Raw genomic sequence first — 144,179 nt, 5'->3', positions numbered from 1 at the left:
GCATAGGGAGACTATAGACAGAATACCACACTGTTGACCTCATCTAGCTATATGAAGAGAGAAATGACTTGTACCTTGTCTTCACTAGGATTCTGAATTATGATCGCTATCTCTATGTCTGAAAAACAAAAAAACAAAACCCAAAAAACCCACAACTTTTTTAGCAGTAAAGACATAGCATTAACCTGAGCTTCACCTACCATTGTAAGTATTTACACATCATCTTTGTGGATTTATAGCACTAATATTACAACCTGTGTTAATTCCCCAGCAGATTCTCCCACTTCAAAAACTGTTAGCCTCCAGTTTGTGCTCATTTAGCATAATGAACATCAAGTTCTTTTTTGAACATAGTTTTGCAGATCAATAGGTGCCTTTTATCCTGATGGACAGGTAAGAGACAAGGGACTCCTTGCCTCTGAGCAGAAGAGTTCTTTCTAGTTCCTGGATACCAGTCCAGATTTCATAGACTTCATAGACATCAGGGCTGGAAGGGACCTCAGAAGATCTTTGAGTCCAGCCCCCTGTCCAGGGGCAGGAAGTCAGCAGGGGTCATAGGATCCCAGCAAGATAAACATCCAAATGTCTCTTGAAGGTGTTCAAAGTAGGTGCTTGAACCACGTCCAGCAGCAGTCTATTCCAGACCTTGAGGGCTCGGACTGTAAAGAAGTTCTTCCTTACGTCCAGCCTGAAACAGTCAAAGAGGAGTTTGTGACTGCTCAATCTTGTCAGCCCTTGGGGCGCTCTGGTGAACAGATGTTCCCCCAGATCCTGGTGAACACCCCTGATGGCTACCATATCACCCCAGAGCCTATGCTTTTCCAGGCTGAAGAGCCCCATAGCTCTCAGCCTCTCATTATAAGGTCTGTTTTCCTGACCCCTGATCATGCGCGTGGCTCTTCTCTGGACTCTCTCAAGCTTCTCCACGTCTTTTTTGAATTGTGGAGCCCAAAACGGGACACTACTCCAGCTGTGGCCTCACCAATGCTGAGTACAAGAGGAGAATGATGTCCCGGGATTTGCTTGAGACGCATCTATGGATGCAAGCCAGTGTTTTGCTCTCTTTACTAGCTGCAGCATCACATTGATGGCTCATGTTCATCTTGTGGTCAATCATGACCCCCAAGTCTCTTTTGTTCGTAGTGCTAGTCAGAGTAGCACTGCCGAGCCTATAAGCATGCTGCAGGTTTTTCTTCCCAAAGTGGAGAACCTTGCATTTTTTGGTGTTAAACACCATCAGGGTCTCATCCGTCCATTTGCTGAGCCTGTTAAGGTCAGCTTGGATCGCCCTCCTGTCCTCAGGTGTGGATGCTTTACCCCAAAGTTTGGTGTCATCGGTGAACTTAGCCAGTCTGTTACTGATACCAATGTGCACATCATTAATGAAGATATTGAATAGTATAGGCCTAAGGATAGAGCCTTGGGGGACCCCACTGTTCTCAGTGCACCACAATGAGTGACTTCCATCAACCACCACCCTCTGGGTATGACCACGGAGCCAATTCCCCAGCCAGCGGATCGTGGTGAAGCTGAGGCTATAGTTAGCCAGTTTTGCTAAGAGATGATCATGGGATACCAGATCAAAGGCTTTTTTAAAGTTGAGATGAGGGACTTGTTTCTGAACCAGACAGTTGCATCTTGGTCTTCAGGCTCATCAATGCTGTGATTACTTAGGCCCTGAGACCAGATACAGGCATTACCCTTTTACCGGTATAAGTGATTAGGAACCAGTCTATTCCCATAACAGAACAGAAATTTGGCAAGCATGGACTGGTTTAAAAATGGTGGAACTAGTTTAAGATTTGCCCCCTCTCCCCCCACCAAAGGACTTATGTGTTTTCTGTTCGCTACCAATCTAAACTATGCTGCTTGTAGAAAAATGTGTTACTTAGATCTAGTCTATCTCAGGCATTTTGAATGTCTGTACCAGCCTCAGTGTGTGGGAAGGGGTGTGAGGTGGCTCTATTTTATGTAGGACCAGTAATTTATTATTTGTGTTTGGCAGTGCCTGTTGTCTCTGAGCCAGCAGTGTCAAGCATTGGAAATCTTGGCCTCTGCAATTCCAGGACTGCCCTAAATTATAGCCAGCTTTCTTTCACTACCCTCTCCCCCTGCATCCACCCCCCCAAAAAAATTGTTCCAGGAACTGAGACTAGAGGGAGTATACTACCTCTCCCAACCATGTCTTTTATACAGGGGCTGGGATTTCACAATGCTTAGTTAAGCATTAATTAAGCAGTGTTGATCTGTTTTAGCTCAGAAACATGCTTTGCTTTTTCATCTTCACCAACCTGAGACCAAACCAGATGGACAGCCCAAAACTAAACAGCAGGGAAAATAACTTCAGAAGGAGCATCCAGCAAAAAGCAACCCTGCTATTGACCTCAATCATAACACTGTAAATGGGGAATAGTACTGGTGAAATAATCTGTCATCCCCCTGTTAGCCAGAATCAGGTCCACTACCATAACAGGATACGCCAAGAGAATCAAAACTTGCAGGCCCCCACATTTCAAAGCAGCTACCCATTAAAAAACAATTTCATATCCGAAAATAAAAAAAGACAGGGCACCTGAACACTGACCCCAATGCAAAATGTCGTGAAAATTCATTTTCTTTCCTCAGCAGGAAAGAACAACAAAATTGTTGGGATATCCTGTTAAAGAAAAAAACCTAGGAAATATGCCGATTAAAAAACTCCTATGTTATCTCAACATCCAGTTTGCCTGGCAGTATCATGTGCCTTCCAAAATGTTCAGCAAACCTCCAAACTCTGATAATTAAAAAAGAAAGAACTAAGGTAAATGCCCATATGTCTGTGGTTTCCTTCCTGCCTAAAGCTTGCATATGTGCCTTAAGAATGATCTGAATAGGCTGTATTCATTGCATTAGGTGTGGATGCATTGTATTGCAGAGGGATTACTTGGGAGAAGTTGCAACTCCCTGCCTCGGGCTGGGGAGGGCTGCAAGTCTTTCTCATGACTTGTCCTTCTGTGGGTGTGATCTCAGGATAGAGGTGCATGTGTTCCTTCAGATTAGGGACAGACAATACATGTAAACTGATTTAAGTGATCAGAAACTGGTTTAAACCTGTAACAGAACTGATGTTCAGTGCACATAAACCAGTTTGAAAATGACTGAAACCAGTTTGAGATAAACCTGGTTGAATGTAGTATATCAGATTTAACTGATATGGGTCAAACCGGTTTATGCAATGTCTGTCCCAGACCCTTTGCTGGTTTAAGCTAAACCAGACACCCTCAGCATCCTAGCATGTTCGCTGGGCTGTACTGAGCTCTCTGCTCCACAGCAGAGGTGGTCCTTCCACTCCACTCCCTGGCTGCAACTCCAGTAGAGACTTGCAGGCACAGCAGCATCTGCCTGGTTCTCCCTGCTAAACAGGGATTATTCCCCCATCCCCTCTGCCTTACACAGACACCTCAGCATCAGCTAGCATGCCACATGCTGGCTACGGTCCATGCTGTGGGAGATGACAGGCACGCAGGTTTTATGGAGCTAATCAGCAAGTAGCTTAATATGCTTCCTTGGAAAAGCTGTTTAAAAAGAACTCCATTAGTTAATGGAGAGAGGCTTTGTTTTCTGAATGGGTTGATAAACACTGAGGTAGGGGTGATAAACATTCCCTGCTGGGGTGCTTAGGAGGTGCGGGGGAATAATCAGAGCATCCTGCGGGGTCTGGCTACACCCCACTCAGCTCAGCCCTGTGTAAGGGAAGAGAGAGCTGCTCTAGCACCCCCCAGCTTGTAGCTTGAGCACTGCAAGCATGTGCCTGAATTTCTGGGATGTCTGTCTGGTTACAAAACTGATTTAGCCTAGCCAGGTTAAACTAACCTGCAAACATTGAATCAATTCAGTCTCAGGTTTTTGAATGTTTGTCCCTAGCCTCAAGAATCTAGCATGCTGCATCCCTGTGGTGAGATGAGTTCTGTAGGTTGTGTTTGTTGTGGAATAAGGGGCCTTCCTAACCCTGACAGTTGTCAGCAGCAATGTGAACACTGGGTGTTGAATTTTGGGGTTTAAGACGTAGCAAGGGCTAAATGAAAGTTCACTGTTCCATGCCCTGTTAAGGGTGAGGGGGTATAGAAGTTAGCAATTGTAGGCTGTTTCCTACAATTGCTCCTACTGCCTCTACAAGTCACTGAGATGAATTCATGCCGGCTGTGCAATATGGAGATACATGCTGCCTTCATAAGCTGCCATTCTAGGCTAACGTGTAAGGAGATAAAAATCATGAAGACCCACTAACTGGTGAGAGGAATATCCTGAAAGGCATCCTATATGGAAAATCGTAAACAATGTGTTTAGAAAATGATAGTCATCTTCCAAGAGTATGGGAATGCTCTATAGGCATCGTGCACCAATCTCAGAAAAACTGATTCCTGCTTTAGAGCACAATACAGTGATTAAACAAATCTATTAGAAGATAAATCTTTTGGGACTAAATAACTTTGTCTTTTAGCATAGTACTCATCGAAAACTAATCAAGATTGTTGCTCTTATTCTTATTCAGTTTTCCAGGGCTTCTTCAAAACTGAAGGGAGGGCTGGGCTCACCAGCTTTCCCCAAGCAGTATATTGTCCAGTTTGATTGCCCTTTTTAAATTAAGAAACCAGGTTGGTCTGTCAGATTCTTACATGTAAGTCTCTTCTATTGTGGAAAAAGCTGAGGTTGAGCTTCAGACTTTCCCGAGTTCAACCCCAGGGTTTGGCCTTACCCATTCCAGGGACATGGGGCAGTTTGTGTTTGGACCTGGATGTGGATTTGACCTTCTGCAAAACTCAGGAGTGTCACTGGTTTCACTTACCTCAGCTGTAATCTGCAGGCTGCAGACATCATTGCTAAACCATTGGGCATTGTTATTTACCAGTAAAGAAAATATAAGCACTTACAGATTCACCAAGGTATTTTTCTCATGCCTGGATGTTTATCCTGTCAGTTCACTGCCTTTTGTCTTCATGACAGGAAACAGAGGGGTCACAACCAGCTATGGTTTTATCAGACATCATTGTGAAAGTCTTTAAAGAGTCTTCTTGTTTTCCAGAAGGCTGAAGAGGCATTCAGAGTCTCAGGACTGCCCTTCATAACTATAAATATCAACCACTGCTTTACCAATGACCAGCTGCAGGGATTTGAAACAATTGCTCTGCCCAAACTCAACACCTCCTCCATTCAGGGTACTGCACTGTGCCTTTCTGCTGGCCTCAAGTTCTCAGCAATAAGGTGTATTGTGGATTCAGATTTGAATTGTCACAAGAGAGTTCAGTACTCAGGGACAGTGCAAGTCACTTGAATTTGGAGCCTAACTCACTTCAGCCCCACTGAAAGACATAACATTTAGGAGCCACCGGGAGCCTGCTTCCTTTTTTCATCCCCTTGGGAGTCCCTAAACTCTGTAAACCTGAGTGTGTGCTTACCCACCTGCCCATAGAGACATGAATGTAAACAGTATTGGTTCATTTCCACCAAAATTAACCATTTTATGTCAGCAGCCCTGGAGGGCTTTCTCCATGAAACAGGATCAGTAAATCTTGAATCCTGCCCCTCAGCGACAAGTTTAATGATTCTAATAAAGCTGGATTCTTGGGTATTATGGTGTCACAAACTATTATAAAATCTGTCAGTTGATTCATTTACTGTTTCTTTTCATTTGTCTTATAAACCCATAAATTCACTACTGACAAGACTTCCTCCTTTTTCAGCCAAGAGAAGGTTCATTAATTTACTGCCTGCCAGCAGACATAAATGTATGCCTGAGCTCATACAGATTTGGGCTTTAAAAGCCTCAGTGTATATTTAAGGAGTTGAAAAATAACTGTAGGGCTGGAAGGGACCTCAGGAGGTCACTGAGTCCATCCCGTTGTTCAAGGCAAGCTCACATCTGTCCAAGCCATCCCAGATAAATACCTGTCTCACCAGCACTTACCCACTGCAGAAATAATAAGGGTCCTTATTTCCTCGTGACTCTACTGGGAGCTGGGAGTACTTAGTGTTTCACTAAACAGAAGCCAAACTCAATAAACCAAAGTTCTGCTCAAGATAATATGAGCAAATTATGTATTACCAATAAATGTGATTAACTGTGAAAGCCTGGCTCTTGAAAATGGTATTGAAATGTCCTTACTTTTTGAGAAAACCTTTACAGTAGCAGAATGGTCTGGTGGCTCAGTGTATTAGGGTGAAACCCAAAAAACCTTGATTCTGTGCTATCACTGGACTCCTGAATGACCTTGACAAAGTCTCTTGGGTTCAGTTTCCTCATGTGCAAAATTGGGTTAATGACAGTGGCCTCCTTTTTAAAGCACTTTGAGATCTACTGATGAAAAACACTAGGCAACATTTTTAGGCCGCTGCTGGTAGAGATGCCACCTTACTGGGGTCACCTGACCCCCAGTGATCTTTCCTGCTTGGTGCAGGGGGCTAGACCCCATGATCTTCTGAGGTCCCTTCTGGCCCTACAATCTACGAATCTATAATGGTATTGCAGAGCTCTGTGTGAAACTGAATGATTCAAACTCATGGAAGCAGCTTCCCAATTGCTATTAGTATAATTTGAACTACATTACCTATTTTGCACTATATTGCATCCTAGGAGTGCCTGAACTCTGCTCTCACTCCCAATCAGTGTACATTTAGAATTGTTCCAATGAATTCAGTAGGGTTACTTTGGATTTACACCTGTGAATGTGGGTCAGAATTTGGCCCACTGTTTATGTTACTACAGGTTTTGGCCTAGGAATTCCACTGTTTCCTGGTTGGAATCTGTCCTGCTGTGTCGTGTCTCCCTCCCACCCAACCTCCCATCAGCTCTTATTTTGTTATTCTGGATCTCTGTGAAGGATTTGCTATTGTAAAGCTCAACAGTACCTTTGGCAAATAGCACGACAGGCCCAGGGGCAAATTCCTCTGGGAGGCTTGTCTGCATTGTGGAGGGTCCACATTCCAGCAGAGCAGTGGACGACACCGAGCTGCTGAAGGAAGTTTAGCTGGAAAGTGGTGGCTTGTGAGGATACAGCCAGAGGCACTTGCATTCTCACCTAGTCACAGCCTATGTTTTACTCCCAGTCCCCACCTTTATCTTAGACTGGCAGGCAAAGGGTCAAAATAACATTCGTGTGGATCTCTCCCAAGGGCAAGAGGTGGTAAGAGGCTAGATTCTTGTCTCAGTTGCACTGAGGTGACAGCTGAGGAGTTACTCTGAAGAGAACAGAAGATTGTCCCAGAAGGAATTTTATCATATCCCCTGTGTAATACCATAAATAAACTTGACACCTTATTTAAAATGCAGTTGCTACTTAAAAGGAAAGAGGTAACGTGTCTTGTATCTCCTGGTCACTGCCCAGCTGAGCTGTGCAAACATTCATTAGCATCACAGGAGTGCCTAGAGGCTGATTTCTGGCAGTAGAGGTAACCACATAATAACAACTGGCAACAACAGCTTTGCCTATCCCCTGAATGGATGTGACTGATTTCTTGGCTCAGGTCTTCTCCCTAACCATGACTTCCTCTTGAAGCTTGCTTAGATGAAAGAGGGTTTAGTGGTTTGGAAACTAGTCAGTGATCATGGAGACCTAATTTCAATTCTTTAATTCCCTGAAACAGCAAGGGAGGCCTCTTATGGCCAAGAACTCTTTGCCCAGCTCTGCTCTTACCACAGGTGCCATGCCTTTTTGTGGGATTTGGTCAGGTTACTTAGGGTAGCTACACACTGTGGTCTCAGTGCCTTCCAGAGGGATGCTCCCAGGAACAACCCACCATCCTGCTCCTGCTTGCATGCTCCAAATGTGGCAATGCAGCAGTGAAGCTGCTCTGCAGCTGGTCAGTCACCACAAATGCTTTCAAGGTCTCCAGACACAGAAAGGTCTTGAGAGCAGCCCCCAGAGGAAGCCTAGAACTCCATTGCTGCATTTCTGTATTTGGCCTGTGGGGAGCAGGAATGGGTTGGTAAGGCATGCTACGAAGCATCTCTCCTTGAGATTGTTGTAGAAACAGTGCTGACATTCCCTTCATTTCTCAGTAGTGTAAAATGGGGGTTATGGCACTTACAGGGGTGCTGGGAAGTTAAATACATTAAAGCTTGTGCAGAGCTCAAACACTGCAGCAATGGAAGCCATATCAGTACCCCAGACAGGACTGTTCATACTCCCAACTACTTGCTATGCGAGTGTTCCCACATCCTCCCCCCAGTGAGTTCCCACAGTGCTTTCACTCCAAAATACCATGGCCTGCAGGAGGTGTCCTCTAAGACAAAAGGCTTTTTTAATAACAGTTTCCTTTGGGCTTAGAGTGTTTTCTTGTGCCAGACTACACCCAAACACAGAAGACCTTTTATCCTCCCTAAGTGGCACAGATCCTGGCTGCGGGGCATCATTCTGCGTGAGGGCTCCCTTTCTGGTTTTGGCCTGTGAGCTCATTATACCGACTTCTTCCAGTGAGAAGCAGGACCGTGGTAAAGAGAAACAAAGATTCCTTGTCATCTAGGTGGATCACATGAGAAGGATTTATGAAGATGATGTTGGTGCCAGACTTAACTGAATGCCATCCAGTAAAAGAAAACTCACTGACTCTTAGATATGATCATATTACTGAAGAGGCCTATTGATTTCTCCAGTGGTATGCGTGAGATCTTTGGTGAACTGATAAGCAATCCATATGCAGAGATCTAATTCTCGTCCATCATTCTCTGGATGATAATTAACAGCAATGGGAGTTGTTCCCAGTAGAGAAGCTCTAGTACAGGGGCGGGCAATTATATTGGGCAGGGGGCCGCTTACTGAGTTTTGGCAAGCCATCGAGGGCCACATGACAGGCAGCCAGGGGCAGATAAATATTAATTTTCTAAATTTTTTAGGGGCCTGCAGGCCGGATAGAATGGCCTGGTGGGCCGCATCTGGCCTGCGGGCTGCATTTTGCCCACCCCTGCTCTAGTACTTTACCTGAATTCTCTCTTCCCCCTTCCCTTTTTTCACTGTCTTTGGAGCAAGGTAAAAACTGATACAGACATTCAGCTCTGGGGCTGAGGGGGTAAAGGGCAGCAGAGAGGGAAAGCGATGGAGGAAACTTGAGGCCACAATAAGTCTCTCCCAAAGGCTTCTTTTTTTCACAAGGAGACCAATGGGGTCAGAAGCGCTCCAGAGGCTCATTTGGGTGATTTGCAGGTTATTTTCTATTATTCCTTTAAGCAGTAAATAACTGACTGACCTGGTCACACCCTGTGCAGCGTTCCCCACATTTCCAGCTCACTGGAATAAACCTCCCTGGTAAGAGCTTGCACTGAGGGGTCAAAGATGTTTGCGCTGTGCGGTAGTACTAGTGAACATCAGTTGGTGACACAGCAGGGGAGGCCTCTTCTGGCCACAGCTCTGCTTTTAGCAGAGGCACCATGAAATCTTATAACTACACACAGCTGATGGGAGCTGCTTCTAAGCTCGTATCCTAAGGCCCCCACTCTGCAACTGCACAGCATTCAGTGGGTGAGCCATGATTCACAAGGACAAAGGCCTGGCTCCGCATATGTCTGCCTTGAGCTAGTGTGCATCAAACAGGAGGCACAGACCCTCCTGGTTTAGAAAACCAGTATTTTTTAGGGCATGTTTCAGTCAGTGTGTCCTGACCCAGCCATACCTCTTGATAGAAACAAGCAGATTTCCCAGTGTTTAGCACTGGGCCTGCTCTGTTTAGATTCCAGATCTGCCCTTGTTCCTTACTATCTTAGAGGCTGGTTATGGGCAGCCAGGGGGCTATCAGCCTGTGGGCACTGTTGTGAGACTGGCACCTCACAACAGCAACAACAACATTCCTAGCAGCACGTTTGCCTCCATACAAATATTAAGGACTTCATCTACTCAAGCCCTCTGCAAAGGAAGCATGACCAACTCCCCTCTGCAGAGAAGGAGGAAGAGCGGGTCAGTGACTCAGCCCAAAGCACAGAGAGATGATGAACAGATAAAAGGCTAGCAGAGTGGTCACAGGGCCAACAGAGGGCTTAGAGGACCTTGGGCAAGTAACTTATCATGGGAGTTACAGAAGCACCTGACTCTATGCCTCATTTCCCTTGTCAGCAAAATGCGATTGGCAATTACACTTCTCTACCTCATATGGCTGTTGGGATGCAGTCAAATACAGGGCCACATAACTACTATAGTTAGATGGCCACAGGCCTTTTTTATGTCCATCACAGCCATGTAACACTGGTATCAGGGGAACTGCAGATGATAAGCAATCTGGTGGGACCCCTGACGCACACTCTTCCCCCACTGAAGGAAATTAAATGACAGTCAAGGTTACGCCTCAGCACGTCATGGCAGAAAACAGACCAAGTATCAGGTCAACACCTTTACAACTGAGCCAACCTTCCTTCACTAAACAGCCCCTAAATCTGTTGTGCTACACTACTTCTCTACCATACAGTTACATATCCTTAGCTAGTGGCTACACAAATAGTATAAAAAGTAAACTTGCTCTCATTGACACTGCGCTGTCTTCGGGCCTGCTTCAAGATGAGTGGAGATAATGGGAGTGTTCCTGCCCCATTGTATGGGCCTTGGCTCACTCCCTATATGCTGGTCGCATCTATATGAGTTGCTGATTGTGCAGCAGTGTAGCAGGAAGCATGGCGTGACACTAGTGTGCAGTAGTAATGAGCTACTGCACTGCCAAAATCACCTAAAAGCTGTTTAGTGATGCTACTGTGCAGTAACACTGATTACTGTGCAGTCATTTAGTACTTTAGTATACACAAGTACTCAATAACAGGTTCGTGGCAGGCAGATCGTGCCTGACCAATCTAGTCTCTTTTTATGACCAGGTTACGAAACTCCTGGACACAGGAGGAGGGGTGGATGTCGTATACTTAGACTTCAGGAAGGCCTTCGATACAGTATCCCACCCCATACTGGTGAACGAGTTAAGAGGCTGTGACTTGGATGACTACACAGTCCAGCGGGTGGTGAATTGGCTAGAGGGTCGCACCCAGAGAGTAGTGGTAGATGGGTCGGTTTCGACCTGGAAGGGTGTGGGCAGTGGGGTCCCGCAGGGCTCGGTCCTTGGACCGATACTCTTTAATGTCTTCATCAGCGACTTGGACGAGGGAGTGAAGTGTACTCTGTCCAAGTTTGCAGCTGACACAAAGCTATGGGGAGAAGTGGACACGCCGGAGGGCAGGGAACAGCTGCAGGCAGACCTGGACAGGTTGGACAAGTGGGCAGAAAACAACAGAATGCAGTTCAACAAGGAGAAATGCAAAGTGCTGCACCTAGGGAGGAAAAATGTCTAGCACACCTACAGCCTAGGGAATGACCTGCTGGGTGGCACAGAGGTGGAAAGGGATCTTGGAGTCCTAGTGGACTCCAAGATGAACATGAGTCGGCAGTGTGACAAAGCCATCAAAAAAGCCAATGGCACTTTATCGTGCATCAGCAGATGCATGGCGAATAGGTCCAAGGAGGTGATACTTCCCCTCTATCGGGTGCTGGTCAGACCGCAGTTGGAGTACTGCGTGCAATTCTGGGCGCCGCAATTCAAGAAGGATGCGGATAACCTGGAGAGGGTCCAGAGAAGGGCCACTCGTATGGTTAAGGGCCTGCAGACCAAGCCCTACGAGGAGAGACTAGAGAACCTGGACCTTTTCAGCCTCCGCAAGAGAAGGTTGAGAGGCGACCTTGTGGCTGCCTATAAGTTCATCACGGGGGCACAGAAGGGAATTGGTGAGTATTTATTCACCAAGGCGCCCCCGGGGGTTACAAGAAACAATGGCCACAAGCTAGCAGAGAGCAGATTTAGATTGGACATTAGGAAGAACTTCTTCGCAGTTCGAGTGGCCAAGGTCTGGAACGGGCTCCCAAGGGAGGTGGTGCTCTCCCCTACCCTGGGGGTCTTCAAGAGGAGGTTAGACGAGTATCTAGCTGGGGTCATCTAGACCCAGCACTCTTTCTTGCTTATGCAGGGGGTCGGACTCGATGATCTATTGAGGTCCCTTCTGACCCTAACGTCTATGAATCTATAACTGTGCAGATATCCTTTTGCTTTACCCTTAGTTTCAATTACAGGAAAGTGGACTGTTTCTAATCTGGTCTCTATCTTATATCTTATCCATTTAAGGTGTTAACTCCCATATCCTAGCCGTAGCCATTGGACCACTGAGCATCATGTATTTATATTACATCATCAGCCAAAGGCCCCAGCTGGGACCATTGTAAAAGGAGCTTTACAGATGTGTAATCTGAGACAGTCCCTGTCCCTAGAGCCTTCAAGAGTACCTCACCAGATTTAGGGAAATGCAACCCATTAACTTGTGGTTCTAAATTGCATAGGATTTTTTTTTAATTCTACTTTAAATAGGCAGGATAGACATAGGGCAGGAAGGGAAACAGGCCAGAGGAGTGAAGTGACTGGCCCAAGGACATGTTACAGCACAATGACTGTAACAGACACAGGAGTGGCACCAACACCTCTTAAGCCCCACCCAGGTGCAATGTCCCCTGCACAACAGAGGCATAGCAAGCTATTTCAGCACCCTAGGCAGAATATGTGTGGGGTATATTGTACTGGGTGCTGAATGAATGATCGAAGGGGTGGGCACAGTCTTACCTTCTACAGCATGGACTCCCTACACCCTAGCTGCTTCTGCAGCAGCAATGACATGAGCTATTGTGGCTGGAGGACGCACTCCCCACACATTGGCTGCAGTAGCATCTGCAACACAGGCTCCTTGGGGACCACCATTCTGGCACCCTCTCTAATTTGGTACCTGGGGCTGGTGCCCCAATCAATCACCCACCTCTAGTTATGTTACTGCTGTGGAATAGGGTAGCAGTTTTGGAGGGAGGGGTTAATTTTCTGTTGGAGCTGGAGAATAAACACAAGAAACACATTTCTAGGGGCCTCAGGTTTGTTCCAGCAGCCTTTGAAAAGCAACTTTAATGTAACTTAACGGTGGCTTTCCAAGTGCTTCTCTGTGTGGTGAGCTGTTTAATACTATCTTAAGTCCCTCTCTAAAACCAATGAGAGAAGCTGCTCTTAGATGCTTTGGTGGGCTGAGACATTTTGGACCCAGTTGTAAAAAAATGTTGCCTACAAAATACACAGTCTTGCATGCATGAGCCCAGAGCCACTAGTGGGGAGAAATGGATCTTTCTGTGGGCAGGTACACAGTTGTGTGTAAAAACAGGTTTGAATATGTTCTGGCAAAGAATTTTTTTTTTTAATTTGGGACTCTAGTTTCTTGTCCCAATTTCTCTTTTCCCCTCCTATTTCTCTTTTAATGTCATTTGTATTAATTAGTATTGGCCTTGGTAAAGTTGCACTTAGTCCTAAAATACTGACACGTCTTCCAAAATGTCTCTACAACATAAGAAAAGCTGAGAAAATGCATCATTGAATCAATGGCAATTGAAAAAAGTGCCCATGGTAATGAACTGAGGGCTGTTGCACTTAGAAAGTGACATATCAAAGAAGAGCAAGAGCTTTAAATTCACAGGAAATCCTATCAAGACTTTTCTGGTGAGACACAAGACATCCCAGTGACAAGTCTAAGTGTCAGAAGTAGGAGATTAAAGAATGTATCCTCAGAGATTGTGAGGAAAGCTTTATCACCACAAAGAGCCAACTCACAGGCTCATTTAGTGATAACTTGATAGAACCATACAATGTAAACTTGATTGGGTTGGCAAGGTTCTTTTTGTAAATGTGTTATCTTTCATTAGACCAACTAAATAGTTGGAAAAAGTTCTTTGCGAGCTTTCGGGCACAAACACCCTTCTTCAGGCAATGGGAGACTGCTGTTGTTATGAGTTCTCAAAGGTAGGAAAGAAACTAAAGTAAATGAGAAGTCTGTAAAGATGCAGATGAATGGAAGTTTGGAAGACAAAGGGTGGGTTGGGGGGAGGGAAGTGTGAAGGAAACAAATGGTCAGTTAACAGGCAGGTTATCTGGTGTGTTAGATGTCAGGCAGGTTATAAAGTGTAATAAATCCAATATCTATCTTAAGTCCATGATTTTTTGTATCCCATAGATTTATGAAGTGAAATTCGTAGGCTTGTCTACAAAAGGTGTTTTGTAAGTTCCCTTTGAGGATTAGAACTGAGAGATTGGAGATGGAGTGATTGTGAGAAGTGTGCCCCCACCGGTAACTGGACATTTTTGTCTTTGATGGATTTTTGGTGTGCATTCATTCTGGGACACAGTTGTTGTTTGGTCTCTCCTACATATTTTCCATCAGGGCATTTAGTGCACTGGATGAGATATATTACATTTCTGGAGGTGCGGATGTAAGATCTAGGAACAATGATGCTGCTTGTTGTGGGGTGTAGTTATTGTGGGACTGGTGGAGATGTGTTAGCAGGTTTTACATTTCTTGTCTTGGAATGGTTTGGATCCATTCAGTGTGCTTTGGGCCATAGGAAGTCTGCTTCTGGTGATGAGGCTAGCAAAGTTTGGTTCTTGTTTAAAGGTTAGGATGGGTGGCTCTGCAAAGATCTCTTTAAGAATTGGATCTTCTTTAGTATGGGTTGCAATTGTTTGAGGATGTTCCATATAGGTTCCAGGGAAGGATGGTATGTCATAACTAATGGTGTATGATTTGTGGGGATTTTCTTTTTGTACTGCAGCAATTCTTGATGTGGTATCCAGGTGGATATCTGATTGGGTTAGCGTGTATGGGACTTGGCCTTCACACCTGGTCCTAGAAACTTGACTGACTGAACTTGTAACTTAGGCAGACAGTTCCCAGGACATCAGTTAGACCCAGAGTAACCCTCCTGCCAGAAGGTGTCAGGAGGAACAAGGGCTGTGTTCATGTGTCTGAGGGCTGCTTTTAAAATTAACAAACATGTCATCTTCTCCCCAGGAACCAAAGGGAAGACAAAACACCTGCCCTGGGTGCCCCTAACAGGTATAAAATGAGGGAGGCTATTCAGGGAGAAAGCACTGATTCTGGAAAACACCCAGCAATACAAATACATAAATGATTAGTAAAGCAAACCCCGCTCCACTCCCAGGCTACCTTTTGCAGCAGCCTTTTAACTCAGTTCTCCCTCTGCCAGCGTGAACAACCGATAACAAATGTCCCCTTAACACACGCCCACCTTCCCTCTCTGTACCACTTCACTTATGAGATGGCATCAGCTGGAAGTTTAGCCCCTAGGTTTGGGAGTGCCCTCAGTCAGGCAGGACTGTCTCAAGGCACCTGAGGAAGAGCTGCCTGCTCTGGGCCAAGGGTCCATTGCCTACCTCAGCAATTGTAATTCCAGCTCTGCTGGCACTGGGTCAGGACCACTCAGGACTCGGAGCTGGTCTGTCACTGCCCTCTGAAGCTACCTCTGCACTGTCACCTCTGCACTGTTTCTCATCAGAGACTCACCTCTGTTTCCTGTGACAGCACAGAATGGCAGCTCCCTCTGTGCACAGGCAAGAGTTCTTAGAAATGCAGTGGTGCATCTCAAAGGAAAAAAAATCATTACGATTTCACAGCTATAAACCTCACCAGACACCAGGATCAAGTGAAAGGTTTTTGCCCAGTCACTTCTGTCAGCCCTTTCCTGGGTATTGGGCCAGTGCCTATGTACTTCTTGCTGGTGCAAGATGCACCTACTCCAGTGTAACCGTTTATCCTACACCCTTTATCTTGTCTGTTTTGACTGTAGGACCCTCAAGACAGGAAGCCTCTCTGACCAGGGATATGTGGAGCACCTAGCAAATGGGGCCCTGATGTCAGCTGGGATCTCTAGGCATTGCTATAGTGTGAATTAACACATTTACCATAGATTACTTAAAGTACATTTCTGTTATATTCATATGCCCAGATCCTCAGCTGGTCTTACTGAATGTAGCTCCATTGAATAGATGGATCTAGTCTGGTGTCTTTTGTTGTACTCTGGAATCCACATCCCATTCGGGTGTGAGGTCTGAAGGACACCACTCACTGTGTCCATTGCAGAGCTATTCAAAACAATCCTTAGAGGAAAAAGAACATAGTCTGAGCGCATAAGTATAGGAAAATTCTTGTTGACTCTTCAAAGGCTTGTGCCTTCATGAGACATGAAGTATTCTGGTACACTGTTTGGCTGTCAGTCTTCTGCTACCTACGTGTTCTGCAGTGTGGTTGGAAGCTATGTTTTTCTAAGAGAGATCCATTTTCTTCCAGGCAGACAAAACTCTCCAAGAACACCTCCTGGGTAGTACAGAGACGACCAAGAATGCAGTGCAAGCTGCAGTCATATGCTGCTGTCAACTGACGCCTTCATCTTCGGTGTTTTGATGTTGCCTAGGAAGACTTCAAGGTCCAGCATGTGCTCCTCTACATTGGTCCAAGCAGCTACTGGCTAAATCCAGACAGGGTGGTGTATACAGGCATCTAGAATAATATTTCCAGAAGTGTCTAAATTTTTTGGGATGCTAAGTCCCATTTTCAAAGGTAGCCTAAAAATATTAAATGATCTAATTATCTGATCTGCACCTTGGAGCCTATATTCATGGGATGATAGGAAAGTTAGGCTGGAAGAGACCTCACGGGATCATCTAGTCCAGGGGTTCTCAACCCCACAGCCCGGTACCAGGTTGTGGAGGGTTGGCTGCCAGTCCACAGGAGGGTTGGCTGCTGGGTCAGAAGTCCAGAAGTGACCAGCATACTGCAGACTGGTAGCCAACCCTTTTTTATATTGAGTATAAAATAGAGTTGGCTGCCTGCCTGCAGTATGCCGGTCACTGCTGGTCTGCAGTTTGCCAGTCCACGGTCCCTTCTGGTCCGTGGCTTGCTGGTCCACAGCATAAAAAGGTTGGGAACCCCTGATCTAGTCCAGCCCTGTGCTCCAGGTGCAATCATTCCAGATTAGATCATTCTGAAACCTAGCGCTATCTTCCTGATTATCTGCAACTTCACCCAATTTGATGTCATGCACAAAGTTGCTAGGTATGCAGTCAGTCATACCCTCCAAATCATTAGTGAAGACATCAAACAATACTGGATCCAGAGTAAACCCCTGGGGAAACCCACCTGATCCTTCCTCCAGCTAAATATTGAGATATTGATGACTACTTGTTGTGCATGATGATCCAATCAGATATGTATTCACCTTGCACTCCTTTCATCTAACCTATATTGCTTTATCTTATTAATGAGAATGTTGTAGGAGACCACTTAGGGTGCTTACAGAAGTGACATTTTTTGTGCAATCAGGCCCCTGAAAGCACTCTACAGCCATGACTTAACATACATGCATGGCTGCAGAGCACTTTTAAAATCGGTGATTGTGCAAAAAATTAGCCCTAACAAAATGAAGTATTAGATTAAGACACTTTAAAGCAGAGTGCTTTAGGGAACTTGTTTCCTCCAGGGGTAATTTTGTGTGTGGGGCTGGGGCTGGGCTGGTGCTCACAAGGGGTGGGGCGAGTGCTCATCCGGGGACGGAAGGAAAACAGGAGTGAGCAACTGGCAGCTCTGTGCTGGGTGCTCCCTCCCGTTCCCCCTCCCCCCTGTTGACAGCTGGGGGGAGGATAGGGATGGAGTGAGGCATGGTTTGGCATGTTCCTCAGAGGATACTGGAGCACCCCCACCTGCTGGCCAGGGCCAATTCAGGCAGACTCCAGCCCTCTCCCCCTGTGCCTCCCCTCCCCCCCCCCCGAACCCAACAGGTGAAAATCTGTTGGGGCGTAGGGGGTGGGGGTCACTCTAAGTTATGGTGCTTTATGTAAAGCACTGTAAGTTCGAGCAGGACCCTGAACATCTGCAGACACCCCTACAAAGCTTTGCTAAAAGCAAGGTATATCACAGCCACTGCTATCTCTCATCCACAGGGCCTGCCACCTTATTGGTCAGGCATGACTTGTTCTAGGTGAATCCATGCTGGCTGTTCCTGATTATCACCTTATTCTCTGCTAGGTGCTCAGAGATGGAGTCCTTGAGGACCTGGCCTAAGATCTTTCCAGGTATTGAGGTAAGGCTGACTGCTTCATAATTACCTGGATCTTCCTCTTCCTTTTCTATATTTGACCTTTTCCAGTTATCCAGGACCTCACCTGAGGTCCGGCTCCGGCTCCGGGTTTTTCTCCAGCTCTGGATCTGGATCTGGTGACAGCTGGCAGACTTCATGGCTGGAGCAGGGGCCACCATCCCTGCAGCTTTCACAGAGCTATGCCTTAACACACACAGTGTCACCCATGTCACAGGTTTTGCTTGTCCTCAGCTTGAGGTACAGTTTTCCCCAAGCCCCTGCACTTATCTCCTTGAAACTTGGCAGGCTTCATGGCCTGAGCAGGGGCTACTACCCCTGCAGTTTTCAGCCCGCTGCACCTTAACACACATAGGGTCATGTATGTCACGAGTTTTGCCTGTCAGCAGCTTGAGGTGCAGTTCCCCCCAAACCCATAAACCTATCTCTTTGAATCTTGGCAGACTTTGTGGCCTCAGTAGGGGCTACCACCCCTGCAGTTTTCACCCCCCTGTGCTGCAACACATACACATGACATGAGTTTTGCTTTCAAGAATTTGGGGTATTGATTGGTGCAGGGGTCTGGGAGTGCCCTCAGTCAGCCAAACCCCTGCACCGATCTTCTTGAAACTTGGCAGGCTTTATGCTCCCAGCAGAGGCTACCCCCACTGCAAGCTTCATCCAAATCAGACAGAAAACAACAAAGTTATAGATATTTCATTGATTCCCCATTATACCCTATGGCCAGATCTCCGAGGCGGCTCTGAAACTTTGGAGCTGCTTTGGCCGGATCAAAGCAGGAACCTGGCCCGGAGCTCCAAATCGGATTCCTGGCATCCAAAGCAGCTGGATCCAAAGCCCGATTGAATAGCTGCCTACTCTCACAGGCCTACTATTTATGAGCAGCAAAACAAGAGCTTTCCCCTTAGTTGGCCTCTTCAACAGTTATACCAAAAAGTTATCCTCAACACACACAAAGTACTTGCTTGTGCACTGTTGCGTTTCCCTCCCAGCTGATGTCATGTCAATTAAAGCCCCTCATGAAGAATCAAGACCTGCAATTTGTAAACTTATGTTAGCTGTTTGAAGGAGGTCTCATTCAACTCTCCCTCCTGGTTTGGTGGCTTATATCAGAGACCCACTATGATAACACCCTTGTTGCTCACCCCTTTGACCTTTACCCAGAGGCTTTCAAAGACCTTACCTCCCACTCAGTACTGCACCTGAGAATATATGTACATCTCCTTCCTATATACAGCAAAATCTCCTCCCTGAACAAGTTATATACATCCATGACACTATTTCAGTCATGTGAATTATCCCTTATGTCTCTGTTATCATAATTCTGTGACTGTACTAGGACTTCCAATTTTTTCTGCTTTTTCCTTATGCTTCTCTCATTAGTATATAAGCTTTTCAAGTAACTAGCCAATTGTACCAATATCCTGCTGGCTTTAAATAAGACTTGGATGTACATCACTTTTGAAAGTGGACATCACCTCCTAAAGCCACTCAGGTGTTTCATAAAATTCCACCCTTTGCCTCTAGACTAAGCTCCAGTGTTCAGCAAAGAGGAGGCCAGTTGCAAATGCATCCATCTCATACAAAGAAAGCCCTACTCTTGGCATTCTGGGAGAAATTTCAGCTGCCTTTCTACAGCAAATGCCAATAATCCAACCAGCAGAGAGTTCCAACGTAGCAGTTCTGCACTCAGATTGCAGAGCATCCAGCAATCAAAGCCAGCTCCTGTGTGGAGGTGAACACCGTCAATTCTCATTAACTTCAATGGGAACTGTGGGTACTGAGCAACTCCTCAAAAACATTCACCACCTTGCAGGCCAGGGCTCTTATTCTGGAAACAAGCCCACTTATAAATTATTTTGTAATAAGCAACCGTTTATACTTATCTGCTGTCTTCTTCAAAGCCTTCTGGGTCAGATTTTTAAAAGGTATTCAGAGCCCAAAAGATAATGAGTGGTGCCCAGATACTTCAGTGGAAGGGAGGCAGACCTACCTCACACCTGTCTGCATCTTCAGGCACCTGACTGGCTTTGTGAGGCTGGCCCTAACCCAGTAAGATATGATTTTAAATCAATCAAAATAGCCCTGGGCATTGGCTTGTTTTAACACTTCTATGCATTCTGCACTGATGACAGCATTTCATGAACATACAGGAGAAATGCTTTGATACACCAAGGAAAACAGAGAGGCTCCCACTGAAGATACGTGTGGGAATGGAGATGAAAATGAAAGGTTATGAAAAGGCACAGAAGTCAGAATGCTCCTAGGTCATCCGAAAGACTCTTTTTCCCTGGATTGTTCACCATGCATTCCCTACCAATAAGAGATTTGGGTTTAGCTTCTTGGAGTTAGAAGTGACTTTTGGCCGCCAGAGTGTAAGAAACCCTTCTACAGGCGGTCTCCTTGGCTAAGTACAGACAGTCAAAAAGCCTGAGGCTGAATTGACTCAATCTGCGCAGGTTAGTCACTGTATATATTGAACCGCTAAGCAAGTGAACAGACATTCACTTTTGATTCCAGAAATGTAGCTGCAGGCCTGCATTGGCTCAGGTCAGAAGCCAGGGAATGCTACAGCACACATTCCTACTCAGCTGGGCAGACAGCTTGGGCCAAGACTAACCCATCCACCCTGTGAGGGACGGGGGGTTGTGCGGGAGGTGCAAAGCATCCTGGGATGCTGGGGGACTGTGAGTTAACTTGAATCCAGAGGGAATCTGGGATAGAAGTTCAATAAACCGATTTAACCTAAATCAGTTAAGTCTGATACTACATCCATCCAGGTTTATCTTAAACCAGTGTCAGCTATTTTGAAAGTAGTTCATGTGCACTGAACTTCTGTTGTGTTACAGATTTGAACTGGTTTCTGGATACTTATACCAGTTTATGTGTAATTCCTGTCCTCAGCCCTTTAGGGGAGGAAAGCGTTCTCCCCATAAGGAAAAGCAGTGATCTTTGGACCGGGCCAAAAGGAATTAGAGGCCAATGGAAGCTTTGGGGCTATAATTTGATCCAGCACTTTGGGTATTTAAAGTTTGGTTTGGAAATCCACATGTATGCCTACTACATATAATAACATGTTTTGATTTGCAGCGGTATTTATCACTTGTGATTCTCATTGACCTCAGAAGAACCAAGTCTTCCTGAGAACCTTGGAAAATCAAAACTGCTTACATGTAGATGCCAAAATGTAGGAGCCTAGCTTTTGGGACCCAGATTTGAAAATATTGCTTTATATGGATCAGTAAAGCCAGTGCTTAATAGCAAGTAGTTATTGATATGGATACAACATTTGGGGGGTCACCATTTTAGAAAGGTTTGTAAATGTTTAAAGAGTTCAAATGTAGTGTCCTGGCACCTATTTATTTCTCCTAAAAAAGAGTATTCAGCTAAGAAACAAGAGATGTGTTCTGTCACTGACCTATACAAAGACAATATTTGTATAGGGAAATTTTGCCTACATCAAAGCCAGAACCAAAATAGGATTGTTGGAACCCTGTATGAGGGATACATCCTACAGAGGACAGAAGTCCTTTCAAAATATGACCAAGTTCCAGTAGCTACTGGAGTGGTACTTAGTTTCTCCAGCTGTTTGCATCAGAAAGTTAGCAGAGCCAGGACTCCAACCCAGGAGTTCCGGTCCAGTGCCCTCTTCATTACACCTTTGGAATATGGGACATATAATAGGCATTATGGTTAAAGCAGCAATGACGACATTAGGCTGTGCACAAATTTTAATCCCAGTGAGAACCATGGGTCAAATTTCCTCGTTCAGGCACCCCTCTCATAGCTTTCAAATGGACTTCCCTAACAGTAGCTAACGTTCATTTTAGGCAAATATGATAAAAGAGGTATTACAAGGTTGTTACCCTTTTCCTCATCCTTTACTAAATTGTATGCACATGTCCAAAGTAAACTGTGGACAAATATTTTTCTTCTTGTACATTTGTAGTATCAACCATTGTAACTTTTGGTCCTGCGGTAGACAATTTAGCAAGTATTTTAAAAAATTTTAACTTACTGCCCATTCTTTATTGCCATATACATATGAGCACTAAGGTTGGTCTAAAAGTCCTTGCAAACCATTTCTATTGCAAGTAGCCTACATGGTACAATTTTCCATCAAAATATCATTGAAATCTCTGTCCTGGAACTACTAAAAAGCAGAGTAAAAAGTAGAGTTATCAGGAGTAGGCTGCACTTTAAAGCAATTAAAAATTAGTTCCACAATCAGAAAAGAACAGGATTATATTAGTGTGGTCATCACTTAAATCACAAAACCAGGAGCCAATTGGCAGGAGTTCTAGTTCAAATTTTCATACTGACTCACTGTATGATCTCTGGCACATCCGCCTCTGTTTCATCCCCTGTTAAATTAAAATTTCTCTTACTAGCATTTAGTGTTTGAAGATCTTAGATGAAAGGTGCCATGTGAGTCCTGAGTATTATTACTACTGTCATGTAGATCAGGCACTGGATACTGAGATAGAATAACATTACGCCTGAATTATAGCCGTGTTTCAAGGAACATGGTTACCCTTACCTGAGAATAAGAAACCAGTTTCATTTTCACAAGAAGATGCTGAATCGGAAAAGTTAAGCTCAGTTATTCATGAATGGAAACATTATAAAAGAGGTTTTACAGACCACGGGGAAGTACAGCCATTTGATTTTGACAAGGTTTCTCCTAACCACAGAGGAAAGACAGCTGTTTTAGGTCACTAAAGAAGTGAGCTAAAAGTGTGAATGCAGAAAGAAGCTCTCTCACTGCAGATTGCTGGACCACCTCCTCACATTGTTTGCTTTGCTTTCCTGTTTTGTTCTTAATAATTGATGATTCTGCCTGATCTAATTTGGTCCAAAATGTAGGTTTTGGGGATGAAAAAAAAGAGAACCTCTGACCTATCACATTTCTTTTACAAATGTATTTTTAAAATAAATGTGAATTGAAACATTAAATACATATGAATTATTACTTTTGCCAACCAGAAACCGCCAAAATCTGCTCAGGCATTTGGGAGCAGATGATCAAAATGAGATCTAAATTAAAGAGGAAACAACAAAAGTGACTAACTTGTTTTCATTGTCCAGACAGATTTTTAAAATGTGTTGGTTTTTAACAAGAAACAGATTCCACTCTTTGTAAGAAGCACAGCGGGAAAAGCAGCCATGGAAACACAGAGGTGGCCGGCAATATCAGTGAAGTCATTGGAAGAATAAGATTAACCCACCAATGTGCTTCTAAAAGTAATAACAGTGGCAGTGTTTCTTCATGTGCACACCCTGCAAGTTTAATATTCAGTGCCTGAGTAGTCCCACTGGATTCAGGGGGAATTCTCCCATCTTATGTGCATGGTCATTTGGTGAATCATGCCCCAGGTCAGCAAATATTAGCAATGTTATTGCTGGTCTCTGAATCTGGTGCTCCTTAAAGCCCTAGATCCTGGATACATCTAATTATCACATGAGAATGTCAGATTTCTTTTAGCTGTACAGTCACACCTAATACTTGTGCTTGCAAAAAAGACTGAAAATGTGACTTCCCACCCCACCTCAAAAACCAGAAGGCAAAGAAAAAGAGCCCCAATTTTTAAACACATCTTGTAAATTTAGAGCCAGTCTTGGGGACTGACTCAAGATTTTTAAATGGGGCTAGCCATGCTCTGCACTCTACTGGAAATTTATGGGAAAGGGTCTTTGCTCTACACCAGTAGGGGTCAACCTTTGTGGCAGGCATGTGGCATATTAAGCATCACACCCTCCATAAGCACCACTCCAATCCCCTTCCCCTGTCCAATATGCTGCTCTTCTTTCTGCTCCCTGCCCTATCTGCTACTCAGATGCCTGGCCCTCCCCAATCTGCTGCATGCCACCCACAGAGACTGCCTGTGCCACCTGTGGTACCCATGCCATAGGTTGGCCACCCCTGATCTACATAGTAAGTCACAACACATACACAAGCTGCACTGTGTCGAGTGCCTAAAAAGCAGCAACAGCAAGAGCAACAACATAATGTTCTGTTAGGCCTGAAAGTACAGAGAAAAAAGCAACAAGTCTGATGAAAAACTGTTCGGGGAAACATATTAGCTAAAGTATTCCCTGGTCTAGGCCAGAGAAAGCTGGCAAATGTTTGCCACAATTGTTAGTATCAATTCAGCTTCAACATTAGCAGCTCTAGGAGTGTTAGTGCAGATCGACTTACAGCTGTTGATGTACCAGATGCAGTAGGGATACTCTGAGCAGGCTTAGGTGCCACAGCACTAGAAATACCTGCAGATCATCTACACTAAGGATATGGACAGACATCACAATCATACCAATTCAAAAATGGGGAGGAGGGTGGACATACAACCATGAGCAGATCCAAGATTGCAGCTGCTGGAGGCACTAACGGCACTTAGGGCATTTTTAAACATGCTCTGGGCGTGGGGGTGGGGTGCTTTAATAAGAGCAGCTCCAAGAGTTTCTCTAATTAAAGTGCCCGGAGCATTTCATGTATCAGCAGCATCCCCGCATTTCAAAATGGCAGCAGGGGCGCTTTATCTAAAGCTCGTCAAACAAGCTTTAGACCCCCCCCGACTTGGGAGGCACCAGTCACCCATGTGTGGAGCTCCTGGCAGAAGTTGTGCTGACACTGCGGTCAGTTCAGAAGGCTCCATGAAGCACATGGCCAATGGGGGTATGACTGCACCATCATACCCTGCTTCATCTACCCCTGTCTACCAATTCCTCAGGCTAATTCCTTGTAACCGGTTGATATGTCTGCACCATCCCACAGTAAGCAAAACCTAAAGGGCAGTAATTTAGCAGACATTTAATCACAACAGATTAGAAGATGCGCTCCTGAGAGGTATGCCCCCCTCCCCCTTTTAATGTGATATAACTATTTTGTTGGTCCATAAGTTTCCAAGTCCTGTTGATAAAAGAGACAGGAGCATTGAGAAATGTATGCAAAGGTGCTGAGGACTGCTTTATGAGCAGTGAGGGAATACACCCAAACTGAATACAACTGGCCATAAATGTCCAAACACACGTTGGCAGGCAAGGTTCTTGGGGTTGATGTGATATCTTTTATTAGACCAACTGAGTAGTTGGAAAAAAGTTCTTTGCAAGCTTTCCTCAAAGGGAACTTACAAAACACCTTCTGTAGACAAGCCTACAAACTTCACTTAATAAATCTACTGGATACAAAAAATCATGGCCTCAATAGACATTGGTTTTATGACACATTACAACCTGCCTGACATCTGATTCAACAGGTACCTACCTGGCCTGACCTCTTTCATTTTTCCCCCCACCTTTTCTCCCCTCTCCTACTTTTCTGCCCTTTGTCTCCTAATTTCCTACTATTTCCTTCTTCATTGAGAGCATCTTTCTTACCCTGTATATTTACCTCTGTAATGTTTCCCTTTGGCCTTTCTACCCCCCTACTTTCTTCCCCCTCCCTCCTCTGCTTTACCTTTTGTTTCTCCTTTCTACCTATTTATATTGTCACTACATCCTCTCACACTTTGAGCTCCTCTCATTCCTGTTTCCCTGATCTCCATTTTTTTCACTAACAGCCTCTTTTCCACCCTGTATTCTATAATGTCTCCCTTTAGCATTTTCTCCCCTGCTATCTTCCCCCTCCCCTCTTTGCTTTAAACTCTCTGCTTTACCTTTTGTCTTGGTAATTTCTACCTATTCACTGACATCCTACCACACTTTTAGCTTCTCTTATCCCTTGGAGTCTCAGAACAGCAAAAAAAACCAGAAAAGCTTGCTAAGAACTTTTTTCCAACTACTCAATTGGTCTAATAAAATTTATCACATCTACTCAAAGAACCTTGCCTGCCTGTGTCCTTAGACCAACACGGCTACAACCAAAAACCAAACACACTTTGTTATTCCTTAACTTTCTGGCTGCTTGGAGCTATTAGACATTGCTGCAGTTCACATGCTGAGTAAAGACCCTTCTTCTTTGGCAAAGAACAGATATCAAAGTGTGGGCTTCATGCTCAGTGAGATGGTTTGGAGTTCAGAAGGCAACTGTAACCTTTCTTTCTTAGCTTTTTCTACTTGACTTAAACCAATGAACCAAGTGACGGCAGTCCCAATTGCCAGCCCCAAGCACTGGAACCCTTGTAGCAACCTCTAGTAATGCAAAGTGGCCCTCTCTCTTCTGCTGATGGTGTGATACCTTTCAACCACAATTCGTCATGAGTTACTTGGCTTCCACTTGAGTTTGTCTCCATCCCACACTACTGAGGTCACATCCTGGTAGTCTATTCATTTATTTCTACTAAGCCTCTGAGGGGAAGGATGTCAAAGGGTTTAAGAGCAAAAGTTCTTCCCACTACAAGTCAGTGGCACTCCTTGGGCACTTTTGGAAATTTCCCCTTGAACTAGCAACAAATCAGTAAATCTTATTACAATGATTTATAGACAGAAATACCAAATTTTGCCATTGAAAGGAAACAGAAAACAAGTAACCCTAACTTACAAGATAAACTCCTTTCATAGTATTTCAAGCTTCCTCTTTTCCTAATTGCATGGGTCTTTTTTTCCCACTCAACATGTCTGAAAGATATTGTCGCTGACTGGGCCTTTGGCAGATTAAGAGCAATGTGAACAAAGAGTAACCCTACTGCTCAGGCAGATCCTTTGATTAAAGATTTACTGGAAAAGCTTATCTCAAAATCCAGCAGTGGGCAAACTTTGGCTGCCAAAATGGATAATAGGCTGGATAAACATACTGGAAGTGTCAGCTTCCTGGAGAAAGTGTTTTACAAATAAGCGGACATGATGGTGCCTTTGAGAAATGCAAAGATGAGGTAAACAGTAGCTCCAGTTTTTAGCTTGGTGTATAGAGCAATACATTCTTAGCTGTGGAAATCTGTGGAGGGCTGACAGAGACAGACCCCGAGAGGTGGGTGATGAGGAAGAACCAAGGCCGGGGAAGGGTTTTCCAGTAACTTGCCTTTTCGGTCTTTAAAATGAAAGAAAATGAGACATAAAAGCTGCTTAAAACTGAAGTTTTCAGGGTGACAGGCAAGAAAGCCCCAAGTTTGAATGAATGTGCTGTGCACACTTCTTCAGAAATGGCATAGAGTATTATTTTAAATCCCAAAGAATCATACCAAAGATAGGCACAGCCATCAGCGAAATCCTGAATTTCACCTCTGGCTTGAACATCTTCTGAACAGAAACTGCTACCTGATGGACAGGTTTAATCCCTTAAATTTAGATTCCTCCCCTCCCCCCTTGCAGCCTGCAGTCACTGCTATGGACAGGAGAGTGGGAAGTGACCTTCAAGACTGGCAAGTGCAATGGCTGGTTACAACAGGGAGTTTACTTCATTGTGAGAAGGGAAAAAGAAAAAAATGCAATATTTAATGGCTGAGCTGCATAACAAAGTGAGAATCAGAACAGCTGAGAGTGGTATTTCTGTTCAAGGGTGTCAGGAGCAGGAAGAGGGAGGATGTTGCTTTGAAAGCTGCTTGTCTGTAAGGAAAAATAGGGAGCAATTATAGCAATTTCTGCTCTGAGGTGGCTGGGGGAGAAAAAAGCCTACATCTAACCTGCCAGGGAGCCTCTCCTGAAAGCAATTTCCTGCCACTCAGCAGCCAGACTCACAGCTGTGAGTTGGACTGACTGCTGGAGGAGCATTAGGGCTGAAGGTGAGATTTTTACCAGATTACTCATCTCCCATGAAGGGTCATCAGAGTTTGGCAAGATTTCAGGTTTTAGGATTTAAGTTCCATGCAGTAAAATCAATGATAAACAGTGACAGCAAGGCACCTGCATTGCTAGAAGCTTTTGGAAACCAGGGCCTCTGTTCAGCAAGGAGTCACAGGGCTCTGCTAAAATTTCCAGTATTGCCCTCCCAACAGATCAATCGTGCGCCCACCAAGTCATTTCACATGTGACACAAAGAGCGGAAAGAAGATGGGCTGGTTCCTGCTGTTGGCTTCTTATCAAGGTATAAAAACAGTCTGAAAGATTCTCAGTCACACACACACACACACACACACACACACACACACACACACACACACAGTTAATTTTCTTTTTATTGCAGATACATTGGGCACATCAATCCCATCTTCCTGGGTGGCACTTTTTGAAGGATCCTGACAGTTAGGATGGACTTGTCAAAACCTAAGTACAGACATTCAAAAAGCTCAAGGCAGAATTGATCCAATCTATGCAGTTTACTCTAAGCTACATGAACCGACTAGGAGCGAACAGAGTTCATATACGCCCTTTGGTGGGGCAAGGTAGGCAGATACCTGCAGTGGCCAAGGCCAGAAGGCTGGGGGCACTCCCGCACGCCTCCCAGCATGCCATATATTACTGAGGGTGGCAGGGAGGGGGGGCATGCCTCATTGATTGCTATTGCCAGGTACATGCCTTCCCTTGCAATGCTGTCATCTGTCAGGCAGCTCTCAGATGCAGCAGAGGGAGGTGGGCTCACTCCTCCTTGGTGGCATGAGGGTCCTGGGCTTTGTCCGGGATGGGGGGTCATGGGTATCTGCCCTAGGCAGAATGGAGGTGGGGGGGCAGGGGAGGAGCAGGGATGCTCCTGCTGGGGGAGGCAGTGCCAGTGGTGCACCCTGCTTTCCTGCCTGGGTCAGCTGGGCACAGTGTCCCTGCCTTACCCTGAGCCCCAGGACCCAGCGCTGCAGTGGCTCCAGGAAGGACTTGGAGGATCCCCACCCCCTCAGGGAGCACAAAGTTCCCAGTCAAAGCTGCTTCCTCCCATGCAGTCTTGGAGCTCTGCTCACTGGGGAGGGGCGGCAGCCATGCCCTTGTGGCTGCAGTACCTGGCAGGGGGCGATTCCAGTGCGGGAACAGGGGCTGCAGCCTGGAGAGCAGGGTAAGCCCCTGGCCTGGCCCACCTGCAACTAGCACCAACTGCTGCTGGCTAAGCTGGCTTAGCTCAGGTGGGTCTGTTTTCCAGGGGCGGTAGAAGGGCAGATGCCAGCTCAGCCTGGCACAGTGATCTGCTGCCCCCTCCCCAGTCTCAACACTAGAATCACCCCCTTTCAGGCACTGCGGCCATAAGGGCATGGCTGCCCCCCCTCCCCAAATACACAGGGACCAGAGCCCCACAGCTGCACAGGAGGAATTGGCTTCATTTGGGAATTAGCAGTGGCTTGGGGGTGCAGAAATCCTCTGAGCCCTTCCTGGAGCTGCTCCAGAGCATGGTCTCCAGCAGCTCACAGACCTTCCCACCACCCCACCTGCTGCACCTCCCTTGCCTACTGCTGACAGACAGAGAGCTCAGAGATGGGACCAGCTAGGCGCTTGGCTAGAGTAGCCAAGCCTCAGCTTCCTGTGAGGGGGGGGGGCTCCTGGGAACTCACAAAGTCCCATGGGAATGCTGGCAGACAATGACCAACCTTGATTTATGAGCAGACCTGGCACTGATGTTTGATAGACAGGTGTAAACTAGGTCAAGTAAGTCTGATACTACATCGATCCAGGTTTATCTTAGACTGGGATACACCATTGTTTAAAGCAGTCTGTGTGCCCCAAATTTATTTTCTGTTACAAGTATAGACTGGTTTCTGACCACCTAAACTGGAAACAGTATGATGTCTGCACCTAGCCAAAATCTGTCAGCATCATCCTAACTCTGTTCCTTTTGAAATGCATAGAAGCAGAGTTACAGTCAATATAAATGCCTTGGAAAATCCCACTCTAAGGAGTCCTTCAGGCCCAGTATGCCCAGTGTTTATACCAGTGTAAAATTTTTGGTCAGGAGTTAGTTATACCAGTGCAATCTCTAGTGTGCGTGCAGTCTGTATTGTTACAGAGGCCCATACAGTCAGGCTTGCTTACAGCACACTTGTACTGTAGCCACACTGGAGGAAGGAAGAAGCCAAAGTTTGTGTTGCTGTAACAATACCAGTATCATTAGAGTGGCAAAATCCATGGTTAGAAATAGACATCCCAAATGAAGTAAATCAGTTATGCTGGGATGTATCCTGGTACAGCTGATCCACTTCATTGGGCAAAACATGTCACCCATGGGCCCATCCAGTGATCTTGTGGAACAATGGGCAGCGTGTTCCCTACTTCCTGACACATGTCCCAGAAATTCTGGGCACATGTCCCTGCAAGTGGGGAAAGCTGCAACACTCACGTGGTTCTGGGGCTGAGCCACCACCAGCTGATTGGCAGTCCCAGCCTTGGGATTGCATCTGATTGTCCCAGCTTTCTCTGCTTCCAGAGAGGTGCCGCCAGGATTTCCAGAGTGAGTCTCAGGAAGCAGAGAAAGTCTGGACTCCCAGCTTGCAGACACATGTCTCTGGCAATCTCCAAGACACAGGTCTGTAAGCAGGAAAAGCCAAAAAGGCACTCCCTGGGCTTAGGGGGCCTAATTCTTAAGAAGTGCCTGCCCGGGATGGTGTGAGAGTGCAGGCAGCTCTGGCTGCTTGTGTTCTCCCATCATAGAGCAAATAGATATAAAGTGGCACAATTTGTTACTACCTTCTGTCCATGCTGTGGCACAACAGAAGGCACAGGCATCTCTATTTGCTATTGCTTTGTGACAAACAGTAATGTCTGTTTCCACCCTGTATTTCTAGACAAACACTCACCCTTTCAGGCACAGTCTGTTTGAATACTTGCAAATGAGGTTCTCTCCAATGGTTTGTTTAGGCATTTGAATTTGCACAGGTGTTAAAAACAAGCTGAAGAGACAGGCCTTTTATACAGCTGGATTAAAAATCACTTCCTGTCTCAGTGAATCAGGTTTCATTGCCATGGCATCTGCGTTGTCATAAACCTGCCAGCTCTCCCGCTGTACAGGCTCCTAGCATCTTCTAGGAAAAACAGAAAACAGGATAGGACTTTGCCTGCTACCTAATTTAGAAAACAAATTAATCTCCTCTCCCTTTCTCTTCCACTCCCTTAAGAGGAAAACGGAAATACATTAGATCTTTAAACACCACAAGGAAGAGGAAGGATTAAAGTCATTTGTGTTTTCCTTCCTAAGTCACCTTCCAGAGTCTTCTCTCAAGGCCACATCATGAAGCTAGCTTTTGCTACCCTGGGGATTTGTCTGAACTTTATCTGGATTTGGGGTCCAGATCATTAGCATGAGTCTTCAAAGTGACTCTAACCTGACGTGTGAGCACTACATACTAATAGCAGAACCTCATCTCGTCTACCCATTGATGCGAGTTTGGAGAGATCCATTTTTTAACAGAAAGATCCTTGTTTGTGTGTGTCCTAGTTGGAACTGATGGACAAAACTTTATAGTCGTTGATCTGGGGCTCACTGTAGTGGTTCAAACTATCATAGAAAGCACAGGTCTGTCTGAATCGCAGTCCTCCAGCTGACATGTACCTTAATGGGAGAGCCAGCATTAGCCTCCCAGCTCTGGCATTACAAACCTACCAGTGAGCACAGAGCCAAAGCTTCAGCTGATGTAAACGGGCATATTTCCACTTCTTTGCCCCAGAGATCTTACAGAGGGAGCACACTGCTTCCAGACCTCAGGAACACCCATCTGGGGAGCTCCCAGCAGCAGATCTCACCTATCACCATGGTGCACAAGTGGAAAAGCCTTAAGGCAGCCAGGTCTCATATCATATAAAGTTTTGTGGATTAAATCCAGCACCTGGAATTGACCTGGAATTGCTGAGTGAACTGTAAACATTTGGGAATCTGATATTGTGTGCTACTTTATCCTTTCATATTCTTTTCATTCTTTCTTTCCTGAGATTTTCTACAGGATTTTTCTACAGGTAATGCAAAAGGCCTTGCCTCAGATAATTACTTAAAAGGTTAGGGGTGACATTTGAAACTTGGGGAAGGGAGGAACAGCTCTTTTGAGGAGCTGCTTCTCATTATTCATGGCCCATATTTAGCTCTTCATTGATGTTTTCCCTCACTCACCTCAGAGGTGAGCTAATGAAAAGTCACTTCCCATTTCCAGAACATCACTCTGCTTTGCTTTGCTGGGATTGCCTTTTCAAAACCCATAGGCATGTTGCATCCTAGCAGCCATCTTTTCAGCACTTGTTTATAACAGCCATAAACTGGCATGGAAAATTGAAATGAAAACAGCCCTCAAACTGGATGTGAATAGAAAGGATAGTCTTCTGTGACATGGACAAAGATTTAGCTAAGAGAAGATGCTCACCCAGAAGGAAGTGTGTACAGAAGGGTCAGTCTAACATGAATGGACCCCCTTAATTGGGCCTTGTACATCTGCTTGACTAGTGTGCCCAGCATACAGTTATCTGTGCACATCAGAGTCTGCAGGAAGAAGACCTTGAAGATAATTATTTCAACTGCCCAAAATATTAAAGAGTTAGGCCAGCATACCATTACATGAGTAATGATCTTAGGGACCCATTTTGAGACACCTGAGAAAGTGAACCAGTTAACAGAGAGTAGATATTCAGTAGCTTTGGAAAATTAGGCCCCTTTAAGGGGTCTAATCTGTGCAGCCAAAAACTGAGGTGTTCCAAACCACATCAACTTTTGAAAATGTTATGCATTACATAAACGGATAAGCAAATCCTGATTTTGCCCTAGGATACTGTCTTACTCACAGGGACAGGACCACTGTGGATTTGATTACCTATAATGCAGTTACTCAATACCAAGCCAAGATATACAGGTAAGACTTTAGCAGAAGTATAAGGGAAAACATCTGGAAAATGGAACCTGCAGCAGCAAATAAATAGCTGGCCTGGATGGAAAGGCTTTCACCACAGATGGATATATCACCTCCCAGGACTCATTCCATGCTATAATGCAGGGGTGGGCAAAATATGGCCCACAGGCTGCATCTGGCCAGCTGAAGGATTTTGTCTGGCCCGTGGCAGATCCCTTGGTCCCGCTCAGCCCAGATGCAGGTGCCAGCCTGGCATGTGGCATGTGTGCCCAGTCCCACCACCCCCAAGCCTGCAGTGGGGCTGGGGGAGGGAACACAGCGGCTGGACTTGCTTTCAAGCAGCCCCAGTGGTAGCTTCTTCCAGCCCCATTGCCCAGACACCCCAGCAAGTCTGCCTCGCATCTACTGCTGGCACAGGGTGGGGCTGTGGGTGGGTGGGGAGTGGTGTTCAGGAGCAGGACGGGTTGGTGAGGCCAGGATCATGGGGCAGATTGTGGGGTAGTGACAGCATGGGGCCAAGGCCAAGGCTGCATATGCCCCTGCAACAGGTACAGGTTATGCAGGCAGGAGCATGCAGGGAGCAGATCGTGGCTCTGACCCAGCCCTGGCCCCCTGATATCACCATCCCAAGATCTTCTGGACCCAGTCCTGGTTGCAGCTCCACGAAGCTCCACAGAGACCCTGGGATCTTGAGGTAGTGACAGCATGGGGCTGGGGCCCAGCTGCAATCCACTTGCTGCCCACAGAACTGGCACCTGTCATGGGGGCATGCAAGCAGTCCATGTCTCTGATTCGCACTCGTGGATCCCCAGTCCCAGCCCCAGCCCTGCCTACCCATCCCACTCTTGGATGCCACTCACTGCGCACCTATGGCTCCCCCATCTAGCCAAGCGCAGAGCAGAGCCATGATCTGCTACCCACACGCCCCTGCAATAGGTGCCAGTTTTGTGGGCAGGGACATATGGGGAGTGGATCACAGCTGTGCACCGGGCCCACACTGTCACCACCCTGCAATCCTGGGGTCTCCAGAGACTGGCTGGGACCCATGCAGGCAGGGCATATAGCCAGGCAGACAGGATGGGGCTGCTTAGGGAGTTTTGGTGAGCTGTTGTGGGATGAGAGGGAATGAGTGCTGACCTAGCCCACAACAGCTCACCAAAACTCCCTGTGTGTCCCACGGGCCCAAATAATTGCCCATTCCTGCCATAGTGTCTGTGTTTTTCAGCAGGATTAAAGATTAAATTGCATTATTGCTAATGTTAAAATGACATTTTCATTTACTGAGGAAATCTGCTCAGTAATTGTGGGTATGAAACAATTTTATGAATGCAGGACATTGTCTTTTGAGGTCTTGTATTGACACTTGAATGTCAGAATAGACTTTTCAATTAATAAAATGTCACTCAAATGGAGCATTTCATTTCTGAGGTTGGGTTTAGACAACACCAGTGTTATCAGCTAAGGAATTCTTTGGTGTGCCTCAGCATCAATATTCTGGCTTTTCATTATATTTTTGCCAAACCCTGCAACTAATAAGCAAAGATTACACATTTGAAAAATACAAATCATTCATGCTGCAGTGATTATGGGTGCTTTGCAAAGAAATCCCTGAGGCATTGTTTTTTAACCTGTGGTCCGCAGACCCCTGGGGTCCACAGGCCATGTCCAAGGCAGGGGTAGGCAATGTTTTTTGGCCGGAGTGCCGAAAAAAACCACATCGCCTACCTTGTAAGGCGCCAGAGTGCCGGCATGCCAGAAAAAAAAACTGGGGTGGAGGGGGTACATGGCAGGATGCACTGCATATTTAATACAATTAATAATCATTAATGTTGCTTTTCTCTCTCCAGTAAATACCAGGCTTTCTAAAAATTCAAAACCTAGTGACAATAAATAAAAGTTCATGTACTGCCTTGTACTTGTGATTTTTTTTTCTTGTTAAGCATGTTGTGATGAGGGGAAAGAGAGGGAGGGAGGAGCAGGGAGCAGTAGGAGGAGAGCTGGGGTCAAGAGGGGAGCGGGGGGCCCAGCAGCACCGGAGGTGGGGCCCAGCCGGCCCGTGCAGCTCCGTAGGGATGGGGCGCAGCCACCCTGTCCACAAAGGGACGCTGCCCGGCTGGGGCAAGACACTGGGCTCAGGGAGCACCCTGCTTTGTCTTTGTGCCAGCTAGGTACATCACAAGTGGGAGTTACAGCTGCAGGCTGTTCCCCAGGCTCGGGGAACAGCCACCACAGCTGGTGCTCAGGGCCGAGCCAGCTGGGAGCCTGCAGCGCAGCAGCTCTGTGCAGTGCCTGCCCCAGCCCTGGCCCCTTGAGGGGAGCTGTGGGTGGGCAAGGCCGGGACCTGGGCAGGCTGAAGCAGCCGTAGTGGCTGTTCCCAGGCTCCGGGGGCTCCCGCGGCCAGGCCCCTGCACCGGGGTGGTTCTGCCCTGCTTGCGCTGTGCCCAGCATGCAGGGAGGCCGATCCTGGAGAGGGAAGCCTCCTGAGCCCAGTGTCCTGCCTCAGCCAGGCAGCATCCTCACGTGCACAGGGTGGCTACGGCCCATCCCTGAGGAGCTGCGTGGGCCGGGCCAGGCCCCACCACGGGTGCCACTGGGCACCCCCACCACAGCTTGAGCCTGCAGAGCCCCGGGGCAGCCCCCACTTCCCGCTCAGACCCCGTCTTCCTAAGGGCCCAACTGGGCTGGCTTGCCTGCAGCGCCTCCCCCCTGACACTGCCCAGACCCTGTCCCAACCGCCCGGCCCCAGCACTTGGCACCTCAGTGCTGCCCCGGGTGGGAAAGGGAGTCTGCCTGCCTGGGCAGCTCCCTCCAGGGGCCGGCTGGGCTGGAGGGCGCAGCCTGGAAGCACGGGGCGGGCTGCCCTGCCTGCCCTCCCCTGGCTCTGCCCCGGGGCCTGCCCCAGCACTGGTACTTGTGGCTGCACAGGACAGCCTGGAGCAGCAACATAAAAACAAACAAACAAACAATTTCTGTGTGTGCCTCCCAGCTTGCCGGGAAAAATGTCTCCGTGTGCCACTAATGGCATGAATGCTGGGGGTTGCTGACCCCTGGTGTAAGGGATCCACAAAAGATGACTAAAGTGTCTGAATACTCATCATTACAATTCAAAGGGGTCTGCACGTCCTTTCAAAAATTTTTAGGGGTCCACAAATGAAAAGAGGTTGAAAACCACTGCCCTAAGGTATTCCCTGAATTTCCAGCAGCAAATACACTGTAGCTGAACTGAGCCAGGGTCCCCATTCAAAACTATCTCAAGAACTTCCATTGGATTGCTTGCTAATGCTGCTGGATTTACCAGTCGAGGGTGCTCTTCAGGGGAACAACAGCAGGGATTTTATCTTCCCATAGAAATGAGAGGAATTGAGAAACCAAAGAGGACCCAGAGGTAAGTGACACAGATGATAAAGCATTTGGAGAGCAAGCCTTAGGTGGAAAGGCTGGAAAAACTAGGTATGACATGGATGGATCTCATCATTAGCACAAAGCTCCATTGACAGAATTTAAGTTCATACATGAAATGGAAAGCATCAACTTTGCACTGTGTAGGACTGGTCCTCACAGGGAAGGTACTAGGCACCAAGGGCAATTAGTAGCTCCCTCCGTTTTCAAAGTGCAGTAAGCAATGTGGCACAAAGGCCCTCAGACCATCCACACAGGGCATTAGTGCAACCCAGCTAGTATGCTGTAAATTCACCACTTAGCTTCACCTAATAATAGCTTCCCCACAACACAAACCCAGAGATAAATAATCATTTTGAAGAGGTCCATGATATACTCAATTGACCATATAAGGAAAAACACACATAGTTACTATTTATAATTTCCCTGTGAAACTGCATGATGCCTCATGTCTCGGTATTTGTTTCAAGTTAAAGATAACATCAGATTTTGAGCTTATGTAAAGACACATCATTCCACTGGCTTCAAAAGAATGATGATAAATTACACTGTGTGAGAACTTGGCCCATAATGTTAAGCAAGCCAATTCTCCCAAGACGTGTACACTCAGAGCAGAGGCTTGCATCATGCAATACTGCAGTTGTGCATTTCCTGCCAGATTCCTCAAAATACCAGAGCAAGTTGGCCTCATTTAGTACTAAGTTTACTTTAATAAAAATAATTTTCCAATAGACCAAAACAACAGAAAATGCAGACTGTATTTGACAGGTGTGGATCTGATCAGATTTCATCTAACATGCAGTGACACTAATACCTTCCTGTTCATCACATAAAAGGACTGAAGTATCTGTTTGCCTCTGGGACATATGGTACACTGGTGAAGTATAGAAATACTGCCAAAGCACTGTTTCACTGTCTATGAGTAGATGTTTTTATTTGTGCTACGAGCCCAGCTTGTTCAGCTTTTTGTGTCTGTTGTTTATGTTTCAGGTGATGGGAAGAGAGATGTGCATTTCACATCTAACATTAAAATACCTACAGTGAACTCAACATCTGTGGCGCACAAGTAAACTTGATGCAAAATGGAATTTCATCGTGTGCTGATTAACAATCACATTCTGTTTGCTGACTGGGTATCAGCCTCTTATAAAGCAAAACTGAAGAGGTCACAAATTATAAGTTGTTATATATATCTCATATAAACCTGTTATTACAAGTTATAACAGGTTTATATGATTCACATGGGGATGCTAATTTATGCCCATATCCTTGGAATGGTAATTCCCAGTCTCTCAGGCCATTCTCTTCCTTTGGATCTTTCCTTACCCCTCAGTCATTCCATGACACACACTAAAGCAGAGTCTTACACTACCTATAAAAAGCAAAGTGAAACCAAACCAACTTGAGATAAGTTAGTAGGAGACACATACAGATCCAAAGTGAACAAACAGTGAGGACTAATTCTCAGCTGTGCCTTTGAAAATCCACCCCCTGGGTCCCCATGTGTCAGATGTTCACAATTAAGCTAACTGCCTAAGATCTTTAGATTGGTTGCTCTTTCCCATCTCCACTTGTCATTCCCACACCTATTATTACTTTGAAAGTTCCTTGAGGCAGGGACTCTGTCTTTCTGTGATGTAAGGTGCCTTGCAAAACTTGAGGCATTTAAAACAAGATGGCAACAATAGCACAAAAAGATTATAGTTTTTTTAATCTTAATTAAAACCCCATGAGAAATATCATTTTGACAGTTACCACTGAAATATCCCAACTGTGCTGACTCCAGGTTGAAAAATCCCAATAAAAAGTCTCTTTGGTTCAGATTCTACACAAAACAAATGAAGTATCTACTGAAAAGAAACCACACGAATCTGGAAAATGGAAAAGTTCCAGAGTAAGCAACTATTTGCTCAGAACTGTGAAGGGTACCAGGCTAGAAACTGAAGCCCTTGAACTGTTTCCAGAATGGCACCTGCACAAGTCATGTCAGCAAAAGTATCCTACTTACTCCACCATAACCCTGTTCTTGAAAAACCATTGGAACCAGGAGGGCATTGCTAGGGGCATGCTGCCCTGAGCTTCCCTGACAAAGATTGTGAAGGTGATTTTTGTGATGCCAACACCTGTTACTGTCCACTACAGAAACAGGACTGAGATCATAGACTAATTTTCCTAGGCATCTGTTTGGAAGTCTTTTAAAAGAGTCAGTGTTACCTTTAAAAAGTGCCCGAGTATCACACCAGGCTTAGGTTTATCGGAAGTGGTCTGACAATGAGGCTTTAATCTTTTCTCAGTGATGTGTCACAAGGAACAAGGGGTTTCCAACAAGAGAAGAGGTCATAATCCCAGAACGGTCTGTGCTGTTGCTACTGCCCCCACCCAGGTGAAGAGGGCTCCACTGTGATCTAGAAAACTATACCACAGGCAAGGCCACACTCCTTGAATGCTGACTGTTAGCAAACAATGTTGTTGCAAAAAAAGCAAGTGCAGTTTGGGGTTGCATTACATGAAGCACTATATATAAGACACAGAAAGCAATAGTGCCACTCTGCTTGGCCCTGGATAGGTCCCAGGTGGAGGGCTGTGTCCAGCTTTGGACACTGCATTTTAAGAAGGACAGACAAAAATTAGAAGATCAAGAGGCTAGTGATGAAGATGATAAAGGGGTTGAAATAGGAACACTTATGAGGAAGGGTTGATGGAACAAGGTATGTTTAGTTTGGAGAAAAAGAGATTAAGTGGGAAACATGACAATTTTCAAACACTTGAAAGGCTGTCATAAATAAGATGGAATAAAACTGTTCTACATTGGCATACAAGCCAGCTGCGATCAAGTTGTTGTCTGCAAGGTTAGTGAGGAAATGCCACCCTATTCCACACTATTCATTTTCTCAAAATAATGCTGTGGAGTGTTAGGAAGAAGCATTTAAATCTGGGTGAGGTCAATGTGCTTCAATTGGGATCCAAGTCTATAGCAGACAGGCTTACTATATATGAAAGTGGTGTATATATGCTAGCTACGAAATCAAGAGATTCATTTAAAAAAATGTGGCAACGAACCACTTTCAATGTTAATCATCAATCCATGATAGTGAAAGACCCTTGAAAATGTGTTTAGAATCCATGGAAACCCGGGCATGTGAAACCTTCATTCTTACAGCATGACTATGTGTGGGAAACGGACTGGGCAGGATGCACACACAAAATGAAGGGCTGCAAAAATGTCTACTAGAATCATAAATAAATATTTTAAATCTAAAAAGCTAGTAAATAAGTGCTCTGGAACATAGATGTTTCAATTCTAAATCCCCTCCAGAATCGCCTTATTGAATCCTCTTTTCTTTTGCTTTCTATAAATCAAATACTTTGCAAAAATGGCTAATTAGAAAGCCAAAAGTTCATATTTATGGTATAATAATTTTCAATTCCAAAGCACAGATCCAGTTAATGGAGACACAAGGAATTTGATCTACAGGATATCATTAGGATTGTACCCAGTTCAGGCTTGATTTAGAGGGCAAAACAATTATTTTTTTTTAACACCCAAAAGTAAATATGTTTATTCAAATTTCACAAGACTGTTCCTGTTAAAAAATAGGGAAACCTTTTAATTTATGCTTATTGTATGTACTCACTTGTTTAATGATGTTTAGGCAAACTTTTCAGGTTAAAAGTTTATGTAGGAAAACTTCAGAGTAGCTGAAAACACTCATGAAAGAGAGAGACTTCCAAATCAAGAGGAATTAATCAGTGTTTGCAAAATGTTCCAAAGAGGACAAATGCTAATTAGTGATATTACTTACCTCTCTGCCTTCCAAGTTAAAACAGAAGAAGCTTGAGCAAACTCACAGGAAGAAGGAAAAAAAAAAACATCTGCAATGCTCACTGCAGGTAGTTCTCAGCAAGTTAGCACAGGTACTGGGAAGCAATGCACCCATGGCAGCATGGCACACAACATGGGCCACTTTACCCTGCTGAGAACAAACCTGGCTTCCTGTATAAATTACAGATAAGTCCCTTCCCTAACTTGTGATGCTGTTAACACCCACATCCACTGTTTGGCTAATGGGTGAACCCTTCCTTACCTGGGGTTCTGGGTCTCGACACTCCCTCTTTAGCACCCTATCCACTGGAACATACTCCTTGCAAATTCCTCATTTTGCACTACTGAAGTCCATTTGGCCATGTCTACCCACCTGGCAAGTGCAGCTGAGCATGTTCAGTGCTTTGGATGGGCTAATTAGCATGGCTGAGTGACAGAGTGAGGACACAAATGAAAACTTGAACATAGTTTAGGAAAGCAAGCCAAAGCATTGAAAAACAAACAGGTTTTTCTTTATATTGACAATTACAATAATTACTTTGCTGATGTTCTGATTCTGAAAAAATTACTTCTGAACAGGGACTCGGAGCATAGCAAAGGCACTTGGGGAATATGTGGAAAAATTTAATTTGCTAACCCTGAATGGACCACAGCAAATCAGCTAATTGTATCCATACTGGGTGATTTTAACCAGATGTTACACACACAGACTCATTAAGCAACATATGATTTTTATGATTTTCCACAACTGTAATTATGATACAGAGATTAAGTAGACTGCAATTAAAAGCATGTAGCCCCTTATTAAAAGAATTTCACAACCCATTAATGCTACACAGTTGTTTAGCAAACTGCGGTTTTATAGATCTACACATTATTTCTGGATTGTTACCAGTAATTGCTAATTGTTATTAGCAATAATTGTAGCAACTTGAACACATCTGTTTGGAAACACTTCTTTAAATGCAATGTGTGACTAAACTGTAACACCTTCCCAGTTATTACTAAAGATATCATTACTCTTAATTGATTGAGCTTTCTACCTTTGTAGCTGCTGGACATGCAAAAGTGGCTCCTGGGTTTTACCATAATTTACCAGGAAAAGGCAGCACTGCTCTCTCATCAGAGGGAATTACTGCAGTGCAACCAAGGGATAACAGTAACTCACTGTATGGGTAACAGCAATGATATGCAAGATGTTCTGTGATACCAGGACTCCACATTTCTAGAGCAATGAAAAGCTGTTGCCCAATGCATCAGAGGCATTGTTAATGACCTGGGGGCTCCTTCTAACATATACACTTTGGGGAAGTTATACATTACCTCCAGCGCACTTGAAAATGAAGAAGGGTACAGGCTTTTAACTTTCAGTATCATACAAAGATGCATGTAGGATGTACAGATACACCAATACTGTACTGAGATGGATTTTAGTTTCAGAGGGTACTGGGGGACATGAACAACTGGTGCCTCCCGAGACGGGGGAGGCACCATTTGTGGGCAGCAGTGTCGGCAGTGTCAGTGGTGGGGTGGCAAGCAGTGACCGCCTGCAGAAGCCGGCGGCAGTGGGGGTGTGTTTGCAAGTGGCAACTGGCAACCACCGGCAGACGCTGTCGGCGGCAAGTGGCAACTGCCCGCACAAGCCAGCAGCGGTGGTAGTGGGGGAAGGGGGTGATGGCAAGTGGTGACCGCCCGCAGAAGCCAGCAGTGGTGACAACCAATCTCAGGCGGGGCATGGTCCCCCTCCATGCCCCAGCTAGAAGTTACCTATGCTGGGGGAAAAAGGCATTTGAGAAGGATGCACTGTCAGTCTCTATGAAAGATGAGATGATCCCCACCCCTTTCTGTTTCCTGGGTACTGGATAAACGTACAGTCTCATAGGAAGACACCCCTATGGCCAGTGTAGTTGGAGGTACGGGTACTGTTCTGTACAGAAAAAAGCTGGAGAAGAGAGGAAGAAAATCAAGTTAAAAACCAAACATTCAAATAAGAGTTCAAGCCATAAGTAACAGGGAATCTCCTCATTGCTTATTGGTAAGATAAATGGGGGGGGGGGGGGGGGGGGGGGGGGAGGGCGGGATATGTTTCCAGAGTACTTTGAAGCTATAAGGTGCTATTATAAATGCTAAGCATTATATGACTTCAGATTCAAAGAGCAGCATATTCATGGACCACTAACCTATTGTAAAGAGCTGCAGCATATTACAAATGCACTTTTGAAGGCAATGTTCTACTGAAAGTTTGTTCTACTGACCTAGATTAACCTTGGCATCCAGAAAGCTTAGGTACAAGCCCAGCTTACAAGAGTTTTGCAGTCTGGCCACTGCCTTTATATATCTGCACGGGCACTGACATGTATCAGAAAGTCAAATATCAGGAGTGGGAATTAGAAAGAGGTGAGGGTACAACAAGAAACATTAATAAGTAAAATTGGGCTAATTAATATTTTTAAATTATGAAGAGTTCTCTTATTCTATGTGGATATGAACACTCAAAGTGCAAGCTCTCTGAGCTGGATGGTAGGTTCCCTTCTTGACAGCAATGAGCAATTCTTCAGGCAGGCACTCCCAGTGTAATTGGCAGTGGAGTTTTTCAGTGCAAACTCATAATCTTAGCCTCTGGGATTCTTGACACCACAGGCATTTGGTACTTAAAAGAAGCTGGTACATATTAAAATAAAGTGATCCTTGCCATTAGAAGCAAAAATAATATCCCACAACATCACAGGCAGTCCAGTAATAGAAAACTTAAAAAAAAGGGGTTATGAGAGAGGTTATGAGAGAGAGCCATGTTAGTCTGAAGTTAAAGAATAAGGTAGAGCAGGATTGCACCTTAGGCCCCCTCTACACATTACAGCTATTATGCAACTAACAGGTTAATTGCACAATTAAACTGAGATCAACTACATGTGCAAAGTGCCTATCACAACATAAAAAGGTCCAACCAGTTATAAAGTTAGACCTCAAAAATGTGCACTAACTTTATAGCTGACTGCTATCGAGCTTTAATTTGCATATGTAGCTGGGATTCAGCAGCAGCAAGACACAGCTGTGATCTCCCTGCCTCAGAGGTGCATGGTGTGGTCCCATGGCTGGGAGACTGCAGCAGCTGCGATCTCCCTGCTGTGGGGTGTGTGAGATCGCAGTCCCACAGCTGACAGGATTCACAGCCTTGGCTCCGTCCCACCTGCAGCCGGGACTGCAAGTCTATTTCCATGCGGAACTCAGAGCCCCAGCTGCACCCCACACCCACACACTTCTTACCATGTGTGGCATGGCAAAAGGCACAATTGTGTGGATTGTGCATTAGATCCTATCACGCTTTTACCTGCATGTGTAGAGGGGTCATACAGACTAACCTGGTCAGAGAAGCATGAGCTGTTGCACGTTACAGCCTATTTCGTCAGATGCTACGGAACATGTGAAACATGAAATGGCATCTGACGAAGCAGACTGTTGCCTATGAAAACTCATGCCTCTCTCAACCAGTTGGTCTATAAGGTGCCAGCTTGCCCTGCCTTCTGCCTGAAATGTTTGCTTCAAAGACTTTTACTACTTGTGAGGCTGTGTGGCAGCTGAAAGCAAGAGGTGCAGGTCCAGCCCACCTGCTCTGCCATACAATGATTGTGTAATCTTATTGGTGAATCAGTAAGCAAATTGGGGTTAGGGTAAAATGTTCAGTTGCTTGTTACTGGGCTCTGCCCCAGAGCTTGATGATTTCCCAGGGGATGGAAAATGTATTGCAAAACACCTCATATGCAGGAACTCATAGACTAATGAGATCCCGAGTTAGAGTGGGCCGCACCTCAGAGAACAGCAGAGGTTGTTTCCCTCCAGGATCTGTCTCCTTCCAGGATACCTCTGGAAAGGACTGCTTTAGTTTCTGATGAGCACTCCACTGGACCCCACCGAAATGGGAGAACGGGTTCATTCAGGTGAGTGCATTGTGGCTATATGAACACAGGACTGGAATGGCCCTTCTGAGTCACGTAGCCTAGCACACCAGTGCTGCAGCCAAACACACCCTGTAATCCCATTCAGATTTAACAAATGTCACCTTAAAGCATAAGTGGGTGGTCTGCCTCAGCTACTCTTGTCAGAAGGCTGTTCCAGAAACTCTCTCCTCTGGTGGTCTAAAACTTTCTTCTAATTTCCACCCTGAATTTAGTCATAGGCACTTTACACCCATTTATTCTTGGGCAAACATCATACTTTCACTTCTCTCTCCCTGGCATTTACATTCCAATACATGCAGAGACAGTGTCTGTATCTCAGTAGCCTGCTTTATTCATTTCTCCTAGAACAGAGACAACTGCAGATCCCTCATACTTGCAATACAACTCTGGATGTATTTTTTGCTTCAACGGATCCTTTGTCAAAAGTCAGCACAGACCTTGGAATAATCCCACTATCTCAGTCTACCTTGAAAGTCAGTTAGTCAATACATGTTCCCAAAAATGGACAGTCAGAAAGCAGGGCAAAGTGGCACCTTAGAAACTAACTGGTTCAGAGAAGCACAAGACTTGTAAGCAACAGCCTCTTTCTATGAAAGCTTATACCTTTCTGAACCAGTTACTTTCAAAAGCGCTGTCTTCCACCTGACTTCAAATTAACACAGCTAACTACTGCTCTCATAAACACACAAATAAATGAGGGCAAACCTTAAAGTCGATTATGCTCTATTGCTAAGGAAAAACTGATATTACTTTCTTCATTAATTGCTGACAAGAACGTGCACAGGCTTTGGAATATCTACTTTTGGAATCTGCAATCAAAGAAGACTAATGAAAATGTAGATATCCACAAATAACACCCCCTACCCCCCACTCTACTCCCTGCCTCCTGATGAAAGGAAAGCTCTTTTCTTGTGCCATTCTGAATACATATACATTGATCAAAACCGTATCCTGCAACTTGAAAAACATAGATTATTGGATGTGAGAAGAACAATAGAAAATTCTCCAAGAGAAATGTTACTGGATAAAGCCATACTGAGAGACAGGATGAAAGATGCATTTAAGTGAAGGGGAATTTTTGAATGTTGACCAGTGACAGTAATCACAGACTAGGTACAGGAAAACACCGTATCTATTAAGCATGGCTACTTCCTCCTCGTGGCAGTGCAAAGTATAAACTTTAATCTAGCCCCCAATACATTGAAATGCCTCTCATTCAAATCCCTTTCCTTTCCTGTGTCCTTGTGGCAAGGTATTTAACAGAATTTGCAGATTCGTTGGAATCTGACGGGCCATGCCATAAGTGCTTCTGCTGTGACCTGGAACTTGCAACCTCCAAGCTGTCAGCTGTGCACCTTATAAACTACATCCCTCATTTGAATCCATTAGACGAACCTCCTTTTCTTTGTTTTGTGTTTGCTTTGGCTGTAGTTAAACATTCCCTTTCAAACATGTTTAATGCTCTTAAGACAAAACACATTAAGGTAGGAAAAGATGAACTACCAGCTGGACAAAGCTTTGGCTGGGATGATCTAGGTGGGGATGGTCCTGCTTTGAGCAGGGGGTTGAATTAGATGACCTCCTGAGGTCCCTTCCAACCCTCATTTTCTATGAGTCTATGAGCTCAGAGTTAATCCTCTTCAGGTGAGGATGACCTTTAGCTAGTGTTAGGCAACTCATGTTGTAGTAACTTCAGTTTGCTCCACAAGGCTAATACCTGCAATTTGTAGTCCTCAAGTATCCCAAGAGGCACCGCTCCCAGCCATCCCCACATGGACTAGCTATCCTCCCCTACTCTTAAGTCCTGAACTGACAGCTGGATATAGCTGCAGGAGAGTGTGGGAGGGGAAGACAAAGGGTGCAGAGGAAGGGGGAAGGAAGAAGGGGGGAAGGGGAGGAGTGATCTCAGCAGAGAGAGACAATGTGAGTTGATACAGGCAGTGGAGTGTGTGATCCAAGTGGTGTGGGATGGTGGGGAGGGGGGCGTTGTTCCATTTCCCCCTTCCTCCATGCCCTATATTGCTGCTAGAGAGCTGGCAAGTGGAGCAGAAATGGAGCGTACTTGGCAACTCCTAGCCATGGCCCTGCTTGCTAGCTCTCTAGTGGCTGGTCAGAGCTATGCACATTGGAGAGGGTATTAACCTTTAACATGTCACTGGTCACAGGATGTACTAACTTGAACTCTGTCAAGCATTCCTTAGATAGAGCTAGCACATGGTAATTGTAATGTATAACAACACCCTTATTTCCTCCTCTTCTTCCCCTCACTCCCCAGCCCCAAAACTTGAGAACAAATGAATGTGTATTTTACTGGCTAGTCAAATCAAGGTATGGATTTGTCTCACAAAGGTGAGCAGGTTGGGAAATGTTCATGAAGCTTGTAACCACTTGAGGGACCTTATAATGAGCAGGCTGGTTAATAAAGACTGTTTGACAGCATACACAAACCAAACTGAAATTAATTGTTAACATGTACATACCGTGCTGCTGAGAAGGACAGGAACAGTATAAAACAAACAGAAGCAACTGACCCTAGTCCAACAGCAGTCAAGGGCTCTAGAGTGGGTGATATATCTGAAAGGGAAATTTCAAACAATTCAAATGAACAAATACTAAACAGCAGGGCTTGGGTCTTGTGATTCACCGCCTAGGTAGGCTCAAAGTTAAAGCAGCGTAACAAAACTCTTATGCTCATTTATTGCTCCAACAAGTAGTGATAGAAATGACCAACCCATGGGTAGTGACCAACTGATTAAATGAGATTAACAACACATTATTCAAAAGGGATTGCGCAGTCCATACCTACCCCTGCCTTCCTTTTTTTTTTATTTTAACAATTGGTATCACTATTTTTCCCTTTCACCATCAACTTGTTTCAGGTTAGCCCATGTCCCCAATGCCAATAGAGTCTAATGCTTCATTTACCGGCTCAAACACTCACTTCCTAATTCTTTCAATCTTGGCATCTTTTTTTTTAAATGGCAATTGTGGCAGCAGTAGCAGAATAGAAGTCAAACATAGGCATGATAGACCTGCTGCAGCACAAATACTAATGTTAGTAAGAATGATGTGAGAACATCTTGTTTGAATCAGAAAAATGCTTAATTGACCACCTTTCCCTTTTATGGCAGCCACAAGTTACCACTTTCTTTCCAGAATCTCCATAGACTCCTAGATCCTTGATCCTATGTCTTTAAAGTCCTGTGTCCTGTCAGAGCTTTTGTTGCAGTTGGGAGGATGACTTAACAAAAATGGCACATTCTTATTTGGTGGAATTGTTCTATGGGTCTACGCGGAGAGGACGAGCTTCCACATCACAAAATCTATGATTACCACTTGGCTAGGAACTTTTTATTGTCGCTTGAGCCACAGCAGGAAGGACTATCTAGATACAGAACCATTCACCACAGTGAATTACAGGTTAAACAGGTCTAAACCATAGAAAGGAGTTGTAATGCATTAGGAGATTTTCTAAACATTTTCGTACCCAGTTCTGTGCACTGGTGAGCTCTCACTGAAAGCAGTCAGAACAATGCTGAACACTTTTGAAAATTGTATCATAATCCTTGAACCTTTCATCAAGAACTAAAACAAGGGTGTGCCCTAAGAGAAAGAAAATGAAGCAGCTGGATGTAAGTACATAACTGCATAAAGGGTGGTTCCCATAAAGGATGGGTCCCCAAAATTTTCCATATAGCATGGAGACTATTCCCCATCATCTTCTGCTCAGAAGATATCTGCATGAGATGTGCCTTTCCAATCTTTCTGTGACTCAATTCTTCTCCCAAAGAGGAGAACTCATCTGGACACCTTAAAGATGGTTTCTAGAAGCTAAACAAATAGTGAAGGACATTGTAGCCCAAATTTTCAAAACAGGCCTTTAAAAATGCACTGGAAGCCTTGTAAATGTGCATTTCAAAGCATAGGCAAGACACAGGGGAGAGGGGGAGGCCCACGTGCCCCCCTTGAGAGCACTGGTGTCCCCCCTGAGCAAGCACTCCAGCTGGTAGGGGAGCACAGAGAGCGGTAGTCCCCCCTCCCCCCAAAATTGGCTCCGCTGGCAGCACATCAGAGCCCCCAGTTGCCAGCTGGTCACTGGAGGACCCCTTCCCCACTCCACCCCGGTCATCAGCTGGCTGCTGGGGGACCCCCCTGGGTCATGATCTGCTGGTGCCCACCCAGACTCAGGAGGCACCAGTCACCAAAGTTCCAAAGTTTTTAAGTATTGAGCATATTATGCCCAGTTTTTCAGCAGGCAAGAACATGGGTGTGAAAAGCTGCAGCTTAATTTTTAAAGTTGTGAAAAGTGTCAGAAATATCATTTTTAGAAATCCAACTCTGTAAATATTATAGAACCAAGCAAACATGCTGCCTCTGATCCTTACAGTCTTCCATGTACCTTCATTACTAGCTGTGCATTAAACTGCTGTGGCAACTGTTAATTTTAAGCTGACAGAGAACTATGCAGAGCAGCACAAGCTTCTGTTTTCTCAGTAGATGAAAAACTGCCTTACTTTTAATTTGTGCACAAACTGCACAGGATTGTGTCTTCACCTGAAAAAGAAAGCATAATAAAATCACTGGGTTTTCATAGACTAATTTACCAATGAGTCTATACCAAATGGGAGGGCATTCAAACAAGAAATTAATCTATTACTGGAGACTGGGGATAATGGCACAGTGGGCCTAGGCAGTGCACTGCCATTGGAGGGCTGGCCTGCCTGGACCGTATGACCGTATGAGCTGACACAAAGGCAGCAGCAGTGATGTGAAAGAGTTCTGAACCTTGCAGAAGTTTGAAACTCACTGGATTAGAGAGAAAAAATCCTAGTTCTCTTCTTCTAGATACACACATTCTTTCTTCTTATAACACATGCAATAAAGCCCTATGAAAAAAACTTTAAAGCTCATTGTTAAGCGTCCAAAACCTGGGAAACATCAAAATTAAGGCTACCCATGTAGTTATAATTCCACATGCATGTAAGCATGAACATGCGATCATGGACTATTTAATTACATTGTTACTTACAATTTCTCAAATAACATATTTTATTATCTTTACTTCACCTTTGAATATCCACATAGCACCTTCTAATTTTGAAACAAATGTTATAGGGCTGTCAATTAATCGCTGTTAACGTGCACGATTAACACATTAATCGGTTCTTGAGTTAACTTTTTTTAATGAGTTAATCGCGCACATGGTTTTGGAGTCTGCACCTGGGCCCTGCTCCGCTGCCTCTAGGCCACCCAGTGGGGCAGCGGTGGCAGTGCAGAGGGCCGCGGGGCAGCCTGAGAGTGGGCTCTGGGCAGCTGCAGCTGGAGGAAGTGGGGGCATGCATAGACACACATGAGCAGCCACAGCTTGCACGCTGAATGTAGAACAGATCAAGGGCCCCACAGTGAGGGAGGGAATAGGGCAGGTGCTGGGGTCAATGGGGCATTGGGGCCAGGGCAGGTAATGGGCTGGAGCTGCAGAAAGTTCATTTGGAGGCATGGGGGAGAGGAGTGCTCCCTGCCACTGCGCACACCCCTGGAGGAGGCATAGGGTGAGTGTGCCCCCCAGACTTGTGTGTGGGGCAGAGGTAGGCTACCCACTGCAGGCTGGGGCTCCGTGCCCTGCTGCCTTTGCCTCAAGAGCCACGAGCTGGACGCCCCGTGCATCCCTTCCCACCTGCTGGCAGGAGGCACAACATAGCATTGAGTGGCTCCCGGGGCAAAGGCAGCAGGCAAAGGACACCCCTTCACCCTAGCACCTGCCCCACTCCCTCCCTCACTGTAGGGGCCTCAATCTGCCCCACTCTATCACTTCCCTCTCCTCCCACCCCTTCCCCACCACAGACTTACCAGCATGGCGCTGTCTGTGTGTGTCTGTCTGAGTATCTGTGTCTGTGTCTCTGTGTGTCTGCCCCTCACTCCCAAGCCACAGCCCTCCCCATCCTGCTGCTGCCTCTCACTCCTGACCCACAGTACCCCGCATCCTGCAAGGGTGTGCAGGGTCCCCCCTCTCCAGGCTCCAAACTGCCCACACAGGGCCGTTCCAGGGGGCGAATCAGGGTGACCATCCCGGGCCCTGCACTTTTGGGGGTCCCATATTGCTGGGCGGAGCAGCGATTCCTCATCCAGCCATTCGCTACCCTCCCCTCCCCCCCCCTTGCTGCTGATGTCACTGCTGATGTCGTTGCTGCCGATGGCGGCAGCTTCTTCGGGTCCAGGATCAGCGCGGGGGTGGGGCCCCACATGGACTGATTGGCCCTGGGCCCCACACCTTGCTTGGGTCACCTCTGCCCCCACACACACAACCACAGCCCACCCACACCTTCACAATTCCCCCCCCACACACACACACACGCTACACCCACCCCCTAACCATACAAAGTACCCGCACAATTTTTCATACTTTTGAGTTTTTAGCTGTGCAATTAAAATTGTGATTAATTGCCACTAATTTTCTTAATCATGCAACAAATCACAATCACATTTTTTAATCGTTTGACAGCCCTAAAATTTTATACTTCACTTTTCCTAAATTAGTTCTTATGCTAGCCCAATATAATCTTTATAGTATAAATTCTTGTTATATAAATTCCCATTTCTTATTTTTTGTACTTTCCATGTAAGTGATTAGGAATAACTGTAGGTATCTCTGTAAATCACAGAGGAAGTGCCCTCTGTAGTGGCTCCTTTAATTTTTTTCATTTTGCCACTTGCCCTCTTCCCCACCCCAGCCCTGATTGGCAGAAACGCTTCACCAGCAAGGCCGCTTGCTGCTGATCACTAGGGAAGTGAAAACAATACGCCAAGGTTTTTGCCTCTCTACTGCTGATTGGTAGCGGGGCCATAGAGGCCCCACCACTTCCTGCTGACTGTGTGGAGGCAAAAGCTGCAGCTGGTTTGGGGGACAGTGATTCGATTTGGTGATTCGAATCACTGCCCTGATTCGATTTGGCTGAATCTGATTCGGAGATTCAGCTGCTGCTGAATCTCTGAATCAGCCAGGCCAGACCCATCCCCCGCCCCTCTCCCAGCCCAGCAATAGCTGCCCCGCCTGCCCCAGCTCCCGGTCATGGGGGAAAAAAAGCCCTGGCTCAGCATGAGCCCCCTCCCCCCTCTCCCCTAGCCCCCCCACGGGTGCCCCATATGGGCCAGCTCCAGCCCTTTAAAAAAAAACAACCCTGAAGAAACCCTGGGACTCACCGCACCTGCCGATGGGGGGGGGGTGTTGAGGGGGCTCATGCAGAGCTCCCCATGCAGCATGGGGCAGTGGAGGGCAGTGGGGATCACCCCCTGCCCAGCAGCACCCACTGAGCACCGGGGTTTTTCTTTAAAAAGTACCAGGAGCTGGGGTGGGTGGGGGCAGCCATTGGGAGGCTGGGGGAGCAGGTGGGGGTTGGGGGGGCTGGCAAGGGTCCCCCCATGGTGACCTCGCTCCTCCCCCAGCCCCCTGTCCCCCGCCCCTAGTACTTACCAGTTTGGAGTGACTGCAGCTCCCTGCTGCAGCCACTGGGGACTGCCCGAATCATCAGAGCTCTCTGAATCTTTGCCAAAGTTTCTGAGAGCTTTGAATTGATTTGGACCTTTAAATTGGTCCCCTGATTCGACTCGGATTCGGAGATTCGGCCACCGAATCGAGCTGAATCTCGTCCGAATTGAATCACCACCCAAAGCTTTGCACAGCCCTAGTGACTGATCAGTGACAGGGGTCGAAGAGGGGGGGTGTGGCAAATGGCAAAATTAAAAAAAATTAAAGGAGCTGCTGCAGTGGGCACTTCCTCCATGGTTTACAGAGATCCCTAGGAATAAGTCATGATGCATTTGTACACTTGGACAAAGTTATCTATAGACTGCATCTATAGACTGCAGTTTGAGCTTTAGCATGCTTTGCTATCTATACACAATTATTTTTTTCTTGATGTAGTCTTTGCTGTGGATCTTTTGAACTATTTAAAAAAGGAAAAGATTGAGATAAAGGACTGTTAAAAATATATGAATAAATAAAAAAATAAAAATAAAAAGCTCTACTCTGTTGGAACTTTAAAATTCAGTGGGGCTGGAAAGTCTGCTCTGGCTTGGTTAACTTCCATAGTTCTAAGGGGAGGGAGGAAGGAGAGCAGAAAAATAAAGACACTGGATTTCAGAAAACCAGACTTCAGCAAACTCAGGGAACTGCTGGGCAGGAACCCCTGGGAGGCAATTTTAAGGGGAAAGGAGTCCAGGAGAACTGGCTGTACTTTAAGGAGACTGTAGTAAAAGCACAGGAGCAAACTATCTTGATACAATGGGAAAATGGGATGTGCAACAGGAGACCAGCCTGGCTAGGCAGCAATCTCTTCAATGAGCTGATAGTCATAAAAGGAATTCTATAAAAGTAGGAAACTTGGTCATATCACTAGAGAAGAATAGAAGAGTATTGCACAGACACACAGGGAGAAAATCAGGAAGTCAGTCTGTCAATGTGTGTGGCTGATCAAAAAAGCCAAGGCATGATTTCAGATGCAACTGGCAAGGGACATGAAAGGCAATAAGAAGGGAAGGGACATGAAAGGCAAAAAAATTCTACAAGTTTGTAAAGAATAACATGAAGACTAAAGAAACCATAGGTCCCTTATGGAATACAGAAGGCAATCTAGTTAAGGATTCTGCAGAGAAGTATTTTTTACTTCAGTTTTCACAAGTAGGGTCAGCTATCAGATGATAATCACAGTTGGCAGCAAAGATAGGGAAGAAGACAAATGGCTCAGGCTAGTGGCAGAACAAGTTGGGAATTACTTAGAGAAGTTAGATGTTTTCAAGTCAGCAGGGCCATATGAGATGCATCCTAGGGTACTGAAGGAATTGGCTAAGTGATTTCAGAGCCATTGGCTATCCTCTTTGAGAACTCATGGAAGTTCGGTGAGGTCCTGGATGATTGCAAAAGGGCAAATATAGTGCCCATCTTTAAGAAAGGGAAGGAGGATCCAGAGAATTACAAACCACTCAGCCCAACCATGACACCTGAAAAGATCACGGAGGAGCTCTTCAAGGAATCTATTTTGAAGCACCTGGAGAAGAACAAGGTGATCAGAAGCAATCAGCATGAATTCCCCAAGAAAAAGTCATATCTAACCACCTGTATAATAAGGTGACAGGCTCAGTGGATGGGGGGAGAGCAGTGGATGTGGTATACTTTGACTTTAGCCAGGCTTTTGACACTTTATCTTATGGCATTCTCATTAGCAAACTAAAGAAATAGGCTGTTTATAGACATTATGTTTTTCTAGGTTTAATTCAGACTACAGCTGTCACTATATACACATGAACATCTGTACTCTAAATTAAAATTGGCTCCAGTCTGAATTACTTCATCTTCACTGAATGAGGATTAAAGTTAATGCAGACGAGGGCAGCCTGAACTAGGCTCTTTAGACTATATTAATTAGCATGTATATACAGCATTGCTTTTAGGAAAAACAGTCTTTAGGAACTCAGCAAATAAACCTTGCAAATATCAATCCCTGCAAAGGATATTCAGCTGGATTTCTGCAACACAATCAGGCACTAGAGACATCAGGCACAAAGTTACACCTTTACAAAGTCAAATGTGCCAACAACACCTCACCCTGACTAAGTATCAGTATTCTAAGCCCCCAGCCCTACCCAAGCAAACAGGCTACTGGTCTGTGAAGAAGGGGGCCTCTTGCTGCTCCGCGGTCCCCGGGAGGGCTGTGGGCTAGGGGGCTGTGCCAAGCTCTTCCTGGGGGGCTCGTGCCCCAGGGTCTGCATGCAGTACAATCACAGGCTGCTGTTGTGGCACCAGACTCTTCCTGGCGCTCGGGGAGGGCCACTCTGAGTGCCGGGGACAGTCTGGTGCTGCTGCTGGCCCCAGCCTGCAGAGGCAGCCTCCTGTCATCTGCACCTCCCACGCCCTGCCCCATACCCACTGACAGTTTCTTCCACAGCTGATGCTGGCCACTCCTGGGTCTGCTGCAGCAGGGGCTGGGATGAGTGTGGAAAGCTGCACTGTGCTGTGTGCCACCCAGGGCTCCACTTGTCTGCACTCACCCCAGCCTGTGCTCCAGCAGCCCCAGAAACAGCCAACACCACCTGCCTGCACCACGGCACAGTGCAGCCCAGGACCTGGGGTGAGCAGGGACAGGTGGAGCCCAGGTGTGGGGGGACAGGCAGAGCACAGTGCAGCCCAGAGGCTGCAGGCAGCTGGTGCTGGCCGCTCCCAGGGCCACTGCAGCAGGGACTGGGGTGAGTGGGGACAAACTGTGCTGTGCCCAGTGTCCCTTGGGGCTCTGCTTGTTCCCACTCACCACAGCCCCTGCTGTAGCAAGAGCTGCACTGCTCCCCCCCCCCCCCGACAGTTCCCTCTGCTTTGCTCCCTTGTGCAGTTCCGGGAGCGGCACCCCTCCTCTTGCCCCTTCCCTTGTCCCAGCCTCCCTCCCTCACCACGGTGGGAACCTATCCCTATTTGTTACATTTAAACTGGATTCCCTTTATGCGAATTCGATTTATGCACAGTTTCCTGGGAACACACGCACCACATAAATTGAGTGAAACCTGTACTTTCAATGCTAACACTCTATGCTCATGTGGTGTGGTAGCAGAGCAGTTAAGCCATCTTGCTAGGTCTCCAGAGGTGTGACTCCAAGCTTTGTTGCCCAGGTGTGTATCAAAGGCCATCCTCCTATGACCCAGCTGTAAACGAGCACCTGGTTTTTAAGGGTGCTTGTATATGTCGTGCGGGGTTAATTCAGTTTAGTTCTCCCTAAATTGAAATGGTGGGTTTTTTAAAATTCCACCACAGGCTTGATCCCATACTGGATCCCCACCGGCTTGATCCCATAACAGATCAAGTATGGGTCATTTTAATAGAAATTTTTTTTTTATCATAAACAATTCATTCAAGTTTTAGCTGAACTGGTTTTCCTACTCATACTGTTTTTCCTACTCATAAAAGAAATTATATTGGTAATTTTAAGAGCGAGCAGCAAAAAATTGAAACAATCCATCTTTGTACTACGTGCAGCTTCATAGGGGTCTAATTCAGTTAGAGGCCTCTGGCTGCTGCTATAATATAAATGACTAATAAATAATAACACTGGCAAAAGACACTTTCATAATAAGTGTTTAATGTGTTTTTATGCAAATATGAAAAAAGGGAACTAGAAGTAAAGGCACATTTAAATAGTTATGTGGCAAATTAGATCATTTAATTTGATCATTTGATGGCAATCTAAAATCAATCCATGCAGCCACCCCTGAAGCAGTTGAATGATTATCAAATTTTAGATGAATGTTTTAATGCTAAAATGTCATACGAAAGAGAGAGAATAGTTATGTGAAACAGGTATATGAAAAGCAAGTTTTTAGGATGATGAAAATGAAAAAAGAATTAAAATGTAGATGCCACAAGTCTGGTTCCTACTTTTAAATGCGGGTACTTAAATATGTAGTCTGATTTTCAAAAGTTCTGAGTACCCAGGAACTACTGATGATTATGCTGAAGCTACTTGGATTAGAATTTAGAATTTCTTAACTCCATCAGGCCAATTGAGGACAGTGATTCTCAACCTTTTTGTATTCAAGGCATCCCTCACTAGACTCAAGACACCCCCTCCTTAAGTTTTATTAATTAAGTGGCACCCAATTTCAAAAACTAATTCATATATTATGGTGTTTACTTCCTTGCAGAGAGGGGTGGGGCAGCGGACAAGCCTAAGACTGTGCTTATCTGCCTAATGATATCACAAGAACAAAGAGTTGTGACACTTGAGCAGCTGTGGGAGGAATGGATTTTTAACACATTATTAATTAATTATAATTCTTTGCTTTCATGGCTGCTAGCACCATTTAACTTCGATAACTAATTAACAGAGTTCCTTTTTTCCAAAAGATTGACGTATCAATAAGCATGCTCTTATGCCCCTTCTATAAAGGTACCAATGCTAATGATAAACATTCACCCAACAAGACCTGCAGGAAAAAAGAGGGGGAGGGGGAAAGGAGACTGAGGCCTCTGCCAGATGTGCAGGTAAAGGTATGATAGGATCTGATGCATGATTGTAACAGAGGGCCTGGGGAGAAAGAGCCCAGGCACAGCCCTGTAGGGAAGGTAGGGTACAGGTGCAGCTGGGTTGCCATGACAAATAGGTAATGAGATTAATTAGGAGGCACCTGCAAGCAACCCAGGAGGATCACCTGATTGGAAGAGAGAATGGTCAGAAAGATACAAGGCAGCCCCAGAGGCTTGCTAGGCAGTCTGCCCATGGAAATACTCTGAAGAGGTGCCTGTGACAGAGACAGGCTGTAAGTGGGTTTGGCCAAGAGACAGAAAGAGAAGAAGCTGAGGGCTAGCCACGCAGGATTGGGATAGGAATTTAGCTGTAGCCAGAAAGGCTTGTGTTTTCATTTCAGTTTGGCCTGGTGCCTTGAGGGGGGTCAAGGAGGGTGAGGTGCCCAAGGGGGACTAGATATCAAAGGTGTGGTGGGTGAGTAAAGGTGGTGAGGGCCCTTTGGGTTGGAGCCAGGGCAAGAATTATGTGGCTACTAGCGGGAGTCATGGCCATCCCTAGGACCCAAACCCATCACAGCAATCCATACAATTGCTCTTCCTGCCATGTCACACATGCATGGCAGAAAGCATGATTGTGGGATCAAGCATTAGATCCCATCATGCTTTATTGCCAGTGAAAAGGGAGCTTAGGATCATGATCTCCAGCTCCCTCTGCACCAGCAAGTAGCAAGCTCCCACAGTTGGGAGCCTGCAGCCAAGGGGAGCACATGGTGGGCACCCACCACTGCAAGCCTTATCAGCTGACAGGACTCCCAGACACAGGGACAAACCTGGCCATATGTTTAATTAATAGCATCATAGGAACCAGCCACAAAGTTATTCCACACTTCCTGTGGAATAGCTCCACAGTTTTTCTTGTTTTATGACACCATTAATTGCTTTAACATGTGGCTGGGTTACAATTTCAGATGTGATTAACTGGTCAGTCATGTCTTACATGTAACCTGATGTTAACATGCCATGCTATTTGTAAGTTGAAACCTAGTTAAAACAGAAAAGTTCTCATCATGGTTATTTGGAATACGTTCTAAAGAGAGAATCTAACGCTGACAGTGAATGGCGTTCAGATCTCCTCCCACCTAGCACTGTCTGGATAAATTATGACCTCATATATAGATATTTGCATCATATATAAATTGGAGGGAACTATTTCCTCCTCCATGAGGCCAGATGGCTTTACATCACCAAATTTTCCTTTGTTTATATTTTAGCATCTAGACTTCAGCATTACAATGGAAGTGAGATCCACCAGCAGTTAAAATGTTGATTTCAAGACACATTTCAGTCATATTTCATCAATATAGAAATAGAACAAAAATGTTAAAACTTCCCCCTCTTCTGCAGCTAGATTCATTTCACTCAACAAAGGCTTGAAGAGAAGATTTAAGAGCAATCATTACCTTATTCCATTCGCTTATAATTCTCAATACAATGCAATAATCTCTTCCATGTTTTAAAGGAGCATTATAAAACTTCCCATAATAATGCCTGTCTCCAAGAGTGATTGACATGTTGTCAGCAACATCCTTGGCCAGAAATTCAGCTGCCACATACCCTGCAGCGTCGGTGGCATTGCTAAAGAACGTTGCAGCAGCGAGGGAATTACAAACAAATTGGCTTTGCAAGTCTGAGGGAAGTACAATCACTTGGTAAAAACTAGAATGAAACAGAAAAACAAATATCAGTGCTCATTTCAATGAACCATGCACTAGAGCATCATATTTGCAAGCACTCTTTTATATCTTTTGCCCTTCTAACAGTTATTCAGTCATAAACATTCAGTGTAAACTCTTTATGTGTGTGGCTGTAGTATTTCCCTTTGTGCATGTGCTACCAAACTCTTTTAAAACACAGCACAGGCAGGCACAAACCTGATTTTCCAAATTGCACAAATAAATTGAACATGATTGTGCAAGACCAAACTGGGTGTGTCTACACGTGCGCTTTAATGAGCAGAAGCTTATTTTACTGTGCATTAAAGCGCCACATAAAAAAAAACACACAATTATGCTAATGCACAATAGAATAGGCTACTGTTCATTCATTACTGCATATTAAGGCAACCTAATGTGCACTTCTTTAGTACCTCACACTGGATTTACTAAATGTAATGAGCATTAGAAAAGGTGCCTTAATGCATGTGTAGCTGTGCCCACTGGAACCTTTCATAAGAAAGTGGCCAACTATGAGTTACTGAATATCATCCTTTTGCTGAACTCATCTAAAGTACAACTTTCAGCTCCAATCTGGACACAAAGAGGATGACATGATCAGCCTATAAAAAACAATTTTAATTTGATTTCTGAGAGATAAACTGTTCTCTAGATCAAGAAAGTGTTGACAGTTCCCACCTATGACACTTTAGTAAGAAACCACTCCCTGACTTCTTTAAACAACATTTCAGGTATGTCACAGTACTCTGTACCTCAGCTTTCCCCCAGTATAGTTGTCAACCTTTTCTAAACTCAAGGCACCCCCCATCAGACTCAAGGCACCCCTCCAAAACTTTTGCGAATTGTGCAATATCCCATTTAAAAAGCGTACTTATTTATTCCAGTTCATATATTTCATATGTTTCATAGACATGAGGGCTGGAAGGGACCTTGCAAGATCATCAGGTCCAGCCCACTGCCCAAGGAGCAAGAAGGCAGCTAGGGTCAAAGGATCCCAGCAAGATAAGCATCCAAATGTTTCTTAAAAGAGTCCAGAGTAGCTGCCTGCACCATCTCTGGAGGCAGTCTGTTCCAGGCCTTGGGGGATTGGGCAGTAAAGAAGTTTTTCCTTATGTCCAGCCTAAAACGGTCTTGGAGGAGTTTGTGACCGTTGGACCTTGTCATCCCTTGGGGTGCTCTGCAGGTGGTCCCCCAGGTCCTGATGCGTACCCCTTAAGTACTTATAGGCTGCCCCAAGTCACCCCTGAGCCTTCACTTCTCCAGGCTGAAGAGTCCCATGGCTCGCAGTCTCTCCTCATAGGGCCTGTTCTCCTGCCCTCTGATCATGCACATGGAGTTCTTACCTCCTTGCAAAGAAGCTGGGCAGTGGGGGCAGAGGACCAGCTAGGCAGGGATGAACTTGTGCCTGCACTTGCCTGTTTATCTCCCCACACCTCAGGGCACCCTTGAAACGTTCTTACGGCAACCCCAGGGTGCCCCAGAACCCTGTTTGAGAATCACTGCTCTAGATGATTTTTTGCTAGATGTATTGGATGATGCACACAAGAAAGTTAGAGTTGAACTGCTCTCACAAAATGCCAGTGTAAATTTGGTGTACCTCCACTGAAATTCAGAGCAACTCAGAACATAAATTTGGTCTGCAAAACAGAGAGAAGCCTGAAGTCAAAACCCCCAAAAAGGAACACTCCAAAAAAACCCTATGATTAAGCTGGGTTTCCAAGCTTGCTGGTTTGGTTCCATCTCTAATAAAACTGTCTAACCCAGTGGAGCACAACATTTAAGAGCAGCAGTCGGCAACCTTTTAAGGATGCAGACTGAACTGACCCAGTTCGGGTCAGAGGAAGGCAAGCTGGCAGGTGGGTGCTACAACCTAGCCACCACCACCACTTTTCCCAGTGACAGCATGGGGAGAGCACCTGCAGCAGGGGGAAGCCATTGTCAAAGCCCCCTGCCGCTACATGCTGCCAAAACCCCATATCAAATGGGAGGGAAGGGGAGAGGGAGGAGGAAGAGAGCTTACCTCTGGCTGCAGAGCGGATCAGTGGCACAGCACAAGGGAGGGACAAGGGTATGCTGAACCAAGGTGCTTACCATTGATCCTCTATGCTGCAGGCCAGATCTGATCATTTCAGGGGTCGAATCTAGCCCCGTAGACCTCTGGTTGAGCACCACTGTTCCAACCAGATACAGTCTAAAATAAAAATCAGCCATATAAGTGACCTAGCTAAACAGAGTCAGGAGCATAGGGAAAAAAACCAACCTGATAGGCCCATTTCTATCATCTACTTTCCATAGTCTGAGCAACGGTGCAGGGCTTTGCAGAGTCACGAGTTTTACTTCTGGGAAGAGAGGATCTGAAAAGTAAACCAGGGTCAGTCCTTCAGAAAAGCTTCTGGAAGTAATGCAAAACTGAAGGCACAAGACTGTTTTTCTGAAGATTAGAATTATACAGGGTCTTCATAAAGTCCTTGTGCACAACATAAGTTATTAAAGTTTAAAGTTCACAAGGACTTTATGAAGACCCTGTACGTTAAACATGCTGGCGATGCAAGGAGCTTGAGCAACAAATTGGGGGATCTTGAACTACTGGCACTGGTAGGGCTTAATGGGAGCATGGTGGCACAACCACATGGAGTGGCACACAGGTACTGAAGCATATGCTCTGCCCAGGAATGAAGGAAATGAAAGTAAAGTTGGTGGGATAACACAAAGGTCATTCACATAGATGACTGTCTAAGACTATATCAGGTGGGCAATTACCAATGATCCCCTATGCTGCAGGGGGAGATGAAACATTTAAGGTAGTATTTCTCAAGTTAGGGTGTGTAATAAACTTCTTCAGGGTATATGAGATGAAGTCTTGGGAAAGAAGAAAGAAAAAGGTAAATATAAATGGAGGAAAAGGAGGACAAAGCAAAAATGAAGAACAACTTTATTGTATTCCTTAGGCTGTAGAAGTGATCACCATGTAGCTGGAGGGATATGAAGATTTTTTTTATTGGTTCCTTCTACTCTTATTTTCCTGTGAATACAAATACCTTAAAGTTTACAGATAATATTTTTAGTGGTCAAATGTGGGAGAAGATTTTACTTTGATTTAAGCTGAGCATCAGCAGACTCAGCCTGAGCAAATAAATATTGAAACACAAACCCAATTTCTTATATACCTTGCATCCCTGGGTAAAAATCATAATAATTTGAGCTTACCATGAGAGATTTACAACACTTGCCTAAACTATCAAGAGCCTCCTGAATTCCTAAATTTCCCTGGTAGACAGATAAGTGAGAAAATAAATTCTTCAGGTTAGCTTTCTTTTGTTCCTATCTCTCATCCTCTCCAGCATCCAATCCAGCCAAATAGAAATTTTAATTTAATTCCCAGAAACAGCCTGAAAAAGGCTCCACTATTTTTTTTTAATTCTAGCCAAAGTGAGCAAGACTTATGCTATCTACTCCATATAAGCTCTGCTTTCTATTTCAGTCAGGAAGTGCAAGTAGGGGGAGAGGAAAGAGCTTTGGAATGATTAGAAATGGCATATTTTATTTTCCAAAACAGGATTAAAAATGCAAAATATGAATGCAAACATTGGCTGCCATGCACAGGGCTATGAAGTAGATTGAAGAGAGGCAAATGTGCAAACTACAAGTACCTTTAAAATTTGGGATCTTTAGTACTTTAGGTTACTGGTGGAAAGAAAAGGAGAGGGGAGAAGAGGGAAAAAATTAGTTTCATTTTCAGTCCAGGAAACAGGAAGGCCTTGTGAAGTTCTTTCATGTATAGTATTTGGCAACCAGGACTTTCTTGAAAACACACCTTGCCAGAGGGTAAATCCCTGCTAAAAATAAATCAACAATCAGGCTTGCAGAACATCAAGATTTAAAAACCCACATGGGAAAAAAAAACATTTCTGACCACCACCACAAAAAAGGGGGAAAAAATGCCAGTGAGCACATCTACATGAGACACTAAAAGTGCAGTAGACTAATTCTACTGTGCATTAGCACACTAAACTTAAGTGCTGTAATTACAGCACCCTAATGCATGTGTAGACATGCCCAGTGACTGACAAAAGGCTGCTACTTGCGGGGGGAAACGACTGACCAAGGGTGAAAAGGAGCCCCAAGCCCAACTCTTTGCCATTAATTTCTAGCCCTCTTTGTCTATAGGAAAACTGCACTAAAAGCATTCCAGCAGGACTGACTTGCAGCAGTACCCTTCAAACTTCCACACGGCAAGCAAATGAAAATGGCAAGCATCAACTGTGCACCATTTGAGATAGCCCCTCAGAATCAGTGCTAGGTAGCCAGTAAGCTGGCATTTCATCTTGAGGTTCATTTACATTATTAGAATATATGTGGAGTTTGGGAGTTCTCCGCTTTCCCCTGCAGTGTTCTCTGTTGATGATGCCGCTTTAAAAATAGGCAGGGTAGAGACGCACCTTATAAACTAACTGAATCAGAGAGGCATAAGTTTTCGTAAGAGCTTATTTCATCAGCATCTAATGAAGTGAACTCTTGCTCAAAAAAGTTTCTCTGATTCAGTTCGTCTATATGGTAAATCTCTACCCTGCCCTGAGTTAAGACAAACACAGCTAACTACCTCTCTGCTTTAAAAATAGGAATAGAACTGAGCTGCATTTTAGTTCCAAATGATTAGCTTTCCCCAAGTTCAAGGAAATCACATAAAGCATTCTAGTTCAGGCCCAGTTTTAACTGAAAGCAATTCTCTGTTAAAATAAAGCAATTAGTATGATTTAAGTTTCTTGCTAACACGATGTTTCCAGGATTTTACGGGTATTTGGTGGGGAGTAGAGACGGGGTCAAATAACAATCTTTAATTGAATTTTCACATTTAAAAAAGAAACAGAAATAGCTCCTCCAATGGAGAAAGCATAGGTTATAAAGAGGCAGAGGTACAGATTAACTGGCACAGGTTGTCATTATTATTATTTGAATTACCATATGAGGAAATGCTATAATACATATTACAATACATGTGCTGTGCTGAAGGATAAAAGAGGTTTTTTAATATGGAGAACACCACTATTGAAGTGCCTTTTAAGCAGATGTGGGGAAGTTTAGGACCCATTTCAAAATACAATTTTACTTTTAATGCAAAAATTATATGTACTTTAAAAAATGCATATATTTTTTCTTTTTTACATGATGCTGTTTTTCTTCTCACATTTCACTCAGTATCAGTGGAAACTAGCTTGGGTGGTTTAGCTTAAGAATAATAATGAACATTAGTACTAATAATATTTACTACTAATAATAGTAATAATAGTAGCTACAGTAATAATAGTAATAATAATAATAATAATTACCAGCACCACTGCCACTCATAGTACAGCAAGGTCTACTCTAAAACACAAGACTCCATGTTTGTACTGCCTACCATAGACAGCTCCAAAGAGCTCACTATTTCTTTATAAACAAAGAGTCAACAAGTGAATACTGAGAGGTAGATGGGGGAACACAACTGAATAATGAGAAAATACTGGTTAGTATGAACAGCAGCAATTATAGCACCCAAAGTGACTAACCCTTGTCAAGTCTGTCAAGGAAAAGCTGAGCTTTAGGCAGAGATTTGAAGGAGATGAACAAGATGGCTTTGCACATGTTTACTAGGAGCTTATCCTCATGGGTGATGATCAGCTGACTGTGGAGAAAAACCTGATGGGATATAGCTGCATATGGGAAAAATTTTTAAATGGACAATCTAGATTGGCCCTGTTTGCCAAAACGCAGGGTTCAGCGTCACAAAATCACATATAAAATAGTAGGGAGGCTGGACATAGGCTTGTAAAGAGCCTTAGAAAGAGAAGACAAGTAGTCCGTGTTTCATGTAGAAGAGGAAATGTAGTTGGGGAGACCTGAAAAGAGAAGGAAATGGAGTCAAAGTAATGAGTCTGGAAAATGATCCTTGCAGCAGAATTTGTTGAATGCATGACTGCGCTCGGGCAAGATGGAATGTGGCAATGTCAGAGAGGAGGCAGCTGAAGCCACTGACACTTAAGAGGATGACAGCCCATATGAGAATTTGGGGTGTGTGGAGGGAAAGGACAGATCATGTCTTAAGAAATGTTAGGCAGGAAAAAGAAGCCAGACAGAGACAGGAACCAGATGGGAGGCTTTAGAGAAAGAGCCTAGTCAAAGATCATGCCAAGGTTACAAACATGAGCAAAAAGAATGACACCCGGTGTCCATAAACACTAGGTGGAAATATTTAGAGCTCTGTTTTGACCATGTTGAGATGAAGCTGAAGGTTGGACATGCATGAGAAGATGTCAGGAAAACAAGCCAAGATTTTAATTTGGACAGAAGGAGGCTGGTCAGGGATGGAAAGGTAAATCTGCACATTGTCGGGATAAAGATGATAGATGAATTAATATTTGTGAATGGAACTGGCCAAAGCCAGGGTGCATAGGAGAAGAGATAAGAGCCAAGAGCAGAAGCCCATAGGACCTCCCAGAAAAGGTTCCAGATAGATTAAATTTACATATGGAGGGCAGATTTCTATTTTTTCTAGTTTAACAAGCTGCCTCTCAGAAACAAAGATGCTGTGTTAGTTTAAGGCACTTACTGTACAAATAGTTGCATGTGTACTAAAATTATACTCACAGGAGTAGCCTCAAAGCCTCACAGGAGTAGTCTCAAAGGGTACACAAAAGTTTACAGAATTGAAAGGTAATCTCCTCCCATAAATATATTAATTTTCAGTTTCATAATCAATCCTCCTTTCAGCTTAAACAAAATAGAAAATCCTCTCTACAGTTCTTGTTCTCTGTTAGGATAAATGGTTACTGATTTCCCTTCTAGGATGTATGATCCTAGCACAAAGCTGGCAAACTCCCAAGGGTCAGAGCACCTGCCATTGTCTTCAGCAGGCCATGCCATCCACTAGCACTATAAAGAGCCATAGCAATCCTGTGTGTAATCCCCTGTAATGATAATCACCTATAAACTCTTCCTTCCTCAGCAGATGGTGGGATTTTGTCTTCTTCCAAACATGAAAGAGCCCACAGCCATGAAAGGAGCTGAAGGTGTAAAAATAAAGTCTATTCCAATTTGCAATGGTTAATTATCTTCTCTCCTGCAGTACTAAAATACCCCTCAATCAAATATGGGATACAAGGCACAACAAAGATCACAAATGAGGAGCACTAGAAAATTCTTCATAAAGGAAACAGCGCTTTCCACTCTCAGTTTTAAGATTCTTCATTTGTAATATAATTTTTAATAAGAGTGAGGAGACAGGAGACATGAAATGTATGGCACAGAAGGAGCTACTGGATTAAAACAAGGAAAGTTTTAATAATGAAAAGGCTCTCTTATCAAGTCAGTGTTCTTGAAATCTGCTGAAAAAGAATTTTCTCCTGCCTCCAAACCAGAAAGTATGAGGAACTTTTAAAAATACTGAACAGTTCAATTTCTGTGAGCTACCAGGTAAGAACAAATTTAGAATGAATTCAAAATCAAAAAGCAAAGATGGATAGAAGGGAGTGAGCTTGAGACTATGCAGAGTTGTGAGGAAAAAGAGCGGGGGTGAATCATTAAGCAGTTTACCTAGAGAGGAAGAAACACAGAAGCTTGATATTGACTATGAAATGTAAAGAGCCACTGGCAGAACGAAAAGAAGAAAAGAAAATAATGCAAGGTTCTCCTCTGAGAGCAATACAAATAAAATGAAAAGAAGGTGCTAAGTATAAAAAACAGTTCTCTTTGGGACTGAATGGCTACTGAGAGAAATCTACCCAATTACTGTAACTGGCATAGAAAAACATTGGAAGCAAGCAGCAACAAGGAGAGTGCAAGGCAGGAACAGTACCATGACTCAAGGTCATTTTCAATTTTCTTTTTGAAGAAAAGGAGGAGGAGGAAATTATGTACATTAGGCTCTGTAACTACTTCCCATTCATTTGTGGCATGAAAATGTAACCCTTCCATTTTTAGTAATTCAAGTATAATTGGTCCATTTCCCCAAGGCCAGAAATCCTCCTGCCTAGCAAGCATGGTGTCCCAGCATTTGGGAGCCAGCTGCAAAATGATTACGTCCTACTGAGGATTAGCTGATGCCCTAAATGAATCAAAATTTCATTTTAAATTTATGCTGAATATTTATTCTGAAAAATTATTTACTCATTTTCTTCCCTAAAACAAAGGCTACAGATGGACAAAAATCTAAGCACTACTTTTGGGCAAGTCACAAGCCAGGGATGCTTTGTTTCTTCCTTATGGCAAAAACACTCTAATAGGTATGCTACAATGTCCTTCCATTCTGTCTGCCTGTTCCTCTTTAACAGGTACAACAGTATGTAAAAACCCAACTGTTGGAAAACAACACACTGGAGAAAAGAGGCTGACCTGGTATGATGAGTGTATGCCTCCACAGTGAGAAACCCTGCTGGAAGTTCTGATTTTTTTCAGGTCTCATAACCTTGACAGTGCTCCATAAAAACCTTGCATGGGCTGCTATCTAGGCCTGTGCAAAGCGGCAAGTATTCACTTCAAATTAAGATTTGGCCAATTCAGAGGGGCAGTGATTTGATTTGGTGATTCAAATTACTGTCCTGATTTGATTCAGCTGATTTGGATCAAAAAATCTGGCACCAATTTGGCCATAGACTAAACAGGCAGCAGTCCTCACCACACTAGACACCACTGCCTCCAGCTTGTAAGTCTGTTGTAGTGGACAGAGTGGGGAGGGAAGGGGAGTGGGCGGGACACACAGATCAACACCCCCACAGTGAGGGAGGATTGGGGCTGGGGCATAGGCAGCGGAAGGGGGATGCTAAAAGGGCTCAGCCCCTCCCAAACACTAGGTGAGCCTGGCCGCAGGCTGCTGCAGTAGGGGGGACGGGTACGCTGGGATCACAGCCAGCCCATCTCAGCATGTCAGTAAGTTTTTTTTGACTGCCTGGGCTTGGGGGAGGCAGACTGAGACCCCCACACAGTGCAGGAGGGAGCAGAGTAGGGGCAAGGGTGAATCATTCACCCCTGTCCCCACCCCGTTCCCTGCTGCACTGTGGGGACTGCCCCACAACCTGGCCTGGCTGGGGCCCCAGCCAGGCCAGGTTGTGGGGCAATGGGGGCCTTGCAGCTCATCTAGGGGCATGGGTGAGCAGCTTTCCACACAGTGCACATGGTGGGGGAGCCGGGGAAGGGGGGCACATTTGTTCCCCTCCTCCTGGCTCCCCCGCACCATGCCCCTGGATGAGCTGCTGGGCTCCGATTGCCCCATGACTTGGCCCAGCCGGGGCCCCATTCATGGTGAATGGGGCCTTGGCTGGGTCGTGGGACAATTGAAGCCTATGGTTCCTCCAGAGCCAATGGGGGGAACCAAGGGGGGGGGGGCGGTGGCCCCCGATCTTTGCACAGGGCAATGGCAGGCTGCACCTGCACTCTGTCTGCTCCCCGCCTCCGTGCCTTGCTGTAGCCTTTGAAAGCAGTGCCATGTGCCTCGTTGCCTAGCCCGCTCAGTGGTGGGATGCACATGATGCTGTGCCACTTTCAAAGCCTGCAGTGAGGAGCAGAGGTGGGGAGCAGGCAGAGCGTAACTGTAGCCTGCCTTTGCCTTCTGCAAAGATCAACTCCCTGGTGCCGTGGCTCTGGAGGAGCCAGCAGACTTTTCTCGGGGTGGGGTGGTGTGGGTGTCCCAGGAGCTCTGTCCCCTCTGGCTTGGCGACGCAGCTGAGGCTGGTCCTGCTTCAGCTCCGGGCCCCTCCCAGTGGTGCAGGACTGGGGCCAGGCTGGGGCTGGTGTGGAGTGGAAGCCAGGGCGGGTCCGGGGCTCAGGGCGGTGGACATAAGTGCTGGGCAATGACCCCTGGAGCAGGGGAAGGCACGGCCACACGGGTGCCGCATGCTCTGGCCCCGATCCCAGCCCAAACCTCACTTCTTCCCCCATTCCCCTGCCCCTTCCCCTGCTGACTTTCGGGTGGGGGGGGCTATGCGCACACGTGCACAGCCCCCTCCAATTTTTTTTCCTCCCTCTGCCTATGGGCTGGGACAAGCTGCCCAGCCGGGGCGGGAGGGCACAGGACTTGGAGAGTGGGGCTCCTGCCACTGCACATTACCAATCTAGGAGGGCATGGGAGTGGGCATGTGCCTCCAGATCTATGCGAAGCAGGCTGGGTCAAGCTGCACTCTGGGAGGCTAGCTCCAGCCGCCCACTGTCAGGCAGCTCGCAGCATGGCAGGTGGAGCTAGGGCTGCACACTAGGTGGCTAGACTCAGATGCAGCCTAGAGTGCAGCCCGAGCTCCAACCACCCAGCAGAGTGGAGCAGGGGTTATGGGGAGGACTGCAGCCACCCTAAAATTCTCTGGCGCCCCTGCCCCAGGCTCACCCTGATTTGGGTGCACAAGCCCCGCCCCCCCCATGCCCTGCCACTGCTCGCCCAGCTGGGACAAAGCTGCGGCTTGTCCAGAAGGCATGGGGAGGCTGGGCGAGCGATAGGAGGGCATAGCCCCTGCTCGCAGTGCCTCCTACCGCCCATCTGGAGCGCAGCCCGGCCAAGCCCGCCCCATGAAAATCCGGGGGCGCACACCCACTCCTGTGCCCTCCTGGATAGCAGCATGCAGTGGCGGGAGCCTCCCTCCCCAAGTCCCGTGCCCCACTATCCTGGCTGGGCAGCTTGTCCCAGCCCCAGCCCCAATCCCTCCCTTACTGTGGGGGCATTGATCTGTGCCCCACCACCCCTTCTCTTCCTCCTCTGCCCACCACAACAGACTTACCAGCTGAAGGCAGCTGTATCCAGCATGGTGAGGACTGCTGCCTGTTTAGTCTATGACCAAATCTACCCAAATAGATTCAGAGGCTTCTGATTTGATTCAGAACTTTTAATTGGTCTCCTGATTCCATTCAGATTCAGAGATTTGGCTGCTGAATCGGGCTGAATCTCCTCCAAATCAAATTGGCTACTGAAGCTTTGCAGAGCCCTACTGCACTCCTGGTGATATGCCTGTTGCTTACCAAATTCTTCAAATAAATGTTTCATGCAGATGGGTCTGTAACATTACAGCTCAGAAAACATTTTTTAATGTAAAATAAAACAGAGGGCTCTGTTTATTTTGTACAATGGAAGGGCTGGGAGATAATGTGACAGCTGCAGGAAGCTGGGAGTGGAACAAAGAACAAATAAATTTCTCTTCGTGCTTTTTTCCATTCTCTCCCATACAATACGTTGGAACTCCCTTCCTGACTATCTCCATGTCTCTTCCCTTTCTGCCTTTCAAATCTCTTCTCAAACCTGCATATTTTGCATGTCATTCTGCTAAAAATCAAGTTCAGCCACTGCCTCACTTCACCCTTCCTGTACTAGTGTTGTTCCAAGGAATGTAGCGAAACTTGTAAGCTATTGTTCTGAAGTGTTTACCTCTTGCTTGGTGGTTTCTTCAATATTTGCAAAGACTGTTAGCTCTGTAGGTCAGGGAACATGTGGATTCTTTCAATGTCTCTCTAACTGTGGTACATTAGTAATAACAAATGACCTGAAGACAGACATTCAGCCAAGATTTTTAAAAGTGAAAAAAGTGATTTTGGGTGCCCAGCTAGAGACAATGAAGCGAGAAGTGCTGCATATCAGTGCCCTGATAATCAGCCCCAATTAAGGGTGTGTCAACTCAGGCCATGAACAGGCATTACATTTGTGCTGAAAAAAATGCCTCTCTCCCATAAATATATTAATTTATGGCAGCTGTTCCAGCACTCCACTGGCATCACCCTGTCCCATCCAGCACACCCCACATGCTTCCTGTTGGTCACTCAAAGACCCACAGCAGCATCAGGGACTGGATGATACAGCTCTTAGGGTCATATCTTTGACACCCCTGCTGTAATCAGACCACTATGAGGAACTTGGAAAATATCTTTGTCTCCAAGTGTATTCTGTCCTCTCTTTGCTCCTGCCAAAGAGTCAGAATTTTCCTGGTATCTATATTTTAAAATGCACTTCCTAGGCAGCAAGAAATTTAAAATTGACATTTTTCCAACATGAGCTTCTATATTCATCACCATAAAGAGGCATCCTCTCAAAAGAGATTCCTATCACTACTCTCTCCACAGGAAACAAACCTTTATTAGACAGGTTCATGTAATATAAAAATTTCTCAAATAAATAGGTAAGCAACCTCTGGCATGCATGCTGGAGCATGGCACGTGAAAGCATTTTGCTTGGCACATCCACCTAGAGGGAGGGGCCCAGGCTGTGCTGCCACAACAAGAATCAGGCCCCTTGCAGGTCCCCCACCACCTGCCCCTAGCATGCCAACCTCTTACAAGTTGAGGTTGCAGGTGTTTTTGCCACTCTGCCCAAAACGTTGCCAACCTCTGTCCTAGAGTATTTATACAACAAAGACTTTTCTTAAATTCATGTTAAAGACAGCTAAGGAAGTCAGCAATAACATTTTCCTCAGGTTGCACATTCTACAAAATGAAAAAATGTAGTTGGGTTATACATAATTAGCAACTCCAATGGAGAAATAATGGAACTGAATTTATAATCATAATAGACTTGCTCTTTTCTTTGTTTCTCTTTCTTGGTGGCAGACACAAACCCTTCTTGCTGCCAAATGAAGGTCTTGTTACCATCTTTTTATATCTACAGTACAGTAATCGCCCAACCATTTTTCATGATCCAAAGTTCATTTTGGGTTCCCAACACTTGCATACGCATCCTATGTAAACTGGGAAAGCAGAAAGGGCAGTCTAAGTAGAATGCCACTGGGGATATAAAAGAAACAGCATTTCAGTGATCTGTGAAGCACTCAATATTTACTGGCCCCGAGATGACAGACAAGTACAATTATGTGCTCTTCACTGAAATGCTAAAAAGAAACTGCTTGTCAGGCACCCTATGGCAAGGAGAAGAGTAGGCTGCTGATATCCTGGACTTTTTCTGTAGACATGCATTTCATTACAAACCTCATGAATTCCCTCATTAAGGCTAAGTAAAACTAGGGCAGGTTTCCTGACCAACATTTATAAACCTATGCTTTTCTTTCTTTATATAGAACAAGTTTTCATTAGCATTTACATATTTAATTAAGTGACACAGGCTAACACTGAAAATGCTTTCTAACCTGCTTAATTTCTTCCACAGAGGAACTTGATTAAGGTGATATGAGGATCATCTAACCCCTAGGGCCTCTATGTTCCACAGCAATATACAATCAATGGCTGGGATCCTCATGTGCTGTAAACTGAAGTAAATCCACTGAAGTCAATGACATCTTGACTTGCCTATATACAGAAGGGACTGAGTCCAATGCTACAGGAGGTGCCCTCTAGCCATACATCCCTGGGTACAGTAATTTACAACCACTGGGGATCTGATCCCACATTCTGAAATATAAATCTATGACTCAGCTTGACTGAACTTTAGTATATGTGTTGAACAAACTGCAGGGCAAATTTAGGCAGAAAGAATTTAATTTCCCAAGTAGGATTTCAGCCACAGTTCAGAAGTTAAAGGGACTTTGTTCAATGAATTACTTTAAGGATTTCTTTACTGATACTTTATCAGCTAAAATTACTTAGACAGAAAGAATGTTAAAATCTGATATTGTTCTCCATTATTAATGATCTACATTTGCTTTTCTGCTTGGAGCACAAAACAGCCAGTTTCCCTTTCTGGTTGTCATTAATCAGCACACTGTCACACAATATAAGCATTGAGGAGGAATATTTACATCCTTATCAAACACTGTTCCTACTAAATATTTTTTAAAATAATTGATAGAGTTTTGTTAATCTTAAATTGCACATTACTTAACATAATCTAAAGCAACTCAAACACCATTGCTCTTTACTTTGCAAAAAGTAAAATGGAACCTGCACCAAACAGACCCTCAATAAATGACCTATTTTTTATGTCACTCTACAAGATGCTGCTTCTCCTTGGATTGTCCTAGTGCATTTGTTAAATACTAACTCTGCTCAGACTAAACTGCCAGCTTTCAAACTGTTAATACCACTTCAGGGAGCACTTGCTGAAAGTATTTTGCAGAGGTCTTCAGTGTTGATACAGAACTGGTTCAAACTTGTCCAGCTTAATTCTGGCAGGGTGACAAAGCAAAGAGGAAGGCCTGAAGACTTCAGCAGCCTATAGTCTATAGTACCTTTGTGTACCAAGTTCTGTTCTGACATGCATTATTTTTATAGGCTATGTGAGGAGACACACTATTTCTGAATAAAAGTTAGGCAATTTCCTAGCAAAGATTACTAAACAATTCCTGTACATGGATAAAGCAATCTAGAACACTGTGTACCCTAAACACTAACATTTGCACACAAAATATTTTCCCTTTTTACAAAGCTTTAAAAATTTGCATTTACCATTAAAAAAACCCCAAAAACTGCAGTATCCACAATTTGAAAATTGTACCACAAAACTAGCTCGCTATTTCCTGATGGACATCCAGCAGATAAACAGCTTCACCTAGTGGCTGAACACAGTTATAGAAGTGTTCAAACAGCTTGCAAGGTCTCCTCTGCCTCATTTGTCTCATCTGTGGCCAAAACAAAAAGGATTGGCACCAATATCAACACTAATGTCTCACCATTTATCAAACAAAACTAATAATCTCAACACAGAAGGTCTGCAGTAGAGGGACAGAACAAAAATATCCTAGACTGTTTAACTGGAATCAAAATCAGCTCAATGCTCTTATAACAAAATTCTGGAAGAAAAAGATAACATAAAATACATAACCCTTTCTCCTCCTCTCCCAACAGGGCCCTTAGATAAACTACCTTTTAAATTCACAAACTATAAAGCTACTTAACTTGTTATACACATAGACTTTTTTCCTATTGCTTAATAACTCAGCAAAAGCCCAGAAGACTGGGTGAATTGACAAGACTATAAAAAATGGGGCAAGACATATCAATTTTGGGTCTTGTTCTGCATGTCATCCTGGAGCACTGGTTCATCTGACGAGACGGACCGGCAGGAACCTGGCTCCCTACTCATGATCAACTTGGCTGGCCACCAAGTTAATCCGAGTATTGATAAAACTGGTAATGTATACCAGTGCAGATCAGAAACTGGGGTATGAATGTTGGGGGGGTGGGGGAGGGGTGTATTAAGCACTTAATCAATGAATGCAGCCTCTTACCTTATCCTCCCTTATAAGGTCTCGCTCATGATTTGAGCAATTGGCAATTTGTGTAACAAACTGATGTACTTGTGGGACTCCCATTATCAGAATATATGAGTGCTTCACGGTCTTCAGTTAGAAATGCAAAAATCTAGAACTCTTGGTTCACAGATGATACCTTTTATTAGGCCAACTAAGAAACTGCAAAAAAATTATCTTTTTCTGTAAGCTTTTGGGCTCACATACCCTTTATCAGGCTCAGGGAAAATTGATAAAGGGTGTGTGAGCCCAAAAACTTGCAGAAAATGATAGGCTTTTTGCGATTTCTTTGTTGGTCTAATAAAAGTTCTCCCTGAACCAAGAGTTCTAGATTTTCGTATTTCTTTTTGTCTCAGGCCAACATGGCTACAAAATACACCCCTCACAGTCTTCAGTGTAATTCTTCTTCCAACACCCACATCAAGTAAGGAAAGGCTATTTTCACTGTTCTACAGATAGTGTCTTTGGGCACAAACAGAAATGACATCTGTCACCTGATCAGCCCCTTGAAATCACTCTAAAGCAATGCCCAAACAGAAAAGCATGGCTGCAGAACTCTCCAATCATGCAACAAATTAACCTTCATTGTATAAGGGTTCAAATGAAGCTGCTCCTAAGTGGAGTGACTTAATTAATTTTTGTCTGTTCTGGTTGCAGCACAGCAAACTGCAGGTGCTCTCTCTGGATGGGCAGAGGAGAAGGTGGGGGACGGAGGTACTTCTCTGGTTTTCTCAGCCCCACTGGAGTACAGGGACCAGTGGATTGGGACTTCTGCTTCAGTTCCTGCATGACTTGACTGAACTTACACAAGAAGCCTGCATTCAACAATATGCCCCAGCACAAGTCTCCTGAGTCTTAAACAGATGTCCTAATTGTTTGCACATACATCTTCTCTCTAGTTTCTCTGCTGTGCTGTACTTCCATTTTAAATCAAACAGAAGCCAATACCCCTCCTTCTCATGAATGTGCTGACTCAAGAATCATGTGGACTTTTGAATGTGGACTCTTTTCACAGCCCCCACTGGTCAAGTGGCCATACTGCTACTCATCCTGAGCTCTCACACTTCAAGGGTCACTCCATAAAAACATAACTACAGTAGAAGCTCTGCTATCTAGCATCATGGGGAATGGGGAGCGCTGGTTCATCAAATATGCTGGTTATCTGAGAGTTATGTCACAATACAGCACAAGCACAACACAATCACAATGGCGGATGTGTACATTTGAGACTGCTGCTAGCGACATCGCTGGGCAGCATCCTGAAGCTTCCGTAAATGACAGATCTATGAGAAGAGCATGGCAAGATGCTGGATGGCTATCAGAGTATTTCCGGATACATGAAGTAAGATTTGTATTGCCATCTATGACAGATGCTCGTTAATAGAGCATTCCGGGTGGTAAAGTGCCAGATAACACAGCTTTTACTGTACCTTATTTACCCAAATCCAAGATAAGTTTGAATTTAAAATGACCCTCCAATACTTAGATTCCATACATGGAAAAATTATGAATTGTTTATAATTTTCTATGTCTAGAATCTAATTACAGCCCCCGCCCAGTGCCAGTGTGCCCTAGCACCTGCCTCTGCCACAGTACCTGCCCCCCTGACACCTGCTCCCTCAACACTTGCCATAGATGGAGGGGAAAAATATTATTTGGGGGGGCTACATGCATGCATCAGCACAAGAAGTACAGCTCCCATCATACTCTGTGCAGTGTGATGCATGTGCGGTTAGACTCTTCTTCCTCAGCTGCCTGGAGCTGAGCATGCCTGGGGTGCTGGCCTGGATGCACACTGTGTGGCGCCGTGGTGCTGCTGCTGTCACTGGCCACTGCAAAATTAGTTTGGGGGGGCTAAGGCCCCCCCCAAACCTTGGCCTTCTGCCACCCATGCCACTTGCCCCCCTATGCCTGTGCTCCCTGTGCCTGCATCCCCTGGAGCTTACCCCCACCCCCCACCCAGTAAGTGGCAGCAGTGGTAGCAGAAGGGGGAGTCGCAGATGGTGGGGAGACAAACAGGGAAGAAGAGGCTATGGAACAGAGGTGGCAGCACTTGGGTCAGGCAGGGGTGAGGGCAGAGCAGTACAGGACAGAGGCAGCACAGGACAGGCAGGCAACAGCTGTGGCTCCAGCTCTGACCCTGAGTAGGGCCTGGAATTGGAGCTGCAGTAGCTACCTGCCCCTCTCCCCTCCCCCCACAGCCTTGTACTCAAATCCAAGATGAGGGGCCTTTCCCCCCCATGTTTAATGGGGAAAAAGACCTTGTCTTAGATTTGAGTAAACATGGTAAATAAATAGTTGGACCTACCAGTAATTTCAGTTGTCATTGAAACTAGCACAGAAAGAGCCAAAGCTGTGATGGAAATATTCACAGAGTAATTAGTGCCAGGCTGTAAATCCAGACAAATTTCTGGAGCTAGCTTGTACGTGGTGAGGTTAAAGGTCATTTCATGAAAGAATTCCTGCTGATACCAGCGTCGGCCTCGTATGTGAAACTGCAATGGAAAATCACAACAATGTGTATTGACAGACAAATGTATAAAGCACTTCAAACGCCACCATTTTTTTGAAGATTTTTCCATTTGTAGCATGGCAGTAATTCACAGATGTACAACTGCCTCCCAGCTAACGTTTTCCTTTAAGGGGCTTCAAAATTATCCCTGTTTCACCCAGAGTCATTTTTAATATGGTTCTGGCTGCTTTGTAACACTATAGCACCGAGTATTGCCTGCTCTCTCACTTTTTGTAGTGTTTTAAAGTTGTTTAAAGTGCTGTGAACATCACACCTATCCATCCCCGATGAAAATGAACCATTTTGATTCTTCAAATGCATTTATTATACAAAAGCATAAAAAGCAGTTACTTTACCCTTGTTGAAAATACACATATATACATACAAGTATAGAGCCTGAATGTTGTTCAGTATTATCCTAATCAACATATTCTCAAGTTTTATGAAGAAACAAACCATTGTTCATAAACAGCACTGGAATAAAACTAGCTCTGGCACTTAGTTTTTCTTTCCTTGACTTCCCTAACCCTTTTTGCAATACAGAAAAAAATCTTGAAGTTACAACTTTGGGAACGGACAACCGTGCATTTTCATGCTTTAAAAGAGAAGGGGGAGGCTAGCTGTGCATTAGCTGTTACACTGTAACTGTTACATCTACTTAATTCTGTAGCAACACAAATTAGCTAACCCTGCATAACTCTGACCCTATGCGAAGCAGGAGCACAGCTCAAGTCAGAGCAGTTTTGCTATAGTTGTATCACGACATTATAATTCAAATGTAATGATTGTAGCAGCTAAAATTGATTATAATAATCTAGCAGCTAATATTGTTGCGATATGAAAGGACATCAATTGTTGACACCTGTCTATACCCATGACCTGCCAAGAGAGAGAAGTATCTGACTGTGCACCCTCATTTTTTAAATCAGCACATTTAGGTAAATGAATTCCCATGCATGCCAGGTGCTTGATCCTGAAAGGTTCAGTGCTTTCAAATCCTGTTGTGCTCAGAATGCACTGAGAATGCCACGTGCTGCTCAGGATTAGATCATGGATTTGTAGGCCCTGTTGCAGACCTGAGTTTTTGCAGCTGCTTGTGCCTTAAGTGGTCACAATGTTATTAACTCAAAACGAATAATTTTCACAATCAATTTTCAGGCATTTATAGAGAGGAAAAAAATAGATTGCCTGCTCTCTTTGACTCCCAACTGCCATTCTTCAGTTAGGAGCATGCAGTACACTCAAGCCAAGGGCACCCGAGGGCAGGGGTCAACAACCTATGGCCCACAGGCTGGATGCAGTCATAGTTTCATAGTAGCTAGGGTCAGGAGGGACATGAACAGATCATCTAGCCCAACCCCCTGCCACAGGCAGGAATGAATGCTGGGTTCACAAGACCCCAGACAGGTGATCATCCAACCTCCTCTTGAATTTGCCCAAGGTAGGGGTGAGGACCACTTCCCTGGGAAGTTGGTTCCAGATTTTGGCCACCCTAACTGTAAAATATTGCCTTCTGATCTCTAACCTAAACCTATTCTCCATCAGCTTATTACCATTGTTCCTCATCACCCCAGGTGGTGCTGGGGAGAAAAGGGCTCTGCCTATTTGGTGTTGATCTCCCCTGATGAGTTTGTAGGCAGCCACCAGGTCCCCCTTCAGCCTCCTCTTGCTGAAGCTGAACAGGTTCAGTCCTCAGAGCCTTTTAATTTGGGTTGTGGACATGAGACTTCAACAGTAGTTATTCCCAATGCCAGCATGGAGAAAAGCTGCAGCAGCAGAGACATGTTAAAGTGGCAGCACCAGGCACTTTCCCCATGATGGTGCAGGGAAAAGCAGCAGTGGTGGTGGGTGTTTTCTTCAACCACTGTGGAGAAAAGTGCTACCAGCAGCTGGGTCCTAGCACCCTTCCACCCTCTGATCTGAACTGGGCTAATCAGACCTCACGGCCTTAAAATGTAGCTGACCGCTACTCAAGGGCATGCAGATTAGAGAAAAAAAAAAGCCAATTTAGGACTCAGTACAGATGAACTATCCAGAGATTTCATATCAAGGAGGGCTCATTCAAGGGATGGGGCAAGGTAACTGGCATGTCTGACTGAAGAAGAAGGCAAGTGCTAGTATAGGATGGAGTCTGAGGCCAGTGCAGGGAAGACAATGAGGAATAGAAAAGAAGGAAAGAAGATTAAAAAATAAGCAAGAAAGAGACAGAAGCAAGAAACATCACAAAAAGCACAGGAGTGTGTATTTGAATTTGTAAAATGTCATGCATGCTAGTTCCCCCATTACTATGATCTCTGTTACCAGGTTAACAGCGTGGGGAACTCCAATAGCAGCAATGTACAAAGTATGAGTGACTGGTGCCTCCTGAATTTGGGGGGGGCACCTGTGGAAGCCGCCGACCCTGTCGGGGGGGCACCAGGCCTACCGACAGCATCAGTGTCGGCCACCGGGGGAGGGGGGTACCAGCCCCATCAGGGGGGGCACATGCACTCCTGTGCACCCCCTACCAGTCGCCTATGGCACAAAGAATCTTGGCATTGTTGATACTAGATTAATTTTTTCTTCTTATTGCAACACAGAATCAAACACTTAAATTATGTATTACTTACTAAATATCTCTCTTCTATATCAGTTCTCTTTATGTTTCGCCTCCATTTCAAGCAGGTGTCATTAAAAATCAGCATATCACTGAAGACTTCCTTTACTGCAGGCATAGTAAAAAAGGAGCAAAAAGGCATAACTAAAAATGTTAGTAAAAGCTCTCCTGTAATATTATTGATCATGATTGACTGAAGATGGAAAACTCCAGTTTTTTAAGGTTTAAAGTTATCAGAAGATGGAACCTCACTTTTTTTAGAGTGCCCAAGTACTTAAAAATTTGTATAAATGTTTTTTTCCAGGGAATGATGGCATGATAAAGTTCAAGCATTCTATTAAAGAGAATCCTTGCAAATTAAATGTGTTTGTCAAAGGTCTAGGAAAACGATTGAATTTTAGAAGTGTGAGTTGTCGCTCTTCTTTTAAAGGTATAATAAAACCACAAGTCAGATATTTCAGTTCCAAAACTGGCTCTAGGCCAAACAGGTATGAAAAAGAGGTGGTCAGACCAGAGTAAGGGAAAGATGGACACTTAGCTTCTTGTCAAATTGCACTGGAAATGACCAAGAAGCCATATTTTGATGGCATTTCTCAAACAGGCCTCCTGAGAGCAGAAGCTATATGTATGTCACCACAGGGCTACAGTTCTCATTTGGCATCAATGTACAGGCTGATGATGCTACTATTCCACCATAGCAATTCAGTAAGTGTTGAAAGATACTGCTGCTTTCAACCCAGCCTGCCTCCTTGCACCACCCAAGAAGGTGAAAATGTTATGGGACTGATTTTCAAGATTGCTCAATAGCTATGGGTAGGGTGGTATTTTCAAAACTGCTCAGTACCTAGCAATTCCATTATTCTCAGGTCCTGAAAATCTGACCCATTTGGTGCCTAAGTAAGACTTACTGGGGGATAAATTCTTTAGAAAATATGCCTCCACTCCATTAAGCCTGATCTACAGTATTTACTCAAATACAAGACAAGGTTTTCCCCCACAATTAACATGGGGCGGGGGGGAAGCCCCTCATTTTATAATCACATACAAGGAAATCTAACTAAACACATTGTCTATCATTAAACTGCTGCCAAAAGCAGTATGTGCCCAGCAGTGGAAACCAACTATGAAGTTGATTAAATGCAGCCAACACTGAGCAACACTGATAATTTCAAGGTTAATGTTTTTAAATTTGCTCCTCACTTCCATGTGCTCAGGGACAGCAAAGTCTGACAGTAAGGAGTAGGGGAAGGGGAAAATGTTAGGGGGAAGCAGAGAGCAAAGGGGTACCTGACCCCCCAGATTTATTTTCCCTGCTGTAGCAGCGGATGGGAGATAAATTATAGACAAACCTCCAATAATTAGATTCTATACATGGAAAATTATAACAAATCTATAAGTTTTCCACATATAGAATCTAATTATTGTGGGGGTCATCTTATAATTAGAGTCATCTTCTATTTGAGTAAATATGGTAAATCTATCCCACTAAATAGGAGTTAGAAAGGAGATATTTCTCGAACTACTTGTATTTTTAAAAGGCTTGTCCTTGCAATGAACAAATAAATAATTGAAACATGGGTGACTGGTGCCTCCTGAGCCTGGGGAGGCACCAGTGGCTGATCGACGACTCGGGGGGAGGGAGACCTCCAATGGCCAAATGCCGATCCCAGAAGTGCTGGCAGCAAAACCGGAAATGCCACTGGCGCTTCTCTCGGTGCCCCCACTCTCCAGCCAGCGCCAGTCTCAGGGGGGCACTGGCCAATGTTTCCCTCAGTGCCCCACACCCTGGCCAGTGAGGGCCAATCTCATGGGGGGCACGTACCCCCTCTTCACTTCACCTATGGATTGAACATCCAGTGTTTCAGATTTTGATGACCAAAAACATGATGCATGAGACCATTTTTGTTTATAAACCAAAGGCTATTTTTCTAGCAAAGGAATTGTACCATTCTTACACATAGCCTTCCTTAATACGGCACCTCAAAACCACATCTAACATGGAGTAACCATGTATCAATATGGTATTCAAAGGGAGACTTTTTATTGTAGAATACACTATATTTCTTTTTAGTACCAGACTGAAGATCACCTAGGCTCCTGCAACTTTAAGAGAACTATTTGCTTCACAAGGGAAAGGAATCCAAATCCTAATAGCTGCCTTAGCATACTTGGTTATGATCATCAGCCACTGCAAAACAAGAATGAAAAATGATGTAATGTTTCATTTCTTAAAGATGTGAGGTACGAGAACAATGACTGCTTTTATACTGAATTAACTGCATTTGAACCAAGTTTCTTAAAATTAGACAACAATATACATGTCTACATACAACATTGTACTGACCCTTACTAGAAAAATTCTTATCATTCATGCTGTATCAGCAGTGGTTTCTCTCAACTTTTACCCTGCAGGTTGGTTATGTGTCACAAAGAACAATCTTCTGTTTCTGGAGTGACTTCATAAGTTCCTATTACAGCTACTGATGGAGAAGAGCCACTATGTAACCATCTCTCCCAGGCCTTAAGCAGATGTTAAAACGAGGGTTCATTTGGGATCTGAGGAATTTTATACTGCTTTCCTAAAATCATTAATCCTGCCAAGCCAGACACACATGGCAGGACATGCAATGTTTGGCATGAGGCATAAAATTCCTCAGATCCAAATTGCACCATTGCTGGGCTGCCACCAACTGAATCCTACAGATGAGGCAAAGGCATCATGATAGGGACCTGGAGCTGCCCCTATCCCAATCTATAGGGATCAGGCTCGGGATAGACATTGGACCCAGAACTATCCCAGAGCTGGTTGCAGACCTGGAGCTGTCCCCAACCAATGGCAACAACCAATCTGGAACACCACACATGCCACACATTCAATTTAAGGCATCATATAAACCAGCTACAAAGATGTTGTACATTACATGTGAAACAACTTTGTGGCTCATTTGCCATTTAATGGCACCAAAATTTGGATGAACATGTGGCATGTTGTAATTTATGGCACAATTAACACATTCACTGCACCATAAATTACAACATGCTAAATGTTCAGCATGGTAATCACACCATAAGTGTAACATCAGCTAGAGGTCCTGGACAGTAAAGAGGAGAAAGGTATGGTGGACTACACCAGCAGTTTCCTCTCCTGTTACCTTGTCAAGGCCTTTTGAGTGCTACCCAACTAGAAATAGCATTCAGGGGACAAGCTACAAGTTTAATGGAGCCAAAATATCACACATTCATTATCTACCTCTACAACATATCCTCTCTGTGATTCTTGAAAGTCGCCAAAATACAACTCATCCCCCATTAAGTATAAGGATATTAACTACAATGCCCATATATCTTACACCAGGGTCATATGAGGCAGCAGCAATGACCACTTACGTAGGCAGGCAGTTGAATAATCAGGGCAGAAGATGGAAACAAATGAGCACTTAGTCACATATTGAAACTTGGATACTTGCCTGGCCACACTCTGCCAACAGTGTCTCTGTCTACAACAGAAAAAAACTGAAACGAAGCCAGTTTACTGAGTATTTCTGAACAGCCCTTGCTGTAAGTATTAATATGAGTTTTAATGACCCAAAAATGATGTACAAAACATCATATCCAGATCCTAGGCAGCCAGGTACAAAGTCTGCAGAAGAAAGGATAACAGTGTGTATAATGACATTAGTCACAGAATCATGGAAAATTAGGGTTGGAAGGGACTTCAGGGGGTCATCTAGTCCAACCCCCTGCTCACAACAGGACCAGCTCCAACTAGATCATCCCACCCAAAGTTTTGTCTATCCAGGTCTTACAAACCTCCAAGGATGGAGATTCCACCACCTCTCTGGGTAACCTGTTCCAGTGTTTCACTACCCTCCTAGTGAGAAATGTCTTCCTGATATCTAACCTAAACTCCCTTGCTGAAACTTAAGACCATTGTTCCTTCTTCTGTTATCTGCCATCACTGAGAACAGGCTAGCTCCCTCCTCTTTAGAACCATCCTTCAGTAGTTGAAGGGTGCTGTTAAATCCCCCCTCAGTCTTCTCTTCAGCCCAGTTTCCTCAGCCCCTCCTCATAAGTCATGTGTCCCAGCCCCCTCACCATATTTGTTGCCTCTGCTGGACTCTCTCCAATTTGTCCACACCCTTTCTGTAGTGACGGGTCCAAAACTGGACACAGTACTCCAGATGTGGCATCCCCAGTGCAGAATAGAGAGGATGAATCACTTCCCTTGATTTGCTGGCAAAACTCCTACTAATGCAGCCTAGTATGCTGTTTGCCTTCTTCGCAACAAGGGTGCACTATTGGCTCATATTCAATTTATTGTCCACTGTAGCCCTCAGATCCTTTTCAAATGATATAATATATTTGGTAATTGAAAGGGCGAAGGGTTCCATTCTGACTGATAATTCATTGGGTTTATTTGAAATTGCTGATTCATTTAATCCCATTTAATCAGAACACAAGAATGTGTATAAAAGGATGTTGAACAACCACACTAATGGGGACCAACCCCTATACATTTATGAAAATATACCAATTGGTAACTGTAACTGTCATGTTTGCATGCTCCTCTAGTATAAATGTAGGAAACCCTTCTTTCCTTCATGGTTAACTGTTTACAGACAGTTAATTTGCTTGTAATGCTACAAGAGCATGCAGTGGTAACAGCCTCCCCATCAGTTAAAATTTACCTCTGCCCATAGCTGGACTGCATTTTAAAGTACTTTGTTAATGTATAAGGGAATTTAGAGAGGTATTTTTTCAAATTCTCACAAATAGCAAGAGATTTACCAATCAAAAAGGAGTAGGAACTCTTTATAGAATTTAGAAAAGACACTGCACAGCAGAAAAAACACAGTGGGGTGTGGTTGTTCAGGGTTCACTGCATGTGAAAAGTAGGAGCTTTCCAGCTGGTCTGAGGTTATCTTATAGAGCAGTGTTTCTCAGCCTGTGGATCGCAACCCAAAAGTGGATCACAAGAATATATGAAAGGGTCACGAACAAACTTTAAAAACAGATTCTCCTTTAAAGAGAAAAATGCGAGGAACCGTGGCTTTTCCTTTGCAGGCTGGCAGAGTTCCAGGCTGCAAGGGGCTGCTTGGGGTCCCCCATGCCCCACTCCCCCACCCCCTGCCCCACACACTGTGGGGGCTGGGGGTAGGGGGTTGGGAGTGAGGGGCACTGGGTCTGGACTGGCCATTGTTGTTTACAAATGGGGCCTGGTATGAAAAAGGTTGAGAAGCACTGTTATAGAGCTTGTAGGAAGTAGCTGCAGCACCCAAACTTAAATATGTACTGCCAAAAGCTTGAAAGCACTGCAAGAACTTAAAGTAAGACAGCAAGAATTATCCTTTGCTGATATTGCCAGGTCTTCTCTTTTCCCAAACTATCAGTCATTACCCTAAAAGCATGAGCCAGAGTAAACTAATCTTGACGTCACCATGTACACGCATGTTTAAGCGCAGTAATTTACTGAGCTGCCAGATACCACTTGTGTCTAACAGGACTATCCAGCAGCGCAGTAAATTCATCTACTGCACTCTAACTGCTGCACACGTGTAGACAGTGATGCTTTACTATACCGCAAATTAGTCTGCTGCACAGTGAAGCATCTCATGTAGACCTGTCCAGTACCTGTCAGATCTAACCTAGTAACCCTAAGAGGACAGTGGTTAAAGTGCAGCACCAACTAGATCTGAATTCTCTGTGCCCAGTTCTGCCACTGACATCAGATGTAAGCCTTGGCAAGTAATTCAGGCTGTTTCCTTTCTGTAAAACAGAGATGCTGCTGCTCACCAGACAAGCACTATATTATTTAGTTAATGTATATAAAGCCCTTTGAGATCAGCTGGGAGACACCAAATGAGCATTATCTCACTGATCCAGGGCAAGGGAACAGTTCTACTACACAGCTAAATGGAGATTAAATGCAAGTCAGCTATCCTATCTGCAAGAAGGTAACCCAGAAAATTCAAGCTATTGGCTTCTTTGCATGCTGTTATAACATTGCTGTATTCAGTTGTGCGTGTAACCTTTGAAATCTTGTGTTCTTTCCTTGTGCTATGCTGGTAGGTCTGTCAACAGTAACTCTACTAACTGGTTTGTCCGTACATTTCTCTTCATTCTAGACGTGTGCTGGTCGCTCGTGGCAGCCAAATACACCATGGCTGAAAGGACTATACTTTCCATGGGACGCCCATGCCCGCTACGGGACAGGGAAGTCCGGGTGAGGGTGATCCCCTGCCCTCCATAAATGCTGACTTCGTGAAGGAACATCTTGAGAAGCTAGATACCTTCAAGTCAGCCGGCCCTGACAATCTACACCCCAGGGTACTCAAGGAGCTGGCGAGCAGCATAGCCCAGCCTCTAGCACAGATCTTTGAAAACTCTTGGCGCTCTGGTGAAGTGACCGAAGACTGGAAGAAGGCCAATGTGGTGCCTATCTTCAAGAAAGGGAGGAAAGTGGTTCCGGCTAACTATAGGCCCATTAGCCTGACTTTTATCCCGGGGAAGATCTTAGAAAAGTTTATTAAAGAGGCCATCCTTAATGGACTGGCCGACGCCAATATCTTAAGGGATAGCCAGCACGGGTTTGTTGCGGGTAGGTCTTGCTTGACCAATCTCATTTCCTTCTATGACCAGGTGACCTATCACCTGGACAAGGGAGAAGAGATTGATGTCATATATCTTGACTTCAAAAAAGCCTTTGATCTGGTTTCCCATGATCGCCTCTTGGAGAAACTGGCCAATTGTCGCCTTGGGTCCTCCACGATCCACTGGCTGGAAAATTGGCTCCGGGGTTGGACCCAGAGGGTAGTAATTGATGGAAGTCACTCATCATGGTGTCCTGTGACCAGTGGGGTCCCCCAAGGCTCTGTTCTTGGACCCATACTGTTCAAGATCTTCATTAATGATGTGGACACTGGAGTCAGAAGCAGACTGGCCAAGTTTGCCGATGACACCAAACTTTGGGGCAAAGCATCCACACCAGAAGACAGGCAGGTGATCCAGGCTGACCTGGACAGGCTCAGCAAGTGGGCGGATGAGAATCTGATGGTGTTCAATGCCGATAAATGCAAGGTTCTCCACCTTGGGAAGAAAAACCCACAGCATCCTTATAGGCTCGGCAGTGCTATGTTGGCTAGCACTGTGGAAGAAAGAGACTTGGGGGTCATCATTGACCACAAGATGAACATGAGCCTGCAATGCGAAGCTGCGGCTAGTAAAGCGACCAAAACGCTGGCTTGCATCCATAGATGCTTCTCAAGCAAATCCCAGGACGTCATTCTCCCCTTGTACTTGGCCTTGGTGAGGCCGCAGCTGGAGTACTGCGTCCAGTTTTGGGCTTCACAATTCAAAAAGGATGTGGAGAAGCTTGAGAGAGTCCAGAGAAGAGCCACGCGCATGATCAGAGGTCAGGGAAGCAGACCCTACGATGACAGGCTGAGAGCCCTGGGGCTCTTTAGCCTGGAAAAGCGCAGGCTCAGGGGTGATCTGATGGTCACCTATAAGTTTATCAGGGGTGACAACCAGTATCTGGGGGAACGTTTGTTCACCAAAGCGCCCCAAGGGATGACAACTAGGTCAAATGGTCGTAAACTACTACAAGATCATTTCAGGCTGGACATAAGGAAGAATTTCTTTACTGTCCGAGCCCCCAAGGTCTGGAACAGCCTGCCACTGGAGGTGGTTCAAGCGCCTACATTGAACACCTTCAAGAGCAAACTGGATGCTTATCTTGCTGGGATCCTGTGACCCCAGCTGACTTCCTGCCCTTTGGGCAGGGGGCTGGACTCGATGATCTTCCAAGGTCCCTTCCAGCCCTAATGTCTATAAAATCTATGAATACTTTAAGCACCTCCAACATATAGGGTTCAGTCATCCTCTCCCAGCCCTATATGAGGTACCTGGGCATGACGGCTTGTGTGTTAAGGCTGCGCATAAAGCAGGTAGATAATTTAAAGGAGCCTTTACCAATACTTATGTTTCCTAGTCATAAAGCCAAGAGCAAGGATAAAGTCTGGCACTAGAGAAGCAAATTGCCTTCTTCCTTTCACTTACTGCACAGTCTCATAGCTTTCCGTCACAAGGCAATGGAGTCAGAGGCTGCATCCACATGAGCATAGACTTTTATTTCCCCCGGGACAAGAGGCATCGGCACACCTTATGCCACTGCTAGTTGTCTCTGGGGAACGCCTGTGCCACGCACCCTCTGGCACATGGCAGGTTTCCCCGTGAGGGCAGGGAAGGCTGAAGCCAAGACTGAGTTGGCCCAAGCAGCCTAACCTGGGGTCCTGAGGGCCTCCTGGGGCTGCAGCAGCGGTGTTCCTGCTGCTTGGAGCCTGGCCCACAGCTGAAGCACAGCTCTGGCTGGCCAGGCTCCAGTGGTATGCACTGCTCCAAATGCGCTCCCCTGCTTTTCTTTTTGACTTGGGGATCACCTAGGGTCAAAACCTGCCCCTGCCCCCTCTCCCCCCATGCTGGTACCTTGCAGCATGTAGAGCAGCTGAATGTGTAGTATGTGGCACCACAGACAGGCCTGCAGCGCCACATACTGCATGGCCTCACCCATCTGGATGCGGCCATAAACTCTATTAGTAAGGACTATATGGATTTCTCTGTTGTTCTCAGAGTTGGGTAATAAACTGCTGAGCCATTTACAGACCTCAACCATTGCTTAAGAATACCAGTGCCACATCACTACAGATACAAATAAGCAGTAAGAATACAATGTGGTTTGCTATTCCAGCTACTGTGAAGCAAGGTATAGCTCAGCTGGTTTCATTCCAAGGGCAAGAGAAATGTTCAACTTATGCTCATTGTTCAAAGACTGAACAGCCAGAATGGTGCTTTTGGATGTAAATACTGGTGAATCTAAAGTCTGATCCAAAACACTAGAGCTGACTTGACTGGCTAGTGAAAGGTGACTGACCTTAATTCCTCTTCTGCCAGGTTTGAAGGGCAATTAAGAAACCGACTAGAGTACATGGGGCCAGAAGAAAGGCAATGCAGTGCTGGAAGATTTTTTTTCTTTCCTTCAGCTGTCAGAGTTGGGTCTCCTGGCATATTTATACTACTTGAACCTACTGACCTGCCTGGTATCTGCTAGAGCAGGAAAAACCAGCTAAGCTCCAAGCTAGTGTTGTATGCAGTCCTGACTCTGCTGCTGTTGTCTTCAATCAGTCAGATAGACAAGGTTTTGATTGTGAGGACATAAACCTATCTCAAAGGAAAAGTACCAGTCTCTCACACTGGTGCCACCAGTGACTTGGTTCAAAGGAATCTTCATTTAATCTCCATGGAAGGAAACCCCTGAACAAGAGACCCAGTACAGTCCTATGAGGGCCATTATGAGCACAGAAATTTAGGGATGTCAGTAATAGCATCATTTCCTACACTCTATTTTAAACAACAGCTGCCTTGGACTCCTTTTCCTTGGGTAATAACTTCAATTAATTTATCAAATTAAAGTCTACCTGACCAATTTAAGTCTTAAACGATGTCTGTCCTCATCGACAAATCTCACATTTTGTTTTGCCAGAGGCAGCTGTCAAGTTGCTATTTTTAAAAGGGTTCTCTTTCTCTCCATAGCCATAGCATCACTTCAAGCCAGCTGCTGATGGGGAGAGGAAAAAGATGTGAATTTCAATTCAAAATAATCAGAAAAAAACCCTGGCTCTTGTTATCATTTTCATTTGAATAGGCATATGATGGCAAATGAATTCCAAGCTGTGAATTGTGCTCAGGTCATGAGGGCATGGCTTGAAAGCTGTGAAAGACAGGGTGCTTAAATTTTTCCACATTAGTTTATCTTTTGTAAAGATGACATAGTAGCACATAGCACTTTTTAAGTCTCAAGGAAGGACAACAAAAATGGTTAGGGGGTTGGGGCACATGATTTATGAGCATAAGCTAGTCTGCAGAAGAGAAGACTGAGGGGGGATTTGATAGCAGCCTTTAACTACCAAGTGGGGGGGGGTGTTCCAAAGAGGATGGAGCTGGACTGTTCTCAGTGGTGACAGGTGACAAAACAAGGAGCAATGGTCTCAAGCTGCAGGAAGGAAAGTTTATGTTGGATATCAGGAAAAAAAACTCTCTCACTTGGAGGGTGATAAAGTACTGGAATGGGTTACCTAGAGAGGTGGTGGAATCTCCATCCTTGGAGGTTTTTAAGACTCAACAAAACCCTGGCTGGAATGATTTAGTTGGGTATGGGCAGGGGGTTGGATTAGATATCCTCCTGAGGTCCCTTCCAACCCTCATTTTCTATGTTTCTATGAATCTGATTGGAGACTTAGCAGGCCTTAATATTTCTGGTCTTGCTCAATGTTTCCCCACAAATACTTCTGTAAAAGGTAGATGTGTTCAAGCAACAGTCTCATACTGGAAAAGGATCATATTGTTGCTTAACACAGCACTAAGAGCAAGGGGATCTGGACTCCATGCCCAGACTTGCCAAATATTTCTTGTCTAACCCTGCATACATTATTATATACAGTTTTCCTATATGTAAAACAGGAAATTAAATATTACTTCACTTTTATAAGCATGTTGTAAATTCACTGGCTGTGAAGTGTTTTGGGCCCGTGGCTGCAAAGTGCTTTAAAGGCAGCACATATAATGAATAATGAGTTATTTACACCAGAATTAAATATTGGACATCCAACATTGTAAAGAGAATGATTATTTGTTAAAGGAATTAATTCTTGTCTAAACTTAATATCCTATTCTATTTCATTTTAATTTTTACTCTTATTTTTGAATCTCATATTTTAGCCTCAAAGGGAGTGTCTACAGGTTCATTAATGCACTTTTGCTACTGTGCATTAAATGTAGTACCTCTAAGGTAAGGTACTAACTAAATGTTCATTAGGCTCCCCTAATGTGCAGTAGCAAAAGTGCATGCTTTTACAGTGATACTTAATGTGACATAGCCCAATTTCACTGTGTATTAGCGTGGTTTTTGCTGTGATGCTCTAATGCGCAGTAAGATAGCCTACTGCGCATTAAAGCACATGTATAGATACACCCAACAGGCTGATGGTACAGTATCTGCAAATGCAGATGAACAAGCTATTTTTTAACCATTTGGGGGGCTCAAGACAATGAAGTCAAACACATGGTGGCTTACTCTAAGAGTTATGAAGAATACAAAATAATACCTACCCTCTGCTTGAACTGCTATTGTAATTAAGGCAGAGATCTCTGTTGAGGATGCTGTAGTAATATTCACAATGTAGTTAGTGCCAGAATTCAGATCTAAACACACCTCTGGATTAGCTTCAGCTGTAGTAAAGTCAAATGTCATTTCATATGAAAATTCCTTCTGAAACCATCTTTGTCCCAACACACGAAACTGTTTTGGGATAAGAAAATGAAACAAGATTACAAAATTAGCTCTTGATTTCCAAAATATAGAAGGCTGATTCAATAAATCCACGGCAGCCCAATATAGCACTTAAACACATAATTAAATCCACCTCTATTCAGTAAAGCACTTAAGCTTGTGCCAATAGAACTCAATCATGAACTTCAGTATTTTGCAGAACTAAAGCCTCAACATAAGGAAAAAAGTGGAATCAGCAGCACAGGAGGGAATCAAGAAAGCAGCACTCAGAACACAACCATCATCAATTTATTACCACACCCACTATCCCATTCTGAAATATCTGTACTCTCTAAAGGCCTGAACTTCTGCCCAGAAAAAAAAACCTGGCAAGATACTAATATGTGGAAAATTATAAGAATTCTCCTGCAGACTTTACCTGAAAGAATAATTCAGGACACAACCACAAGGACACAACCATGACACAACCACCTCTAACAACCCTCCTGCAGCAACTGAAGAAAAACAGAAACAATAATAAAACATCATACTGGACACCTCCCAGCAGACATAACCACACACTGCACTACAACATTAACTGTTTCAGGAAGAAAGCTAACATTGAAAGTCTCAACAAAAGCCAGGACAACAACAACCTCTCTCCCGCAGAGAGAAAAGCTGCACAGTTCCTAAAATCCAACAATGGAAAGTAATCAAATCAGCAGACAAAGGCGGAGCTATAGTCATCCTCAACCCTTCAAGACAACATCAATGAAGCCAGCAGACACCTCTCCAACACATAATACTATAATGAAATTGGAGAGGACCCCACATCAACTGGAACTGAAAAATATAATCAAATCTTTCCCATGCCAGCTTCAAGACAACCTCCTTTTAGTTTATCCCCCACTTTCTCACCCCAGGAACTTTCTATATGTTCCCAAACTCCACAAGCTAGATAACCCAAGGCTGACCCATCATATCCAATTGAAGTACCCTACTAAAGAGCTATCAAGATTCATAGAAACTATTCTGAAACCACTTGTCACTACAGAATCAAGTTTTCTACAAGACACCACAGACTTCCTCAACAGAATACAGAACATCAACCACGTCCCTGAGAAGGCTATATTTGCAACCATAGATGCCACCAGCCTTTACAGTAACATCCTGTGCGGGCCAGGAACAATCCGAGGCCCTTTTTTTGCGCCGCAGGCTGTGGCCAGCAGCCCAGACACGCCGGGTCGGGGAAGGCAGGCGGCGCGCTAGAATTAGGCACGGACCCTTAATGGTTGTTTAAGATTGTTTACTTACACCGAAGATGGTCACGGTGTAGGCTGGAACGTTTCCAGGAATACTTCGCTTAAATCCTAGTTTAAGGACTCAGAAAGAACTCTGATTCACTCACACGAAGTTTTCGAGGCTCCGTGGAACTTTGCGCGCAGGGAAGGGTACATCGAGGGATCGTTCGGCGACGGGGAGAAGAATCAATAGGTGATCAGTCTATCGATCAGCTTAGCCGCAAGTCAAATCTCCTTAGAGGCACTCTGCAGCGTGCTCAAAGTTCTCCGACTTGGGCGGAAACCACTCAAGCCTCTTATACGGCTAGCAAGCCAATTGCTAGCCGCCACGTAGGAATAATTTAGAACTGACCAATAGTGGGGCACGAATTTAAATACAAATGGCGGGAACTCCTTGCAACGTGCATTTCTGTGCTGCAACGAAGAAATGCACCCTGCAAAGAAAGCCACAAACAGCGGGAAAATAATTCAGCAGTGCCGAAGCGCACACACAAAAAAAACCCACACCCTTGGGTTGTGACACATCCCACATCATGAAGGCACAGATGCCTGTCTGAAATACTACAAAAACATGGAGTCCACTCAGATTTGCAACAACATGTTGCACAAAGCATCCACTTCATCCTCATCCACAACAACTTCACTTACAACAATTGTCACTTTTTCCAAACGATGGGCACAGCTATGGGCACAAAGATGGCCCCTCAATATGCCAGCCTCTTCAGAAGCCACCTGGAGGAAAAGTTTTCTAGAAAGTGCACCAGCAAACCTGCACTATACCTATGTTACATAGATAATATTTTTATTATCTGGACTGAACACCTGGACCTACCTACTGATTTCCAGCACAGGTTTAACAACCATCAACCCTCAATTAAACTTTCTCTGGAATACTCCTACTCTAATATCAACTTTCTTGATTCCACAATCCATAACCAGGATCTCACCCTACAAACCACTAGGGCTGTGCAAAGCGTGCCCTATTCGATTCAAATTTGGCCCGAATCAGGGGACAGTGATTCGATTCATTGATTCGGATCACTGTCCCTGATTTGATTTGGCCAAATCCAAATCTGAAGATTTGATGCCGATTTGGCAAATCAGCGATTTGGACACAGACACAGCTTTCAAAGTTTTTTCTACATACCTTGAGATGGCAGGTGCAGCCCGTGATCGCTGCAATGCTGGGACACATGAAGCATTCCACAGGAGTGTGGGGGAACCCTCCATGTGCTCAGTGGTGAACCCAGAAGTACTTCCGGTCCACTTCCAGGTTTGCTAGGGAACGCGTGGGGGGCCCCCACTGCTTCCCCTGGCTCAGCAGTTGGCCACAGGGGGAGCCCGGGTGCCCCCCCAGACCAAGGAGGTACCAGTCACTAAGCCAGGGGGACTCAGGGGGGCCCCCACGTGCACTCCCCAGTGGACCCGAAAGTGGGCCAGAAATACTTCTGGTCCACTTCCGGGTCTGCTACTGAGCGCACTGGAGAGCCCTCCCGCCCCGTGCTTCTGTGGGATGCTCCATGTGCCCCAGCATTGCAGCTATCAAGAGCCCCTGCTACCTAGAGGTATGTGGAAAAAACATTTAAAGCTGTATCTATGTCCAAATCTCTGAATCTATTCAGAGGGTTCCGATCCGATTCGGAGAGATTAAAGGGTCCTCTGATTTGATTTGGATTAGGAGATTTGGCCACTAAGCCGGGCTGAATCTCTGCCAAATAGAGTCAGGGATCGAAGCTTCGCACAGACCTACAAACCACTATATACAGAAAACCCACAGACCACCATACCTATATCCACAAGACAAGCAATCACCTCAAGCACACCCCTGCAACTGCACACGAATCACCAAACAACTACAGCCTGTACTCAGCAAAGATAATACCTTGACAGAAATATTCTCAGCTTCTCTGCTCCTGGCTTTCAAACAGCCCCCTAACTTTGCACAGCTCATCATCAGAAGTAAACTCTCCACTGCCCAACAAACATCATGTGGGATGCAGCTTGGCCTTGGCAAGAAATATTTAACCTGTCAGCACATCTCCATTGGCACTACTATCAATAACCCCCATCAAAAAACCATCAGAAACCACAGCCTTTCCCAAAAATGTGCTATACCTGATCCAATGCACCAAGTGCCCTCATGGCAAATTATGTGGGTGAAACTAAACAGCAACTATGCACCAAAATGAACAGAAAAAAAATAGAAGACAGAGACATATACACACCATTAGGAGCACATTTCTCACAGCACAACCACGCCCTCTTTGACCTCACTATCCTCATGCTCAAGGGAAATCTGCCAACACCTTTAAAAGGCCAATTTAGGAACAAAAAGTCATAAACTGGCAGGACACTAAGAACCAAGGATTAAACACTGATATCAGTTTAATGGTAGGTTATGTTTTATCCAATTCCTCAATTCTTCCTAGATACGAAAGGTGAGAATGACCACCCTCCCTTTTGATAGGCCTTGATCTCCCAGTATTTAACTGTGGCTTCCAACACGTGCTGGTTTGCAGTCTAATTAGAATGAGTCAGAGCAGTTTTGATTAATCAAATCTGCTTCATTTTCTAATTAGAATGCTCCACCATGGCCTCATTTGTCATGTGTATAAGCCCCCATGGGTTTAAAAATGGCCACTGGACCGCTTTATCTAAACCTCAGCTATTTTTAAACCCCCTGACAAAAAATATCTTGGATTCAAAAGCTTGTCTAAGTTGCTCCAATAAAAAATATCACCCTAAGAAATCCTCGCCTGTGTCATAAAAATAATTAGCACAGTGGAGCCCAGGGCTATATTATTGGTGCCCCTGAGTATTTCTGCAATAAAATATATAGCAAGTCACAAACTCCTTGCTTTCTAGGATTTAGTTGTACTATACCTGCTGTTAATTTCCCTATATTTATTTGTATTTTGCTTTCAATCTCCCTGTAGAGGCACCAACAATAAAATGCACAGGACAACCACAGACGCCAAGGGCGCGTCCGCACTTGCAAACACATGTGCTTGCAGCAGCTCAAATAGAAGTGGTGCAAATTTGAGCCAGGGCTTTTTGCCTCAGCACACATCCCTGGGCATGCACTTTGGTGTGGGGCAAATTGTGCCACTTAGGACAAAATAACCCTGCCTGGTTCCTCCTGGATCTGCAGCCAGGGGGAGCTAGAGCCCAGGGTGAGCACCTGTCCTGGCCCCATCAGTACAAAAAGCTGCCCTGTCAAGTAGCTCAGGGCTACTCATGCTCAGGAGCTTCTGGGGCCCAGTGAATTGGTACTTGGGGACATTACCCCTTGTGCCAGCTGAACTGCTGAAGTATCCCTGAGAGTTCCCTGGACCCTCTACCCACTGCAGCAGTCTGGCAGTGGGGGCTGCTGCCTGGCTGTGACCTGGTGCACACCTGCCAGACCTGGATGGGGACTGCACAGCCAGTAGAGGCATCTGCCCCTCTGGGCCAGCTGCCAGTGGGCTGTGGCTGCAGAGTTGGCCTTTCTGCAGCACTACTGCCATGTGCACCCCTGCCTGGCCATCTGGGCAGCTATCGCCCTGAAGATGTTCCCAGTGTGGTAGCCTGCTTTGAACTGTCAAAGCATGTCCTCCTAGCCCCAACTGGTCAGGAGATCAGCCACCTCCAGCTGGGTACAAGGTGCCAGCTCTGAGCAGGCTCCTCTGCCTGGGTCCTGCCACTTGCCTCCCTAGCAGGAATTCTGGTGTTCCCTACTTGAACACTGAAAACCCCCTGATAAAAAAATGCCAAAGTCAGTCTGTAAACTACCCCCAAATCCATGTTTCTCCACAATTAAAACAAAAGACTGTGGGTGGATGTGAAGGGATGTGGGGGGTTGTGGGGTGTGTGGGTGGATTGTGGGGGGACTGTGGGTGGGTGCTCAGGATGGGTGGGTCCCCTACCCCCTGCAGGGTGCAGCCCCCCTGCACAGGTCACAGACTGCACCCCACAAGACTACAGCCCCTCCCCACAAGGGCCACAGTCCCCCAACATGGGCTATATGGCCCCCGCAGGGTCTACAACCCCCCCTGCAGGGACCATATGCCCCACCCCTGATTGCTCCCCCAGTCCCCCGGATTGCTACCACACGTGGCCCCTCCCCCATCGGCTCCTGCAGCCCCACCCCAATGGCTGCTCCACTGAGCCCCACCTCCTTCTTGCACTGCTAGCCCTCCCAATGGCTGCCCCAGCCTCCCGGTATTAAAAAAAAAGCCTCACACTCATGGGCAGCAGCAGAGGCTGTGGGAGCTTTGAGGCCAAGTGGCAGAGTCCCCTCCCACACAGCATGGGGCAGCAGGGCTCCCTGAACACCCCTCCCACTCGGCCCAGCCCCTGATGCCCCCCCTGCCCAGCCCCAGCATTCCAAGACTCAAAAAAAAATAAAAAGCCCCATGCTCCCTGGCAGTAGCAGCTGCCATCAGGGTCACTGGGGCCTTGTGGCAGAGCCCTCCACACAGCATGGGGCAGTGGGGCCTGGCCTTAGCCACCTAGCACCTGCACTGACACTGCCCCATCACAAAGGTGCGGCAGGGGTTTGCAGGGCACTGTGCGGCTCCACACGCTGTCAAGCAGCTGGGGCTGTTGCAGCTGGTCACTCGGGCCCTGTGCCGGGGTGGGGGAGGGCACTCTGCCACAAGGCCCCAGTGACCCCAACGGCAGCTGCTACTGCCGGCTAGTGAGGACTTTTTTTTTTTAATTGCCAGGATGCTGTGGATGGGCAGGACAGCGATTGGGGGGAGAACTGGGGGGCAGGTGGGGGCTGGGAGGGGCAGCAAATCGGGGGGGGGAGGTGAGGGGTGGAGCCGGGTGAGGCAGCGATTGGGGAGGTTCGGGGGGCAGGCAGGGGATGTGGCCAAGTGGAGCAGTGATCTGGGGAGCTGGGGGAGCAGGCGGGGCCATGGGATCCCCCCCATGGTCCCCTCCCCCCTCCTCCAGCCTGCCACCACCCCCTACTTACTGGCAGGAGCCTGGATCCAGCTCCCTGCAACTTGAACTGCTGCCTGCCTCGCATGGGCAGGCATCATGCTTCAGCACTGGGGCAAGGGCCAGCCACAGAGATACTCTGGCTGGCTACCAGAGCATCTTTGTGGGGGACCAAGCCTTCGGTTGCCTCCAGGCACAGTCTGGGACCTGCCCTGCTTTTTTCCCCCAAGTTGATTTTTGACCCTTGGATATTCAGGGGTCTAATTTTGCCCCTGTGCTGCAAATTTGCAGCGCATGAAACATTTTCTTGTTCCTACATATGCCTCTTGCAGCATCTCAAAGGGCTTTGAGATACTGCAAGACATGTGTATGCTTGTGTGGATGCGTCCCAAGATTCCATCTCATCTGACATGGCTGGTGCAGTGAAATAAAGAGCCAGTTTTTGTATGACATTAGATATGAACAAAGGTAATCTGAATGGGGCTCACTGCAGACAAGAGCGTGGATCCTGCTACTGTTACCTATATCTTTGTCATTTCCAGACTTAACTGCCATAACTACATGCTACCCTGATATAGAATGATGATGCTACTTCTTCCGGTAAAGCGCATTTTATTATTTATTTTTTTAAACATCTGCAAGCAGCCTGTGACCTTGGACAAGACATTTTGTCTCCATTAGACTTAAGTACATGCTTAAGTGTTTTGCACTGGCCCAACCAAATCAACTTAAGAGCTTTACTGAAGTAGGGCCTTTGTCAAAAAGCTTGGTGAACTTTTTATCCAACCTAACAGTAGGGCTGCGCAAAGCTTCAGTCCCTGATTCAAGATTTGGTGGAGATTTGGCCCAATTCAGTAGCTAAATCTCTGAATCAGAACTGAATCAGGGGACCCTTTAATCTCTCCGGATCAAATCAGAATCCTCCGAATCGATTTGAAGAGATTCAGCGATTTGGACAGAGACACAGCTTTAAATTATTTTTCTACATACCTCTAGGTAGCAGGCAGCTCGTGAATACCGAGACGCTGGGGCAGATGGAGCATCCCACAGAAGTGCGGGGGGCTCCCCAGCATGCTCAGCAGCAGACCTGGAAGTGGACCAGAAGCAGTTCTGGTTCACTTCCGGGTCCGCCCGAGAGCATGCAGGAGGCCCCCCACACGCTCCTGTGGGATGCTCCATCCACCCCACCATCGCAGCGTTCATGAGCCATGCCTGGTACCTTGAGATATGTAGAAAAAACATTTAAAGTTGTGTCTATGTCCGAATCACTGATTCTCCAAATCAGCACTGAATCTTCAGATTCGGACACATCTGATCGGGGACAGTGATCTGAATCAACAAATCAAATCACTGTCCCCATTTGGGTTGAATCCAAATCAAATAGGGCCTGTTTTACACACCCCTACCTAACAGTAGTATTTCACTTTTCCTCTTTTAGTAGTACTTTATCTTTTCTTTCCACTGTTCTTCCTCTTCCCCTATTATTCATCCAGCCTCACTGAAAGTGCTTCATAGTTTTTAACTGGGTGGAAAGACCAAAGCAATTTTACCCTTCTTTCTACTTTACAGCAGGTCTCATTCAAGATATCTTGTTAGTTGTCTATTTGCTCAACTCAGCTCCAGAATTCCACGTCACACTCAAAAATATAATTTCACTTACAGTGTATGTTTCTTCTACCTCGGCTCTTGAAGCTTTTCTCTGCCATTTCACGCAGGTCCCATTAAATATCGATACATTGATGAGCAATTCCTCTTCTGTGAGCAGAAGTACAAACACAGAAGGAAAACTCTGTCGTTATGTGAACATTAAACCATAATCATTTGTCATCTGCTTCTCCTGCTCTACTCTGTGCTCAGTGTGCTTTTCACACAGCACAAAATAGCACAAAAGTAAATGGGGTGTTTTCATTTCATTTTGTAGGGTCCTGAAGTTAGAAATATAAAATAAAATGAAGGAGAAAGTTCTGCTCTAGCAATTATTTCACAAGTATCCATTTGGCGCACATTGTCACTGCAAACAGCAGCAACAACAAAAAAAAGCCTTCCCCAGTTTTTGAGTTTTTGCCTTTGTTAGTTTCTCTTCTTATGGCTGGAAAGCCTTGAAAAAGAATATCAGAACTACTTTATAGTTTTAAGTGAGACCAAAAAGAAAAACAACAGAGGAACTACATCTACCTGCCTTTTCACTTATACCATCTCATCAGCATCTTGTTTAAGGGTTTTCAGTTTACAGCTGAGCAAAGACTGATCTTTCTCACATGGGTGGCCAGTCCAGATGGAGCAGTCTCTGAGATCTCATCTAATTACTCCTGGAACATTTCTACTAGAAGAGCGTGCAGGTACCTGGCACACTATGCTGGAATGTACATTCTCAGGCAAGCATTTCACAAAAGTACAAAGATCCTTGTAATGATAGTGCCCATTTCAAATAAAAAGCAGTAATGAGTGTATCTGCTCTACTACTACTGATACCTACTGGAAACAGTGGAGAGTCAGTCTCCTTGAGCCAAAGCTACAAAATGATCGGGTTTTCAGTCTCACAAGACTCATCATTCTATATCAGGGTGCTCAACCCCTAGCCCATGGCCCCATGTTATCTGGACCCTGGGACTCCTCACAGGTCTGGAAATTTACCAGCCCCTGCTGCCAAATTTCCAGACCTGTTGGGAGCCCTGAGTCCTGCATGATGGATCCTGTGCCTGATCCTAATACACGGAACTGGGTGGGGGCAGCGCTGGGCCCCAGGGCCCAATCCCAGCATGCAGAGGGTGGGAAGGGGGAGTACCAGGCCCCAGGGCTTCATCTGGCCTGAGGGGTCAAAAGGTTGAGCACCCCTTGTCTATAGCATCTTCAAACTATTTTGGAAAACATTTCTGTAAGAGGAAGATTGTACCAGTTCACAAAAACCAAACAAACAAAAAAACCAAACAAGAAAACACCTGGATAAAGACAAGGAGTGTTAATATGGAGCATTTAAAAATGCATAAAGGAGGATTCTATACCTCTGAGGAAAAAAAATCTTTATCAAATTGCTTTAGGAAGGCTTATGGGATATTTTCTGTACTTGAAACACTCATTATGGCTCCATTCATTCTTTCTTAGAGAGTGTGTTTAAATGTAGCTGTATGGTGACACTGCTATGGCACTTTGCTTTAGTAGTTCCTTTTGGAAGGACTATTTTTCCTCAGAGGTATAGAATCCTCCTTTATGCAAAGTCGCAAGCCTGTACTTTGAGTAGAGGCTGGGGAGTTAAGAGATCCACCAGCTGGATACAAGAAGCCGAGCCAGGAGCTGGCACAGCAGCTCGGCAGAGCTGGTGGTTGGCAAGTGGATGGGGTGTAGGGGAGGCGGAGCCTCAGGACCAACCACGACAAATCTGAGAGTAACCCCATCTCCAGGCCAGGGATGAGAACACCACTGAACCCCTCCTCTTAGTTACAAAGTTCATCAAGTCATGGCAGGAAAGTTGCAGGCCTGACCCAGGGAGCAGGGGGATACCCACAGCGCCAACCGAGAGTGCCACAGTCCTCAACACTTCTGCATGCCTAATGCCCTTTGAGGAAGGGCAGTATGAGATGAAACTGACCACTTAAAGTCACATCTTAAGACTGTCGTATCAAGTTGCTCCTGCATTTTTCTCCTTCAACCTTCACGTCTCACTTATTGGATTGGTCAAAATTCAAACTAAGATGTTATTATTATTATTTTGCTGTTATTATTATATACATCTTCTTACCAGACATTAAAAAGCAAAATCATTCAGATATTAAGCAATCAACACTTACCAGCTACTGGAGGTATTATGGGGATTTGTAAAACAAACTTGGTAGATCCCTCAGTGATACTGATAGTGTAGTTACTACCCAGGTGTAGAGGCAAACACACCTCTGGGTTCTCTTTCTCTGTCGTGAAGTTAATCATCACTTCATGGGAGAATTCCTCCAAGTACCCCTGTCGACCCTGTATGTGAAACTATCATGGCAATGGAAATCTTTTAAGATGATCTTCAATAAAAAACAAAGATTCAAGCAGCTGTCTAAAACTCCAGTTTAATTACAAATTTACAGTTCTGACTTTAAACAGTCTTCTGACAGATGTAACTGCTGTATCTCAAACCAATTCTCTCCAAGTACCCAACAAGTGTACATGTCATACTCACTAGATAGGTTTCCTCCACCCCAGCTCTTCCAAAATGTCTCCTCCATTTCAAACAGGTACCATTAAATACTGAAACATTGCTGAATCTGTCCTCTTCTAAAAAACAGAAGAAAAAAAGGAGAAAAAGGCATAGCTTCTCAAAAAGCATGTCCCTTACAATTGGCTGCATTACTTCCTTATGACATTTATAAGCCAAATTCTTAATTTTGTTATTATTCTCTCTTTCAAAACAGCACCTAGAAGCTACATGGTATCACAGCCTGAACTAATATCCGTGTAAGGCTTGTCTACACAGGGACTTTTTCCAGCATATAACTGTTTCTGAATTCCTATATATGCAAACATTTGTTACATAATACTAAAGCCTTCACACATGAAACTGTTGAAATACAATTGAACCTTAAATTCACATCCTACCTTCATTTGAATTACTTTTCAAGTTTGACAACTGTCCAGACATAGTTCCTGTACTGAAGGCCTGACAATCCAAATAGACAAGATGAATGAAAGGTGGGAGGGGAAACAGAAACACTGGGCAAGTCATGTTACTTCTCTAAGGCTCAAAGCAGGGTAGAGACAGAACGTGGGGAAAAAAACAGGTCTCTTGCATGGCATTCCTGTGACCCCACCCTGCAGGCCATGCTGCCCCAGTAATCTCTACATTTTAGCCTTAGAGCTGTATGGTGGATTGCAGTTCTGACATTCTGCTTTTGTTACATATTCTCAATATGCGATCCAAGTACATAAAGAATAAGATGGGATGCAAAATATACCTTCCTAACCTAAGAGGAGATTAGGGTTTTTATTATCTTTTAATTTTAAGTAGTAATTTTTTTTTTAAAAAGCATATTTTTATTTAAGGTACAGTTGCCAAAAAAGAAAAACATGACAAGTTTAATTTAAGCTGTCAAATTCTCTGTCTCTCTCATGGACCCTTCTCACCAAGTTTCTCTTCAGCAACCACCTATTCTGACCACACCTCATAGTCACGGTACATCCTCCCTCCAAGGACTATTTATATTGACCATGCATCATGGTCTCTCACACAGCATTCATCTAGGGATTCCTGGCCCAGTCATCCTTCACAATCTCTCACATGTGGCTTCTCTCCAGTGACCATGTACATTTCTTTGTCAAAAGGACCTTTGAATCTGGTAAATGCATTGCTCCAGTCATTTGCAGTCCCTTAACCACTTCACTTAAGCCACAATTAATCAGTCAAATAGCCATAGTTCATTCCAAGTTAACTTCCCCTAATGCAACACAGCTCTGTAAAGCAAACAGCACTTACCAGCTGTGTGAATCATGACAGTAACTGGTACCGAGGGCTCAGGAAATATAATGGCAATGTTTACTGTATAGTTCGTGCCCACAGGTAAATCTAGACACGTCTCTGGAGCCTCTTCAGCTGCAGTGAAGTTAAACAATCTTTCATGGAAGATTTCCTTCTGATGCCATCTGTGACCTTGGATGTGAAACTTTGGAAGAAAAAGAAAGTCACATTTTCAGCTCTGTGCTCTTTTCTGGCCATTTTATGAAGAAAGGGATGGTTCCTCTAGGCCAGGGGTCGGCAACCCTCAGCATGCATGCCGAGCATGGCACGCGAAGCCATTTTCCTCGGCATGTGTTGGGGCTGGGATGGGGAGGCAGCTGCTGTTTGCAGCCTCCAGGCTACAGCCGGCCCTGGCTCTGGGTAGCTGCTGCCAGCCAAGAGCCCGGGCTGCTCCCAGCACGTGGCTGTGAGGCTGCAAGCAGGGCTGGGAGGCAGGAGCTTTAGGTGAGGGGGAAGGGGCACAAGCAGGGCATCCTGCCATGTACCCCCTGCCCTGGTTTTGTTTTTCTAGCATGCTGGCACTCCGGCACCTTCCAAGGTAGGCATTGTGGGGGTTTTTGGCAATCCGACCAAAAAACATTGCCTACCCCTGCTCTAAGCACATGTGTTCTCAAGGAATTCAATGCAATTACCAGAGTTTTTCTCTCCCTTTATCCTCTCCTTCACTTTACTGTCTACTGTGCAATGGTAAGTTCTGTCCTTTACTCCATTCATGAATTTCCAATTACATTTCTTTTATCAGCAGTGGACCCTGACATCATACTTCAGGTAATTTCCCTCTATTCTTGCCAGTTCTGATAAAGGGAATTTTTCTTATTCATAAGATTCTGAGAATTTTTTATGGGTATTTAGGCACATGACTTCCATTCCATTCTAATTCAAAAATCAGTAGGAATTAGACATTAAGACATTTTAAAAGTCTGGCCATCCATGCTTTGAGGATGCTTATATTTAATGCGCAGTACACATACCACACTACCAAACATCTAGGGCACTGATGTGCTACTGCACTCATAATAACTCCTCATACTGGGATCAATTCCAAGTTATGTAAAGACTTCTTAATTGATTTGCTCCTTCTAATTTCTGCCAAAACAAATTAAATGCTGCTACAGTGGGGATGTGAATTTAGGATGATCCTCCAATAATTAGATTTTATACGTGGAAAATGATAACAAATTTATCATTTTTCCATGTAAATAATCTAATTATTGAAGAGTTGTCTTAAATTCAAAGTCATCTTGAATTTGTGTAAATAAAGGACTAGTTATTCCTCTTGTCCACTTGAAGAAGGAAGCTCACTTCTGAGAAATGTTCCTACTTAAACTATATTTAACTATTACTGTGCATACTACTACCATTAACAGAATCAGAATTTAACCTACCAGAAAGCATAAGCAGCATATTGTTTAACTGGGCTTTTATTATCAGGAGTACTGCTGCTGAAAACATTTTGGTAACCAGATAATGATTTGTGATAATGATTTCCATAACTACAATCCCATGACATGACATTCTGGACATTAGGAAGAACTTCTTCACAGTTCGAGTGGCCAAGGTCTGGAACGGGCTCCCAAGGGAGGTGGTGCTCTCCCCTACCCTGGGGGTCTTCAAGAGGAGGTTAGATGGGTATCTAGCTGGGGTCATTTAGACCCAGCACTCTTTCCTGCTTATGCAGGGGGTCAGACTTGATGATCTATTGAGGTCCCTTCCGACCCTAACATCTATGAATCTATGAATCTATGATTACTATGTGTTGTGCAGGTCATCTTTTAACTATGCAGTTTAAATGGCAGTAGCATGTTGTGCAGATAATTTTTACCACTGTTTTTTTTAACTCTGGACTTGCAGTCACTCATGCTTTGCCTGTGGTATTTTTGATCACTTGATTTCCTTGCACCAGTGTTTGCACACAAACAAGCCCAAAAAGATTTTTTTTAGAAGATCAAAATAATGAAGATTGGGGATTTGATAACAAGAGTTCAACAGGAAGCTATGCAGCATGCAGGGCTCAGATAATCCCAAGAACCAATGCGCTCAGGGACGTTCCTCCAAGAGAGAGAAACAACAAACACTCTGTCTTCCTTACCAGATATACCACCTTCAGACCAACTTCTCTAGGGCTCCTTTCCCACCTGACACAGGTTTGGTTAAATACAGAAACATTGCTGATGGCTGTCTTCACTGAGAGAGAAGGAAAAAGAAAGGCATGCAAGATAAATAAAAAAAATAGATTTAGTATTTTGAAGGGGGGAACTAGAGATCTAGTTGGTGTGGGGGTTGCAACTGGCAGCAGATACTGGTAGACAAGATGAGAGCTCTTGGTGGCAGAGAGCTCACTGCACATGAACTACAGTATTCAGTCAAAGAGGGGTATGACCACAGTACCACACACTAGGGCTGTGTGAAGCTTCTGGTGCCGACTCGATTTGGAGGAGATTCAGCCCAATTCAGTGGCTGAATCTCCAAATCCGAATTGCCTCGGGGACCAATTAAAAAGGTCCAAATCAATTCGAAGCTCTCTAAATCAATTCAGAAGATTTAGAGAGCTTCAGCAATTCAGGCAGTCCCTGCTGGCTGCAACAGGGAGCTAGACCTGGACTCCATGCTGGTAAGTAGGGGGTAGGGCAGGGGAGACTGGAGGAGGGGGAAGGGGACCATGGGGGGACCCCTGATAGGCCTTATCCCCTGACTGTTCTCCCAGCCCCCGCCAAAAACCCCCTGACACCTGCCCACACTCCCAGCTCCACCCCCCCAATGGCTGCCCCCCATGCCCCAGCTCCCAGTTGTTTAAAAAAAGCCCAGACTCACTGGCTGCTGCCAGGCGGGGGGGCGGCAATCCCCACTTCCCCCCACTGCCCCCTGACCCCTGCCCACTCTCCTAGCACCCCCCATGGCTGCCCCACCCACCCCACCTCCTCGCCCTTTAAAAAAAACAAAACAAAAAAAACCACCCTACACTCATCAGCTGCTAAAGCAGCCTTGGGGCTTCTGGGGGCTCCTGGCAGAGCTCCCCATGTGGCATGGGGCAGTGGGGATCACCCCCCCCACCACACCTGGCAGGAGCCAGTGAGTTGGGGCTTTATTTTTTTTAAAGGGTTGAGAGCTGGGCCAGGCAGAGCAGTCATGAGGGGCAGCTGGGAGAGTGGGCAGGGGTTGGGGGGCTCATGGCAAAGCCCCCCACACACTGCGGGGCAATGGGGGGCAGCGGGGATCACCCCCCGCCTGGCAGCACCAGGTGAGTCAGGGCTTTTTTTTCCCAAAGAGCCGGGAGCTGGGGCAGGCGGGGCTGGGAGAGCGGGCAGGGGATGGGTCCTGTGCAATTCAGAGATTTAGCTCATTTGGCAGCAGCTGAATCTCCAAATCAGATTCAGCTGAATTGATTCAGGACAGTGATTCAAATCACCAAATCGAATCACTGTTTCCTGAATCAGCCGAATCTAAATCCAAATACAAAGCAAATACTAGCTGCTTCGCACAGGCCTACCACGCACCCCCCTGGATCTACTTCTGCCTTTCGACACAGAGAAACCTGTTCCAAAGCTAAAAGTGCAGAGGGGTGGAAACGTTAGAAAAAGAACATCAGTCAGTTGATCATCAATTGTAATCATCAACACAGACACAGGCAAGAAGAAAAAGAACCATTTACTGTAAAAATGCCGGTGAAACAAGATGTACTCTGCCGTTAGCCCTAGGAATGCCCCACAACTGAGAACTCTGAGTGGCATCTTTTTCTCTCTCAAACTCAGATGAGTTATTTGCATGTTCAACTGTTTCCTTCTTTAAAGCTGACACACTTAAAAAACTTTTTTTAAAAAGGAGGACAAGAGCATATCACAATGAAAAGAAAACCCATGGCATATTAATGAAACTTGAATGAAAAGACAGATCCACTTTCCAGGATTCTGTAGCAAGTAAATCAAACACCAGATCCATCAGATGGCAAAGCCTTCAGTAGAAGTACAGTTGTAACAAATGCTCAGTTGTCCATCACAAACAGACCAGGCAGTGCCCTTCACAGAGGGTGTGTTTACACATGCATTAGATCCGGGAGCAGTTTACTTGCAAGAAAACTACTCAAGAGTAAATGCTGCCAGCCAGGCATCTACACATGTAGGGAAGTGGGAGAAGATTTGCTGCTAATGGCAGCAAACTAGTCTCGCTTCCTGGGGCCCTGCAATGGGAGAGATTTAGGCTCCTCTTGGGTGCTAGCCTACGGGCTAGCTGTGAGCACTGGGCTAGGAGACAGCTGGGACATCTCTCTTTGCCCCCTGGGGCTGGGGCAGGGACAATGTCCCCCTGCCTCGGGAATAAGAAGCTCTCAGCCCCAGCTCTCTGATCGGGCAGGGGACTTGGAAAGAGCTGCAGGGGAGGGACAGATCCAGCCCCAGCCCCCTGCTCAGATCCAGCTGGGGCTTGCTGCTAGCTGCCCCACTGGTGGATCAGGGCAAGGGGCTGGGACCTGCCCCTCCCCTGCAACTTGTTCCAAGCTACATACCCCAATCGCCTGATTGGGGCATGGGCCTGGGACCTGCCCCTGACTGGGACAGTTTCCTGTTCTGCGATCATGGGGTGGGAGCTAGAGAACCTGTTCCATGCTCAGCTCCCTACTCAGCTCCCCACAGAGCTGAACAGGGAACAACCTCCCCAGTCTGTTCCTCACCCAGCTCCATGGAGTTGGGAGGGGAACAGGCTTCCTAGCCCCCTCCACTAGGGAGCTCCCAGCACTAACTCCACAACCGTGGGGCCGGCGCTGGGAGATCCTTATCTCCCAGCCCAAGCCTCATGACTGCAAAGCTCCAGCTGGGAGATAAGGATCTTCCAGCCCCCCGCTCCCCGATTGCAATCTTGGAACAGGTGCTTGGAGCATCCTGCTCCAGGGGCAGGGAGCAATCTTCCTCCCTCTGATGGCTGACTGACCAGGAGGAAGTCAGGCATTTACACGAGCTCTACTGCACAGTTAGCAATCACAAGTAAATTTGCTACTTGCATTCGCAGGTAGCAAATTTACTCATGATTAGCAAGGTTTACTATGCAGTAAGCATATGCATGTGTAGACGTACATGTTTACTGTGCAGTAAACTGCACTACTTCACAGTAAAGCATCTTGTGTTGATGCACCCAGAGTGGAGAAAATGACAGAACAGCCAGTGACAGACTGATAATTTTACTGATCCCTTTTATTATGTTGTGTCTAAGAGTTAACCAAAGAAAAAGACATGATGCTACACACTATACAACTACAGAGGAATGCACAATCCCAGTAGAGTTTACAATCTGAAAGAATAAGACAGATAAAGGAAGGAGGACATGCAAATCAAACAAGCAGTGTGACAGCAACAAACATTATGGGCTGGGAAGCTTTCAAAAGATAGTACTTTCCTTCCTTTTTTCCTGTGTATCGTAATAATTCTTTCACGGGTTACCATTTTTTCTGTGCAAATTTGCAGTAATTGACGCTTAATCTTCTATCCAATATAAGATATGTAGTATTTAAGATTACAAGTCTCTAGGCCTGGATATATTATTCATGTGTTGAGGTAGTGTTTCCAGTGAACGCAAGGAGGAAGTAGCATGTTGAGTGCTGAATATGGTAAACATGTATTATCCACTTTGATTCAAACTCCCACATCTAACAAGAGAGTTGAAAAGGATTTTTTTTCTCTATTGTAGAAGAGAAATCAATCTGCAATTAACAGACAAGGCCACTGGGTGCCACTGTTGTTCCATAAAATGAAAGTTCAGGACCAAAGATGGAATCAACAGAACTCACAACAGCCATGATATCCAGCCACCCGTGGAGAGGAGTGAGAGGAAGATTTCTGGAAAAAAGGAGGTACAGAAATGGGCACTAGGACAGGGGGGGTAGAGATGGGTATTGGAGGAGTCAGAGTAGGAAACTGGAAGGAAAAAGAAGATAAGAGTGTCACAAAGGCAAGGAGCAGCCAGGAAAGGAAAATAATAAAAGATTGGGAATATTGGTGAGAGGTTAAAAAAAAGAAAGGGAAAAAAATGCCAGAAAGAAAATAATCTGAAAAGGAAGGGAGATTTGGGAGAGGAGAAACAAGAAGCAACCAAGAGAACCAAAAGAGAAATGCAAAGGAAAGATGGAGTAGGTATAAAACTTGAATTCTACTTACTCACTTCCCAGCACTTTAAGGGATCTGGCAAGAAATGGGGGAGCTCTCTTTAAACTTGGGAGTGGAGCAGAATCTCTGGGTCACAATGGCAACCAATCTTGGAAGAGCCAGGTAACTGTCTCCAGACAGGTAAAAGTACACTGTTGCCAATGCCACCTCTACCTCTGGGTAGAGGCGCTGCACCAGTTCAAGCCCTACTAATAACCTAATAACCCAGCTCAACTCTGCTCAAAGGAGACTACTTTTATAGCTAAGCAGAATTCAGCTTCTCTGACTCAATCTTTGGTTTTTTGCCCACTAAGACTGTCAACAAAGTTGGGCCTTAGGGCCACCTGGAAAGTATGAAGCTAGTTTTGTGATATCGTGAATGGCCTCCAAGGAACTTACCTAAGAACCCCAACTTATCACATGCACCATCAACCAGTCTTCAGATGGTCATGGCATTGGGCCTCTGACTGACCCACAAATACTCTGACTGATGTCTGTGAAAGATTTTCTAAGCTTTTACTAGTCAGAACCACCAGCTCCAAGCACGTAAGAGATGGCATGTATGCAACAAACTCCATTTCAATTACATGCCATCTTCTAAAAGTAACTACAAGAACAGCCCAAATTCATGCAGAGACATTTCCTCCGACTCACCTTCACACACATAAACATGGCTTAGGACAGAGGAAAAGACAAGTATTTCCTTCCCTTTTTCTTATGTTTGCTTTATGATTGCAGTGACAACTGCAAATGACACACTGCAAATGCCATCTGCTACTAGTCTGTACTACACGTACATTCTTCATGAGTAATCAGCACTACAGAAAGAGTGTTTCAGTCACTGTTTCTATCCAAGCTCTTCTACAGTACCTATTATCATAGAATCCAGGCACAGTACTTTCGGCTTTTTTCTTCTTTTGCATCTGTAGCCAGGGGTTTTTTGACAGGGATACATCACAAAGTAATTGCCATTATTTTGCATGTTGGACTAAGGGATCTAGTCCCTGTGTTACAAAGCTCAAAAAAACCTTAGCTGTGAAGCTGAAAGAGGATGTCTAAAATTCAGCTGTCATCCCCCCTCCACCAGCTGAACAGCTCACAGAAGAACTGCAATGTTATAGGTACAAACCACCATGCAGGAAGAAACAGAGGGATAGCTAATGATTTACTACTTCCTTTGGTCTAAAAACGTTACCAGGATACAATTAGGGGCCAAACAGACTCTTGAAGCAGATTGACAAAAAACAGGCATAGGAGGTACAATTCTCAGCACATCCACAAAGGAAAGGTGTATTAATCATATGCAAAAGTTATAGTGTCAGAACAAGCTAGCCTAGATGGGCTGGGACTAGAAATGCTGCATGGCCTCCCTCTATCTGGAAATTATTTTTGGTATTAGGTTTGATATTTGTAATCAGAAGTTCTATAATCATTAACTGGGTTTCAAACAAAAAGCTTAATTAGCCTGAAAGCCAGACCTTTTTTTTTTTTGTTAATCATAGTTGAATTGCCTCTCTTTGATCTGGGGAACAATGCCTCCCACAATGCAAACCCCACCTGTGTTTTTTCAGACAATTAAAGAAATTAGCAGATTATCAGATGTCTGGATTTTAGGCTTCAGATTAACCCTTTATGCATTTTACATTAGAGAGTCAGTTTAAAACCCGCCCCAGAAATAATTCCAGCAGCAGGGTCCAAGACCCACCAGTCTTCCTTTCAGAGAAATGCCTTCCTCATTGGCTTAGTCAGGCTCCCTCTTCCTTGCTCTCCTTCTGGCCCCATGGACCAACTTCAATAGGGCAAGAAACATACCCCTGCCAAGCCTACCCCAACTTGGTGATAAGGCATACTCCTGGGAAGTATGATCTTAGGGTCTGAAACCCCTTGGGGCTTGAAACCTCTTGGAGTGAATAGCACCTAGAACCCAGGTCTCTGGCTCCCTGCAGAAGTATTAACCACTACATTATTGGGCAAGTGGTGAGTACCACCTCCTCTTCTTCAACCTATAAGGGACCCAGGGGGCAGTACTTTATGCCAAAGTCAATACTGCAGCAGTTAGGCACTCTGGTTTATGTAGGCACTCCCCAGAAACTGATCTGGATTAGAAGAGAGGTGCATGGTTTTCAGCCCTGGGCCCAACACTTAAGCCTGGAGGAGCAGCAGTTGTTCAGATACAGCCCTTTTTCTAGCTTTCCAGTTGGCTAGCTGTGAGCGATTAGATGACCTGGATTTGCCTTGGGAGGTATTTAGCGATATTCATAGATTGTAGAGTCAGAAGGGACCACAATGGATCATCGTGTCTGACCCCCCTGCCCCTGGCAGGAAAGAGGACCGAGGTCAGATGACCCCAGCCAGGTGACTATCTAGCCTCCTCTTGAAGACCTCCAAGCTAGGTGATAGTACCACCTCTCTTGGAAGCCCATTCCAGATCCTGACCACCCTCACTGTGAAAAATTTCTTCCTAATATCTAACCTAAATCCACTCTCAAATAGTTTACACCCATTATTCCTAGTCACTCCCTGGGGCACCTTAGTAAACAGAGCTTCCCCTATTCCCCGCCGACCTCCCCTAATAAATTTATGGGCGGCCACAAGATCTCCCCACAGATCCCCACGTGGATGTGTTCACATTCTTGTGAAGGCTGAAGAGATTCAGCTTTCTCAACCTCCCCCCGTAGGGTCTATCACAAAGGCCACTAATCATGCAAGTGGCCCTCCTCTGGACCCTCTTGAGATTCCCCAAGTCCCTCTTGAAGTGCGGCGCCCAAAACTGGACACAGTACTCCAACTGCAGCCTGACCAGCATAGAGGGGGAGCATCACCTCCTTTGTTCTATTAGTCATGCACCTGCTAATGCATGACAAAGTGCGATTGGCCTTGTTGATGGCCTCGTTACACTGCCAACCCATGTTCATCTTGGAGTCAATTATGACTCCAAGATCCCTCTCTGCCTCTGAACTGCTGAGAAGGACACTTCCCAACCTATAGGTGTGTTGGAGGTTCCTCCTTCCCATGAGGAGTACCTTACATTTATCTTTATTAAATTGCATCCTATTTCTCTCTGCCCATTGATCCAACCTTTCCAGGTCAGCCTGAATCTGCTCCCTGACCTCCAGTGTACTAACTTTGCCCCATAACTTGGTATCATCAGTGAACTTGGAGAGGGTGCTCTCCATGCCCTCATCCAAATTGCTGATGAAGATATTGAATAATATCGGTCTGACGACTGAACCCTGTGGGACCCCACTGCCCACCTCTCTCCAGGTCAAGAAGGAACCATCCACCACCACTCTCTGGGTGCGGTCCCTAAGCCAGTTGGCCACCCACCTGACCGTACAGGCGTCCACTCTGCAGTCTGCTAGCTTCCCAATGAGGATAGGGCGCAAAACTGTGTCAAAGGCCTTCCTAAAGTCCAGGAAGATTACATCAGCCTTGGCTCCTGCGTCCAGGCAGTGTGTGACCTGGTCATAGAAGGCTACAAGATTTGTCAGGCAGGATCTACCTGTGACAAACCCGTGCTGGTTTCCCCTCAGCATCGTTTCCCCTGCAGGGCCTGCACAAATGTGTTCTTTGATTATTTTCTCTAGCATTTTCCCAGGAATAGAGGTAAGACTGACTGGTCTAAAGTTACCCGGATATTGTTACATGTTAACTTAAAAACATGTTAAAGGCCCTTAAACCAGGAGTGTCCACACATTAAGGCAGGGAAACACATGCTAAGGGCCCTCTGAGCCTGCTCAGAGAGACTCCTCTTCCATTAAGGATGGTCTCTAAGTGGTTTTAGGCAGTTTGTGTTGCAGATGTGGGACTGCTCCATAGGCCCAAAACCAGTTGGGAGCAGTCCTCCAGCATCCCAGGCAAGTTCGATCCAGGCTGGCAGGGGGGGCAGGGAGCAGACATCATGGTGGACCTGATGTCAGGGTGGTCTGATCTAGGGGCTAGCCAAATCCAGGCCAGTAGGGAGAAGATGAGCAGTGGCCCACCCCACACCCAGAATGGGCGCACCGTGCCACAGTGCCCACCCCACCCTTCTGGCCCAGATCAAACCCACCCCTCCACATCCCAGATCCCTGCTCTTCACCCTCCTGGCAGCTCCTGGCTAACTTGCAGCTCCTAGCACTGTCTCAGTAGAACAAGCAAGGAAGAGGAACCTACCCACTGTCAGTGCTGCCAGTGCTCTCTGGCCTGGGGTCAGCCCAGAGAGCAGTAGCAACCGAGCAGAAGCAGTGGCCATGGCTGGGCAGGCAGGTTCCCCTTCCCTGCCTGCTTTCCCAGGGATAAACCACAAGGGCCAAGGTGCAGAAGGGAAGCTCAGAGGGGCAGGGAGGGAGCCTCAGTGGTGGCGGGGATGGAGGAACAGCAGCTGGCTCGATTTGGGCCAGCGGGTGGGGGGAGGATAGAGATGGGGGTGCAAAGGGCAGCAAGGACCTAGTCAGGGCTAGTGGGGTCCCAACAGGACGCTGTCAGCCCCTGGCTGCCTTCAATCTGGTCCACCTACCCTGGCAGGCACAGACCCAACTTGGCTCTTAGCCCCACCCCTGCTCCCCCACCCTCTAAATACAGGTCAGATCAGTGCAGGTTACAGAGGGTTTTAACCTTTAACCTGTGACTGCTAAAAGTACATCTCAATTTTAGCACCAATTAAAATTAGCACATGCTAAGTGTAATGCATAACAAGGCTCTAGTTCTCCCAGTCACTGTACAGGAAACCCAGGGACTGTCTCCCCACTGTACAGGAAACCCTCTTCCTCCCCTTACCCAGGACAAAGATTTGAATATTAGCTGTTGTGATGCTTAAGGGGAGGCATTTCAGACAGTCAGTCAGACTTGCCCTAAGCAACTCATCCAGGCAGTCCACAGTAGAGTAGGGAACTGGGTTTTGGTCTCCAGATTGCCAGATGAGCCCTAACCATAGGGCCATCCATCCATTCCAGACACAAAGGGCTAAGGATCTGCTCATAGGCTTATGGCTCAAGGGTTTATCACAATGTTACAGTGAAACAATCTGAAGAGGTCCATCTTCAGAGAGAAAGGTAAAGAGACAAAGAGCTCAAAACTTCAACCACGGCTATTACCACTTGTGCAATCACAGGAGATGGAACAATAAACCACATTTCCCCTAGAGTAGTATTTTTTCTATTTGCTCTCTGCATTTGATGGTTCTTTTCTGTATCACTGAGTTTCACTTCTGTGTTGCTAGTCAAAACTAGTCCCTCATCTCATGCATCAGCATGACATCAGCTTTGTGAAGCAGTGCTCTAGAAGCCCATATGCCTGCCTTCCCCTGAGAGACAGTCACAGCAGCTGCTTCTGGGGCTGTCTGCTTCAACACTAAGTAGTTACTTCTCATTTTGCTTGGAAAATCATTTACGTTACAGATTTCTAGTAATATGGTCATAGTAGCCTGTCTCTTATTGAAGTTGAACGTAATATTTTATTTTTTTGAAACAGAAACTTGATTAAGTAATTTTCTCCTCTGGATAAAGACAAATAATTGACTAGACAGGAGGAATCACTATTTTGACCTTTCTTCAGTTAAACAATTGTACCTCATCCTGTGTTGGCATGGATAGGTATTTGATACTAATAATTGTTCTTTAGGAGAGGGGTGCAGGAGGAGTTCTCTGGGAGTGGGGCAATGAAAGCCATCCCAGAAATGGGAGGAATGGGTCAATGCCTTTGAGGGTACTGGTGGTATTGTAACCAGGGCTGCAGAAAGGATGAGGTACCATACAAGGTCTCCAGTGACAAAGCAACAGAAAAATCTACAGACTTGAGATTTCCAGAGCTGTAGGGAGCCAAGGAGCGAGATAAAATGAAGGCGAGCCCAGGCAAACGAGTGCCACTGCAAAAACTCACTCTGACCTTCCTTTCCACTCTGCCTGTGTCAAATCTATATTCTAATACAACGTACCTGCTATTCAGTACATGTTCAGCACCGCTGGCACACTTAGTCTCACGTGGGCCTGATAATGTATGTCCAGGGCCACTCTAAAGGAAATTACATCTGGAGTGTGCAGAGCATACTTTTTTAGTTATGCTCTATTGCAGGGGTCAGAAACCCCCGGCACATGTGCCAAGCATGGCATGTGAGGCGATTTTGCTCAACACGCCACCACCAGCCTGGGCTCTAGGCAGCTGCTGCCAGCCACGAAGCCCGGGCTGCTCCCAGCATGTGGCTGGGTGGCTGTAAGCCCTGCTACAAGCAGACCAAGCTCCGTGGTTGCCAGCAGCTACCCAGAGCCTGGGCCAGCTGCAGCCAGGAGGCTGCAAACATCTGCTCCAAGCTCCAGCGTTAGCTCCATACTGGTGGGTGCACACGTGCCTCGGAGCGGACGGTGGGGGAGGGGTCTGAGGCAGTGCAACCCCAGCCTCTCCCCTGCTGCTGGCACAGAGCTGATGACTGTGCTCCAGAGCCCAGTGTAGCTACCCAGGCTCTGGGCAGCTGCAACAGGCAGCGTGCAGGCTGCAAACATCTGCACCAGGCTCCACAGCCCTGGCATCAGCTCCATGCTGGTGGCGACTGCGTGGGCACCTCAGAGTGGACAGCAGAAGGGCTGTGCTGCCTCACGCCCTATCCCCACCATCCACTCCGAGACGTGTGTGCACCCGCTGGTATGGAGCTGATGCCAGAGCCCGGAGTAGTTGTTTGCAGCCTCCCGGCTGCAGCTGGCCCAGCCTCTGATAGCTGCTGCCAACCACAGAGCCCAGGCTGCTCGCCTGCCTGACTCCCACCCACTCTGAGCCCAGGCCCAGTCCAGCTCCCCCACCGGAATGAGGCTGGCGCTGCCCCCTTGCCAGAAGCACTGCACCTTTTGTAGGCCTAGCTGTGCAGAGTGGGTGGGTGGTTGGGCTGATGGGCAGGCTCTGGCTGATGGGCTGGCTCCTGGGGAAGCACAGGGGCTCTGGTGGGACCAGGGCATTGTTGGGTCAGACTTTATCCAGTGGCCCAGCAGCCCGGCTCCATACACCTGCACATCTAGTTCTGTGTGTTTGTCTGCCTGTCTGGTTCTGTGTGTCTGTGTGCGCACACTTGTCTGGTTCCGGATATCTGTGTGCATGTGTCCGTTCTGGGTGTGTTCTGGTTTTCTGTGTTTGTGCACGTGGTTCTAGGGGGGGGCGGGTGTGCGTGCACGTGTGTATTCGCGTGCGTGTGTGTGTGTGGTTGTCTCTCTGCTCTCCTTTTTCTCTCTCTCTCTCCTCTTTCTCTTATTTGTCTCTTTTCTCTCTCTCTCATTGCAACATGCTCAACAAAAAAGGAATACACAACAACAAAGGCAACATTTATGATTATTAAATATACTAATATGCAGTGCATCCTGCCATGTACCCTCCCCTCTGCCCCCACCCTCATTTTGTTTTCCTGGCATGCTGACACTCCAGTACCTTCCAACGTAGACATTGTGGGTTTTTTGGCGCATTGGCCAAAAAAAGTTCCCTACCCCTGATCTACTGTGTAGTCTGAGATGATGCAGACATGCTGTAGAACATCATAAATCTTACATGATTTTGGAAAAATACAGGCATGCACATGATGAGACAAACCTCCACAGCACAGGTAGGCATTTCCCTTTGAGCACACCCCTTTAAAGATATGGGAAAACACCAGATTTAGAATTAGCAACCGGGTAGCCCCATAACTTTAGCGAGGAGAATTTTTAACTTTGCCTGGCTCTCCAGGAAGCACATCAAAACAAATTAAAATGTCCCAGTTCTGACGTTCCATCTCCATCAGAGAAAAGTTAAAGGTAGCTGTGCAAAGCCTGGCTAAATGTCGCAACCATGAAAAGGGCAGGGAGAATATACAGCAGAAAGGAGAAGGACCAGCGTGGCTGAAAATAAAGCCCACTGTGGGACTTAACCTCACTGGCATGTTTCCGGTACATGTGCCTTGCGGAGGAAAAGATTCTATACTCTATCTTCTCTGTTAGTTCTTCCTGACCTTTCAGTATTCACTGTTTGTCATCATTACTCAGTGAAAGACAAAAACAAATCATTCTGAATTTTCATTTAAAAGATCCTTTGAGTCCTTTCCCTGTCTCTCTCCAAAGAGTCATTTTATAGTCTCAGTGTGACATGCACTATTATGCCTTATAGTTTTCCGGTATTGAGCAATGCAACTTTCTGTTTCTTGCATCCTTTCAACAAGAATAAAGCAGGTTTAGAAGGGGTTGGGTTTTTTTACTCAGTTTCACCTTGTTAAAAAAAATACGACCTTCAATCTTGCCAAGTTACTTTATGTCACAAAAACAGATTTAGACCTAGCCAAGAGAGCATTTTGCAGAACAGAGCTACACTTGGATACTTTCTTTTCCTGAGTTTGCTACTATGTAACATTAAAGTTCTGTCGTCTTTAGGATATTTCAGACTCTACCTATGTTGGTGGGAGTGCTTTCTAACCAAACCCCTTCTTCAGTGCAAACTGGAAAGTCATTTCCTCTGGCATACTTGAATCCCTTCTGACAGGCACAGTAGACCCCACTTCCGAGCTGTGAAGTACAATTCTACAGCAGTTCAGCATGCTGTACCTCTGGTGGAAACCCAGTCTACCTATGAAATGCAGAGAAGCAGGGGGCAGAAACCACCTGAAAAATGGATGTGTTCACGTTCAATTGCAAAAGAAGCAACTTCTGAACAGCTTGTATAATAACATGTAAAATGCAGATTTTATGAAAGGATTAAGCTCTCTTCAGAAGAAACTTAGGGTACGAGCCCAATGGTGTGCCCAACATTGTATTTTTCTTATGTCAGAATGCACCAGCAAAGAGCCAGTGGTATTTAGTTGCTGACTTGTCTCATGCAAGCTATCACTGGTTCATGCATGTAAGCGATAGGACCAGAATGGAAGGTTATATACCCTGTGATAGAGGAGAACAGGCAAAGAATCATCCCCTCAGAATCAGTTGAAAGCCAGCCATTGTTGGAATTTACTCTCAACAGCCTTATCATGCGGAGTGCTTAGACCCAACATTTCCTAGTAGTGTCAACTACTTTAACACAGTTTTTGTATTTAATTATATCTATCATTAAATTTTATTTTATTTTTTGGTACTGTGGAGTTCAACAGACTGGCAATGCAAATAAAGGGAGTTTCACTGCAATTATGACAAGAAAAATGGAGAAAAGTGGTTATTTGTCAAACAGCATATTTTCAAGAGGTATTTCTTAAACTTCTTCCTTAGTTCTAATTAGATTTTTCATTCTATAATGTCCACCTCCCCCTAAGGCAGTGGAAAAGGAGAGAAATGATTCTCTGACTTCTTTCATAAGTTATTCTGGAGCAGTGCATGAATTTTTCTCATTTTAATGAGATTTATTGATTAATTACATAGACCCTTAAGATCACATTCATCCGAAAGGCATCATTACTGAAATAGAAAAAGAAATTTCATTTCATCTGAAAGTCATTTGTGACCTCTAATGAGTGTTAAAAATTTAGTAGTAAAGCATCTTCAAGCTTTGCACGGCTTTTTAGTCACTTTTTTTTTCAAACATGCCAAAACTAGCAGAGCTGTTGCTTTGAAATTTCACCATTTATTCTAATTGTCCATTCCCCTGTGCACTACAGGAATGGTTTTCAGAGAGAACCACTGGGACTACATTCTGAACTTCTACTTCAGACAGAACTCCCACTGCAATGTTGGCAATCTAACTGGAGTGTGGACACTGGCATTCACAAAGCAAGTAAGATTAAGATGAAGATTAAAGCCTTGATCTTGCAAAGGTTTACACACTTGATTAATTTTACATAGTGGGAGTCATTCTATTGGCTTTAAAGTAACATTCAAGAGGGTGCATCTACTGTGGAGTTACCTAATTAGCTCTACAATAAAGTGTCATGCATCTATACATGCAGAGCTATTAGGCTGGAGTAAACTAATTAACTCTGCTGTAGGTTAGTACTGCCAGATACAAGTATTATCCTACAACAGTTATTTACTCTGTTGCAATACACGTGTAGACAGTGATGGGGCTGGCTGGGGCATGAGGGTGCTTCAGTGTGGGGGCTGCGTGCCAGCTAGCCCCGCACTGAAGCACCCTCATACCCCAGCCAGCACCTCCACAGCATGTTAAGCCAGGTAGGAGCAGCCCCAAGCTAGCGGTCTGACCCCCAGGGCCTCTGTCAGCCAGAGCTGCACCACGCTGTGGTCCTAGGCATATGCATATATGCTACACCCAGGAGCAATAAACTCTTTCGCAAACTATGCAAGAGTTTAATGAGTGCCTTAATATGCATGTGTAGATGTGGCCAAGGTATAAAATTATGCAGGTGTATCTCCTTTTCAACAATATTATTTCCCTCAACAATAAATGCAATACCTGCCAACACATCTCTACAGCCAGAACAATCAACACATCAGAATGAAACCATCAAAATCCATGGATCATACACTTGTCTATCCCAGAATGTGGTACACTTCATCCAATGCACCAAATGCCCTCATGGTAACTATGTGGGCGAAACTAACAAAAATAACACACCAGAATGAATAAGCACCAGAAAAAAATAAAAAATAGAGACACTAAAACATAGGCAGGGAAACATTTTTCTCAGAAAAATCACTTACTGCCTGACCTCACAGTTCTTGTGCTCAGAGGAAATCTACCCAACACTCCTCATAATATTAGCTTGGAAACAGAAATTCATTAGCTTATTGGATACTAAGTACTACGGACTTAACACAGACAGTGACCTCGTGATGATCTACTTGATAATCTACCATTATAATATAACCTCTGCACTTCACAGATGATAATGACCCTCCTGAACACTCTTATTCCTCCTATATCAGGCTTTCACTGCATCTCTCCTGAATGTTGACTATCTGATCATTTCTCTTGTATCCTGTTTTTGTTTATAAATTTTACACAAGCTTTTGTTACATCTGCAACTTAACTCTTCTGTGTCTGCACCTATCCCAGTGCTTGCAGATGTTAAAAAAAAACAAAACAACAATACCACATTTTACCAGAAGCAGCGAGGTCTTACTTCCACCCAGCTCTGCAGTGTCCATAAATATTGGGCACTTCAGTGGGACTTTTGGTGCTTTTAGCTAAAACTGATTCAATAAGCTATTTGATAAAAGTGCCAAAAAGCCCCATTAAAGCGCCCCATCTTTATAGATGCTGCAGAGCCAGGTTGAAGTAATGCACTGACTCTTCTAGGTATGCACAGGGCTTGGCTCAGGTATGCACTGAGTTTAAAGTAAAGCTCCATTTTGGCTTTTTTAACTGTCTGCAAGCAGGCTAAGATACCAGAATGCTTGCCTATGTCTATCTCAACCAAGCAGCTGGTCCAATAAAAGATATTACCCACAAGAATTTTTGCTACTTGCATCCTTCCTGGACCATCACAGCAACATCACTGTAACACAAGCAGGAAGGAAAGAAATTTCTAGAGGATTTTTAGACTTATCAGTAATTGGGAAAATGCTGATGCATGCAGGGTTCATTTGGAGGTATTTAGGAAGACTATCTATGAAACAGTTGTGGTCTTTGGATTATCCTAGGCTTTGGGGGAGTCCAAATCCCCAGTGGTCAGGGCTGGCAGAATCAGCTGGAAGGGTGATCTCTGGAAGTACTGGCAGGACTCTCAGAGGGGCTAGGTTGTAAGGTAAGAACTTTCCTTCTTTTTGTTGTCTTCAAACTAAATGGTGAGTTTTAATTGTATAATTCTTTTTTCCTATATAATAAATACCTCTGATATTTTGTCTCCTAAATGACTGTTTGTGGGAAAGTGAGATCTCAGGTCAAGTGATACTCCAAGCTAGCCCATTCTATGGGAAGGGGGGGCCTAAAATTCTTTCACAATACAAGAGGAAACTACTTGAAGCTACCAAAGATGTGTCTCCCACAGATGTAGAGTCCAGTAAGAAAGGCAGTAGGGCTGAAGTTGTGGGGAGAAGGACTCACCCCAGGGCAAACCTTAGTCTGTTCCTTGGGAGAAGCTCTGGGACAGTGGGAAGAAACTTACGGTTCCAGCAGTGCCCCATGGACAGGTTTGTGATAACTACCCTCCCCAATTGAGAAATAGATGTTCTAATTCATGTCTGTGTTGGGTGTTAGGAAAGGTTTGCCACATTATTACTGAAAGAGCCCCAAAACAATTGTGATATAGAAGTGATTAGTCCGTGCTAAGAAACTGTTTATTCAAAATGATCTCCTAGAAGTACCTGAAACACAAAATTCAGAGAGAGAGACAAAGCACCACCATAAAAAGGATGCTCTGGAGTTCTCAAATGACTGCACAGCACAGAAAAGCAAAACTCTCTTTAAACTCAGACATTAAACTTGGGAACTGAAACTAAACCTGGGCTCTTTCTTTCCTGTACATAACCACAAGCAACAAAGAATTTACAGATCAAGTTCTGCCCTGATACATGTCTTTTCAGGACAACTCTCTTTAGACTCTGACCTACAACTGAAACTTATTGACAGCTCTGTTGATACATCAGCTAAAGAAGAATCCAGTCCCTTATTCCAGCTCTGACAGGTTTCCAAACTCTGACAGACTGCGCACCACCAATTTAAAACAATACAACCTTAAGTACCACCAACAAATTTTTGTCATATAAAGTAATTATAATAAATCTGTTAACGTGTACCACTGACAGATTCTCTACATACCACTGGTGGTACCTATACCACAGAATAGGAACTGCTGTCTGTGATGGTTTTGTAGTCCCATCTGCAGTAAAACTACGTAAAAGCTTATTTTTGCTACTAATGTCAGCACACATGACTTGGGGACATGCAGCATTAGTCATTCTTTGAAATAAAATCATGCTTTGAGTTTAGTATTAACCATTTAATTTTGAGGAAAAAGCATAGACCTCTATTAACAGTTACTTACCTTTGCATACACCTGTGATATTTTCCCATTTCTGACTTATTGTGCATTCTGAAAAATTTCTGTCTCCATTAAAGTAATACCCTTCTATACATCTATAGTACACCCTGCTCCCCAGAGCTGTGGATTTGTCCCAGATCATTTCTGTATGTGGAATCCAAAAAGGTCTGCCACAGTCGATTTCTGGAGAAAAAAATAGAGGACAAAAATTTACAGCAAGCCAAGACATGACAGACAGTTTAGGATGTGCTGATTGTTTCACCAAATATTACTTCACTTATTTGCTAAATTAAACAGCAGTTCCAGGAGTTCAGGATTTGTGGGGTTCCTAGCACAATGGGGCCCAAATCCTGGATTAGTATCTCTAGATGTTCCAGCTACAATATACAATAAAACAACAAAACATCCTATAATGCAATGAAAAGGAGAAGTTTAGGAGCACAGTGGAACGAACCTATTACCAAAAAGGACCTCCAAGTTACATTTCACAACTGGGTTTAGCACTGTAACAGGGGCCCTTCTCGGGGCCAATTTAACCATGGCCCGCCCACCTGTTTCTGGGCTAACCACCCACCTTCTCGTCCGCCACGCCTTGTTGTTAATTAGTTAAATGATGTAATTAATCGGGAGGCTGCCCATTTCCTGCCCTGATGCCAGGGGGCACTATCTGCAGCTCCATTCCTCCCCTTCACCACAGCCTATGCCTCGCAGATGGCATCTAGATGTTATCATAATCACCGGCCCCCACACTGGGCCCCAGAGTCCTCCTGTTTGAACCCTACCTGGAGTCCTGTCCTCAGGCGGTCTCATCCGCCTTCATACCGGGCAGCATCGCTCCCTGAACCGCTTCCCCCTCATGGGTGTGGTCCCCCCAGGACCTTGGGCTACTAGCCCTGGCCCACCTCTGGGCCAGTCGGGACCCCAGGCCCTCGGCTCTGGGCGTTCCTCGCGCTGGGTCCCCGGCCCTTTGACCCTTCCGGTCCTGGCCCCAGCACTGACCAGTCAGGGGAAGTTCAGACAGGCCTGAGTGGCCTCACTCTCTCTCTCCGGGGGTCCACCATCCAGACCCTACGAAAGGGTAACCCACCCGGTCATGGGGGCTACGGGTTAAGGCATCCCGACCCACTTTTCACTGGGGTGGTAACTGGCCTGGCATTTCCTGGGGCTCCCATGCCACTGGGAGCCCCACCAGGCCACTCACTCCTGGCAGGGTGCAGTTTTAGGTCGTACCCAGGACCAGGAGTCTCCTGACCATTCCCTACAGCTCCTCCCTTACCTCCAGATGACACCAGCAGCCCCCTGGCCAGGCAGTGTTGTTGCCTGGCCTCCAGCAGCAGAACGGCCCTGTTTATGTGGGCAGCCCTAGGCTCAACATGGCCGCCCTCATCAGGCACCTGCCAGCTGCCAGCTCCAAGCCCTTACAGTGGCAGGCACCCGCAGTGCCCTGCCACAAGCACCAACATCTTCCAACAATGTTTTTGTCTCTTCACATGTTCTACCTGTCAGCAACAGTGATGGCAACTCAGATTCTCTACCTGAGCCCTGGTACAGGACAGAGGAATTTATAGGCTAAGCCAGGAGAGCTGAACCCTTGGCTCATGGAGCTGTGTCATCCAGCCTGTGAGTCTCCCCACAAGTCTGGAAATTGGGTGGCAGGGGAGTAGTGGCTACATTAATTGCTGCTCCCTGCTGCCAAATTTCCAGACCTGTGGAGAACCTTGTGGGCCAGATGGTGTAGCCCTATACGCTACTCCCTCTGGTATAAAGTAACTTTATATCCCAAGAGCTAGTATCTCAGCCCTGCAGTGGGAAGGGAAACCATTTATACCTCCTTAGCTGAAGGTCCCCCTGCTGTGACTCATGAATATCCCTGTGGACTGGTGCATGGGTCCAGGTTAGCATGCTGCTGGACTGGTACACGGCCTGATCTGGCTCATAGGACTAGGCCAGCACACAAGACTGCACCTGCAGGCAGGATGGACCCACACACTGACCTCTTGCTGGGTCAGGCCTTAAGACTAACCCTGCCCATGGGATGCAGCTTGCAAACTGCTCTCACACCATTCTTCTGGCCTGTGGTGCTGGATAAGTTGAGCAGCACTGAGCTAACCTACAAAGGAAATTTAGGTTGGATATTAAGAACATTCTCACCACAAAGGTGGTTAAGCACTGAGGCAGATTATCTGTAGAGGTTGTAGAATCTCCATCCTTGGCAGTATTTAAGTGCAGGTCAGGTAAACATTTGTCTGAAAAGGCTTTGTTAGGAATGATCCTGTCTTGAGCAGAGGTTGGACTACGTGATCTCCTGATGTCCCTTCCAGGTCTACTTTTCATGATTCTATGATTCTGTAAGGCTGCTTACAGTCCTCATGTCTCAGGCATGGTGCCTGCTCAGCCAGGCATTCTTCATCAGGGGACAGCCCATGGTGGCGCAGGAACTGACTATGTTGACTTTGCCTCCACCGAAGGTCCACCCACATATCAGAGGGATCTTCAACTAAGGAGATGTATATCGTTTCCCTTCCCTCTTTAGCATTTGAGCAGGGCTTGGATCCTAACCCTTGGGATATAAAGTTACTTTATACCAGAAGGAGAAAGAAGATTTTCCTTTCTAGTTTCATAGTTGGTAGGGTCGGAAGGGACCTGAGCAGTTCATCAAGTCCGACCCCTGCCATGGCAGGAAAGAGTACTGGGGTCAAATGACCCCGGCAAGGTATTCATCTAGCCTCCTCTTAAAGACCCTCCAGGGTAGGAGCCAGCACCACTTCTCTTGGAAGTTGGTTCCAGATCCTAGCCGCCCTGACAGTGAAGTAGCGCCTCCTGATGTCTAGTCTGAATCTACCCCCTGCCAGCTTGTGACCGTTATTTCTTGTCACTCCTGGTAGTGCTCGGGGGAACAGGGACTCCACTAGGGCCTGCTGGTCCCCTCTGACTAGTTTGTAAATGGCCACTAGATCCCCCTCACCCTTCTCTTGTGGAGGCTGAACAGATTTAGGTCCCTTAGCCTCCCCTTGTAGGGCCTGACCTGCTGCCCCCTGATCATGCAAGTGGCCCTCCTCTGGACCCTCTCCATGCTGTCCACATCCCTCCTGAAGTGTGGCGCTCAGAACTGGACACACCACTCCAACTGCAACCTGACCAGTGTCACATAAAGTGGAAGGTGCACATCCCATTTTGATGTTCCCAACATTTGAAAAATTGCAAGAGCTTCTAAGGAGGGACGTGGAAACCAGAATCAAGATATCTGCTTTCCACTACTGATACATTTAAAATGAGGTTTTGAAGAGGAAAAATTGCCTTCAACCAGGACAAGGAAAAATCACAAAGGAAACATTTGTAGGTTATTCCAGTCTCAGGGGAGATAATTAGAAAATTGGGGCAATGGACTTAAAAACTGATTCACTTACTCAGTGGTTTTGAGGGTCTTCATAATAAAATTATGGAATTAAAAGAATGAAGAGGGAAGATTGAGTTAATGAAAGAATATAATTTGGGGCTAAAATACATTTTGAAATCCACTGTGAATCCTCCACTACAATTAAAGATTATGCATTGCTTCATTTAGAAAAATGAACAGTAAAAGCTAAATTAGGAATTAAAGTATTACCTTAGCTAAAGCTCACAAATGGAAGGGGGATGAAGGGATTGCAAAAGAAATCTTAAAAAGAAATAACTCTGAAGTTCTGTCCAGAAACAGAGATAAAAATAGACAAAGTCTGCAGAAGCCTCACCAGGTGACCTACAGTATCACCTTTAAATGGAAATTTAAAAATATGCAGCAATGGGGAATAAATCTGCTATGCTAATCACGTTCCTGTCTCTACCTCAGGAAGTACGTGCTATGAAACACTAGAATGAGCCTTCTCTCCCAGAGATTATATGCAACATATGCACCTTTAGTCTGAAGCTAAGTTACACAGAGTGGTATATGATGCCTTTTAAATTAAATTAATAAGCAATATTTTGGAAAAGGGGACCTGTAAGAAAACCTTGCTACTCACCTATCATTATCCTTCATAGGTAGCAAGACTGAAAAGCAAACTTGAGAGATGTGTATTTGCTATGTAATGGAGCAAATATTTTCTTAGGTGCTGAGCCTCAAATTAGAACAAAGCTATTAAAGCAGATTCCCAAAACAGAGGCACTTTAAGACAGGCTGAAATACTGCCTAAGAAAACTTGAGTACATATTAAATTTGATGCTAAAGAATAGAAGAATGACCTTTGCAGGGTCAAATCTGTGGGAGATGAATCCTGTAGTGACTGGAAAATGTAATTATGCCAATTTAAAGATTGAGTAAAAACAAATAAAGCCTCAGGGTATGTCAATTAATATTCAGAGTTAATAGAGATCTTTGAGTAGTTGTAAACCACGTGTTAGTGGGGTGACAATTCTTTTGGTTTATTCTTGCTTTTCATCTTAATGCGGACTCAGTAGGCCATATCCCTCCACTTTTAAAAGCAACATGGCTACGTGGTTTCTGCCAATCTACAATAAAAATACTCTACTAAGTCTCTGTAAGCAGCTAATAATACTCTGACCCTCTAAGTTAAAAAAGCATTTTAAGTGATAGTAAGAGTTGGATATCTAAGCAGCAGAATCAAACCGGGTGCTCAGCTAGCAACAATCTGCAAATGCACATCACTTAACTTCTGTGGGAAAGCTCACATCAAGTAAAAAGAACTCCTTGTGCCAGGAACTGCATGTGTGCGCACAAGCATTTGCAAGATCATGCTCTAGCTCACATCAGGCCCTTAGTTTTTATTGCACAATATCAGAAGTATTTTCATGTTTTTCAACAAAATAATGCATTTGTTTTATTTAAATAGTTACCATCAGCTGACCCAAACAAATTCTAATGTTTTAGTGCTAAGGATCAAAAAACAAAGGTGACTAGCCTAGTTTCAACACAAAGGTGAATGATGTGTAAAAGTGGTGAACAACCGTAAAAGTGGTAAATGACCTGATCAACGGTTGCCAAGTGGTATGCCCAATGGTACTGCTGGCTCACTGCTCCATCTTGCTTCTAATGACTAAATCTGCTCTACAGTTATCTGACTGGTCCTTCTTGTCTGTGAAAAGTTCTACTTGGGGATATTCAGTACACATGTAATTACAGTCGATTTATTTAAGTTGTTCATTTTGTGCACATAGGCTCAGTAAGAGATTTTATGTTGGTGTAAACCAGCAGAGATTTTCAGAGCTGCAGAAATTCACCAGCCTTCAGTCTTCATTTCACAATCCTCCAACTTTAATATTCTATGGCTTTATTAGCAATTCAAAAAAGAACTGCTTAACATACAGCTTTTATGTGGTGGTAAAGCTGGCAGATAGACTTCTCAACTTGGCAACAGGGAGTTTTCAAGCTGATGGCCTTGATGCGATGACTGCTATTCATGGTTATTACTGAAATAATGCTGATGATGAATAAATCTGTATTATTTTATTTACCTTTGCACACCAAATCAGCACCTTCCCATTGTCCCGTGGCACTGCAAACTGCTGTCTGATTACCATTTTCCATCACATAACCGTCCATGCAAATATAGACAACTTTACTTCTATAGGTGGTCCTACTCAGAGGTGCTGAATACGCTTTTTGGATAGAAGGTGGAACCCCACAATCCACAGCTATAAGCAAAAGTGGGAGAGAAAAAATAATCATATGAGGACAATAGAAATACAGGATCCTAATCTGCTCACAACAATGCCATAGGCCCTTTATTTTGAAGTGAGAATTTGTTTGAGTTCAAATATATTAAAACATGCACTGACATATTTTTTATAATGTAAAAAACTCCACTGTAATGAAACAATCTTTAAATCTATGAAATTCAACAGTAAGCTGCACAAAAAGGCAATTTCTTTGAATCAATGCCCATCACTTTTATTTGTTTTTAGTGTAAGCCTTTTGAAAAGATGTTGGCATATTTAGGTATGCATATGTTTACACTATAACATACTTCCTTCATTTCTCCACAGACAGACACCATCACGCTCAGAAACGCCTACTCTCCACACAGAATTATGCTGTAATTTCAAGATAATTCTCCTTGTTAACTCCTAAGTGAAGTTACAGTCTTCCCAAACAAATTACTTCCATATTCACATGTTTAAATCAGATAGGATTAAAGGGCTCATGCCACCTAAAATAGCCTGACATGAACCTACCAAAGCAAAGCACACCTCAATTATAATCTCTACTGTCAGAAAGGAACAATTTGTTATATTGTTGTATGAAAACATTTTGAAGTCTAGCTTGTAAGTAAAGTGTATATATTCCTAGTTTCCTTGAGCAAAGAGAGATTATAAATTGTGAGGTTTTATTAAACTAGATAGGATAAATGAGTCAATAGTAGGATTGTCAGACCGTAAGGAATTTTTTAAAGATTTCTCCATTAATAAAGAACAAAATGGAGCTTATAGTGTATTAGCATAAAATTCTTAGTAGAAGTGTGAAAAGCCGGCCCTTGCCTGTAGCCAACCTGGGCTCTGGGCAGCTGCAGCAGGTAGCGGGCAGGCTGCAAACAGCTGCACAGGGCTCTGCAGCCCTGGCATCCACTCCATACCAGTGATGGCACACGTGCCTCAGAGCAGAGAGCGGGAGAGGGTTGCGCTGCCTCAGACCCTATCCCTGCTCTCTGCTCTGAGGTGCGTGTGCAGTTGCCACCAGCATGGAGCTGATGCCAGGACTGTGGAGCCTGGTGCAGCTGTTTGCAGCCTGCCCGCTGCCTGCTGCAGCTGCCCAGGGCCCAGGCTGGCTACAGGCAGGGGCTAGCAGCAACACTGGGCTTTTCCTGGCATTCAGCAGCAGCACTGGGGGGGGCAGGTTGAGGAGGGCTACAGTGATGTCCAAGATCTGAAAATCTAGTCAGCCAAACCCCATGACTAGCTGGGCTAGCGTGGTGTGCTGAGAAATCAGAGACCCAGAGCCCCAAGTTCAAACCCTCTCTAGGCACAGGAGATCTAGAATCCAGATTCTCCAACTTCCCAAGTGAGTGCCCTAGCCACTCAGTTACTGGGAGACAGGACGGGAAGGCCCTTCTCCTCCATGTTCTTCCTGGTGCACCTGCCCAGTTTGCATGCGTATACAAATATGTATGCACATGCACTATTTGGCCAAGATTAGAATTCCAACCCATGCATAAGTGTGACACTTAGATGATCCAAAATCTCATGTAGGCAACCAACACTTAGATGGCAAGGAAGGGAACAAATGCTACCCTCAAGTGGGTAAGTGGAATAAAATACTATTGCCCCTGATTATCTGAACAACAGTGATATATCTTTAAGTTTGGGGCCTGGAATGTGTCCCTGGAGCTCCATGGATAGGTGTCTACTCAACCTGAGAAGGCAGCTGGTCAATTTCATGGGCAGATCACAGGGCTGGCTGCCAATTTAGAGGGCTTATTGTGGTGGGATCCCCCATGCTTCTCACTGCCTGAGGGGCCCTGATGTCCCTGCCCCTTCCTGCTGATTGGTGGACAAGCTGTCCATTGTATGACCCTGCCCCTTGCCACTGATTGGCTGAAAGGGCTGTTCATCATGCAGCCCTGTCACTTCCCCAATTGGTAGAAAAGGGTGGGGCCGCATGACAGCCAGTCAGTGGCCAGGGGTGGGGATGGCTTGCCTGCTCGCTTTTGTGCCAGCAGCTCTGTTCATTATGTGCTATGCCAGTGTTTCTCAACCTTTTAAGTAGCAAGTACCCCCTAACTTCTGAAAAATGTAATAAGTACCCCAACACTCAATTTTCCAGGGGATTTTATATTTACAGACTAATGTGTGCCATATGTTGGAAGAAGGGCTGTATATATAAGGCTGTGATATGACAGATGTCTGATCTGGTGTGAGTAGGGTTGCCACCTTTTACACCAGGGGTGCACAACTCAAGTATGTACCTGAGCTAGAGGTGATGTTGTCCAGAGCTAGGAGGGCTGAACTGCCAAATTATTACTGGGGAATGTAAAGTGCTATGCAAAGCGTAGCATGCCAAATTGTTTGCCATAGTTTTGAGAGGAGGAAGGGACGAGAGATAGGAAAAGAGGGTGAGAGAGAGAGAGAGAGGAAAAGAGGGCAAGAGAAAGACAGGTGGACAAGGAGGCAGCTGCTGCCAGCCATGTAGCCCAGGCTGTTCCCAGCAGGAGGCTGGGAGGCTGCAAGCGGCCCAGGCTATGTAGCTGGCAGCAGCTACCCAAAGCTTGGGCTGGCTGCAGCCAGGAGGCTGCAAAGAGCTGCTCTGGGCCCTGGCATTGCACATCTCGGAGTGGATGGTGAGGTGGGGGGCCTGAGGCAGCGCAGCCCAGAAAAGCCAGGTGTGTTTTGCACATTTCATGGAAATTACAAAATCAGGAATTTTCTGTGGAATCAGACATTGTTCACAAAATCCATGAAAAAAATCTAACTAAAAATAAAATGCTGGCTGTCCACTGGGAGCCACCAGCCCTCTCATGGCAGCTGTGACCTGCCTGCACAGCTACAGACTATTAATCAGAAACATTCTCCCAGGAGATCGATTTTAAAAAAATCAGAAGAGTGAATGGCTGTGTATCTCCACATGCATGACAGAAACAATACTCAGAAAGGTCTAGGTTAATGGCATGTTGAAGTCCCCTGTGGCTCAGTGGTAGAATCCTTGTCTACCACACAAGAGCAATGGGCTCAATTCCTGGATGCTTGTACAAATATAGCCAAGGAGAGATCAAATGTCTGGATGCAGTCTGGCCTTTGGATTCTGTCTCAGTGCCCTAAAGGGAGGATGGAAGGTCTCCAAGAACTGCCTAGACATATGCATTGAAGGTCTAGGTGACCTCTCATGCATATACCATGATCTAGAAGGATCAACAGTTGCCAAATAGTATGCCCTTTGGTACTGCTCTATCTTGCTTCTAATGACTAATCTAAGCTGATTTAGATTAACCAGTTCAAATCTGACTGGTCCTTCTTGTCTGTGTCCACTTGTCAAGTTCCACTTGAGGGATATTCAGTACACATGTAATTATAGTCAATTTATTTAAGTTGTTCATCTTGTCTGAAGTCCATGAGATATGCAGTTGATCAACACCTTTAAAAATTAGGCAACTTAAGGTTAGATATTTTGATCTAAGGCAACACACTATGTGCAATATGCTCTGTCATCTAACATTGCAATTCTCTGTACAAGACAATTCCATAATCACCAGCTGTTCATTTCACCCTGGATACAATGCACCCTGAGAACTGCAGTCAGCTCTGTGAGCCTTCTGTGCCCATCAGGTATGGAACTGCCATGCAAACTTACACTAGAGGGAAGGAGAAGAAGTGAAGACAGAAAGAAAAGTTTTCAAATTTAGATTAATTTCTGTGTATAGCAGGAAAAACAAGAGTCGCTTATTCTTGCAGGCAGCACAGTATGTAACAAGTGGATGGTTTATCATTTTATTATTCCTCTCCCCTAGGCTTGTGTTATCCACTTGACCTCGTCCACCAGCCCTTTATCCCCCTCTTCCCTTCCTCTTGAAGCAACACAGTTATGCAAGTAGGTTGTGGCAGATTTCCTCCTTACTCAGAACCTAACTATATCACCTCCATGGCATAGCAAACTTCACTGACCTTACATACTCAAACCACTGCAGAGAGCCTGTGGCAACCTACATTTACTGTCACCCTACCATCCAAATATCATTTCAATATGGTGAATTCAAAAAAACAAGAGGTAAAGCCCACACAAAGGGCTGCTGCCCTGGGGAATTAGAAGTATAGGTCAGGGGAGGTACTGCTATAACATGATGGACCCGATTATATCTGTAGCACAGACAATATCCACAGGCACTTACGTCTGCATGAAATCTTAGATGAATTAAAATATTCTGTTCCATTTTCTGGTCTGTAACCTTCTATGCAGTTGCACTTGTAACTTCCAAAGGTGTTCACACACTGACCTGCATGGCCACAGAGGCCCGACACTTCACATTCATCTATATCTGGAATCCAAAACAAAAATTATAAATCTTTTTTTTTAATTGGATTTACTTTTTAAATTCCATCGTCTGAGGGACTGATCCTAGAATGTACTGGGCACATCTACATAAGACGCTTTACTGCACAGTAGACTAATCTACTGCACAGTAAAGCATCATCATCTACACGTATGCAGCATTTACCAATTCACCCACTTCACCCTCCAGCACTGGCTGGGGAACCCTTAGAACAAAGTCCCTCTGCTCCCTTTCCCCCTCCCATTCTGAAAACAGGGACAGGCTGAGAGGGAGGAGAGGTCATTACTAGGGGAAACCAGCTGCAGGCTCCCACCCAGGAGCTAGATTCTCCTTCCCCCTGGAACCAACAGTGAACTTCTGTTTGGTCCAGGGACTTGTTGTAACTCAGAACACTTCCTGCAAACCATTCTGAGTTACAGTGGGGAGCTGCACTTCTGTCTGTGCCCTCAAGTCTATACTCTGCCTAAAAGAGGAAACCCCACAGTAACAAAAAACTGGAAAAGCTGGAAGTAGGGGAAGGTGAATCATCCTTTTTTCTTAATGGCAGCTTCTTTTGGTCAGTAAAACAGCTTTGCACCAATCATGCTCATCAACAGAACAAAGAAAAGTAGAAGAAAGGAGAATATAATCAGCCTAGCTCACAGCATGAGAATAACATGTGTAGCTAGTGGGTATATAATTGGGCCATGGGTTATTTGTGAGTAAGAGTTAACTACTTGCATGTGAGTTTTTTAAATAAATAATGTGACTGCAAAGAAACAAAAGTGTTTGCCAAAGAGGTGGCTCTGAAAGTTGAGTCTTGTTGCTGCAGTTACCTGTACAGTATGTGCCGTCATTGGGAATAAATGTCCTGTTGTTGTTAGAGGGACGGTACCCATCCAGACAAACACAAAAAAAACTTCCATAAGTATTATGACATGATGTATACTCTCCACAGATCTTGCTGGCTCCAATCTGGCACTCGTCTTTATCTGTCATCGTATTCAAAAATACGTCAAAGAGATTCAAATAAAATTTGCCCATCATTCTCAAGAAATCAGACTTCTGCTTGCTTTGATTTTTTTGTAATTTCATAACTCAGGGTAAATGATTTCTTGCCAGCTACCAGTTGTATTGGTGCAACCTATAGTAACTGTATGTAACAGAGCACAGGGTGCTCTGTTACTTGCAGGGGCTTGAGCAGCAGCACCAAGGCAGTCCACAGCTGCCTGCAATCCCATTTGGGCACCACTGCCTGGTTGGGGAACAGGGCCCAGCTGTTGCCTGCAAGAGCAGGGCCCTGAACAGCAAAACAGCAGCAGTTTGCTGCTGCAGCTGAAGGAACAACTACTGAGCTGCTACCCATGGAACATCCTTGGAAGTAAGAGCTGGGGCTATGGGGAAGGACAAGGCCCCATGTTATGGGGTATGACTGAAAACTGCACCCTGCCAGAAATGGGTGGCCTGGTGGGACTGTCTGTAGTGGGACAGTCCCTCAGACATGCCAGGCCAGTTACCTCCCCAGTGAAAGGCGAGTATGGGGCACCTCCTAACTTCAGTCCCACATCCCTGCTGGGTGAGCTCAAGCAGGGGGAGCCCAGACTCGCCAAGAGTACTGAGGCAGGACCCAGGTTGGTGGAGGGACCTGTGGCAGTGCCCAGACTCTGCGGTGGAGGTCTGAGGCTGCATATAGGAGCTAGAGTGAAGCTCCAAGGGGGGGTGGGGCCATGAGCTTTGGGGAGCTATTAAGGAAGCTCCGGGGGCCAGGGATAAGGGGAGAGCCCAGGGAGGTCAAGAAGCCCCAATCCCATGGGGCGGGCTTGGAGGTCTGGAATGTGCAGGCTTGGAGCCTAGTATGTGGGACCTGGAGCCCAGGGCTTGGAGGCCCAGAGTATGTGTGTGTAAGGACAGAACCCAGGGTGAGGGCACTGAGACCACAAGCTCTGGTGGCGAATGAGAGCCCTGGCAAGAATCCGGAGCTCAGATCCCAGTAGGAGCCACTGGAGGGAGAAACATCTGCAAGACATGGGACACAATAAGGGAAGGTAGGAGTTGTGGGTAATGCCCATAACATTGCGCTAGTAAATGGGCAGCCTCCCGCCTAGGTAATATCTTGTAATCATTAACATCAAGGTGTGGCAGATGAGGAAGGCGGGCGGTTAGCCTAGAAGCAAGTGGGTGGGCCAACAACTGACCAGCCCTGGGACGCCCACTTGTTACACTGTCCCTGGATAACACTTTGATACTGTATGTATGGGCTAGTATTTAATACATGGTACACATTTAAATATAATAAACATACTTTTCTATATATCTTAACACCACCACCTCTGAATCTAAGAACTGAAAGTATTTTAAAGCAAGGATTCAAAGATATGGCCTGCAAACTAGATACAGCCCAAGGACCACATCATTGGGTCCCACAGTGATGGCCATGCATGTGGCTAGTCTGGGACCCCGCGCCCCCTTCCCCCCCAGCTCCTTGGGTACTCAGAGGGAGCAGTGCTACTCGCATCCCAATCTGATAAGAGAGGTGCAGTCCTGTATTGGCCAGACTGAGTGCCACAAGTACTAGATCCAGCATGTGAAGCAGGAGCGGACCAGTCCCATACCACTCAAATGGCCCGTGGGACCATTTCAGTTTGACACCCCTGTTTTAAAGTCATCATCCTAACTGGAAAAATCAGTGAAGTGATTCTTTTGTTAAAAGTCCATTTCATGTTCTGGTTCTCAGTGAAAAAATGATTTGTTTGCAACAAAAATGGGGGAAATTATTACTTTTCTATTTCCTTGAAAATTTAAAAAATATACGAAGATTTTTAATGCGTTCAATTTGGGGGAAAACATGGTCAAAATTCTGGGGTTTGTAAAACATGTAACTTTGCAGTGTCTCTTTATGTGGAAATTGAATCAAGTATCTCCGAATTTAAAGAGCAGTAAAGATATAATATTACTAATATGTCTTTTGATAGTGTGAAGGGCACAAAAATATTTATTTTATTTTAAAAGCAACTGATGAACCCACATTTTATAAGATATTTTACAAATAATAATTACAAAAACAACTATAGGCCTTCTAGGTTTTGGACAAATTTTTAGAAATGTTTCCATTCCTAAGATCTAAGCAGCATCATTCTAAACCAGACTGTTAGAAATTGCACACTTCCAACCATAATTTTTGATGATTCTGTGTTTAAAAAAGAACACAGCTTACCTTGACAATAAGTCCTGCCATTACCCACAAATCCATAGTTACAGATGCAGACATTTTTGCCTTCTTTTTGGTGACATGTGGCATGAATATGGCAAGTGGCACAGACATCCGGGATTGACCTGTTTGTTGCATCTTTAAGAACACAAAGGTACAGTTAGAAAAAATACTAAAAATGTAGCTTGTGGGTTAGCTTATTGCATTGGGAGTATAAAACTTTACATTACATTAAGCCCTGAGAACTGAGATTGTGTTCCAGTTCATCTCTGAGTCCAAAATAAAATCTAGGCCTGTTTTGTTTTAAAAAGCCCAATCAAGAAAACTGACAGAAGGAAGAATGGTCTAATTTCCCAGAACATGATATTACATGATATTACATATTTTTTGTTGCACGCCAGTTAGCATGATTCAGGTAGTAATGTTTGAAAGTTTCCCATTTAAACCAAGTTGTATCCGCCAGCCTGATTACACTATGAAAACACATCGTTGTACTCCTGATAAAAAGAAAAAAAAAAAAAGCAAGCAAAATCTTGGCCAAAATTCTTGTACCTCATTTAGAAACATACCTATAACTCTCCACTGACAAATATAAGGACTTCTAAACTTCATTCATTCTAGCAACCTATGTGCAAGGCCTTCTTCATTGTAGCACTCAGTTGTCATTGATGGACTTCATCCCCACATTCCATAGCTCCATTTTATAGACAAAGACAGGCATAGATTACATAGGATCGTATGAAAGCAGGGCAGGAAAGGATCACGAGGTCATCTAATTCAGCCCCCTGCTCAAAACAGGATCATCCCTGACTAAACCATCCCAGTCAAGTGTCTGTGTAAACTGTTCTTCCAGTGAACTGTGAAAACTTCTAAGGATGGAGAGCCCATACCTTCTTTAAGTGGCCTGTTCCAATGTCTAACCATCCTCTTAGTCAGAAAGTTCTTCCTAATCTCCAGTGTTAGTTTCCTCTGCACATATATAAAGGACATGTCTACACAGATATTTAGGATCAAAACTGAGGTCACCCCCAACGGAGCTGCTCTTCCCCATCTACATCATACCTCAGAGCTGTCCAACTGGTGGCTCACTTGGAGTTAATTTGCAGCCCCAACACCCACTATTCTTGGTGTGGCAGCAGCTGTAGTCTCCAGGTTCTCCCTCCCCCCTCTGACTTCCACAGCAGTGTTAGGGGAGCCCACAGCCCAGGGCACCCATGACCAGGGAACTAAAAGCGAATCCAAGACGCCCACGTATTCAGTACGGGAGGGCGTCTGCACTGTGAGAGACCTGTGGGGTCAATGGCTTCCACTGGTGTGGCCTGAATGATGTGATGAGACCTGTGGGGCATGTGGCCCCTGGCTGCTTAGAAATGGACAGCCCTATCATATCTTGTAGCCTGCTCCAAAGCCACCCTTACTGCGATTTTTGTTTTAACATTGATGTATAGACTACATAGCCTTTTTTACATATACTGGAGAGAGGGAATGTGATACAGAAAGCCTGGAAATAAGGAAGAAGGGGTTGTGGATTTACTAGTGGTGGCATCCCTGTACTGGAGACGTGCAGACCTAAGCAAGTTCCAGACAGAGTCCTGGAGAGGAAAAGAGCAGCAGCAGGGGGTCATCCTCTGACAGTGACGTTCAGCAGAGCTTCCTGGTGCAGGATGGACTGCTCCTGCCCATCAGGATGAGGGACTCTCACTGTGGATAGGCAGCCACAATTATCTGTGCAGACATTCCCAAAATGACCTGCCCAAGGACATAAAGAAAGCCTGTGGCACAGACTTTTGTCCACACAATGGATAAAATGGATGATTAAATAAAATAAATATTTAAATTATATTTTTCTTTAAAATATTATCCTGTGTAGAAGTAAATTTGATGTTATAAGACCCTATACCAAAACCTAAATATAAGCTATTAAAATTGTTTAGATAAATACTGGGAACATATATGATGCATCAATGCGCCCTGTTCAAATTCTAATCAGTTTTAAGGTGTAGCTTTTTAACTTCTGAGGCAAACTCAACCTTCAGAAATATTTCATAACGTTGCTCGTTGCACTGGCAAATACATATATTATTTCAGTCTTTGTTATGGTGCAATACTTGGCATTAACCTTTTCCAAATAAATGTATTTTCAGCTTCAGTTCTGCAGAAACACTTTTAGCTTATGTATTTGTTTTGGTGTAGGCGTGATGTGCAAAGAGACTGCTTCCTTCATCTAGACTAGCTTATTCAAAATTGAAAAATCCAATTCAGGGATGAAAAAGCAGGAAAGATAATTTTCCTTTTCCAATCAATGAATTCTAAAATATCAATCTACTAATTCTAAAATATTGGATCCAGATTTCTAAAGGCATTTAGGCACTTGAAAGATACAAATAAGAACCTAGAAAGGTTTTCAAGAAAGGTTAAGCAGGTTAGGCACCTAACTGTAATTGATTTCAATTGACTAACGGGAATCACATACCTAAGGTGCTCGGGCAGTTTTAAAAATCCCACTGGGGGTCTATCAGCGTCCTTACACACCTAAATATGGTCAGAAACCTGGTCCATAGTGACCGCAAACAATCTGTTTATTTGCTAAAGTTAATAATTCATTTGTTTATTAAACAATGAATCAGTGAGTTTTAAGTGGGTAACATGTTCTGATATTTTTCCTGATGTACCCAGTATATTTTAGATTGCTTTAACTAATAATAACCTATTTTAAAATGCTGGTTTTGCACATTTAATCAAATTCCTATTTCCATCCAAATCCTAAGTACATTATTGTCTACTGAAGAAGAAATGGGTTACTCGCCATTTTTTAACATAGTAAAAAGTATATATTGAGAAGTGAACTATATAAGTACCTAAATAAATATGCAGCTACTTAGCAGAGCAGCTCAAAAGAATTAACATGGCTCACAACTGTACCAAAGCCCTTAGAAATCTGCCTCTGCTGTAGGGAATGCCTCCTAGTTTTTTGATCTCTGAGCTTCAATATTCACTTTTAGTGGCCTTCTGACAGGCAAGTGAGAATTTAATGGCCACATGGAAGGTTGTGTGTACCTGGCACTTGGCTCCTTAAAAGAAATAGCAGCCATTTAAGGTGTCTTTGTGAAATCCAGTAGCATCTCTGTGAATTAAGCTATTTGTTCATGGGTACAGATTCAGAAATGGAAAGCTATCTATAAAAGTGGCTGTTACCTTTACACTGCAGGGGTTACAACATCCATTCATACTTTGGCAACATGTAAATTTACAGTCTTCTGTGTAAGCAACTGGCCATTCAAAATGGATTTATGTATCAGCTCCATTTCATACTATTTTCTCCCTGTCATTTTTTTTTCCTTCCTCCTTATTTTCATTTATTTTATTTCTCAGTCATGCCCTAGAAGAGATGTTCTCTACAGCATTATGTATACAATTCAACAAACATTTTCACTTTTGCCTGGACAGATGGATTGTTTATCAAACTATGTCAGTTTTTATATCCTTAATGTGTAAACAATTAGTACAAGGTTTATAAAACTTAATATCAAGAACACAGCCATTAGAAAAATGACTTGTAACAAAGATATTCTAGAAATGTAGTTTTATTAGAAGGTTTACCTGCATGTGGCATATATGATTAATTTATCACAAATTAACATGAACTTTGTATATAAGATTTTGACTGGAATAAAATAAGTAATTGTTTCCTTAACATGTTTATTGATAAAAATGTGTTTTGTGTGTTTCTCTTTTTGTATCTCTTTTTCATTATCTTAACATATCAAACTGATTTTCTCCTTGACTGAAACTAACAAAACAGCTTGAACATACACAAATGCTGCATACACATAATTAAGCCTATTTAGCATTTTTGAAGAAGTATTGAGAGTGCAACAGTTAACTATTTCACACAATAATGGAAATAATAGATTGAATGTACATTTTTTCCCTAGAGATACAAAATTAATTTCCATCCTAGAGATGATACAGTTCATATGATTTGCATGTGTAAATTATGAATTTTTTAAACACCTCTTGCAAGTTGCAATATTGTCTGAAAGGTATTTGTGAGTCCATGTAGAGACAGCCTCAAAAAGAAGGCAAATGAGGAACATGGGTTGGTTTTTCAGGAGTAATGCACACCAGTTTTCCATGCCATATAAAAAGACCTTTTTCAGTTGCAGATCATATATATTTTATTCAAAGTGAATTTAAGATTTCCTTTAAAACTCTTATGAAATAGCACAAAATTCTTATTTCAAAGATGATGATGCCCTTGTAAATTATTCACCTTTTTCTAAATCATCACAGGAAACAAAAACCTATTCATGTGCATTTGCAACCAGCGTGCATTTAATTTAGTTTTTTAAGTTCAGAACAGCTACACTAAAAGCTACCTCAGGATCCCTTAAATCTGATGATAGGGAACAGGGAGTATGTTCCTGAAACCACAGTCACAGGAGATAAGAACTGTTTATTTTGCCATTGCATTGGATGATGTGTCATCTCTTGCCTCCTGATGGCAACATTCAGTATTTTCCTCAGAAATTGAAATCACCTTATCCCGTCTAGTCAATAATATTCTGCCTGGATATGGGCCCTAATCCAATTTCCACTGCGGTCAAAAGAAAGACTTCTGTTGGCTTCAACAGTAACAAGATCAACACCACAATGAGTCGGACTACAAGTTGGCTAATAAAACGTGTGAACATTGCTACGAAACCATATACACATAGCTATCTCAAGCTCAAACGTATACAGTTCAGACCTTCATGTACCTACGCATATTAAAATATTGTGAATTTGCCATGAAAGCAATCACAAAACACAAACACATCTACAAATATTCACTGATGTTACTGCCCACTTCTGAAGAGAGGTGTAATTTTGCCAGATGGCATGAAGATGCCCTACCTAAATGGGCATGTCGCTTTAAAGCAATTTGGCCATGCAGTTTGCTTCACATGCCACCTGGCATTTATCTTTTTTGACGTTACACATGATCTCGATCAACTGGAAATGGAAACAGCTGCTATGCTTGGAAATCATAACGTTTCCCTAATATCTCCGATATGCTTTTTGTCATAGGGATCCACCTGGAGCCTGACACCTGTAACCAGAGCTGGAAGTGAGGATGTAAAAGGACTAGGCTGTGCCCTCCTGGATAGATCAAGCCAGCCAGCTCCCCATCACCCCTGGAGGCTGCTCTCCAGGGGTGGCATCCCTGGCAGGGGGCCAAGCAGGATTTGGTCTCCACCGCAGCTAGTACTTGATGCTTCAGAGGACCAGAAAGGAGCAGTTACAGCATTTTTTGCCAGTGGGATGGAGGTTTTTCCTTCCCAGCAAGAGCCAAACAGCAGGGTTTACATCAGGGGTGGGCAAAATGCAGGCCGCGGGCCAGATGCGGCCTGCCAGGCCATTCTATCCGGCCTGCGGGGCCCCTAAAAATGTAGAAAATTCATATTTATCTGCCCCTGGCGGCCTGTCATGCGGCCCTCGATGGCTTGCCAAAACTCAGGAAGCGGCCCTCCGCCCGAAATAACTGCCCTCCCCTGGTGTACATCATCTTGCGAATCTGGGGGCACTTCCATAGCGGCACTTCGTGCGCTTGCCCCATGGCCCGCCCCGTCTGGAAGCGGCTCTTTGCTCCGCACGGCGGCGTTTCGCCGTGGGGGTTTAGCGCAACGGGGACTCTTGCGCTGCCCACAGCCCTTGTCCCGCGCCCGTGCTGCCGCCCGCACTTACCCCGCTGCCCCCGCGCCGGCCGCCCGCTCAGCCCCGGCCCCGGCCACAGCCACAGCCACAGCCACAGCCAGGGCAGGAGGCTCATACCGAGCTGCCTCTCCGCGCCCTGCGGGCCTGGGCGGCGGTGCTGCCGGCTCCCTCCCGGCCCCTTCCGCCCGCCTGCCCGCGCACACGTGGCCGCGCTGATAAGGCTGGGGGCTGCCCCCCGGGGGGACGCTGCTGCCCTGAAGAGAAGCCTCTTGCACCGCCTGAGGCCGAGGCCACCTCCCAGTGCCAGCCCACTGGGGCTGCGCGCTGTTGCCCGGCACACGTAGCGCCCCTCGGAGCAGCGCCGCCTCCCCTCAGAGCTGCCCTGGAGCCTCCAGGCACGAGAGATCGAGGCGGTATCCTTCCTACAACGGTAACCCAATCTAGCCTGCCACAGTTCAGCAAGCCTAGTCCCGCTCCCTGCTTCCCCGGATATTTCTGCACTCGTACAGACTGGATTAAATTGAACTGAGGTTATTCCGAGAAAAGGCAATTTCCCAAGCAAGCAGGGCTGGTGATGTGTCTTACATAACTGCTGTTCTCTCCTACTGAAGCACTAGACAGTCGTTTGTAAATAGTTGGGGCAAACTTCTGCTACCCTTTTTACCTTGCATTAGGCACTGAGATAAGGTACACCCAAACTGTAGGCATTCCTGTACTATATTTTTGTCATGAGTTGCCCCACAGGGGAGCAGCACCTCTCCTGTTCGGGACCAAGCAACTTGTCCACATAATAAACACTGAAAACCCATAGAAACAGCACTGAGCTATGGCTTATGGAGAAGTTTTATAAAGTGTTTTGCATAATTGGTTGAAATGATTGGCCATTTGCTTCTTTTCCTTCCCCTTTGCACTAATGCAGAAAGAAATGAGCCCTCCTATAGCACCAGTAAGAAACGCTGCCTCACCTTTTCTTATAAAGTGGTTGGATCTACTGTGGAAATTAATTTGAAAACACTCACCGCAACAAACAGGAAAAATGGTCTTTGGCTTGAAACCAAATAAATCACCATGAGCCACCATTTCACCATTTTCTGCAAATAGTCTTTAAAGAAGTTTCAAAGGAAATGTATTAGTTAAGGAAAGCATAAAGGCAACGTATATGTGGAAATCAGTTGGATTGAGCAGGTGTAAATCTGGACAAATTTGGTTTAAGATAGTCATAAGGTGGTAGAGAAGCTAATTTAAGATTTGATCAGTGATCCAGTGATGGGCAAACAAAGCAGGACCTGGGCCCAGTTTGGAGCCAGAGGCAACTATACTATGAACAAGTAATTTCTCCTAACTGGTTGTCTGCTAGGAGGCTCTGGAGTACTTTGCTGGAGAGGAAGATCAAGGACTCAGGCCATAAGAAAGGTAAGAGCCCCAGTCAATACGATCTCAAAGATTAGGTCAAGTCAAATGTACTTTGCTTAAATAACAGCCCTGGGTCTATCCCAATAAAGCATGGAAAAATATCTCCATGGATTTTCTGCTCTGGACAGAATAGAGAGTCAGTATTTCCTATTGCCATACTGAAAGGATCCAAATTTGCAATTACAGCATTTTCTTTGTTCCTAATAGTATTAAATCCCACTACCCAGAAGGCATCTGAGCTACTACCCATTTGCAATTCTCTTCTCTGTGATCAGAAAATGGTCATGATGGTCAAAGTAATTGAATTCATCCAGAGACAGTTGGAAGTTTCCTGTGCTGCCTTTCCTTACAGTTGTCTAAGTGGAGATAATTGAAAATCAAAAAGGCATGCAGGATTAAACATCTCTTTAGCAGTTTTTGTTTGCTTTCCAAGTATTTCACAGAAAAAGCCACCAGAATATAAATCACATTTCTCTTGTAAGAATGCTTGCTATAGATCATATTATTTATTTTGATGTCTCAAGACAAAATATTAAATAGATTGTGATGACTACTGCAGCAAATACATTTTTAAAATATGGCAAATATTCTCAGCCAGGCTGAATAAACATAATTCACCTCTGAGAATAATCATTTGTCAATCATGCAGCATTTTTATATGCTCTGCTATCAAACCACTGTTTTCTGGGAGGCTGGGAAAAGAATGACTCTGAAAACAGGTGGAAGGCATTTTCTCTTTCACCTGGAGGCCAAATGCTGCTTCTCTAGTCTATTGAAAAGTAGTGTAATTAAGAATTGGCTTAGGGTCCTTTCTTTAGTCACCAAGATGAGCAACAATGTTTTCTGAAGCAGATGGAACAATTGAAAAATGGTTGGCCCCCTTCAGTCTCTAATCAAAATGTTTTGGTAATAATTGCACAGTGCAAGTGCTGCTCCCATCATGATTTGTACAGAGGAAGTTTCACCACTTCAGTTGTTTGCACTGTTTCTGTTCCTATGTCACCAGTGCAATTTTGGGCAGTTAGTTACCTCCATCAAATGTTACTCTGAAGGCTTACAAATGAAAATGGGAAAATGGAATCTCTTCTTCAAGAAGAATAGGAACAAGTTAGAGAAATGAACTCTGATTAACCCCATTCCCTTTAAATTAATCCCATTTGATTAACCCTATTCCCACAATGTTTCCTTACAGTCATCCCCTTGAATTAAAGGGACATACCTCATACACAGAATTGGAAGTGACCTCAAGGATCTTCCAGACCAACCCTCCTGCAAATTCAGGATTTACTCTTTCTAAACCATCCCAGACAAATATGTATCAAGCCCCTTTTTGAAAAACCTTCATCAGAGGAGATTCCATGACTTTCCTAGGCAGCTTGCTCCATTGACACATACTGTAAGCATGTTTACTGTTAAAGCCTATTCACAGTTGCTGTTCATTGGACAAATGGGTCCACGCAGCAAGAAAGGGCTGCTATCTATAGGTTACCACTCAGAACAAGGAGCCCCAACCAGCTTTGCTGCTGACTCCTTGTGACCCAAGATAAGATAACTCCTTCTCTGCTCCAGTTGTGACATGGGGACAATACAATTCGTATGCACGTGTTTTGTAAAATGGTTTGAGCATCCCCAGTGAAACTGTCTAGAATACATTTTTATTCAAGTCTTTTCTAAGTGTTACTTAAAAAGTGTAATTTCTACTTTAAAAAAAATAGCCTGGGGAACCTTATGGCCGAGTACAGTCAAAAAGACTGAGGCTGAATCAATTCAATCTTCACAGGTTAGTTTAAGCTGCATAGGTTGAACCAATAAGCAAGTGAACAGACATTTACTTTTGCTTCCAGAAATGCAGCCACATGCTTGCAGTAGCCCAGTCCAGAAGCTTGGCGGGGGGGGGGGGGGGGGGGGGGGTGCTACAGCCTGCCTCCCTGCTCTGCTAGAGTAGACCATTTGAATCTGGAAGGGATCCGGAACAGAAATTCTATAAACTGATTTAACCTAAATCAGTTAAGTCTGATACTACATCCATCCAGATTTATCTTAAATCAGTTTCAGCCATTTTGAAAGCAGTTTATGTGCACTGAAGTTCTGTTGTGTTACAGATTTGAACCAGTTTCCAATCACTTGTATCAGTTCATGTGTAATTTCTGTCTCTACCCTCTGTGAAGCACACCAGTCTTGGCACTGAGAAACAGTGCCCTCAGAAGTTGTGTAGTATGGGAGAACAGCTGCAATGCAGTCACTACTAATTGTTCTACTCACTAGTTACATGAGTAGTCTTCATGCACAATACCACCTCATCCTCTGTTGTTGGTGCCACTGCATTGCTTCAATGACCAGGGCAAAGATGAGCTTTTCAAACATGGTTCCATTCTCCCACTGCTGCCTTCCACACACACACTCATGTCTTTCCTGAGCTCCCTAATTGTGCGTAATTTGAACCTATCCACAAGGCTGCTACTCTCTTTCTCCAACTCTCTCCTCCAGTTTTACTGCCATGATACCCATACAAAATTGACTAACTGAGGCTACTTAGGGATAATTTGATATGTATGGGTGTGGAAAAAAAAGGAAACCCATTAATTTCACATGTCATCCCTCTCCCACACTCTTTACTTGTTTTCCTTACAAGCTATTTAGTGTAGGGACTGTCTGTGAGTGATAAAATAATTAAAAGGAAAGGTAGATTACTTCCACGTAACTGGAGCTCTGAAGCAGGTTGCTTATGCAGAGCCAGAGCCAGTCAGACTGTTCTTAATAGCAAACCGATCCATTTCAAGACGGGACAGGTTTTATCTTAAGCTGTTTAGCTAACATAGTGCCCTGTTCCCACCACTACAGGTCAGAAGCACTTTTGTTACCAAGGTAACTTTACATTTGTATTTACACTCTAAAAAAAAGAGCCCAATAAAAACCTGAAGGGATCCCAATGTCTACTTCCTATTCAGTACAGAAGCATTGCATTAACAAAAGGATACTGCATTTATTCTGAAATCCTACCGACTTTCAGGAAAAGGGGAAGGAGAGGAAGGGAGCATTTAGAATGAACTGTCATAACCATATTCTCAGGTGTTAAATACCTGGTCTCCCAAGTTTATTTGTTCTACGAGCAACTCAGCCTTTCCCCTCTGAGTTTGCTCAGATCAGGATACATTTATCACTTCTTACACAACTAGCATTCCCAATTTGTTATTCTGTCAGACTGATGCCACAGACAGCATTTGTGAGAAAGCTGAGCAGGGACCCCAGCTTCATAAAATTATTCGTTCGGTTGTTGTTGTTTTGCTTCATTTTTAATAGAGGAGCAGCTGCCTTTGTTTAGCTAGATGGTTACAAATAAAGCACAAGCTGCTTTTCAGTGTGTGCTTTGGTCTTTTGAAATTCAATTATGTGTAACAATATTATTTATACATTTACTGGTAATCAGACAAGGAGGAGATTGTGGGTGATGACATTCATATATTGTCATAAATTATAATAGAGACACAAGACTGACATTTCCAGAGAAAGAAAAGGTCACCCAGTATTCTTTTGAAATTAATTGCAATGCTGACAGCAATGTTTGTCTTCAAATAGTTTACAGAATTCCCACAAGACTCTTCACATCTCAGCAACACTGAGTCTAGCTGTATTGGCAGAGAAAGAGTAAAAACAAGAGCATTTGCCATAATGAGTAGAAGATGAAAGAAGCTCTACTAAGCATTTGGTCTCTCACTGAGCAGCAGTTCAGTTGCTTAGTGGCAGAATCACTGAGCTCTACTGCCTGGCTTTCTTCATTTACAAATGGATTGGCAGAAAAGATGCATTGCATGTGGTTCTTCTCTAGTTTATTCTCTAGATACCTAGAGAAAGTGTATTTTTACAGTCCTGTGAGCTAGTTTCAGATATAAATGCATCCACAAAGGGCAGCTTCTCTCAAACTGCAAACTGCTTGCCCAAGGAAATTTCTTCAGGGTGGGGTGGGGTAGGGAAGGGGCAAAAGGTGACTAGAATTATCGGTACAAACCCTGCAAGATGGCCATTCCATAGCCTGCTCTGCAAGTTGAAGGTGCTGGAAAGCACACAAAAAGGCATTGCATCAGTCACTATTGGGTAAGGATGGGTAGGGGAGGTGCTGGGGTAGAAGACATGGTGTACAAACAAGGATTTCA

At 44.9% G+C, this 144,179-nt stretch overlaps 1 protein-coding gene and 1 long non-coding RNA gene across 2 annotated transcripts; one reads left to right on the top strand and one right to left on the bottom strand.

Moving 5' to 3' along the window:
- Positions 1 to 40,290: 40,290 nt before the first annotated feature.
- Positions 40,291 to 140,539, bottom strand: SUSD1 (sushi domain containing 1). Its single transcript, XM_019490779.2, has 19 exons — positions 138,646 to 140,539; positions 132,925 to 133,056; positions 130,547 to 130,702; positions 129,570 to 129,716; positions 125,209 to 125,388; positions 119,761 to 119,940; positions 102,869 to 102,963; positions 100,738 to 100,924; positions 99,448 to 99,542; positions 99,074 to 99,260; positions 96,949 to 97,043; positions 88,902 to 89,091; positions 77,752 to 77,846; positions 74,939 to 75,125; positions 59,751 to 59,844; positions 57,218 to 57,473; positions 48,271 to 48,310; positions 46,237 to 46,330; positions 40,291 to 41,742 (listed from the first exon to the last, which is right to left on the bottom strand). Exons 1-19 carry the CDS (start codon positions 138,728 to 138,730, stop codon positions 41,607 to 41,609), a joined length of 2,631 nt encoding a protein of 876 aa, XP_019346324.1. The 5' UTR covers positions 138,731 to 140,539; the 3' UTR covers positions 40,291 to 41,606.
- LOC109283962 (uncharacterized) lies at positions 116,360 to 138,684 on the top strand. Its single transcript, XR_002091279.2, has 3 exons — positions 116,360 to 116,591; positions 118,418 to 118,521; positions 137,989 to 138,684. It is a non-coding gene; the product is annotated as an uncharacterized LOC109283962 (long non-coding RNA).
- Positions 140,540 to 144,179: the final 3,640 nt, after the last annotated feature.

The sequence above is a fragment of the Alligator mississippiensis genome, chromosome 3, assembly GCF_030867095.1.
Source record: "Alligator mississippiensis isolate rAllMis1 chromosome 3, rAllMis1, whole genome shotgun sequence".
Lineage (NCBI taxonomy): Eukaryota > Metazoa > Chordata > Crocodylia > Alligatoridae > Alligator > Alligator mississippiensis.
The sequence above is the reverse complement of the archived record's forward strand: the minus strand, read 5'-3'. Positions and strand labels throughout refer to the sequence as shown.

Excerpts from the sequence above, each read along its gene's own strand:
- SUSD1 (XM_019490779.2), bottom strand. The coding sequence starts at position 138,730 with ATGAGCCTCCTGCCCTGGCTGTGGCTGTGGCTGTGGCTGTGGCCGGGG. Across the intron at positions 129,717-130,546 it reads TGACGGCACATACTGTACAG|ATATAGATGAATGTGAAGTG; the intron begins GTAACTGCAGCA and ends TTTGGATTCCAG. Across the intron at positions 102,964-119,760 it reads TATCACAGGTGTATGCAAAG|TGAAGACAGCCATCAGCAAT; the intron begins GTAAGTAACTGT and ends CTTCTCTCTCAG.